General features: G+C 47.7%; 2 protein-coding genes and 1 long non-coding RNA gene across 3 annotated transcripts in view; all 3 read left to right on the forward strand.

Moving 5' to 3' along the window:
* Window positions 1–51,439: 51,439 nt before the first annotated feature.
* On the forward strand, window positions 51,440–86,467 carry LOC136620324 (uncharacterized). The gene is made up of 12 exons (XM_066595022.1): window positions 51,440–51,568; window positions 51,831–51,892; window positions 52,127–52,284; window positions 62,226–62,260; window positions 64,922–65,771; window positions 70,578–70,699; window positions 70,967–71,028; window positions 71,263–71,420; window positions 80,657–80,691; window positions 83,238–83,299; window positions 86,188–86,345; window positions 86,445–86,467. The coding sequence occupies exons 1-12, from the start codon at window positions 51,461–51,463 to the stop codon at window positions 86,465–86,467; spliced, it is 1,833 nt and encodes a 610-aa protein (XP_066451119.1). The 5' UTR covers window positions 51,440–51,460.
* Window positions 86,468–92,485: 6,018 nt separating this feature from the next.
* On the forward strand, window positions 92,486–117,995 carry LOC136620325 (uncharacterized). Its single transcript, XM_066595023.1, has 11 exons — window positions 92,486–92,792; window positions 93,306–93,367; window positions 93,602–93,759; window positions 104,761–105,026; window positions 105,535–105,596; window positions 105,831–105,988; window positions 115,073–115,224; window positions 116,818–116,886; window positions 117,400–117,461; window positions 117,696–117,853; window positions 117,970–117,995. The coding sequence occupies exons 1-11, from the start codon at window positions 92,667–92,669 to the stop codon at window positions 117,993–117,995; spliced, it is 1,299 nt and encodes a 432-aa protein (XP_066451120.1). The 5' UTR covers window positions 92,486–92,666.
* A 24,934-nt stretch (window positions 117,996–142,929) lies between these two features.
* LOC136621995 (uncharacterized) overlaps window positions 142,930–144,179 on the forward strand; it is an 11,932-nt gene continuing 10,682 nt past the window's right edge. The window contains exon 1 of the long non-coding RNA XR_010791286.1: window positions 142,930–143,056. This is a non-coding gene — a long non-coding RNA (uncharacterized lncRNA). The remainder of the gene's footprint in view (window positions 143,057–144,179) is intronic.

Raw genomic sequence — 144,179 nt, forward strand, 5'->3', positions numbered from 1 at the left:
TGGTGAATTGAGATGAGGGAGGCAATATAGGGGGGCGCTGCGCTGTGGATGGCTTTGTGGATGAGGGTAGTGGGTTTAAATTGTATTCTGTATTTGACGGGCAGCCAGTGCAGTGACCGGCACAGGGCAGAGGCGTCTGAGTAGTGGCTGGACAGGAAGATGTGCCTGGCTGCCGCATTCAGGATGGATTGGAGGGGGTAGAGTCTGGTGCGGGGGAGGCTGATCAGCAGTGAGTTGCAATAATTAAGCTGAGAGTGGATGAGGGCGACAGTGAGCATTTTTAGCGTGTCCGCGGTGAGAAAAGGGCGGATTCTTGAAATGTTCTTGAGGTGCAGCTGACATGTTCGGGCCAGAGACTGAATGTAGGGGGTGAAGGAGAGATTGGAGTCGAATATGACCCCAAGGCAGCGGGCGTGCTGGGAGTTATGGTGCCACACACTGAGATACAAAGTAATAAAAGTCTATTTCCCCTTAGAACCTTTTCAGCTTCGGTTCTCATTTCTCTGTCCATCCGGGATGTCTGATCATTCAGCAACTGTCTAATCTTATTCATTCTGAATTAGAAATTCTACTAATAGTCCATTTAATGCATGAATCTTTCCTCGTGTGTTCTGCATAAAGTGTAATAGAGGACGTCTTTTTCCCCACAGTGTGACTGGGACGCCAGCGCCGGCTTCAGGATGGGCAGACGCATCTCCCCGAGGCTGTGGCTGTACCTTATGCTTCTGGCAGGTAAGGAACAGATATGGAGCGAGTCTATGCTAATTAATATGGAAATATTTCTTGGTATGTGGAAATGAAAATGCATTTTCATATCAAAGGCATAGCAGGTATAAAAATGGATATTTATTCTAAAGGGATTAACCTGATTGTAATTTGGCAGCAATACATGAAGCTATAACAGTGAGAACATGAATGACAGCAAAGACATATCAGAAGTATTATTGTGAAAACTAATTAAAAGTTCTAAATATAAATAGAATACTAATCCTATATTTAGGATTTTAATTAGTTCTCACAATAACTCCTCTGATATGTAATTTTATATATATATATATATATATATATAAAATTTTCTGAATAAAATGTTAAATCACTGTGTACATACATTACTTATCCTGTACTGATCCTGAGTTACATCCTGTATTATACTGCAGAGCTGCACTCACTATTCTGCTGGTGGAGTCACCGTGTACATCCATTACTTATCCTGTACTGATCCTGAGTTACATCCTGTATTATACTCCAGGGCTGCACTCACTATTCTGCTGGTGGAGTCACTGTGTGCATACATTACTTTTCCTGTACTGATCCTGAGTTACATCCGGTATTATACTCCAGAGCTGCACTCACTATTCTGCTGGTGGAGTCACTGTGTATGTACATTACTTATCCTGTACTGCTCCTGAGTTACATCCTGTATTATACTCCAGAGCTGCACTCACTATTCTGCTGGTGGAGTCACTGTATACATGCATCACTTATCCTGTACTGCTCCTGAGTTACATCCTGTATTATACTCCAGAGCTGCACTCACTATTCTGCTGGTGGAGTCACTGTATACATGCATCACTTATCCTGTACTGACCCTGAGTTACATCCTGTATTATACTCCAGAGCTGCAGTCACTATTCTGCACTGATCAGTATGTTGATCCTGTTCATAGCTTTAGGAATAAAAACTGCTGAATCAACATCAACCCCCAAATCTGCTACAGCAACAACGGCTTCACCCACCACTACAAATTACAAAAAAACAGAATCCTCTTTAATTTTAGAAGAATCAACCACCAAATCATCATCAGCTGCACAAATCGTTATTACTACAAGTTTACAGACAAATACTACAACTAGTGGAAACTTATCACAAAGAACTACTGAATTATCAACTAAAGCGGAACAGAAAATTAATACAACACAACTAGGTTCATTAAGGCCGGCTTCCCACGGCTGTGACGGGCTCCGCCGCGGAATTCCGCGGCGGAGCCCATCACGGCGCCCCCCAGAGACCCCAATACTTACCTCTGGACCCGGCGTCTTCCGTCCTGCATGACGCTTCGGCGCGCATGCGCAATAGAGCACGTGACGCGCCGGCCGCATCATATGACACGCCCACAGCATCACATGACGCGCCGGCCGCGTCATATGACGGCGGCTGGCAGTGGGCTAGGAAGCGGTTTCACGCTATATTCCGCTATGCTACAGCGGAAGACAGCGTGATGGATGGCTTCCATTGACTGCAATGGAAGCCGGCCACGCATACACCCGCGGCAAATAGAGCATGCCGTGGGTGAGGTCGGGTGATTTCACTGTGCGGAATTCCGTGATGGATTTCCACACTGTGAGCATTGAGCTATTAGGTTCAATAAAACCTAATAGCTGCGGGCAACGCGGCGGATTTTCGCCGCATATTACGCGGTGGAAATCCGTCCGTGGGAAGGAGCCCTGTTACATCTTCAGCATCACCTACAGCAGCAGACACAACATTTACAACAAATATACGAGCAGATCCTATAACTAGCGAAGACATATCACATACAACGACTGCACCACCAGCTACAGCTGTACGCTCAGCTTTTACAACAAATACACAAGCAATGACTAGTGGAAACGTAATACATACCACAATAGCTGAATTATCTCCACCCACAAAATCTGCTACATCAATCTCAACAACTGCAATACCCACTACTACAGCACTACAAGCCGCTACAAAGAGTAGAGTCAATGCTTTCACTACTGCAACAACATCTTCAGTAGAACTGACAACCACCAAATCAACAGCAACTGCTGTAGCACAAACAACTTTTACATCACTTACACAGGCAACCACCACAAATAGTGGAAATATGCTATCCACACCAGCCACAGAAAACAATGTGGCAATATCAAAAACTACAACACCCACAACGACAGCATCGCAAACAGCTCTAATAACACAAGGAAATTCATTAACTAAAGTGCCCAGATTTTTTGAAGCATCAGCAACAACCAAATCATCACTACATACAGCAGCAGAAACAGTTACTACAACAAGAGTAAATACTTTATTTAATACAACCACATCATCAAGACAGCTAACAACCAAAAGTTCAACACCAACTAGAGATGAGCAAACGTACTCGGTTCGGGTGTTTTTGGACCCGAGCTCCGCTTTTACTGAGTAACTGACTACTCGGACGCCCCCCGAATCTTTTCGTCCGAGTAGTCAGTTACTTGGAAAAAGCGGTGCTCGGGTCCAAAAACACCCGAACCGAGTACGTTCGCTCATCTCTAACACCAACTATAGCAGCTAAAACAGATATTACAAAGCTAAATCCTTCAACTATTGCAGCTACTCTTTCAGAAGCGCCACAAACTACTAAATCATCACCAACTACAGCAGCACAAGCAGCTATTACAAGTATAGAAGCAACCACTACAACCAGTGGGAAAGTATCACAGACAACAGTTTCTGAATCAACACTAACCACAAAATTTGCTACAGTAAGCTCAAGAACTGCATTGACCCCAAGCACAGCGGCCAAAACAGATATTACAAGAATGGTACATTTTTCAACTCTTGCAGCCACAGAACTAGAAACACCATCATCCACTAAATTATCAACAAATAAAGCAACTGAAACAGCTGTTAAGACGATACAAGCAGATACAGCAACAAGTGAATACAAATCCCCAACAACAGCTGCTGAATCCACACAATCTGCTACCGTAATCTCAGCAACAGCATCACCCACAACCACAGCGGCAGAAACAACTGCTACAATAAGAGTAAATACTTCAAGTCCTCCAGCCACATCTTTAGAAATACCAACAGCCACTAAATCATCACTAAATAAAGCAGCAGAAACTGCTGTTACAAGTATACACACAAGCACAACAACTAGTGAAAACACATCACCAACAACAGCTGCAGAATCAACATCAACCACACAATCTGTTACAGCCAGCTCAGCAGCCTCTTCATCTGAAACCATGGCAGCACAAACAGATCTTAGAAGTAGACAAGCAAATATAAACAGTGAAAATGCATCACAGACAACAGCAGCTGAATTATCACCGACCACAAAATATGCTACAGCAGTCACAACATCAGCAACTGTATCACCCACAACCACAGCAGCAGAAACAACTGCTACAGAAAGAGGAAATTCTTCACATTCTGCTCCCATAACTACAGAAACCCTGACAACTACTGCTGCTTCCATAACTACAGGAACACTGACAACTACTGCTGCTCCCACAACTACAGGAACACTGACAACTACTGCTGCTTCCATAACTACAGGAACACTGACAACTACTGCTGCTTCCATAACTACAGGAACACTGACAACTACTGCTGCTCCCACAACTACAGGAACACTGACAACTACTGCTGCTTCCATAACTACAGGAACACTGACAACTACTGCTGCTCCCACAACTACAGGAACACTGACAACTACTGCTGCTCCAGTAACTACAGGAACACTGACAACTACTGGTGCTCCTATAACTACAGGAACACTGACCACTACTGCTGCTCCCATAACTACAGGAATACTGACACCTACTGCTGCTCCAGTAACTACAGGAACACTGACAACTACTGCTGCTCCACTAACTACAGAAACACTGACAACTACTACTCCTCCAGTAACTACAGGAACACTGAAAACTGATGCAGCTCCTATAACTACAGGGACACTGACAACTACTGCTGCTCCAGTAACTACAGGAACACTGACAACTACTGCTGCTGCAATAACTACAGAAACGCTGACAACTACTGCTGCTCCCACAACTACAGAAACACTGACAACTACTGCTGCTCCCACAACTACAGGTACACTGACAACTACTGCTGTTCCCATAACTACAGAGACACTGACAACTACTGCTGTTCCCACAACTACAGAAACACTGACAACTACTGCTGCTCCTATAAATACAAAAACACTGACAACTACTGCTGATCCCATAACTACAGAAACACTGATAACCACTGTAGCTCCCATAACTACAGGAACACTGACAACTACTGCTGCTCCAATAACTACAGGAACACTGACAACTACTGCTGCTCCAATAACTACAGGAACACTGACAACTACTGCTGCTCCTATAACTACAGGAACACTGACAACTACTGCTGCTCCAATAACTACAGGAACACTGACAACTACTGCTGCTCCCATAGCTACAGAAACACTGACAACTACTGCTGCTCCCATAACTACAGGAACACTGACAACTACTGCTGCTCCAGTAAGTACAGGAACACTGACAACTACTGCTGCTCCAATAACTACAGAAACACTGACAACTACTGCTGCTCCAGTGACTACAGGAACACTGACAACTACTGCTGCTCCCATAACTACAGAAACACTGACAACTACTGCTGCTCCCACAACTACAGGAACACTGACAACTACTGCTGCTCCAATAACTACAGGAACACTGACAACTACTGCTGCTCCAGTAACTACAGAAACACTGACAACTACTGCTGCTCCAGTAACTACAGGAACACTGACAACTACTGCTGCTCCCATAACTACAGGAACACTGACAACTACTGCTGATCCCATAACTACAGGAACATTGACAACCTCTGCTGCTCCCATAACTACAGGAACACTGACAACTACTGCTGCTCCAGTAACTACAGGAACACTGACAACTACTGCTGCTTAGAGATGAGCGAGCACCAAAAAGTCGAACTTTCAGGGGATGCTCGAGAGCTTTGAGTAACAAACCCCATTGAAGTCAATAGGCGACTCGAGCATTTTTGTATATGACCAATGCTCTGCTTTGATTTTCAATTGTGAAAATCTGGAAAACATAAGAAAGTCATGGAAATGCCACAGAAACGGATAGGGCAGGGTAGGGGCAGCATGCAGGGCTGTATCTCAGGTTCCCAGGTCCCAGTATTAAGCCACAATAGCGGCAAGAGTGCCCCCCCCTAACAGTTTTTACTTTGGACAAACCCTCATTAGCAAGGCACACCTTAGCTAAGCACCACACTACCTCCAACCAAGCACAATCACTGCCTGCTGGACACACCGCTGCCTCTTCTCCAGGGTTACATGCTGCCCAACCCCCCCGCACGACCCAGCGTCCACAGCGCACACAAAAGTGTCCCTTCGCAGCCTTCAGCTGCCCTCATGCCACACGCTGGCCTCATAGCCACACCACCCTCATGTCTATTTATAAGTGCCTCTGCCATGAGGAGCAACCGGAGGCACGCACTGCAGAGGGTTGGCAGGGCCAGGTAGTGACCCTCTTTAAAAGGGGCGGGGCGATAGCCCACAATGCAGTTGAGAATCAATGAGAAATTGACGTTTGATCTTCATTCCAATAAAGTGCCAACCTCCGTCAGGAGCTGCAAATGTGGGCATGAGTTACATAGTTATGGGGAATCTATGTGCCCACACAGTATTTATTCTGTCTAGGTGTCGGATAGCTCAATCGACACCGCAAGGGGAAAGCCATCTGCACTCTGCCCCCTACCCAAGTCAGTCAGTGTCTTTGTGCCAGACAGGTCAAACACCGCAATGGGAAGTCTGTGTGCACCAACAGCATAGGTGGGTCCTAGGCAACCCAAGACATGAACAATAAAGAAATCAGAGTGGCCAAACATGGCAGACTTAGACTGCGCCGAGGACATAGGCCTCGGCCAACAGCTTCAGCAATCGTAGGCATGAAGCGGACTTCGATGCTAGTACACCTGTGAAGGTCTCATTAAATCAGTTACGTTTTCTTTCACCGCTCCAATGACTGGATTAGCAGGAAAAAGTTCCACAGGCCCAACCTGGCGCAGTTGCAGTACCCCCGGGACATAGGCCTCAGCCCACACCCTCAGCAAACGCGGGCATGAAGCAGACTTCGATGCTAGTTCATCTGCGACGGGCTCAGTAAATCAGTTACGTTTTCTTTGACCGCTCCAATGACTGGATTAGCCAGGCAAAAGTTCAACAGGCCCAACCTGGCGCAGTTGCAGTTCCCCTGGGACATAGGCCTCGGCCAACAGCTTCAGCAATCGCGGGCATGAAGCGGACTTTGATGCTAGCACAGCATTGAATGTCTCATTAATGCAGTAACGCTCCTCTTCTTTGGCCCAAACCAGTGTATCAGATAACTGTGGTAACACGAGAGAAAGTACATGATGCCCAGTGCTGATCCCCTGATCCCAAGCAGGAGGAGGAGGTGGCCTTACAAGGCCAAGAAACCATGACCAGGACCCACTGTAGCCTGTGTGGGAAGTATGTGAGCAGGCCTTTGGTACAGCTTGGTTCCAGCAAACACACTGTGGTACCCAAGGTGCCGCGAGTTACATAGCAATGGGCAATCCGGGTCCCCTCACACTATTCATTCTGTGTTGGTGTCAGATAGCTCAATCGACACCGCAAGGGGAAAGCCATCTGCACTCTGCACCCTACCCAAGTCAGTGAGTGACTTTGTGCCAGACAGGTAAAACACCGCTATGGGAAGTCTTTGTGCACCCACAGCATAGGCGAGCAGAAGGAACCAAAAGAAAGTAATAAACATGAAGAAATTACAGTGCCCAAAGATGGCAGACTTTCACTCCACCGAGGACATAGGCCACTGCACACACCCTAGGCAAACGCGTGAATAGAGCGGACTCCGATGCTAGTACAGCTGTGAATGTCTCATTAAAGGGGTTGTCCCGCGCCGAAACGGGTTTGTTTTTTTTTCAACCCCCCCCCCCCCCCCCCGTTCGGCGCGAGACAACCCCGATGCAGGGACGTAAAAAAAAAAACGCTCAGCGCTTACCTTAATCCCCGCGCTCCGGTGACTTCTATACTTACCGGCTGAAGATGGCCGCCGGGATCCTCTTCCTCCGTGGACCGCAGCTCTTCTGTGCGGTCCATTGCCGATTCCAGCCTCCTGATTGGCTGGAATCGGCACGTGACGGGGCGGAGCTACACGGAGCTACATGGAGCCCCATTGAAGAAAGCAGAAGACCCGGACTGCGCAAGCGCGTCTAATTTGGCCATTCGACCATTTTAGACGGCGAAAATTAGGCGGGCTCCATGGAGACGAGGACGCCAGCAGCGGAGCAGGTAAGTAAAAAACTTTTTAGAACTTCTGTATGGCTCATAATTAATGCACAATGTACATTACAAAGTGCATTATTATGGCCATACAGAAGTGTATAGACCCACTTGCTGCCGCGGGAGAACCCCTTTAAGGCAGTAACGCTCCTCTTCAGTGGCCAAACGAGTTTCACAGATAACTGTGGTAACACGAGAGAAAATACATATTGGCCTCGGCCAACAATTCATGCCCTAGTCAGTAAGTGTTTTTGGGCCAGATAGGTAAAACACCGCGTTGGGAAGTCTGTGTGCACCCATAGTATAAACAGACCCCTGTAACATTCCAGTAGAAAAGGTATAAGCAGACCCCAGTAACATTTCGGTTGCAGTAGTATAGGCAGACCCTAGTACCATTTCTTTAGTAGAAGTATAGGCAGACCCCTGTAACATTTACGTGGCAGAAGTATAGGCAGACCCCTGTAACATTTAGGTGGCAGCAGTATAGGCAGACCCCTGTAACATTTATGGAGCAGCAGTATAGGCAGACCCCTGTAACATTTAAGCGGCAGCAGTATAGGCAGACCCCAGTAACATTCTTGTAGCAGAAGTATAGGCAGATCCCTGTAACATTTATGTGGTAGAAGTATAGGCAGACCCCTGTAACATTTATGGAGCAGCAGTATAGGCAGACCCCTGTAACATTTACGTGGCAGAAGTATAGGCAGCCCCCTGTAACATTTAAGTGGCAGAAGTATAGGCAGACCCCAGTAACATTCTTGTAACAGAAGTATAGGCAGATCCCTGTAACATTTAAGTGGCAGCAGTATAGGCAGAGCCCAGTATTTGTAACATTTCTGTAGCAGCAGTATAGGCAGACTCCAGTAACATTCTTGTAGCAGAAGTATAGGCAGACCCCAGTAACATTCTTGTAGCAGCAGTATAGGCAGACCCCTGTAACTTTTATGTGGCAGCAGTATAGGCAGACCCCAGTAACATTTACGTGGCAGAAGTATAGGCAGACCCCAGTAACAATCTTGTAGCAGAAGTATAGGCAGGCAGACCCCAGTAAAATTTCTGTAGTAATAGTATAGGCCAACCTCTGATACATTGGGGTATCATGATCGTAGGCAAAGGCCGGAAAAATTAGTTGGATAAGAGAGTAGGCGTCGGCCCGAAAAATAAGTGTACCTCTGAAAAATTTATCACCGAGAGGGCAGGTGAAACCCATAAATATTTTTTGAAAGCTACAGCTCACTGTTGCTTAATTTATAACAGAGCCTGGAGGCAGCCCTGTTGAAAAAAATGGTTCATGTTAAAGTATCAATACTTTTGAAACATTGAAAAATTGTAAAAACATTGCTTGATGAGCCTTTTGGGCCGCAGAAAAATTGGCCGTTCAGCGCGATAACATGTTGTTTCTGGAGGAGGAGTAGCAGGAGGAGGACTAATGTCAGAGACAGATTGACAAAGATAAATGCCCCGTTTTCCCGGTGATAGAGAGGAGTGTTTTTATCTGCGGTTGCAGCGAAAATAATCTTTAGGTTCCGCTGCTCTCTGCCGGTGGAGAAGAGAAGTGGCAAGCCAGCACCTCCAGGGCATACAGCGCAAGTTCGTGTCTCGTGTCCAGTAGAGATGAGCGAACGTACTCGTCCGAGCTTGAATCTCGGGCGAATATTAGGGTGTTCGGGATGCTCGTTACTCTTAACGAGCACCACGCGGTGTTCGGGTTACTTTCACTTTCATCTCTGAGACGTTAGCGCGCTTTTCTGGCCAATTGAAAGACAGGGAAGGCATTACAACTTCCCCCTGTGACGTTCAAGCCCTATACCACCCCCCTGCTGTGAGTGGCTGGGGAGATCAGATGTCACCCGAGTATAAAAGTCGGCCCCTCCCGCGGCTCGCCTCAGATGCCTTGTGAGTTAGCTGAGGGAAAGTGCTGCTGGTGCCGGAGCTGCTGTAGGGAGAGTGTTAGGAGTGAGTGTAGGCTTCAAGAACCCCAACGGTCCTTTCTAGGGCCACATCTATCCGTGTGCAGTAGTGTGGAGGCTGCTGTTAGCAGTGTTGCCCTTTTTTTTTTTTTTCAAAATCGGCTGTGCAGAGCATTGCGCCCTGCAGTAATACAACAGGGACAGAAGTGGTGGTTAGGCAGGGAGAGTGTTAGGAGTGAGTGTAGGCTTCAAGAACCCCAACGGTCCTTCTTAGGGCCACTCTATCCGTGTGCAGTAGTGTGGAGGCTGCTGTTAGCAGTGTTGCCCATTTTTTTTTTTTCAAAATCGGCTGTGCAGAGCATTGCGCCCTGCAGTAATACTACAGGGACAGAACTGTGTAGGCAGGGCCAGAAGACATATTTTATTGATTGAATATAGTCAGTGGGCCTTTTCTTTAAAAAAAAAAGGGAAACATTCTATTTGGCCTGCCTCTGACAGTCCTCAGCGTTCTGGGTACGTGTGTGGTGGGTGGAGAACGTAAAGAAATCATACGCAGCCAGCTACGTTTAACAGCAGGCTTGCGCCAATTTATTTCCTGCCTGGGAAATCAAATCACTGGTAATACAGCATGCTGAGGGGTAGGGGTAGGCCTAGAAGACGTGGACGCGGCCGAGGACACGGAGGGCCAAGTGAGGGTGTGGGCACAGGCCGAACTCCTGATCCAGGTGTATCGCAGCCGACTGCTGCGCGATTACGAGAGAGGCACGTTTCTGGCGTCCCCACATTCATCGCACAATTAATGGGTCCACGCGGGAGACCTTTATTAGAAAATGAGCAGTGTGAGCAGGTCCTCTCATGGATGGCAGAAAGTGCTTCGAGCAACCTATCGTCCACCCACAGTTCTGCGCCGTCCACTGCTGCAAATCCGAATCCTCTGTCTGCTGCTCCTCCTTCCTCCCAGCCTCCTCACTCCATGAAAATGAGACATTCTGAGGAGCGGGAAGACTCCCAGGAACTGTTCTCCGGCCCCTGCTCAGATTGGGCAGCAGTGGTTCCTCTCCCACCAGAGGAGTTTATCGTCACTGATGCCCAACCATTGGAAAGTTCCCGGGGTCCGGGGGATGAGGCTGGGGACTTCCGGCAACTGTCTCAAGACCTTTCAGTGGGTGAGGAGGACGATGACGATGAGACACAGTTGTCTATCGGTGAGGTAGTAGTAACGGCAGTAAGTCCGAGGGAGGAGCGCACAGAGGATTCTGAGGAAGAGCAGCAGGACGATGAGGTGACTGACCCCACCTGGTTTGCAACGCCTACTCAGGACAGGTCTTCAGAGGGGGAGGCAAGGGCAGCAGCAGGGCAGGTTGCAAGAGGCAGTGCGGTGGCCAGGGGTAGAGGCAGGGCCAGACCGAATAATCCACCAACTGTTTCCCAAAGCGCACCCTCGTGCCATGCCACCTTGCAGAGGCCAAGGTGCTCTAAGGTCTGGCAGTTTATCACAGAGACGCCTGACGACCGCCGAACAGTGGTGTGCAACCTTTGTCGCGCCAAGATCAGCCGGGGAGCCAACACCAACAGCCTCACCACCACCAGCATGCGCAGACATATGATGGCCAAGCACCCCACAAGGTGGGACGAAGGCCGTTCACCGCCTCCGGTTTGCACCGCTGCCTCTCCCCCTGTGCCCCAACCTGCCACTGAGATCCAACCCCCCTCTGAGGACACAGGCACTACCGTCTCCTGGCCTGCACCCACAACCTCACCTCCGCTGTCCTCGGCCCAATCCAGCAATGTCTCGCACCGCACCGTCCAGCCGTCGCTAGCGCAAGTGTTTGAGCTCAAGCGCAAGTACGCCGCCACGCACCCGCACGCTCAAGCGTTAACCGTCCACATAGCCAAATTTATCAGCCTTGAGATGCTGCCGTATAGGGTTGTGGAAACGGAGTCCTTCAAAAGTATGATGGCGGCGGCGGCCCCGCGCTACTCAGTTCCCAGTCGCCACTACTTTTCCCGATGTGCCGTCCCAGCCCTGCACGACCACGTCTCCCGCAACATTGTACGCGCCCTCACCAACGCGGTTACTGCCAAGGTCCACTTAACAACGGACACGTGGACAAGCACAGGCGGGCAGGGCCACTACATCTCCCTGACGGCACATTGGGTGAATTTAGTGGAGGCTGGGACAGAGTCAGAGCCTGGGACCGCTCACGTCCTACCCACCCCCAGAATTGCGGGCCCCAGCTCGGTGGTGGTATCTGCGGCGGTGTATGCTTCCTCCACTAAAGCACCCTCCTCCTCCTCCTCCAACGCAACCTCTGTCTCGCAATCAAGATGTGTCAGCAGCAGCAGCGCGTCGCCAGCAGTCGGTGTCGCGCGTCGTGGCAGCACAGCGGTGGGCAAGCGTCAGCAGGCCGTGCTGAAACTACTCAGCTTAGGAGATAAGAGGCACACGGCCCACGAACTGCTGCAGGGTCTGACAGAGCAGACCGACCGCTGGCTTGCGCCGCTGAGCCTCCAACCGGGCATGGTCGTGTGTGACAACGGCCGTAACCTGGTGGCGGCTCTGCAGCTCGGCAGCCTCACGCACGTGCCATGCCTGGCCCACGTCTTTAATTTGGTGATTCAGCGCTTTCTGAAAAGCTACCCACGCTTGTCAGACCTGCTCGGAAAGGTGCGCCGGCTCTGCGCACATTACCGCAAGTCCCACACGGACGCTGCCACCCTGTGCACCCTGCAACATCGGTTTAATCTGCCAGTGCACCGACTGCTGTGCGACGTGCCCACACGGTGGAACTCTACGCTCCACATGTTGGCCAGGCTCTATGAGCAGCGTAGAGCTATAGTGGAATACCAACTCCAACATGGGCGGCGCAGTGGGAGTCAGCCTCCTCAATTATTTTCAGAAGAGTGGGCCTGGTTGGCAGACATCTGCCAGGTCCTTCGAAACTTTGAGCAGTCTACCCAGGTGGTGAGCGGCGATGCTGCAATCATTAGCGTCACCATTCCTCTGCTATGCATCTTGAGAAGTTCCCTGCAAAGCATAAAGGCAGACGCTTTGCGCTCGGAAATAGAGCCGGGGGAAGACAGTATGTCGCTGGATAGTCAGAGCACCCTCCTGTCTATATCTCAGCGCGTTCAGGAGGAGGAGGAGGAGCATGAGGAGGATGAGGAGGAGGGGGAAGAGACAGCTTGGCCCACTGCTGACGGTACCCACGCTGCTTGCCTGTCATCCTTTCAGCGTGTATGGCCTGAGGAGGAGGAGGAGGAGGAGGAAAGTGATCTTCCTAGTGAAGACAGCCATGTGTTGCGTACAGGTACCCTGGCACACATGGCTGACTTCATGTTAGGATGCCTTTCTCGTGACCCTCGCGTTGCACGCATTCTGGCCACTACGGATTACTGGGTGTACACACTGCTCGACCCACGGTATAAGGAGAACCTTTCCACTCTCATTCCCGAAGAGGAAAGGGGTTCGAGAGTGTTGCTATACCACAGGACCCTAGCAGACAAGCTGATGGTAAAATTCCCATCCGACAGCGCTAGTGGCAGAAGGCGCAGTTCCGAGGGCCAGGTAGCAGGGGAGGTGCGGAGATCGAGCAGCATGTACAGCACAGGCAGTACAACAGTCTTTAAGGCCCTGGACAGCTTTATGGCTCCCCAGCAAGACTATGTCACCGCTCCCCAGTCAAGGCTGAGTCGGCGGGAGCACTGTAAAAGGATGGTGAGGGAGTACGTAGCCGATCGCACGACCGTCCTCCCTGACGCCTCTGCCACCTACAACTACTGGGTGTCGAAGCTGGACACGTGGCCTGAACTCGCGCTGTATGCCCTGGAGGTGCTTGCTTGTCCTGCGGCTAGCGTCTTGTCAGAGAGGGTGTTTAGTGCGGCTGGGGGAATCATCACAGATAAGCGTAGCCGCTTGTCAACCGACAGTGCCGACAGGCTAACACTCATCAAGATGAACAAAGCCTGGATTTCCCCAGACTTCTCTTCTCCACCAGCGGACAGCAGCGATACGTAAGCAATACGTAGGCTGCACCCGCGGATGGAAGCATCGTTCTCTCTCACCATCCAAAACGGGGACATTTCTGCTTCATCAATCTGTGTATAATATTCCTCCTCCTCCTCCTCCTGCTCCTCCTCCTGAAACCTCACGTAATCACGCCGAATGGGCAATTTTTCTTAGGGCCACAAGGCTCACTCATATAATTTTTCTTAAAAATTTTTATACGTTTCAATGCTCTTAAAAGCGTTGAAACTTTAACTTGAACCAATTTTTCGTTAAACTGGGCTGCCTCCAGGCCTAGTTACCACTTAAGCCACATTAACCAAAGCGATTAATGGGTTTCAACTGCCATCTTGGTTGGGCATGGCCAATTTTTTCTGAGGTACATTAGTACTGTTGGTACACCAATTTTTTTGGGCCCTCACCTACAGTGTAATCATAGTAATTTCTATGTTCTTCGCCTGCACTCATGGTACAGAAAGGTGTGTGTGGTTGGCCTACACTTTAGCTACATAAATGTAACTGGGGCCTTGTCTATACTGCAGCTACTGAAATGTGAAAGAGACTGTTATCTCCCTAAACTGCTGCAATGGGAATGTTACTGGGGCCTGTCTTGAGTGCTACTATTACTGAAATGGAACTTTGACTGCGCTCCCCCTATACTGCTGCTAGTGATATGTTAGTGGGGCCTGTCCCTAATGCTACCGCTGAAATGTTAATAATTCTGGGCTCTGCCTATACCGCTGCTAATGGTATGTCACTGGGGTGTGGAAACAGAGGCTTCACAAAGACATGATGGCGGCGAGGCCATTTCCCACCAACGCTGTTACTGTTAAGGTGCATATAACAACGGACACGTGTAGAGGACACATAGTGCCTCCAAAACATCCCCCTCCTCCTCCAACAATGAAAACATTCTTGGCAAATACCGTTGCATTGGTCCGTCTGGTGGCAGTCCAAGAATTTCACCTTTAACGACACAACAAGAAAGCACCACCACCATCCCCCCGCCACGGCCCACTTAATCCTGGCCACATTCCGAAAACCAACTACATTAAACCGCGCTACCAGGTCCGCAGTCACCACCACATTACCACCAACGAGGTTACTGTTAAGGTACATATTACCAGTCAGACTGGGGCATGCAGTGTGGGCCGAAGCCCACCTGCATTAAGCACGACATTACTACCTCAGCTGTGTTGGGCAATGCAATGGGATATTTTTATGTACCGCCGGTGGCTTCCTGGCACCCACCCATGCTGTGGTTCCACAGGGAATTATAAATGCATCTGTTTCCACTTCTAAAGAACCCCAGTCTGACTGGGGCATGCAGTGTGGGCCGAAGCCCACCTGTATTAAGCACAACATTACTACCTCAGCTGTGTTGGGCAATGCAATGAGATATTTTTATGTACCGCCGGTGGGTTCCAGGGAGCCACCCATGCTGTGGGTCCACAGAGAATTATAAATGCATCTGTTTCCACTTCTAAAGAACCCCAGTCTGACTGGAGCATGCAGTGTGGGCCGAAGCCCACCTGCATTAAGCACGACATTACTACCTCAGCTGTGTTGGGCAATGCAATGGGATATTTTTATGTACCACCGGTGGGTTCCAGGGAGCCACCCATGCTGTGGGTCCACAGGAAATTATAAATGCATCTGTTTCCACTTCTAAAGAACCCCAGTCTGACTGGGGCATGCAGTGTGGGCCGAAGCCCACCTGCATTAAGCACGACATTACTACCTCAGCTGTGTTGGGCAATGCAATGGGATATTTTTATGTACCACCGGTGGCTTCCTGGCACCCACCCATGCTGTGGGTCCACAGAGAATTATAAATGCATCTGTTTCCACTTCTAAAGAACCCCAGTCTGACTGGGGCATGCAGTGTGGGTCGAAGCCCACCTGCATTAAGCACAACATTACTACCTCAGCTGTGTTGGGCAATGCAATGGGATATTTTTATGTACCACCGGTGGGTTCCAGGGAGCCACCCATGCTGTCGGTCCACAGGGACTTCACAATAGGAAGTTGTACCTGCCTGTGTCTATGAATTAAAAAGCCCGGTCTGACTGGGGCATGCAGACACCTTGACAGAATGAATAGTGTGTGGCACATAAGTTCCCCATTGCTATGCCCACGTGTGCAGCTCCTGATGGCGGTGGCACAGGATTGGATTTCTCATTGCTTCTGTACAGCATTGTGGGCTATCGTCCCGCCCCTTTTAAAGAGGGTCGCTGCCTAGCCGTGCCAACCCTCTGCAGTGTGTGCCTGCTTTTCCTGTGGCAGACGCACTTATAAATAGACATGAGTGTGGCGTGGCATGAGGGCAGCTGAAGGCTGGGCAGGGACAGTTTGGTGTGCGCTGTGGACACTGGGTCGTGGGGGGGGGGTTGGACAGCATGTAACCCAGGAGAAGTGGCAGCGGAGTGTCATGCAGGCAGTGATTGTGCTTTCTTGGAGGTATTGTGGTGCTTAGCTAAGGTATGCATTGCTAATGAGGGCTTTTCAGAAGTAAAAGTTGTTGGGAGGGGGGGGGGGCCCACTCTTGCCGGTATTGTGGCTTAATAGTGGGACCTGTGAACTTGAGATGCAGCCCAACATGTAGCCCCTCGCCTGCCCTATCCGTTGCTGTGTCGTTCCCATCACTTTCTTGAATTGCCCAGATTTTCACACATGAAAACCTTAGCGAGCATCGGCGAAATACAAAAATGCTCGAGTCGCCCATTGACTTCAATGGGGTTCGTTATTCGAAACGAACCCTCGAGCATTGCGATAATTTCGTCCCGAGTAACGAGCACCCGAGCATTTTGGTGCTCACTCATCTCTAGTGTCCAGCTTTGACAGCCAATAGTTGTATGGAGCTGAGGCATCACGGAGGACGGTGGTACGATCGGCTACGTACTCCCTCACCATCCTTTTACAGTGCTCCCTCCGACTCAGCCTTGACTGGGGAGCGGTGACGCAGTCTTGCTGGGGAGCCATAAAGCTGGCAAAGGCCTTGGAGAGTGTTCCACTGCCTGCGCTGAACATGCTGCCTGATCTCCGCGCCTCCCCTTCTACTTGGCCCTCGGAACTGCGTCTTCTGCCACTAGCGCTGTCAGATGGGACGTTTAGCATCACTTTGTCCACCAGGGTCCTGTGGTATTGCATCACTCTCGTACCCCTTTCCTCTTCTGGAATCAGAGTGGAAAGGTTCTCCTTGTAACGTGGGTCGAGAAGGGTGTACACCCAGTAATCCGTGTTGGACAGAATGCGTCTAACGCGAAGGTCACGAGAAAGGCAGCCTAACATGAAGTCAGCCATGTGTGCCAGGGTGCCAGTACGCAAGACATGGCTGTCCTCGCTAGCAAGATGACTTTCAGGATCCTCCTCCTTCTCCACAGCCCATACACACTGAACAGATGAGAGGCAAGCTGCATGGGTACCCTCTGCAGTGTACCCAGCTGTCTCTTCCCCCTCCTCCTGCTCCTCCCCCTCCTCCTCCTCCTCCAAAACGCACTGAGATATAGACATGAGGGTGGTCTGGCTATCAAGCGACATACTGTCATCCTCCGTCTCCTGTTCCAACCGCAAAGCGTCTGCCTTTATTCCTTGCAGCGAACTTCTCAGCAGTTATAGCAGCGGGATGGTAACGCTAATGATTGCAGCGTCACCGCTCACCATCTGCGTAGACTCCTCAAAGTTTTCGAAGGACCTGCCATCTAGGCCCACTCCTCGGTAAAGAATTGGGGCGGCTGACTACCACTACGCCGCCCATGCTGGAGTTGGTATTCAGTATAGCTCTACGCTGCTCATAGAGTCTGGCCAACATGTGCAGCGTAGAATTCCACCATGTGGACACGTCGCACAGCAGTCGGTGCACTGGCAGATTAAACCGATGTTGCAGGGTCCTCAGGGTGGCAGCGCCCGTGGTGGACTTGCGGAAATATGCGCAGACGCAGCGCACCTTGCCGAGCAGGTCAGATAAGTGTGGGTAGTTTTTCAGAAACAGCTGAACCACCAGATTGAAGATGTGGGCCAGGCATGGCACGTGTGTGAGGCTGCCGAGCTGCAGAGCCGCCACCAGGTAACGGCCGTTGTCACACACGATCATGCACGGTTGGAGGCTCAGTGGCCAAAGCCAGAGGTTGGTCTGCTCTGTCAGACCCTGCAACAGTTCGGGGGCCGTGTGCCTCTTGTTACCTAGGCTGAGTAGTTTCAGCACGGCCTGCTGACGCTTGCCCACCGCTGTGTTGCCGCGCCGCGCCACACCGACTGCTGGCGACGTGCTGCTCACATTTCTTAATTGAGAGGTAGAGGTTGCGTAGGAGGAGGAGGAGGGGGAGGGTTTAGAGGAGGTGGCATAGACCGCCGCAGATACCAGAACCGAGGAAGGACCCGCTATTCTGGGTGTGGGTAGGACGCGTGCGGTCCCAGGCTCTGACTCGGTCCCAGCCTCCACCAAATTCACCCAATGTGCCGTCAGGGAGATATAGTGGCCCTCCCCGCCAGTACTTGTCCACGTGTCCGAGGTTAAGTGGACCTTCCCAGTAACCGCGTTGGTGAGGGCACGATTGATGTTGCAGGAGACGTGCTGGTGTAGGGCTGGGACTGCACACCGGGAAAAATAGTGGTGACTGGGGACCGAGTAGCGTGGGACTGCTGCCGCCATCATGTTTTTGAAAGCCTCCGTTTCCCCAAGCCTGTATGGCAGCATCTCCAGACTGATCAATTTGGCAATGTGCACGTTTAAAGCTTGAGTGTGCGGATGTGTGGCGGCGTATTTGCACTTTTGCTCCAACGCTTGTGCTAGCGACAGCTGGACGCTGCACTGAGAGACATTGCTGGATGAGGTCGAGAACAGCGGAGGTGAGGGTGTGGGTGCAGGCCGGGAGATGCTCATGCCTGTGTCCTGAGAGGGGGGTTGGATCTCAGTGGCAGGTTGGGGCACAGGGGGAGAGGCAATGGTGTGACCCGAAGGCGGTGAACGGCCTTTGTCCCACCTTGTGGGGGGCTTGGCCATCATATGTCTACGCATGCTGGTGGTGGTGAGGCTGGTAGTGGTGGCTCCCCGGCTGATCTTGGCGTGACACAGGTTGCACACCACTGTTCGTCGGTCATCCGCGCTCTCACTGAAAAACATCCACACCTTTGAACACCTAGGCCTCTGCACGGTGGCTTGGCGTGAGGGGGTGCTTTGGGAAACAGTTGGGGGATTCTTCGCTCTGGCCCTGCCTCTACCCCTGGCCACCCCACTGCCTCTTCCAAACTGTCCTGCTGCTGCACTTGCCTCCCCCTCTGAAGACCTGTCCACAGTCGGCTTAGTAAACCAGGTGGGGTCAGTCACCTCATCGTCCAGCGGCTCTTCCTCCGAATCCTCTGTGCGCTCCTCCCCCGGACTTACTGCCCTTACTACTACCTCACTGATAAGACAACTGTGTCTCATCATCATCGTCCTCCTCACCCACTGAAAGCTCTTGAGACAGTTGCCGTAAGTCCCCAGCCTCATCACCCGGACCCCAGGAACTTTCCAAAGGTTGGGCATCGGTCACGACTCAGGTGAGAGAGGAACCATTTTTTCCCAATCAAGGCAGGGGCCCGAGAACAGTTCCTGGGAGTCTGCCTGCTCCTCAGAATGTGTCATTTTCATGGAGTGAGGAGGCTGTGAGGAAGGAGGAGCAGCAGCGAGAGGATTCAGAGTTGCAGCAGTGGACGGCGTAGAAGACTGGGTGGCCGATACATTGCTGGATGCATTTTCTGCCATCCACGACAGGACCTGCTCACACTGCTCTGTTTCTAATAAAGGTCTACCACGTGGACCCATAAATTGTGATATGAAGCTAGGGACCCCAGAAACTTGCCTCTCTTCTAATTCCGCAACAGCCGGCTGCGATTCACCTGGACCAGGAACTCAGCCTGTGCCCACATCCTCACTTGGACCTCCGCGTCCTCGCCCGCTTCTACGCCCAGGTCCTCTAGCCCTAACCCTACTCCTCAGCATTGTGGATTACAAATAGAGCAGACACAGAGCGGTGTAAATAATTATGGAATTATTTGCGTACACTTTCACTGACAGCGGTATTGTAACGCTAACTTCAGGCAGAAACAAAGAATGCGGAAGGCTGCAAACAGGCCTAGCTGTGCAATAGTGATGCACTGCAACTCCCACCAGACACCCAGTAAATTGCAGACGGTCAGAAGTAGCCCAACGATGGAGGTTTTTTTTTCTTTGTGAAAAAGAATACAGGCTATATAGCGTGTATATGACTTTCCCTCTATCTGTGACTGTGGCCGTACGCTGTGCGTGAAGTTCACGGCAGACACAGACTGGTGTAAGAAATTATGGAATTATTGTTGGACAGCTTGATGCTGAGAGCCGTATTGTAACGCAAACTGCAGGCAGAAAAAAATTATATGGAAGGCTGCAAACAGGCCTAGCTGTGCAATAGTGATGCGCTGCAACTCCCACCAGACACCCTGTAAAATGCACACGGTCAGAGGCAGCCCTAAGAAGGACCGTTGGGGTTCTTGTAGACAGGATCCTACACTACCACTGTCCCTATCTCAGCAGCACTTTCCCTATACTCTGTATAATTGACTGCAGACTGAGAACGCTATAGCTGTAATAGCCTGCACAGCCCGAGATGACAAGAAAAATTTTTGGTGCAAAACTGCTCCCAGCAGCCACAACACTAATGCACACAGTCAGATGTGGCCCTTAGAAGAACCGTTGGGGTTCTTGTAGACAGGATCCTACACTAACACTCTCCCTATAGCAGCAGCAGCACTTTCTGTATGCTCTCCCAATGTGTGTCTGAGGTGAGCTGCGGGCAGAACTGCTTTAAGTACTCAGCGGTCACTTAATCTGGCCAGCCACTCACTGCAGGGGGGTGGGATAGGGCTGGCACGTCACAGGAGGAAGGGGTAATGCCTTCCCTGCATGTCTATTGGCTAAAAAATGGCGCTAAACATGCAGGGAAGGAAATGGAATGAACTCGAGTACCGCGTGGTGCTCCTCTCGAGTAACGGGCATCTCGAGTACCCTAATACTCGAATGAGCATCAAGCTCGGACGAGTACGCTCGCTCATCTCTACTGCTGCTCCAATAACTACAGGAACACTGACAACTGCTGCGGCTCCTATAAATACAGGCACACTGACAACTACTGCTGCTCCAATAACTACAGGAACACTGACAACTGCTGCGGCTCCTATAAATACCGGTGTACTGATAAGAGCGGCTCTGATAACTGCTGGTGAGATATCAGGATGGAATATTTTCAGCCCTACAAGATGGGATGTACAATTAGTGATCTCCACAATACTTCCTCTCCATATAGTTTGTTTCTACCTCAGTATAATTTATTTCTAAAGATATGTTTTGTTACTTTTGTTTCTGCTGTAGTTTGTTATCTATTTAGGCCCAATGTCCATAAGCGGGTTTGATTTGCGGAATCCGCATGGGTGTCTGCAAATTCAGTAAGCCATGCAGATTTGTTTTGCGGACCATTTGGGTCCTAAAAACAAATTGCATTACGCTCCATTTATTTGCAGTATCCGCACGGATGGCTTCTAGTGAATTCAATGGAAGCCATCTGATCTGCGACCCACCAGCAGCTGACAGTGCAGACAGACCACGCATCCCGCGGGAAAACCAAAGAGTAAAAAAAAAATCTGTACTGCGTATGTCCGACGGCGACCTGTGGGGCCCATCCGCAGTACCAAAAACCCGGAGGCACACAGATCCTTGTGGACACCGCCTCCCTGCCTGCACAGGTAAGCAGGGTCCTCAGCCGGAGGCAGGGTGGGATTCCGCTATGGGCTGCTGCATGCGGAATCTGAGCCGCCCGTGGACATGAGGCCTAGAATCGCATATATTATCAGACTATACTGATCATCCTGCCATTAGATATTATATTTCACATCAGGCAACAGAAAACATATTTAGAGTATTTTACAATCTGACACCAAATTAAGAATACTTCTTAATGGAGATATGCAGCAGTGCAAAGTAATTTATAACCACAGAACAACCCAATAATTCCTTATCTGTAAATCACAGGTTAAAAATTATTCTTTTATTACTCTATTTTCACAGAATGTATGAATATTAACTTTCTATTTGTTGACATTAGTTGCTTTTTTAACATTTTGTCCAATTTGTTCACAGGAAATAATTTTATTATAGTGCTTGTAAAACTATTGATAACATCGCTGAACTCAAATTATCTTATCTTTAACAGCTTTAACATCATCACTAAGAGGTTCAGATACAACTGCAGTAAGCAACACATCCACCATAACCACAGAAACACTGACAACTACTGCTGCTCCCACAACTACAGAAACACTGACAAGTACTGCTGCTTCAGTAACTACAGGAACACTGACAACTACTGGTACTCTGGTAACTACAGGAACACTGACAACTACTGCTCCTCCAATAACTACAGAAACACTGACAACTACTGCTGCTCCAGTAACTACAGGAACACTGACAACTACTGCTGCTTCAGTAACTACAGGAACACTGACAACTACTGGTACTTCAGTAACTACAGGAACACTGACAACTACTGCTCCACCAATAACTACAGAAACACTGACAACTACTGATGCTCCAGTAACTACAGGAACACTGACAACTACTGCTGCTCCAGTAACTACAGATACACCGACAACTACTGCTGCTCCCATAACTACAGGAAAGAAGACAACTACTGCTGCTCCCACAACTACAGGAACACTGACAACTACTGCTGCTCCCACAATTACAGGAACAGCGACAACTACTGCTGCTCCAACAACTATAGGAACACCGACAACTACTCCTGCTCCAATAACTACAGGAACACTGTCAACTACTGCTGCTCCCACAACTACAGGAACAGTGAGAACTACTGCTGCTCCCACAACTACAGGAACACTGACAACTACTGCTGCTCCCACAACCACAGGAACACTGACAACTACTACTGCTCTAGTAACTACAGAAACACTGACAACTACTGCAGCTCCCACAACTACAGGAACACCGACAACTACTTCTGTTCCCACCACTAAAGAAACACTGACAACTACTGCTGCTCCAGTAACTACAGAAACACTGACAACCACTGCTGCTCCAATAACTACTGAAACACTGATAACTACTGCTGCTCCCACAACTGCAGGAACACTGACAACTACTGCTGCTCCAACAACTACAGGAACACTGTCAACTACTGCTGCTCCCACAACTACAGGAACACTGACAACTACTGCTGCTCCAGTAAATACAGTATCGCTGAAAAGTACTGCTGCTCCCACAACTACAGGAACACCGACAACCAGTGCTTCCACAACTTTAGAAACACTGACAACTACTGCTGCTCCCACAACTACAGGAACACTGACAACTACTGCTGCTCCCACAACTACAGGAACACCGACAAATACTTCTGTTCCCACAACTACAGAAACACCGACAACTACTGCTGCTCCAGTAACTACAGAAATACTGACAACTACTGCTGCTCCCACAACTACAGAAACACTGACAACTACTGCTGCTCCCACAACTACAGGAATACTGTCCACTACTGCTGCTCCAGTAACTGCAGAAACACTGACAACTACTGCTGCTCCCATAACTACAGGAACACTGACAACTACTGCCACTCCAATAACTACAGAAACATTGACAACTACTGCTGCTCCCACAACTACAGGAATACTGACAACTACTGCTGCTCCCACAACTACAGGAACACTGACAACTACTGCTGCTCCCACAACTACAGGAACACTGACAACTACTGCGGCTCCAGTAACTATAGAAACACTGACAACTACTGCAGCTCCCACAACTGCAGGAACACCGACAACTACTTATGTTCCCACAACTAAAGAAACTCCGACAACTACTGCTGCTCCCACAACTACAGGAACACTGACAACTACTGCTCCCACAACCACAGGAACACTGACAACTACTGCTGCTCTAGTAACTACAGAAACACTGACAACTACTGCAGCTCCCACAACTACAGGAACACCGACAACTACTTCTGTTCCCACCACTAAAGAAACACTGACAACTACTGCTGCTCCCAAAACTACAGGAACACTGACAACTACTGCCACTCCAATAACTACAGAAACATTGACAACTACTGCTGCTCTAATAACTACAGAAACACTGACAACTACTGCTGCTCCCACAACTACAGGAACACTGAAAACTCCTGCTGCTCCCACAACTACAGGAACACTGACAACTACTGCTGCTCCCACAACTACAGGAACACTGACAACTACTACTGCTCCCACAACTACAGGAACACTGACAACTACTGCTGCTCTAGTAACTATAGAAACACTGACAACTACTGCAGCTCCCACGACTGCAGGAACACCGACAACTACGGCTTCCACAACTACAGAAACACCGACAACTACTGCTGCTCCCATAACTACAGGAAAGAAGACAACTACTGCTGCTCCCACAACTACAGGAACACTGACAACTACTGCTGCTCCCACAATTACAGGAACAGCGACAACTACTGCTGCTCCAACAACTATAGGAACACCGACAACTACTCCTGCTCCAATAACTACAGGAACACTGTCAACTACTGCTGCTCCAGTAACTACAGGAACACTGACAACTACTGCTGCTCCCACAACTACAGGAACAGTGAGAACTACTGCTGCTCCCACAACTACAGGAACACTGTCAACTACTGCTGCTCCCACAACCACAGGAACACTGACAACTACTACTGCTCTAGTAACTACAGAAACACTGACAACTACTGCAGCTCCCACAACTACAGGAACACCGACAACTACTTCTGTTCCCACCACTAAAGAAACACTGACAACTACTGCTGCTCCAGTAACTACAGAAACACTGACAACCACTGCTGCTCCAATAACTACTGAAACACTGATAACTACTGCTGCTCCCACAACTACAGGAATACTGTCAAATACTGCTGCTCCCACAACTGCAGGAACACTGACAACTACTGCTGCTCCCACAACTACAGGAACACTGTCAACTACTGCTGCTCCCACAACTACAGGAACACTGACAACTACTGCTGCTCCCAAAACTACAGGAACACTGACAACTACTGCCACTCCAATAACTACAGAAACATTGACAACTACTGCTGCTCTAATAACTACAGAAACACTGACAACTACTGCTGCTCCCACAACTACAGGAACACTGAAAACTCCTGCTGCTCCCACAACTACAGGAACACTGACAACTACTGCTGCTCCCACAACTACAGGAACACTGACAACTACTACTGCTCCCACAACTACAGGAACACTGACAACTACTGCTGCTCTAGTAACTATAGAAACACTGACAACTACTGCAGCTCCCACGACTGCAGGAACACCGACAACTACGGCTTCCACAACTACAGAAACACCGACAACTACTGCTGCTCCCATAACTACAGGAAAGAAGACAACTACTGCTGCTCCCACAACTACAGGAACACTGACAACTACTGCTGCTCCCACAATTACAGGAACAGCGACAACTACTGCTGCTCCAACAACTATAGGAACACCGACAACTACTCCTGCTCCAATAACTACAGGAACACTGTCAACTACTGCTGCTCCCACAACTACAGGAACAGTGAGAACTACTGCTGCTCCCACAACTACAGGAACACTGACAACTACTGCTGCTCCCACAACCACAGGAACACTGACAACTACTACTGCTCTAGTAACTACAGAAACACTGACAACTACTGCAGCTCCCACAACTACAGGAACACCGACAACTACTTCTGTTCCCACCACTAAAGAAACACTGACAACTACTGCTGCTCCAGTAACTACAGGAACACTGACAACTACTGCTGCTCCCATAACTACAGGAACACTGACAACTACTGCCACTCCAATAACTACAGAAACATTGACAACTACTGCTGCTCCCACAACTACAGGAATACTGACAACTACTGCTGCTCCCACAACTACAGGAACACTGACAACTACTGCTGCTCCCACAACTACAGGAACACTGACAACTACTGCTGCTCCCACAACTACAGGAACACTGACAACTACTGCGGCTCCAGTAACTATAGAAACACTGACAACTACTGCAGCTCCCACAACTGCAGGAACACCGACAACTACTTATGTTCCCACAACTAAAGAAACTCCGACAACTACTGCTGCTCCCACAACTACAGGAACACTGACAACTACTGCTTCCACAACTACAGAAAAACTGACAACTACTGCTGCTCCAATCACTAAAGGAACACTGACAACTACTGCTGCTCCCACAACTACAGGGACACTGACAACTACTGCTGCTCCCACGACTACAGGGACACTGACTACTACTGCTGCTCCCACAAGTACAGGGACACTGACAACTACTGCTGCTCCAGTAACTACAGGAACACTGACAACTACTGCTGCTACCATAACTACAGGAACACTGAAAACTACCGCTGCTCCAGTAACTACCTTAACACTGACAACTACTGCTGCTCCCACAACTACAGGAACACTGACAACTACTACTGCTCAGACAACTACAGGAACACTGACAACTACTGCTGCTCCCATAACCACAGAAACACTGAAACCTACTGCTGCTCCCACAACTACAGGAACACTGACAACTACTGCTGCTCCCACAATTACAGGAACAGCGACAACTACTGCTGCTCCAACAACTATAGGAACACCGACAAGTACTCCTGCTCCAATAACTACAGGAACACTGTCAACTACTGCTGCTCCAGTAACTACAGGAACACTGACAACTACTGCTGCTCCCACAACTACAGGAACAGTGAGAACTACTGCTGCTCCCACAACTACAGGAACACTGTCAACTACTGCTGCTCCCACAACCACAGGAACACTGACAACTACTACTGCTCTAGTAACTACAGAAACACTGACAACTACTGCAGCTCCCACAACTACAGGAACACCGACAACTACTTCTGTTCCCACCACTAAAGAAACACTGACAACTACTGCTGCTCCAGTAACTACAGAAACACTGACAACCACTGCTGCTCCAATAACTACTGAAACACTGATAACTACTGCTGCTCCCACAACTACAGGAATACTGTCAAATACTGCTGCTCCCACAACTGCAGGAACACTGACAACTACTGCTGCTCCCACAACTACAGGAACACTGTCAACTACTGCTGCTCCCACAACTACAGGAACACTGACAACTACTGCTGCTCCCAAAACTACAGGAACACTGACAACTACTGCCACTCCAATAACTACAGAAACATTGACAACTACTGCTGCTCTAATAACTACAGAAACACTGACAACTACTGCTGCTCCCACAACTACAGGAACACTGAAAACTCCTGCTGCTCCCACAACTACAGGAACACTGACAACTACTGCTGCTCCCACAACTACAGGAACACTGACAACTACTACTGCTCCCACAACTACAGGAACACTGACAACTACTGCTGCTCTAGTAACTATAGAAACACTGACAACTACTGCAGCTCCCACGACTGCAGGAACACCGACAACTACGGCTTCCACAACTACAGAAACACCGACAACTACTGCTGCTCCCACAACTACAGGAACACTGACAACTAGTGCTTCCACAACTACAGAAAAACTGACAACTAGTGCTGTTCCAGTAACTACAGAAACACTGACAACTACTGCTGCTTTAATAACTACAGAAACACTAACAACTACTGCTGCTCCAGTAACTACAAGAACACTGACAACTACTGCTGCTCCCACAACTACAGGAACACTGACAACTACTGCTGCTCCCACAACTACAGGGACACTGACAACTACTGCAGCTCCCACAACTACAGGGACACTGACAACTACTGCTGCTCCCATAACTACAGGAACACTGACAACTACTGCTGCTCCCATAACTACAGGATCACTGACAACTACTGCTGCTCCTATAAGTACAGGCACACTGACAACTACTGCTGCTCCCACAACTTCAGGAACACCGACAACTTCTGCTACTCCAACAACTACAGGAACACCGACAACTACTGCTGCTCCCACAACTACAGGAACACTAACAACTACTGCTGCTCCAACAACTACAGGAACACTGACAACTACTGCTGCTCCAGTAACTACAGAAACACTGACAACTACTGCTGCTCCAACAACTATAGGAACACTGACAACTACTGCTACTCCTATAACTAAAGGAACACCGACAACTACTGCTGCTCCAAAACCTCCAGGAACACTGACAACCACTGCGGCTCCCACAACTACAGGAACACTGACAACAAGTGCTGCTACCACAACTACAGGAACACCGACAACTACTGCTGCTCCCACAACTACAGGGACACTGACAACTACTGCTCCTCCCACAACTACAGAAACACTGACAACTACTGCTGCTCCCACAACTACAGGAACACTGAAAACTACTGGTACTCCGACAACTACAGGAACACTGAAAACTACTGCTGCTCCCATAACTACAGGAACACTGACAACTACTGCTGCTCCCACAACTACAGGAACACTGACTACTACTGCTGATCCCACAACTACAGGAACACTGACAACAAGTGCTGCTACCACAACTACAGGAACACCGAAAACTACTGCTGCTCCCACATCTACAGGGACACTGACAACTACTGCTGCTCCCACAACTACAGAAACACTGACAACTACTGCTGCTCCCACAACTACAGGAACGCTGCCAACTACTGCTGCTCCTACAACTACAGGAACACTGACAACTATTGCTGCTTCCACAACTACAGGGACACTGACAACTACTGCTGCTCCAGAAAATACAGAAACGTTGACAACTACTGCTGCTACCACAACTACGGGAACACTGACAACTACTGCTGCTCCCACAACAACAGGAACACTGACAACTACTGCTGCTTCCACAACTACAGGAACACCGACAACTACTGCTCCCACAACAACAGAAACACTGACAACTGCTGCTGCTCCCACAACTACAGGAACACCGACAACTACTGCTGCTCCAGTAACTACAGGAACACTGACAACAACTGCTTCTCCCACAACTACAGAAACACTGACAACTACTGCTGCTCCCACAACTACAGGAACACTGACAACTACTGCTGCTCCCACAAATACAGGAACACTGACAACTCCTGCTGCTCCTACAACTACAGGAACACTGACAACTACTGCTGCTCCCACAAATACAGGAACACTAACAACTACTGCTGCTCCTACAACTACAGGAACACTGACAATTACTGCTGCTTCCACAGCTACAGTGACATTGACAACTACTGCTGCACTGGTAAATACAGAAACGCTGACAACTACTGCTGCTCCCACAAATACGGGAATACTGACAACTACTGCTGCTCCCACAACTACAGAAACACTGACAATTACTCCTGCTCCTACAACTACAGAAACACTGACAACTACTGCTGCTCCCACAAGAACAGAAACACTGACAACTACTGCTGCTCCCACAACTACAGGAACACCGACAACTACTGCTTCCACAACTACAGGAACACTGACAACTACTGCTGCTCCAATAACTACAGGAACACTGACAACTACTGCTGCTCCCACAACTAGAGGAACACTGACAACTACTGCTGCTCCAACAACTACAGGAACAGTGACAACTACTGCTGCTCCCACAACTACAGAAACACTGACAACTACTGCTGCTCCCACAACTACGGGAACACTGACAACTACTGCTGCTCCCACAACTACAGGCACACTGACAACTACTGCTGCTCTCACAACTACAGAAACACTGACAACTTCTGCTGCTCCCACAACAACAGGAACACCGACAACTACTGCTTCCACAACTACAGGAACACTGACAACTACTGCTGCTCCAATACCTACAGAAACACTGACAACTACTGCTGCTCCAATAACTACAAGAACACTGACAACTACTGCTGCTCCCACAACTACAGGAACACCGACAACTGCTGCTCCCACAACAACAGAAAAACTGACAACTACTGCTGCTCCTACAACTACAGGAACACCGACAACTACTGCTGCTCCAGTAACTACAGGAACACTGAAAACTACTGCTGCTCTAATAGCTACAGAAACACTGACAACTACTGCTGCTCCCACAACAACAGAAACACTGACAACTACTGCTGCTCCCACAACTACAGGAACACCGACAACTACTGCTTCCACAACTACAGGAACACTGACAACTACTGCTTCTCCAATAACTACAGAAACACTGACCACGACTGCTGCTCCCACAACTACAGGAACACTGACAACTACTGCTGCTCCCACAACTACAGGAATACTGTCAACTACTGCTGCTGCAATAACTACAGGAACACTGACCACGACTGCTGCTCCCACAACTACAGGAATACTGTCAACTACTGCTGCTGCAATAACTACAGAAACACTGACCACGACTGCTGCTCCCACAACTACAGGAATACTGTCAACTACTGCTGCTGCAATAACTACAGGAACACTGACAACTACTGCTGCTCCCATAACTACAGGAACAGTGACAACTACTGCTGCTCCCACAACTACAGAAACACTGACAACTACTGCTGCTCCCACAACTACGGGAACACTGACAACTACTGCTGCTCCCACAACTACAGGCACACTGACAACTACTGCTGCTCCCACAACTACAAGCACACTGACATCTACTGCTGCTCCCATAACTACAGAAACACTGACAACTACTGCTGCTCCCACAACTACAGGAACAGTGACAACTACTGCTGCTCCCACAACTACAGGAACACTGACAACTATTGCTGCTCTCACAACTACTGGAGTATTGTCAACTACTGCTGCTCCCACAACTACAGGAACACTGACAACTACTGCTGCTCCCATAACTACAGGCACACTGACAACTACTGCGGCTCCAATAACTACAGAAACATTGAGAACTACTGCGGCTCCCACAACTACAGGAACCCTGACAACTACTGCTGCTCCCACAACTACAGGAACACTGACAACTACTGCTGCTCCCACAACTACAGGAACACTGACAACTACTGCTGCTCCCACAACTACAGGAACACTGACAACTACTGCTGCTCCCACAACTACAGGAACACTGACAAGTACTGCTGCTCCAGCAACTACAGGATTACAGACAACTACTGCTGCTCCTACAACTACAGGAACACTGACAACTACTGCTGCTCCAGTAACTACAGGAACACTGACAATTACTGCTGCTCCAGCAACTACAGGATTACAGACAACTACTGCTGCTCTAATAACTACAGGAACACTGACAACCAGTGCTGCTCCAGAAACTACAGGAACACTGACAACTACTGCTGCTCCCATAACTACAGAAACACTAACAACCACTGCTGCTCCCACAACTACAGGAACACTGACAACTACTGCTGCTCCCACAACTACAGGAACACTGACAACTACTGCTGCTCCCACAACTACAGGAACACTGACAACTACTGCTGCTCCCACAACTACAGGAACACTGACAACTACTGCTGCTCCCACAACTACAGGCACACTGACAACTACTGCTGCTCCCAAAACTACAGCAACACTGACAACTACTGCTGCTCCCACAACTACAGGATCACCAACAACTACTGCTGCTTCCACAACTACAGGAACACTGACAGCTACTGCTGCTCCCACAACTACAGTCACACTGACAACTACTGCTGCTCCCACTACTACAGGGACTCTGATAACTACTGTTGCTTCCACACCTATAGGGACACTGACAACGACTGCTGCTCGCACAACTACAGGCACACTGACAACTACTGCCACTCCAACAACTACAGAAACACTGACAACTACTGCTGCTCCCACAACTACAGAAACACTGACAACTACTGCAGCTCCCACAACTACAGAAACACTGACAACTACTGCTGCTCCCACAACTACAGGAACACTGACAACTACTGCTGCTCCAATAACTACAGAAACACTGACAACTACTGCTGCTCCCACAACTACAGGAACACTGACAACTACTTCTGCTCCCACAACTTCAGGAACACTGACAACTACTGCTGCTCCCACAACTACAGGATCACTGACAACTACTGCTACTCCCATAACTACAGGAACACTGACAACTACTGCTGCTCTAGTAACTACAGAAACACTGACAACTACTGCTGCTCCTGCAACTACAGGAATACTGACAACTACTGCTGCTGCAATAACTACAGGAACACTGACAACTACTGCTGCTCCCACAACTACAGGAACACTGACAACTACTGGTTCTCCAATAACTACAGAAACACTGACCACTACTGCTGCTCTCACAACTACAGGAACAACCTCTGTTAGGTTTAATATGACATTTCGTAATAATTATGATGAAAGACTTAACAATCCGAAGGATCCTTATTTCATTGATGTGAAGAACAAGACTGAAGCGTTGGTGAGTCTGCGGTTGTAATTATGTCATCTTATTAGTATATAGGTCCTTTTTTCTCCGTGTAGTGATGTTGTACAATCAGTATACAGAGAGGTATACAGGGTGTCTTCAGGAATGCCTGTCCAGGGGAAGAGAGCTCCTTAAGGAAGTAATGCACTCAGTGACATCATGCCAGTGTCTCCACAGTAAGGGACGCACACAGGATGCCGCACAGCAACAATGTTTTATCGGGAATCGGGAGAAAATGCACGATCTGCCGCACGTTAACTACACAAGAGGTTAAATCCTCACATGCGTCGGTCCGCATGAGCCTAGACATCTCTCATGAAATCAGTGTCTGCAGCTCGTGTGTTTCTTCCCGTTCCCCCCTATTGTCAGGTTTCTCTGTAGCTTTTATTTTCCTGCTGACACGGCCGTATGAGGACTTGTTTGATGAGACAAGTTGTGCTCTTAATGACATCATTCTTGGTTACACATAACGCATCATGTACCTTTTCTAGTAATTTAATTGTGGAATACGGAGCGAGGGTCAGCCTCTGGATCCCATAGCAAATACCGCCCATCGCATGCTATGCAGAAGTGATTATTCATGCACACGAGCGAAAACCAATTGTTTGCTCCATTTTTGCATGGACTACGCGTGGACATCGCGGAAAGATCTCAGATGCTGCGTCATCGCGAGGCGAAGACACGGTAAAATCAGGAATTTCAAAGAAAAACATGTACTGTGCATGTCCGACGGCAAACCATGCGGACCATTCGCAGTACAGATGAAGATCCAAGAAAGCTGCTGCCGCTCGGGCTGAATTCCAGTGCGGAATCTGGCTCTGCTGTGTGCATGCGGCCTGTAGAGGTGCACTACAGAGAATGGCCTGTAGAGGGGAAAAGACAGGCATCTCTGGTGCCTGAGAAAAGGGAAAACGCCCAGGGTATGGTCAGGAAGTTGGATATAAGGGTGCATTCCTGCTACAGCCAGGGAGATGTTGGCTGAGAGAGCCAGAGAGACAGCTCAGTGTAGCTGGAAGGGCTGTTAGCCCCAGGGTCTAGTGCAGACCAGGAGAAGCGGGAGGTTGACAGGGGTGACCACCCTAACCTCAACACCCAGGTGGGGTGTGCATATGGACTTTGTGTTCCGCCTGAACAGCCTGAGGAGAGGCATACAGCCTGACAGCCGGAGATGGGAGTACCATCTGTGTGGGCCTGAGCACCCTGCGTGGTGCACCTTGTGGGATTATAAGGACTTTGTGTTGCTTTTTTATTTGGAGTGTGCCGTGCCAAATAAAGACTGAAGTTGAGTTTCCGCACGATTAAAGTCCAGTGTGTCGTCGCCGCCCTCCCCTGGAGGACAAACTATTACGGGCCATATACAGTCTTTTTATGTTTTGATGTTTTATAGACACTGAATACACTTTCTTTTAAAGATTTGTTTTTGTGTTGCCGCATTCCAAGAGCCAATCACTTTTTTCCTCTGTCCCCGAAGCTCTATGGGAGCTCGTTCTCTGCAGGATGAACTCCAGTCTTCATTCTTCTCATATGTGGAAAAATAGATACAATTTTGATCACTTTTTATTTAGTTTTTTCCAGAGGCAAGACAAGAAAATCTGCAATTCTGGCAACGTTTTTTTTTTTGTTTTTGTTTTTTTTACGGTGTTCACTGTGTGATATAAATGTTGCATTGTTTCTGCGGGTCAGAATGATTAAGACAATACCAAATTTATATACCGTATATACTCGAGTATTAGCTGACCCGAGTATAAGCCGAGTCAGTAAGTTTTACCACTGGAAACTGATAAAACATAATAAATCGAGTATAAGCCGAGCTACACTCGGGTGTATACTAGGTAAAGAAAAAAATGCAATACTTACCTCCCAGACGCCGTCTGTGTCCCCGGCGTGATGGTCTCCCCGCTGTGTAAGTAAGAGCTGTGATTGGATCGAGCGTCATCCAATCACAGACATTCAGTGATGTTATCCACTAAATGGCTGTGAATGATCGAGCGCCGGCTGGGATTGGCTGGAGCTCGATCCAATCACAGCAGTTACCTACACAGGGCTGACGGCGGGGGAATTCAAAGCTGAGCAGGGAGATGACCGCGAGTAGAATTCTCAAGCAGCTTGCCGCAACGTTGAGGAGACCATCGCGTCGGGGACACAGACACTGGCTGAGAGGTGAGTATTGCGGTTTTTTGTTGTTGTTTTTTTTTACCTAACTCCAGTATATGCTGAGGGGGGTTTTTTAGCATAAAAAAATGTGCTGAAAAACTAGGCTTCTACTCGAGTATATATGGTAGTTTGTTTTTAACCCTTTCCAATCCACTGTCTGACCTGAAAAGACATTCTGATTGAAGGCTGTACAGCTCCGATGTCGGAAGAAGTCCGGCAGGGTATTCTTACTGTAGATTACTGGCAGCTCTGTTGTCGGGAGCCTCTCCGGCATGTCCCATACCGCAGTACTGCCTCTAGCCAGCAGATGGCACCATTGTATAATGGCAGAAAGACAAAGCCCCCTAGGAAACCCTGAATTCAAAATTGGATTGCAAAGGGTTAATATCTTGCTGCTTCTTGATACTTTTTCTAAACAGATTTTGTGTCGTTGTATTGAAAGCCTTCTAATTTGTTTCTTTTCCATCAATTGTGCGGCTTCAGGTTGTTTTGTTTTGCGGGACCATTTGGACTTTCTATTGTTACCATATGGTGATCCATATGACTTTTTGATCACTTTGTATTCCATTTTTTGTGAAGCAAGATATACAAAATTAGCAATTTTTGCCATGCTTTTTAATTATTTTTTTCTCACGGCGTGAAGGTTAAATAATGTAGTAACTTTTTTACCAGCTTTGTGATTTTTTTGGGAAAGGAGGGATTTTGACTTTTTATTTATTTTTTTAATATTTTTTTTTTACTATTTATACGCAATGTGTTTTCTTGTTATATTGAAAACAATAGGTGATGCGTTCTCAAAGATGGGACATGCCAAGATTTTTTCCCACACCGCTGCGGCACCCTGGCTGTTAATCACTTTCTTGGTGACCTGTCATGTTGAAAGTGGAACAAAAGGCTGTCCCACTTAAGGACCTTGGGAACAGTGGGAAACAGGATCCCAAAGTGCGACTGCCCCATCAAGAAGTCTGGTCACATTATTATAGTAGTACTAGTAACGAACGGTGTGTGTGTCCACAGGGAGGGGTCTGGGTGACCCCTCTGGCTTACGTACTATAGGTTCGTTACTACTGGTCTATGAGGTTCCGCCAGAGGCTGTCTCATGGGGCACCATAGATGTCTGACCTGTAAGCCATCTTCATCTCTGGGTGCCATAGCAACCTATAGGGACCCCTTGATCACATCACTGGGGTCCATTAAATGACAGTAGGAAGAGTCCCCTCTTGTTGCCTTTTTACATGCCATGGTTGCATTGACCGTAGCATGTATAGGGTTAAACAGTGGGGATCAAAAGATTCTCCAGCTTCTTTGAATAGACACCGGGCTGTCATCAGACATCCGGACCCCCGTCCCTACTAACACAGGAGACGTATGCTGATATTGTGATGCAGTTCAGTGAAAAGGCGCTACGTCAAAATAAAGCCCATTAATGACCGCTTAAAAAAGGTGTCACTTTGGGGTTAAACCGATTCCCTTCAGTTATTCTTGTGCTGGAACAATCAGCATCACACACATCCAGCCTGGAAAGGCCTCTTCTGCCCCTGGATAGGTATTTCTGTGGACGCCTTATACATCACTAAGGGCTTCTATGAGTTATTGGGGAAATTAACTTGAGTTCTAACAGTCCTTATTGTATTGTATGGTCTCACTGATATCTTGTGTTATGTCCCTCATGTAGTTACTCCCGATGATAAAGAAGACTTACTCTTCCTGTAAGTCAGCGAAAATAACTAAATTCTGGTAAGTATTGTGTATGGTGATGGTTATAGATAACTAATAGAAAGCCGGTCCCAGGACAGCGACTACAGTCTATATACGAGGCAAGTCACATCATTATGGCCACCCGGTAATATCCAGGGTAACAACCACGTGCCGCATGGACAGCAGCTAGATGGGTTGGGAGTGACTCAGTAAGGTGCTGGTAGGTGGTCTCGGGTATTGGGTGCCATGCTGACAACCGTGTATCCCACAGTTACTGGGGGGCGCGTGGCAGAGAATCCATAGAGCAAACACAATGATTGAGATCCCACAAATGCTCAGTTGGGTTCAACTCTGGAGAATCCGGGGGCAGGGAAGTACTTGGAGGTCTCGGTCGTGCTCTTCCAACCGCTGGGAGACATTTCTAGCCATGTAAGTAGTCACATTGACTTGCTGGAAGATCCCATCTGCCCGGGGATCACAAACAGCACGTAAGGCCGCCTGCAGACGGCCGGGTCAGCGCTCACCTTTTCTTCTCCGGACAGACACTCTTCCAGACATCCCAAACAGTCAGAAGAGGACTTCATCAGAAAAATAATGTTCCTTCAGTCCTCTGCAGACAAATCCCTGTACTTCCTACATAATAGCAGTCTGTTTTCCTGGAGAGAAGTGGCTTCTCTGTTGCCCTTCTTGACACCAGGCCGGCCTCCAAAAGCCTTCATCTCACTGAGTGCAGATGGACCAACACCCGCCTGCAGCCATTCCAGAACAAGTTCTGCATTGGTGTTGAACCCATCCCGTAGCTGAATCCTCTTTGGGAGACGCTCCTGGCACTTGCTGGACTTTCTTGGACGCCCTGAAGTCTCCTTCATAACATTTGAATCTTTCTCCTTGAAGTGGGGTTTTTGTGATTAAGTTAATTTTCATGGCAAGGAATGACTTTGTAAGTTATGGCAATTCATCTGATCGCTCTTCATACCAATCTGCCTCATTGCCTCTATAAAAGCTGAAGCAACAAACTTGCTTAAAACGAAAAATTTGTGTCAGATTTAAAACGTTTGGCCACGACTGTAGAACCCGAGGGCCCGTTTATAGGATCCTTCTATCGTTAGACAGGTGGTAAGTTCTACTGATAACGACCTCTTCTCGGATTTAGTAACTATACAGAGAATACATGGGGGATGTGAATATTTGTAGACTATCAGACATGAGTTCTCAGTGACGACTGTTGTGTTTCCCAACCTCAGGAGAGGCTCAACGATAGCTGAAAGTGAAGCCGATTTCCCAAATTCCTCAGTGGCGCCTACTAGTGAGGAACTGGAGGAAAACATTGAAAAGTCAATAAGGCAAGACGGAGGAATGTTGGGAGACTTTGAGGTGTTTCCTCCCAACACGACAACTGCAGGTGAGACGTCCGGGTGAAGTATTTCCAGCGCTACAAGGTCTGACATAAAGTTATATTATTTATGTCTTTTTTCACTGACTTTTTCAGGTTTTTTTTATTTTATTAGTGGGTAAAAAGTTATTTTTTTTATTTACAGTTGTTTATTTTAAATTCCATTGTTTTTTATTGAATGATTGTTACAACATACGTTTGAAAGCATTTTCAGTGCAACATCGTAGGAGAGCCTACATCTCTTAAAACGCCTTATAAAAACATTTGAAACAATAGCAATATACATTGTTCTTTTCACATTTTGGTCAATATTTCAACATGTCCTGCTAATAAACCTTCACTTTGTGATTGATTGACTATACCTATTTTTGAGTATATGCTAATGGAATAGGGAGGTTGAGACAATGGGGGGAGGGGGAGGGGGGTCAAAGCACTTCTCAGATCTAGTATCTTATCATTATCATTATTCTCCAGGCAGAATGCATAATGTTTTGCTTTTATACCTTTCGCTAGTATTCCTGTTTTTTTGTTGTTGTTGTTGTTGTTTCCACTCAGCTAGCCATGTTTTTCATCCAGCTATCCCTGTTACTCTATATATTAGTCTGACCGCTTCTTCCCACAAAGGTGTAATCTTCTTGCATTCCCAGAAAATGTGTAATAGGAAGTGAAGTAGGTCACAACCTCTCCAAGTCCCACTAGGTCTGGGGAAAAGTCTGGGCAGTCTATTGGGAGATACCATCTTGTCACCACATTAAAGTGGACTACCAATAGATTGACACAAGACGAGCCTCTTTTGGCTTCTAGGAAGGCTTTTCACCATTGGGTCGGGGTGAATTTCTGCTTAAGGGTGGATTCACACGAGCGTGTTTATGTGCGTAGAGTTGTGTGCACAAAAACACGCTTCTATTAGAACCATTGGTTCCCTATGGTGTATTTACATGTCCGTGTTTTACAGGTGTGCAAACACATGTACCTGCAAAACATAGGACATGCGTGCACCATAGGTCCGTGGTGCGCGTCAATATTGTGTGAAGCCACCCTAAGGTCCCTTTCCCAATTTAATATTTGGGCTTTTTTGTATTTCTTTTCCTCCTTCTCGTTCCCTCCAACATGTAGATCATAAATAATTTTCAGGGTTGTTTTGTAGAAAAGGGATTAAGTACATATGTGTACAAAGTGGTTGGCATGGAGGTTGCAAAAGAAATGTGGCTATTGATGAAGCTTTTTATCCTAAGATATTGGAATATGTCTGATCTTGGGATATCATATTCATTTCTCAGGTCTTCAAAGCTTTTAATTTTTATTTTACATATATATATATATATATATATATATATATATATATATGTGAAAGCCCTCACTGACTGACTCGCTACTAATTATCTAACTTCCCAGTGTCGTACAAACATGAAATTTGATGCGAGCATTTTGTAGCTTCTAAGTGGGGAGAGTGGGAGGGGCGGCACATTCTGCAGAGGAACATCAGTACATGCAGCCTGAGGAGAATCTAATGCTCCTCTATGTGCATACATATTTTATTCCTCGGTTCCTCTAAAGTAACCACGACTTCATAACATTTTCCATGCAAACAACACGTAAACACCTGTATCAAATTAACTCGGGCAAAGCCGGGTATTACTCATGTCAGCTAGTTATATATATGGTGAAAGCCCTCATTGACTGACTGACTCACGACTAATTTTCTAATTTCCCGATATATTACAAATATGAAATTTGGCAGGAGCATTCTTTAGGTCCTACATAGGAAAAGTAATGGTGTCACAAATTATTCAATGCCAAGTGCAAAGGTAAGTGCACCCCTATGTTATGTAACTTCTCGGTGTTGTACAAGCGTGAAATTTGGCAGGAGCATTCTTTAGGTCCTATATAGGAAAAGTAAAGGTGGGGGGGCACAAATTAATTACTCAATTCTAAGGGCAAAAGTTAGCGAACCCCTATGTAAATATAACTACCAAGACACATCTGGATTAACAACATAGGAGGATACATTCCCTGTAACATCCTCCGTGGGGCGAACCCAATCCTCCATTTCTTCGTTTAATTGCTTGTTACATCTTTCTGATGCTACAGTCATTTCAGGGAACTTCTCTAACTTGCATTTCAAGACAAGCGCTTTGCTTATTTTGCAGGAGCCTCTGCTCCTGCACAATACTGGTCAGCCATCTCACTCTCCATCTGCTCCAGCAGGTCACATTCTTCTGCATCTTCAGGAGACATGGCTTTCTTCTCCATTATCTTTTTCATCTCCATCATCTGACAGCTATCACTCACAAGTTGCTGTCAATCTCTGTTATTTTGCTCCCCAATTTCTTTCTCTTACCCAGTCAGAGCCTCACCTGCTTGAATGATGGCAGCTTCAGTGTCTCTCTTACAGATATACTTCTGTATAACTTCCGGAGCTTTTACACCTTTTCGTGAGCTTATATGTTGAGCTTCCATTCCATTAACCTTCTCCCTTAAATACTTCTGGCGTCATCCACAGTAGATAAACCAGGTTAGCGCTCCTGAGTAATATAGGCAGAATGCTAGCAATGTGTGAAAAAACGTGTATCACACTTACCCGGTGTTTGGCAGAGACCTTGCAAAAGATCCCTACCAACACCCCTTAATCCAGGAAAGCCTGTAAAATATGTTGCCGGTAGGTCCCTTGAAATCCCGCTGGGCTAGACAAGGGAGAGTATCTGCGGATCCTCCGTCTCTCTGACACGAGAGCCGCTAAAGTTTAAAGCTATGTACTATGAAAATAGGATACCGCGCTTCTAGGAACATCCACCTTCTGGCGTCATCCAGGCATGGAACACTTTTCCTCTTCCTCTAGTTGTGCCATGCTGGATTCTAACTGTCTCTTTTCCTCCACAACTAGAGCACCTTTACTTCGGCTACTTGCAATTTCACCGGTGAGTCCATCTCTCTCCTGCTGCACTTATATTCTGGCACACTCTGCTGCTGCAAGCTCTTCCTGTATATGGATCATCTCTACTTCCATTGGCTGTCAGTTTTCTGCACAACCTCTGGACTTCAGCCTCTTTACACTTCATCAAACCGTGAAACTCTGCAAACTTCTTGCCGGGTCTCTTTCAACTGAGAAACCTCATCCTGCCATTATTTCTTCATCTCTGACACCTGAGCCTGAAGTCTTCTGCCAGGTTTCTCTTAGATTTTGCATCTTCCTCGAACTGCTTGAGGAACACATCTCTCTCATCTTGCATTGTCTTCAGGTATGCACTAAGACCAAGCCTCTGCTGTGTCTCTTCTTGCAGCAGCTTCTGGGACTCTTCCATCTGAGCTTCCAGCTCTACAAGCAGCCTGTTCAGCTTCAGACAGCTCTGTCTGCATTCTGTCACTTTTAGTGATTTTTATTTGTAGCTCTTGTAGAAATGCTTCTCTACTGCATTTCTCTTACGTTCAGATTCATACTGGTCTTCCAACAGCCCCTTTACCTCATAGGTCAGCTAAGTATATTTATTTTCCAACCTGTCTTTTTCACCCTTCCAGTTTTCTCCAACCGTTTGGACAGTTCCCCCATAACTAGAGCACGATTCTGTTTAAGGTCATGGATCTGGGCTTCATATTGTTTAATTTCCTCATCCCAGCTTGTCTGTAGCTGGGTCACCAATCTCTCATGCAGGGCTTCCTGTGCTCCCTTAAAGTCCAGTCTTTCTTTCAAGAGGTCTGCTTGCTTTCTTGCCTGACTACAAGCAGCTTTCTCCATTTCCAGCTCTTCCTTGAGCTCTGTTACCTGCAACTCCCATTCACAATCTCTCTGGGCTATCTGCATGTTCAGCTCTGCAACTTGATTGTGTAAATCTGCAGTTTGATTCTGTGCATCTGTAAAAGCTCTTTCCAAATTACAACATGACATTTCCAATTCTTGGGTTTTCATTTGCAGTTTCCTACAGTCCTGTTTATACTGCGCTTCCAAACATACTCTGTGATCAGCCTCAACTCTGGCTACACTTCTGAGGTCTTGTATCTCTTCACGGGCTGTTGAAAGATTTCCCTCATATTTCTTCTTCTCACTTCATAATTTTTTTAGGGCTTTTTCACACTGGACGGTTTTCTGTTCCAGCAACAACCTGTGATCAGCTTTAGTTTTAGGTAATCTTATGAGGCGCCCATTCTCCTCAGCTTTGACTAACTGTCAGTGCCGCCATCTGCTTAATTAGGACCAGTTTTGACTCCCGCTCCTGGGCTTTGCTCTGAATCAACTATTTCAGCAGCTCCTCCATGCTTGTGGAGTCTATTCGCAACTTTTCACTATCTTTTTCTTTCTGGACCACAGGGTCTGCCCGGACTACCTCATCTGTCTCACTAGAAGCAGTCTTTTTTTTCTTTTTTTTTTCTTCCTTGCACTTTTAATGTTTGACGTCTCAATGGATTTCTGGTTGCTGCTAAAAAAACTATTTCCATTTCCCTGAAAACTACAGCTACAAATCCTCTCTCTCCTTCTGGAGGCATGTCTGCGTTGACTCTCACAGGGACGTTAAGTGAACGCTCTGTAGCAACCTGTTCACACTTTGCCTTACTTTGTGGAACATTACTACACATACTAGGCCCATCACATCGAGGAAACATCCCATCAATCCCCACACAGGATACTACTGGGTTAAACGTTTTCTGCACCCCATTATCAGTAACAGGTTCTGGACATATTTTCACCCAATACACACACTGCATTTTTACTAGAACTCTCCGGCAACGAAAGCATTTGGTTATGCAGAAGCCTCCACACATCGGCGTCAGTTCTTTTAAGTCCATATGGCATATAACTGCAGCAGGGTTCTTTTAGATAGTCTCCTGTGACCACCGCCATTTTGACTTGCACAGTCCAAAAAACAAATATATTAACGACAAGTCCATTAACTTGCCTCGCAAACGTCCTCCTCAGTCTCGTCCTTTATTGTCTTCCAAGACAACCACAGCTTCGGCCTACTGGCCCTTTTTTACCGCAGCTTACGTTGCTCCTCAGCAACCAGAGCTTTTCTGCCTCCTGGCCTTTTAAAACTCGGCTTGCAGCTTTGCGCTCCATTCGGTGCCTGCATCCTCCACCATATGTGGCAAGTGGGGGTTACTTGCCTGGGATTTTTTGCTGACTTTCCCCTGCCCAGGGGTGGTAGCACCACAATGACATGCAGAAACATCCAGTAAAGTCCAAATGCTGGTTCCTCCAGCCTTTATTGCAGCATAGCAAATGTGTTCAGCTCACACATACAGTCCAGCATATCAAATGCAACCTGGCACGGTTGTAGGTCACAGCGCACACAGCAACGCATACCGCTTCTTTCAGCAGACCTTCCAGGAAGGCGATGAGTGAGGGGCCAACTACCCAGTGTTCGCTCCTTGCTTCCGGGTCCCTCACAGACCAGCACCAGGTCTACATAGACCTCAGGGCCCCACAGGCCTTAACGAACCTAAGCTTCACAGGCATCAAGGACACTGAGCTTGTGAGAGAGGGGAAATTTAACCTGCGTAGCCGCACCCTTATAGGTGCAGGTTAACTAAACCAAACTGCAGCTGTGCTCAGAGGCCTCCTACAGGCCACTCTTGCTACTGCATTGTCACAGTGTATATACTAAGGACAATCTAACACTCCTCTATGTGTCTACATTAAAAAAAATCTAAGTCACCTCTTTGTGCATTTCCTTAGTAGGAGAAAGCGCGAATGCACTACAGGCATTGAGCCTTTAAGGCTAAGAAGGGGCTGCAACCTCCAGTCTGGGGGTAAATTTGAATAAAAAGAGTTGTTACCTTTTGAGGGTAAAAAGTGTGGAGAGGGGGAGGGGTGGCACATTCTGCAGAGGGACATTGGTACATGCAGTCTGAGGAGAATCTAACGCTCTGCTATGTGTAAACATTTTATTCCTCGGTTCCTCTAAAGTAACCACAACTTCATAAAATTTTTTGTGCGAACAACACGTAAACATCTGTATCAAATTACCTCGGGTGAAGCCGGGTATATCAGCTAGTCCTTAATATATCTAATCTCTCTCTTTTTCCAGGTCACAATTTTTAAGTCGCTAATCATAACCGCCAGACTTTCAATTGGTAGAGGAACCTCTATTCTTGGGAAGGATTCTTTAGTCTGTTCTAGTACTGGAAGCTAAGCTATAATTAAAGCTTTTAAGGTTGGGCGTTCTGGTGGAGAGAGCGTGGGGGCCCCAAGCATACGTCAACAGTACTGCTTTTAACACCTACGTCCACCATGGCGTCATATAAGACCTCTGGGGATCATTCACACTGTCTGCAATTTCAAACTTTTCCACTGTAGCTGGGGCATCCAGAGGAGCTCAAGTTACAGGGAAAAACATCCCCCTGTAGTTAAAGTGGTCATTAACAGAGCTGATCAGGGTCTAATAACACCCTGCAGCTCTGCTATGGCAGGGAACACCTAGTGGTTAGCTGATCACCGAGTCAAATGGCAGAAGTATCCCTTCCACTTTCTTGTTCCACTGTAGTGAGCTCATTAAGCACCATCTAGCCAGGAGAAAAAGAAGGCAGAAACAAGCAAAAACTGCTTCTGCCTTTTCCTCTGGGTCTTCAGCTATGACTAATGCCCCATTTACAGGGACGACTGTTGACTAAACATTCTGCATGAGCGAGTGACTTCACCGCTAGTTGTTGGCGCTCCTGCAGAGCATTTAGACAGCAGACCACCGCTGAATATCGCTCACTTCTCGCTAACTTCTCACTCAGCCTTAACATCCTATGGGAAACTCTGAGCGGGAAGCGCGTAGACGCAGCAAGAAGTGAGCGAAGCAGCAACGACCTCTATGCTGGTTGAAAGTCAGTGACAAATGAAAAGTACATAAATGGTAAACGATGGCTTAGTATTGTGACGTAATGATTATTGCACATTGTAAATCGTTTGAACTAATTTTGCGCGATAATCGTCCCGTGTAAACGGCCATAAACAGCGGAGCGACCGACCTGCTCCTGTTACATTTAAGGAGCTTTAAAACTCTTGCTATCAGGTGGTATTAAAGCCCAGGACCAAGCATAAATGTATCACACTTGGTTCTTAAGGGGTTAAATATTCTGTTTTGCGAGTCATAAACAAGTAATATAACATTCAACCACCAGACAACACCTTGACTCTAAATATATAACTTATGGGCTAAGAATTATTGCTCCATCGCTTAACCATTGATGCCCCAACTTCAGGATAGCCAATCAGCTGCTCTCCACACAACTGCTGGAGTTGGTCAGGAATCCAAAGGGAGCTGCGCCTGCATGACCCCCCCCCCCCCCCCCCCATCTGCAGGCGGCCTTATTCACACCAGCGTTTTTACGCTTTTATTTTGCAGTACTAAAACAGCAGCCAAAAACCGCGATCATGTGACTCATTGGATTGCGATGCATTGATTCACAGGGGTGATCTTCAGGCACATCAAAAAAAAAATTGCACCAGCAAATCTGTAGCCTATTTTTTTCACGCTAAGTCAATAGAAAGGTCTTTTGCTATCATGTAACGGCTCCAATAGACTCCTATGGGACCCGAAAACAAGCAGGGGGGGGGGGGGGTTACCTGCGTTGGGCGCTCAGAGAAAAAGACAGCGGCTCTATTTAAGCAATAGCAGTCATTAGGAGGCTTTCTGCTGACCAAAGGAAAAGCTCATAGAAGGAAACATTACAGGGGTCCGGGCAGAACGATATTACTGTGAAAGCAACAACTTAGATGAAATCACTCAAAATAAGCACAATTTATCCATCTTGTTTTATTTTTACAGCTTTAACAACATCAGTTACAAGATCTAGTACTGCCGTTACCACGACTACGGAGACACTAACAACTACTGCTGCTCCCACAACTACGGAGACACTGACAACTACTGCTGCTGCCACAACTACGGAGACACTAACAACTACTGCTGCTCCCACAACTACGGAGACACTGACAACTACTGCTGCTGCCACAACTACGGAGACACTGACAACTACTGCTGCTCCAATAACTACAGAAACACTGACAACTACTGCTTCTCCCATAACAACAGAAACACTGACAACTACTGCTGCTGCCACAACTACGGAGACACTGACAACTACTGCTGCTCCCATAACTACAGGAACACTGACAACTACTGCTTCTCCCATAACTACAGGAACACTGACAACTACTGCTGTTCCCACAACTACGGAGACACTGACAACTACTGCTGCTCCGACAACTACGGAGACACTGACAACTACTGCTGCTCCCTTAACTACAGGAACACTGACAACTACTGCTGTTCCCACAACTACGGAGACACTGACAACTACTGCTGGTCCGACAACTACGGAGACACTGACAACTACTGCTGCTCCCTTAACTACAGGAACACTGACAACTACTGCTTCTCCCATAACTACAGGAACACTGACAACTACTGCTGTTCCCACAACTACGGAGACACTGACAACTACTGCTGCTCCGACAACTACGGAGACACTGACAACTACTGCTGCTCCCTTAACTACGGAGACACTGACAACTACTGCTGCTCCCACACCTACGGAGACACTGACAACTACTGCTGCTCCAGTAACTACAGTGACACTGACAACTACTGCTGCTCCAGTAACTACAGAAACACTGACAACTACTGCTGCTCCAGTAACTACAGAAACACTGACAACTACTGCTGCTCCAGTAACTACAGAAACACTGACAACTACTGCTGCTCCAATAACTACAGGAACACTGACAACTACTGCTGCTCCAACAACTACGGGGACACTGACAACTACTGCTGCACCCACAACTACTGAAACACTGACAACCACTGCTGCTTCCATAACTACAGGAACACTAACAACAACTACTGCTCCAGTAACTACAGAAACACTGACAACTACTGCTGCTCCAGTAACTACAGAAACACTGACAACTACTGCTGCTCCAGTAACTACAGAAACACTGACAACTACTGCTACTCCAATAACTACAGGAACACTGACAACTACTGCTGTCCCCATAACTACAGGAAAACTGACAACTGCTGCTGCTCCCACAACTACAGGAACACTGACAACTACTGCTGCTCCCATAACTACAGGAACACTGACAACTACTGCTGCTCCAGTAACTACGGGAACACTGACAACTACTGCTGCTCCAGTAACTACAGGAACACTGACAACTACTGCTGCTCCCATAACTACAGGAACACTGACAACTACAGAAACACTGATAACTACTGATGCTCCGATAACTACAGGAACACTGACAACTACTGCTGCTACAACAACTACGGAGACACTGACAACTACTGCTGCTCCAGTAACTACAGAAACACTGACAACTACTGCTGCTTCAATAACTACTAGAACACTGACAACTACTGCTGTCCCCATAACTACAGGAACACTGACAAGTACTGCTGTCCCCATAACTACAGGAACACTGACAACTACTGCTGTCCCCATAACTACAGGAAAACTGACAACTACTGCTGTCCCCATAACTACAGGAACACTGACAACTACTGCTGCTCCAATAACTACAGGAACACTGACAACTAGTGCTGCTCCAGTAACTACAGAAACACTGACAACTACTGCTGCTCCAGTAACTACAGAAACACTGACAACTACTGCTGCTCCAGTAACTACAGGAACACTGACAACTACTGCTGATCCAGTAACTACAGAAACACTGACAACTACTGCTGCTCCAGTAACTACAGAAACACTGACAACTACTGCTGCTCCAATAACTACAGGAGCACTGACAACTACAGCTGCTCCTATAACTACAGGAACACTGACAACTACTGCTGCTCCCACAACTACAGGAACACTGACAACTACTGCTGCTCCAGTAACTACAGAAACAATGACAACTATTGCGGCTCCAGTAACTGCAGAAACAATGACAACTGCTGCTGCTCCCATAACTACAGGAACACTGACAACTACTGCTGCTCCCATAACTACAGGAACACTGACAACTACTGCTCCTCCATTAACAACAGAAACACTGACAACTACTGCTGCTCCAATAACTACAAGAACACTGACAACTACTGCTGCTCCCATAACTACAGGAACACTGACAACTACTGCTGCTCCAACAACTACGGAGACACTGACAACTACTGCTGCACCCACAACTACAGAAACACTGACAACTACTGCTGCTCCAGTAACTACAGGAACACTGACAACTACTGCTGCTCCAACAACTACAGAGACGCCGACAACTACTGCTGTTCCCATAACTACAGAAACACTGACAACTACTGCTGCTTCCATAACTACAGGAACACTGACAACTACTGCTGCTCCAGAAACTACAGAAATACTGACAACAACTGCTGGTCCCACAACTACAGGAACACTGACAACTACTGCTGCCCCCATAACTACAGGAACACTGACAACTACTGTTGCTCCCACAACTACAGGAACACTGAAAACTACTGCTGCTCCAATAACTACAGAAACACTGACAACTACTGCTGCTCCAACAACTACGGAGACCCTGACAACTACTGCTGCTCCCATAACTACAGGAACACTGACAACCATTGCTGCTCCAATAACTACAGGAACACTGACAACTACTGTTGCTCCCACAACTACAGAAACACTGACAACTACTGCTGCTCCAATAACTACAGAAACACTGACAACTACTGCTGCCCCCATAACTACAGGAACACTGACAACTACTGCTGCTCCCAGAACTACAGGTACACTGACAACTACTGCTGCTCCCACAACTACAGGTACACTGACAACTACTGCTGCTCCCATAACTACAGGTACACTGACAACTACTGCTGCTCCCACAACTACAGGAACAGCGACAACTACTGCTGCTCCCACATCTACAGGAACACTGACAACTACTGCTGCCCCCATAACTACAGGAACACTGACAACTACTGCTGCTCCCACAACTACAGGAACACTGACAACTACTGCTGCCCCCATAACTACAGGAACACTGACAACTACTGCTACTCCCACAACTACAGGTACACTGACAACTACTGCTGCTCCCACAACTACAGGAACACTGACAACTACTGCTGCCCCCATAACTACAGGAACACTGACAACTACTGCTGCTCCCACAACTACAGGTACACTGACAACTACTGCTGCTCCCACAACTACAGGTACACTGACAACTACTGCTGCTCCCATAACTACAGGTATACTGACAACTACTGCTGCTCCAACAACTACAGGAACAGCGACAACTACTGCTGCTCCCACAACTACAGGAACACTGACAACTACTGCTGCCCCCATAACTACAGGAACACTGACAACTACTGCTGCTCCCACAACTACAGGTACACTGACAACTACTGCTGCTCCCACAACTACAGGAACACTGACAACTTCTGCTGCTCCCACAACTACAGGTACACTGACAACTACTGCTGCTCCCACAACTACAGGAACACTGACAACTACTGCTGCTCCCATAACTACAGGAACACTGACAACTACTGCTGCTCCTATAACTACAGGAACACTGACAACTACTGCTGCTCCCACATCTACAGAAACACTGACAACTACTGCTGCTCCCACAACTACAGGAACACTGACAACTACTGCTGCTCCCATAACTACAGGAACACTGCCAACTACTGTTGCTCCCACAACTACAGGAAGACTGACAACTACTGCAGCTCCCACAACTACAGGAACACTGACAACTACTGCTGCTCCAATAACTACAGGAACACTGACAACTACTGCTGCCCCCATAACTACAGGTACACTGACAACTACTGCTGCTCCCACAACTACAGGAACACTGACAACTACTGCTGTCCCCATAACTACAGGTACACTGACAACTACTGCTGCTCCCACAACTACAGGAACACTGACAACTACTGCTGCTCCCACAACTACAGGAACACTGACAACTACTGCTGCTCCAATAACTACAGGGACACTGACAACTACTGCTGCTCCCATAACTACAGGAACACTGACAACTACTGCTTCTCCCATAACTACTGGAACACTGACAACTACTGCTGCTCCAGTAACTACAGAAACACTGACAACTACTGCTGCTCCAGTAACTACAGGAACACTGACAACTACTGCTGCTCCCACAACTACAGAAACACTGACAACTACTGCTGCTCCCACAACTACAGGAACACTGACAACTACTGCTGCTCCCACAACTACAGGAACACTGACAACTACTGCTGCTCCAATAACTACAGGGACACTGACAACTACTGCTGCTCCCATAACTACAGGAACACTGACAACTACTGCTTCTCCCATAACTACAGGAACACTGACAACTACTGCTGCTCCAGTAACTACAGGAACACTGACAACTACTGCTGCCTCAACAACTACAGAAACACTGACAACTACTGCTGCTCCAGTAACTACAGGAACACTGACAACTACTGCTGCTCCCACAACTACAGGAACACTGACAACTACTGCTGCTCCCATAACTACAGGAACACTGCCAACTACTGTTGCTCCCACAACTACAGGAAGACTGACAACTACTGCTGCTCCCACAACTACAGGAACACTGACAACTACTGCTGCTCCAATAACTACAGGAACACTGACAACTACTGCTGCCCCCATAACTACAGGTACACTGACAACTACTGCTGCTCCCACAACTACAGGAACACTGACAACTACTGCTGTCCCCATAACTACAGGTACACTGACAACTACTGCTGCTCCCACAACTACAGGTACACTGACAACTACTGCTGCTCCCACAACTACAGAAACACTGACAACTACTGCTGCTCCCACAACTACAGGAACACTGACAACTACTGCTGCTCCCACAACTACAGGAACACTGACAACTACTGCTGCTCCCACAACTACAGAAACACTGACAACTACTGCTGCTCTCACAACTACAGGAACACTGACAACTACTGCTGCTCCCACAACTACAGGAACACTGACAACTACTGCTGCTCCAATAACTACAGGGACACTGACAACTACTGCTGCTCCCATAACTACAGGAACACTGACAACTACTGCTTCTCCCATAACTACAGGAACACTGACAACTACTGCTGCTCCAGTAACTACAGGAACACTGACAACTACTGCTGCTCCAACAACTACAGAAACACTGACAACTACTGCTGCTCCAGTAACTACAGAAACACTGACAACTACTACTGCTCCAGTAACTACAGGAACACTGACAACTACTGCTGCTCCCATAACTACAGGAACACTGACAACTACTGCTTCTCCCATAACTACTGGAACACTGACAACTACTGCTGCTCCAGTAACTACAGGAACACTGACAACTACTGCTGCTCCAACAACTACAGAAACACTGACAACTACTGCTGCTCCAGTAACTACAGAAACACTGACAACTACTACTGCTCCAGTAACTACAGGAACACTGACAACTACTGCTGCTCCCATAACTACAGGAACACTGACAACTACTGCTTCTCCCATAACTACTGGAACACTGACAACTACTGCTGCTCCAGTAACTACAGGAACACTGACAACTACTGCTGCTCCAACAACTACAGAAACACTGACAACTACTGCTGCTCCAGTAACTACAGAAACACTGACAACTACTGCTGCTCCAGTAACTACAGGAACACTGACAACTACTGCTGCTCCCACAACTACAGGAACACTGACAACTACTGCTGCCCCCATAACTACAGGTACACTGACAACTACTGCTGCTCCCATAACTACCGATACACTGACAACTACTGCTGCTCCCATAACTACCGGTACACTGACAACTACAGGAACCCCATCAGTCATGTATGTAGGGTTTAACTTCACGATTCTGAACTCGCAGTACAATGAGCGTCTTTCACGTCCCGAAGATCCCGATTATGTTTCGCTGAAGAACAAGATTGAAGAATTGGTGAGTCTGCAGTCTGCAGGATATCAGGCCTCACTTATCAAAACTCTTTAAGGGTTTGTTCAGATTTGGTGGAAATGCTGTGGAGTTTCCAGAACAGAACATTCCATTGCAAGCTCCGCAGTATTTCCACATCAGCCCATCAGTCCTTCTTGTGGGTTTGGGTAATGTAAGCTATATATAATATACAGGCACATTACATTAGATACGGGGGTTGGTCTGCGCTGTGTGATGTTACTGATATCCCGCTATGTTCCTCCTGCAGGCCCTCCCGGTGATCAGGAGGAGTTACCCCTTCTGTCTATTTGTGATAACAATCTCATTCAGGTAAGTGTTGTTTATAGTGATGATTATATATAATAGTGCATGAAATATGGGAAGAACCTGGAGGACGAGGATCCCGACAGGAGCTGCTTACAGGATCCTCCAATCACCACACAAGCGGCACCTTCTACTGTTAATGAGCTTTTCTGATCCTCAAATATTATATTCTGCCGCTATTAAGTAATCTGGGAAGTTTGATGAATCATAAATGAGTCCAATGTTGTTTCTTTCCCACAGCGAAGGCTCCGTGAAAGTTCAAAATGCCGCTGCGTTCCCAAATAGCTCAGTGGCGCCCTCTAGTGATCAACTGCAGAGTGCATTTCTAGGGACGGTCAGAGAAGACGGAGGGATGATGGGAGACTTGCAGTTGTTTGCTTTCAACACCACGACGGCAGGTGAGACATGAGGATTCATCGGCTCCAGAGCTACAAGGTCTAATATGAAGGGAGCAGCGAACGCCAGAACGTTAGCGGTTTATTTATGGTTTAGTATTAGAGATGAGCGAGCACCAAAATGCTCGGGTGCTCGTTGCTCGAGTCGAACTTTCCGCGATGCTCGAGGGTTCGTTTCGCGTAACGAACCCCATTGAAGTCAATAGGCGACCCGAGCATTTTTGTATAGCGCCGATGCTCGCTAACGTTTTCATTTGCGCAAATCTGCGAAACCTACGAAAGTGATGGAAAAGCCACAGAAACGGATAGGGCAGGGCAGGGGCAACATGCTGGGCTGCATCTCAGGTTCCCAGGTCCCACTATTAAGCCACAATAGCGGCAAGAGTGCCCCCCCCCCCCCCCCCTCCCAACAATTTTTACTTCGGACAAACCCTCATTAGCAAGGCACACCTTAGCTAAAAGCACCACACTACCTCCAACAAAGCACAATCACTGCCTGCGGGACACTCCGCTGCCACTTCTCCTGGGTTACATGCTGCCCAACCCCCCACACACACGACCCAGTGTCCACAGCACACACCAAAGTGTCCCTGCGTAGCCTTCAGCTGCCCTCATGCCACACGCTGGCCTCATAGCCACACCACCCCCATGTCTATTTATAAGTGCGTCTGCCATGAGGAGGAACCGGGGGCACACACTGCAGAGGGTTGGCAGGGCCAGGCAGCGACCCTCTTTAAAGGGGGGGGGGGCAATAGCCCACAATGCTGTTGAGAATCGATGAGAAATTGACATTCGATCTTCCTTCCAATCCTGTGCCACCTCCGTCAGGAGCTGCAAACGTGGTCATAAAGGGGACTCAGGTGCCAGCCCAGCACTTCTACACATCCCCACAATGCAGCAATACTCGGTGTGGGAAGTATGTGAGCGGGCCCTGGGTCAGCCTCTGTCCCAGCAAACACCTTGTGTGGCCCAAGGTGCTGCGGGTGACATAGCAATGGGGAATCCATGTGCCCACACACTACTCATTCTGTTTGGGTGTCGGATACCTCATCGACAACGCAAGGGGTAAATCATCTGCACTCTGCAGCCTGCAGTGTTTTGGGGACAGACAGGTTAAACACCTCTATGGGAAGTCTGTGTGCACCCACAGCATGGGTGGGTCCAAGGAACTTAAAGGCAGTACACATAAAGAAAATCAGAGTGCCCAAACATGGCAGATTTTCACTGCACCAAGGACATAGGCCTCTGCACAAACCCTCAGCAATCGCGGGCATAGAGCGGACTCCGATGCTAGCGTAGCTGCGAACGTCTCATTAGTGCTGTATCGCTCCTCTTGTTTGTCCCATTGCAGTGCCCCGGATAGCTGTGGTAACGTGAGAGAAAATACATGTTGGCTTCGGCCCACACTCCATGCCCTAGTCAGTCTGTTTTTTTTTTTATAGTGCCAGGCAGGTACAACACCGCTATGGGAAGTCTGTGTAAACCCACAGCATGGGTGGGTCCCAGGAACGCACAGACGGTACATAAAGAAATCCTATTGCAGTGCCCCGGATAGCTGTGGTAACGTGAGAGAAAATACATATTGGCCTCGGCCACAATCCATGCCCTAGTCAGTCTGGGTTTTTTGGGGGGCCAGATAGGTAGAACACCACGATGGGAAGACTTAGTGCACCCATAGTATACACAGACCCCTGTAATATTCCTGTAGCAAAGGTATAAGCTGACTCCAATAACAGTTATGTTGCAGAAGTCTAGGGAGACCCCAGTAACATTTCTTCAGTAACAGTATAGACAAACCCCAGTAACATTTCATTAGCAGAAGTATAGGCAGACCCCTGTAACATTTCTGTAGCAGTAGTATAGGCATACCCCCTGTAACATTTACGTGCCAGACGTATAGGCAGACCCCAGTAACATTTTAGTAGCAGAAGTATACGCAGACCCCCTAGTAACATTTATGTAGCAGCAGTACTGGCAGACCCCAGTAACATTTCTGTAGCAGCAGTATAGGGAGACCCCTGTAACATTTGTGTAGCAGCAATATAGGCAGAGCCCTGTAACATTTACGTATCAGCAGTATAGGCAGACCCCTGTAACATTTCAGTAGCAGACGTATAGGCAGACCCCTGTAACATTTGTGTAGCAGCAGTATAGGCAGACCCCTGTAACATTTCAGTAGCAGCAGTATAGGCAGAGCCCAGTATTTGTAACATTTCAGTAGTAACAATATAGACAGACCCCACTAACATTTCTGTAGTAAGAGTATAGGCAGACTCCTGTAACATTTGTGTTGCAGCAGTATAGGCAGACCCCTGTAACATTTCAGTAGCAGGAGTATAGGCAGACCCTTGTAACATTTCAGTAGCAGCAGTATAGGCAGAGCCCAGTATTAGTAACATTAGGTAGTAACAGTATAGACAGACCCCAGTAACATTTCTGTAGTAACAGTATAGACAGAGCCGAGTAACATTTCTGTAGTAAGAGTATAGGCAAACCTTAGTAACATTTATGTATCAGCAGTATATGCAGACCCCTGTAACATTTACGTGGCAGCAGTATAGGCAGACCCCTGCAACGTTTCTGTAGCAGCAGTATTGGCAGACCCTTGTAACATTTGTGTAGCAGCAGTATAGGCAGACCCCTGTAACATTTCTGTAGCAGCAGTATAAGCTGACCCATGTAACATTTATGTAGCAGAAGTATAGGCAGACCCCAGTAACATCCTTGTGGCAGCAGTATAGGCAGATCACTGTAATATTTACGTGGCAGAAGTAGAGGCAGACCCCTGTAACATTTAAGTGGCAGCAGTATAGGCAGACCCCAGTAACATCTTTGTGGCAGCAGTATAGGCAGACCCCTGTAAAATTTACATGGCAGAAGTATGTGCAGTCCCCAGTAACATTTTTGTAGCAGAAGTATACGCAGACCCCTGTAACATTTCTGTAGTAACAGTATAGACAGATCCCAGTAACATTTTTGTAGCAGCAGTATAGGCAGACCCCTGTAACATTTACGTGGCAGCAGTATAGGCAGACCACAGTAACATCCTTGTGGCAGCAGTATAGGCAGACCCCTGTAACAATTAAGTGGCAGCACTATAGGCAGACCTCAGTAACACCTTGTGGCAGTAGTATAGGCAAACCCCTGTAAAATTTACGTGGCAGCATTATAGGCAGACTGAGTAACATTTTTGTAGCAGAAGTATACGCAGACCCCTGTAACATTTCTGTAGTAACAGTATTGACAGACCCCAGTAACATTTCATTAGCAGAAGTATAGGCAGACCCCTGTAACATTTTTGTAGCAGAAGTATAGGCAGACCCCTATAACATTTACGTGCCAGAAGTATAGGCAGACCCCAGTAACATTTTAGTAGCAGAAGTATACTCAGACCCCCTAGTAACATTTATGTAGCAGCAGTACTGGCAGACCCCTGTAACATTTCTGTAGCAGCAGTATAGGCAGACCCCTGTAACATTTGTGTAGCAGCAGTATAGGCAGACCCCTGTAACATTTACGTAGCAGCAGTATAGGCAGACCCCTGTAACATTTCAGTAGCAGAAGTATAGGCAGACCCCTGTAACATTTGTGTAGCAGCAGTATAGGCAGACCCCTGTAACATTTCAGTAGCAGCAGTATAGGCAGAGCCCAGTATTTGTAACATTTCAGTAGTAACAATATAGACAGACCCCAGTAACATTTCTGTAGTAACAGTATAGGCAGACCCCTGTAACATTTGTGTTGCAGCAGTATAGGCAGACCCCTGTAACATTTCAGTAGCAGCCGTATAGGCAGAGCCCAGTATTAGTAATATTTCAGTAGTAACAGTATAGACAGACCCCAGTAACATTTCTGTAGTAACAGTATAGACAGAGCCGAATAACATTTCTGTAGTAATAGTATAGGCAGACCCCTGTAACATTTCAGTAGCAGGAGTATAGGCAGACCCCTGTAACATTTACGTGGCAGCAGTATAGGCAGACCCCTGCAACATTTCTGTAGCAGCAGTATCGACAGACCCTTGTAACATTTGTGTAGCAGCAGTATAGGCAGACCCCTGTAACATTTCTGTAGCAGCAGTATAAGCAGACCCCTGTAATATTTATGTAGCAAAAGTATAGGCAGACCCCAGTAACATCTTGGTGGTAGCAGTATAGGCAGACCCCTTTAACATTTACGTGGCAGCAGTATAAGCAGACCCCTGTAACATTTATGTAGCAGAAGTATAGGCAGACCCCAGTAACATCCTTGTAGCAGAAGTATAGGCAGACCCCTGTAACATTTACGTGGCAGAAGTATAGGCAGACCTCTGTAACATTTTAGTGGCAGCAGTATAGGCAGACCCTTGTAACATTTATGGAGCAGCAGTATAGGCAGACCCCTGTAACATTTGTATAACAGCTGTATAGGCAAACCCCTGTAACATTTCAGTAGCAGCAGTATAGGCAGAGCCCAGTATTTGTAACATTTCAGTAGTAACAGTATAGACAGACCCCAGTAACATTTCTGTAGTAACAGTATAGGCAGATCCCTGTAACATTTGTGTTGCAGCAGTATAGGCAGACCCCTGTGACATTTCAGTAGCAGCAGTATAGGCAGAGCCCAGTATTAGTAACATTTCAGTAGTAACAGTATAGACAGACCCCAGTAACATTTCTGTAGTAACAGTATAGACAGAGCCGAGTAACATTTCTGTAGTAACAGTATAGGCAGACCCTAGTAACATTTATGTAGCAGCAGTATAGGCAGACCCCTGTAACATTTACGTGGCAGCAGTATAGGCAGACCCCTGCAACATTTCTGTAGCAGCAGTATAGGCAGACCCCTGTAACATTTGTGTAGCAGCAGTATAGGCAGACCCCTGTAACATTTCTGTAGCAGCAATATAAGCAGACCCCTGTAACATTTATGTAGCAGACGTACAGGCAGACCCCAGTACTATTTCTGTAGAAGTAAGGGCAGACCCCAGTAACATTTCTGTCGCAGCAGTATAAGCAGACCCCTGTAACATTTATGTAGCAGAAGCATAAGCAGACCCCAGTACCATTTTTGTAGCAGAAGTATACGCAGACCCTTGTAACATTTCTGTAGTAACAGCATAGACAGACCCCTGAAACATTTCTGTAGCAGAAGTATAGGCAGACCCCAGTAACATCCTTGTGGCAGCAGTATAGGCAGACCCCTGTAATATTTACGTTGCAGAAGTAGAGGCAGGCCCCTGTAACATTTAAGTGGCAGCAATATAGGCAGACCCCAGTAACATGCTTGTGGCAGCAGTATAGGCAGACCCCTGTAAAATTTACGTGGCAGCAGTATAGGCAGACCCCAGTAACATTTTTGTAGCAGAAGTATACGCAGACCCCTATAACATTTCTCTAGTAACAGTATAGACAGATCCCAGTAACATTTCTGTAGCAGAAGTATACGCAGACCCCTGTAACATTTACGTGGCAGCAGTATAGACAGACCCCAGTAACATCCTTGTGGCAGCAGTATAAGCAGACCCCTGTAACATTTAAGTGGCAGCAGTATGGGCAGACCCCAGTAACACCTTGTGGCAGTAGTATAGGCAAACCCCTGTAAAATTTACGTGGCAGCAGTATAGGCAGACCCCTGTAACATTTTTGTAGTAGAAATATACACACACCCCTGTAACATTTCTGTAGTAACAGTATAGACAGATCCCAGTAACATTTCTGTAGCAGAAGTATAGGCAGACCCCTGTAACATTTACTTGATAGCAGTATAGGCAGAGCCCAGTAACATCCTTGTGGCAGCAGTGTAGGCAGACCCCTGTTACATTTAAGTGGCAGCAGTATAGGCAGACCCCAGTAACATCCTTGTGGCAGCAGTTGAGGCAGACCCCTGTAAAATTGACATGGCAGCAGTATAGGGAGACCCCTGTGACATTTACGTGGCAGCAGTATAGGCAGACCCCTGTAACATTTACGTGGCAGCAGTATAGGCAGACCCCTGTATTATTTACGTTGCAGAAGTATAGGCAGACCCCAGTAACATCCTTGTGGCAGCAGTATAGCCAGACCCCAGTAACATCCTTGTGGCAGCAGTATAGGCAGACCCCAGTAACATCCTTGTGGCAGCAGTATAGGTAGACCCCAGTAACATCCTTGTGGCAGCAGTATTGGTAGACCCCAGTAACATCCTTGTGGCAGCAGTATAGGCAGACCCCAGTAACATCCTTGTGGCAGCAGTATAGGCAGACCCCTGTAAAATTTACGTGGCAGCAGTATAGGCAGACCCCTTTAACATTTACGTGGCAGCAGTATAGTCAGACCCCTGTAACATTTGCGTGGCAGCAGTATAGGCAGACCCTGTAACATTTACGTGGCAGCAGTATAGGCAGACCCCTGTAACATTTAAGTGGCAGCAGTATAGGTAGACCCCTGTACCATCCTTGTGGCAGCAGTATAGGCAGACCCCTGTAAAATTTACGTGGCAGCAGTATAGGCAGACCCCTGTAACATTTACGTGGCAGAAGTATAGGCAGACCCCTGTAACATTTACGTGGCAGCAGTATCGGCAGACCCCTGTAACATCCTTGTGGCAGCGGTATAGTCAGACCCCAGTAACATCCTTGTGCCAGCAGTATAGGCAGACCCGAGTAACATCCTTGTGGAAGCAGTATAGGCAGACCCCTGTAACAATTAAGTGGCAGCAGTATAGGCAGACTGTAGTAACATCCTTATGGCAGCATTATAGGCAGACCCCCAGTAAATTACAGACGGTCAGAGCTAGCCGTAAGAAGGAGCTTTTATTTAAAGTTTTTTGAAAAATACAGGCTATATAGCGTGTATATGACTTTCCCTCTATCAGTGGCTGTCGCCGCACACTGTGCGTTAAATTGATGGCAGACACAGATTGGTGTAAAAAATTATGGAATTATTGGCGTACAGTTGGAGGCTGACAGCGGTATTGTAACGCAAACTGAAGCCAGAAAGAAATTATATGGAAGGCTGCAAAAGGTCTGGCTCTGCAATAGTGATGCACCACAACTCCCAGCAGCCATGCAGTAAAATGCACACGGTCACAGGTAGCCCTAAGAAGGACCATTGGGGTTCTTATAAACAGGATTCTACACTACCACTGTCCCTGCCTCACCAGTACTGCCCCTATACTCTGTATAATTGACTACAGACTGAGGACGCTATGGTCTGCACAGCCCGAGATGAAAAAAAAAATTGTGCAAAACTGCTCCCAGCAGCCACAACAGTAATGCACACGGTCAGATGTGGCCCTAAGAAGGACCGTTGGGGTTCTTGAAGACGCTAACACTATCCCTGAATGAGCAGCAGCACCTTCTCTAATCTCTGCCAACGTGTGCCTGAGGCGAGCCGCGGGCGGGACCGATTTAATTACTCGGCGGCCACTTGATCTCACCAGCACTCACTGCAGGGGGGTGGGATAGGGCTGGCACGTCACAGGAGGAAGTGGTAATGGCTTCCCTGCATTTCTATTGACCAAAAAATAGCGCTAACATTTCAGGGAAGGAAATGGAATTGACTCGAGTACCGCGTGGTACACCCTAATGCTTGAACGAGTGTGCTCGCTCATCTCTATTTAGTATGTCTTATTTTGTGTATTAGCGCAGACTCCCATGAGCGTAATGTAATCACGTATAACCTGCGAGATGCACATGCGCATAATATGCTGTGAATGGCTCCAATGAAAGTACATTGATCTCCATTGATCCGTTTGCGTATTTACATTGCGCACAAGCGTTTAAAAAAGAAAGCCGCATGTTCTATGTTACCGCGCTTTACGCCCGATGGAGCCCTATTGTCCTCTATGGGCACGTAAAAAAGCTGTACATACGCAATCACGCTGCGTCGCAGAGTAACAGAGCGGGTAATTAAAAAATCCAGGAAGACTGCGAATGACAGCGTGCGGAGGAATTTGTTGCCATATGGCAATCGTTGCAGCAAAAGGCAGGCTTTTTGTGGCCTTAAAGAGATTGTCCGAGAAAACAGTTTTGTCTAAACAGAGTTCCCTCTGGCCACAAATAGCTGATATTCACCTCTGCCCGCTAGTCACCCGTCGGCATCTCTGGGTCATCGCATCGACGTAAGGTTTATAAGCAGCAGTCAGTCTGTGCCGCCCCCAGGGCTCTAGAGTCAGGGTCTTATTGGGGTGGACTTAGAGTCAGTAGAAACACCGACTTATATATGTGTCTGTGTGTACATATGAGTATATATATATATAGTAGGAGAGTTTAGAGATGTCCTATTACTAAATACAGAGTTTACAATTTAGTAAAGTTTCCTGTTCTGTAATTCTATTCCAGAAAGTATATTTAGGCTGGGTTCACACAGGGCGGATTTGCCGCGGAATTTCGCCGCGGCAAATCCGCCTGCGGCCGCTATTCTCGGAATTAGCCAGCCATGTGGACGAGATTTCTCAGAAATCTCGTCCACACGGGACGGCCAATCCGCTGCGGTAAGTCAGGCAGGAACCGCGGCTGCGGCGTTCAAATATGCAGCATGTCTATTTATCTTTTCTTTCCGCTGCGGCCGCGCTCTCCTCTATGGGAGCGCCGGACGCAGCGGAAGAGCAAGCGGCCGGGCCGCTTTAAAGCCGCCGCGGGTTTTTCCACAGCGGTTCTCCCGGCGGAAATCTCGCGGTTTTTGCTGTGGACAAACCGCAAGATTTCCAACGGGAATCCACCCTGTGTTAAGCCAGCCTTAATGTTCCATCTAATAAAGCCGGACGCTCTCATCACAATGCAAAGGAACAGCCCAATGGGACAATTTTAACTACTTAATGACACGGCCTATTTTGGCGTTGAGGACCAAACGATTTTTGGTATTTTTTCATCTCCATTTTTCAAAAGCTATAACTTTTTTTTTTTCCGTTTTTATCGGTACCATTTTTGGGTACATAGACTGTATTGTAAAACTTTTATTATTTTTTTTATAATCGTAGGGAGAAAAAACTCATCAATTCTGCCATAGATTTTTTTTTATTTATTTTTTTTAACGTTAATTATGCAGCATAAATGACACAATACATTTTTTTCGGCGGGTCGGTACGGTTACAACGATACCAAAATTCTTATTTTTCTTCAAGTTTTTCCACTTTTCCACAATAAAAACCCTTTTTTTTGGAAATTACAATTTTTTTCTAAACTTTTTTATTTTTCCATGCACGGGGCTCTGTGAGGGCTCATTTTTTACGAGACGAGCTGTAGTTTTTATTGGTACCATTTTAGGGTACGCACGTTATTTTTATCACTTTTATTGCATTTTTTTGGAGGCGAAATGCTAAAAATTAGCATTTTGCCTCAGTTTTGTAGCATTTTTTTAAACGCTTTTTGCCGTGCAGGATAATAAGCACGTTCAATGCATTGTACAAGTCGTTACAGATGCGTCAATACCAAATATGTTGGATTTTTAATTTTTTTATATTTTTTTATGCTAATATGAGAAAAAGCCTAAAAATAGTTTTTTTTTAAATTTATTTTTACATTTTTATTTTTTGTACTTTATTTTGCTCTTATTTTCACACCTTCTGTGTCCCTCTGAGGGACTTACACTGCAGCACTAATGATCGCTACGATAAGGCATGGCAGCATTTCTCTCCATAACGTAAGGGTATGTCTTTTTGCGGGAAGAACCCGGCTCCCATAACATACCCTTACGTCATGGGGTGGGAAGAGGTTAATATAGTAAATTTATCAACTACGGAACACGAGTCGTATAAGAAGGAATCGTAGTTTGGGAAAACTGACAGTCAGAGGTTTCTCTTACAGAGTCCACTGCCCAGGATGTCCCATAAACGGGCTGCTGCAGCCAATCATACAGCTCAGTGCCCTGTTGTCACAGGGATTCCTCTGGTAGAAAATCTTATATCAGACAACACCTTAAAGACTTTACACTTTACTCATCATTACGTGGGTAAGATTTAATGGTAATATTCTGTATTTACAGAACCACTGACAACTACGGGTATTCTGACAACTACTGCTACTCCAATAACTACAGGAACACTGACAACTACTGCTGCTCCCATAACTACAGGAACACTGACAACTACTGCTGCTCCCACAACTACAGGAACAATGACAACTACTGCTGCTCCAATAACTACAGGAACACTGACAACTACTGCTGCTCCCATAACTACAGAAACACTGACAACTACTGCTGCTCCCACAACTACAGGAACACTGACAACTACTGCTGCTCCCATAACTACAGGAATACTGACAACTACTGCTGCTCCCACAACTACAGAAACACTGACAACTACTGCTGCTCCAATAACTACAGGAACACTGACAACTACTGCTGCTCCAGTAACTACAGGAACACTGACAACTACTGCTGCTCCAATAACTACAGGAACACTGACAACTACTGCTGCTCCAGTAACTACAGGAACACTGACAACTACTGCTGCTCCAGTAACTACAGGGACACTGACAACTACTGCTGCTCCAATAACTACAGGAACACTGACAACTACTGCTGCTCCCATAACTGCAGAAACACTGACAACTACTGCTGCTCCCATAACCACAGAAACACTGACAACTACTGCTGCTGCAGTAACTACAGGAACACTGACAACTACTACTGCTCCAAAAACTACAGGAACACTGACAACTACTGCTGCTCCCATAACTACAGAAACACTAACAACTACTGCTGCTCCCATAACTACAGAAACACTGACAACTACTGCTGCTCCCATAACAACAGGAACACTGACAACTACTGCTGCTCCAGTAACTACAGGAGCACTGACAACTACTGCTGCTCCCATAACTACAGGAACACTGACAACTACTGCTGCTCCAGTAACTACAGGAACACTGACAACTACTGCTGCTCCAGTAACTACAGAAACACTGACAACTACTGCTGCTCCAGTAACTACAGAAACACTGACAACTACTGCTGCTCCCATAACTACAGGAACACTGACAACTACTGCTGCTCCCACAACTACAGGAACACTGACAACTACTGCGGTTCCAGTAACTACAGGAACACTGACAACTACTGCTGCTCCCATAACTACAGAAACACTGACAACTACTGCTGCTCCCACAACTACAGGAACACTGACAACTACTGCTGCTCCTATAACTACAGAAACACTAACAACTACAGCTGCTCCAGTAACTACAGAAACACTGACAACTACTGCTGCTCCAGTAACTACAGGAAAACTGACAACTACTGCTGCTCCAGAAACTACAGGAACACTGACAACTACTGCTGCTCCTGTAACTACAGTAACACTGACAACTACTACTGCTCCTATAACTACAGGAACACTGACAACTACTGCTGCTCCAATAAATACAGGAACACTGACAACGACTGCTGCTCCCACAACTACAGGAGCACTGACGACTACTGCTGCTCCCACAACTAAAGAAACACTGACAACTACTGCTGCTCCCATTACTTCAGGAACACTGACAACTACTGCTGCTCCAGTAACTACAGAAACACTGACAACTACTGCTGCTCCTGTAACTACAGAAACACTGACAACTACTGCTGCTCCCATAACTACAGAAACACTGACAACTACTACTGCTCCAATAACTACAAGAACACTGAGAACTACCGCTGCTCCAATAACTACAGGAACACTGACAACTACTGCTGCTCCAGTAACTACAGAAACACTGACAACTACTGCTGCTCCAATAACTACTGGAGCACTGACAACTACTGCTGCTTCCACAACTACAGGAACACTGACAAATACTGCTGCTCCCATAACTACAGGAACACTGACAACTACTGCTGCTCCAATAACTACTGGAACACTGACAACTACTGCTGCTCCCACAACTACAGGAACACTGACAACTACTGCTGCTCCCATAACTACAGGAACACTGACAACTACTGCTGCTCCAATAACTACTGGAACACTGACAACTACTGCTGCTCCCACAACTACAGGAACACTGACAACTACTGCTGCTCCAATAACTACAGAAACACTGACAACTACTGCTGCTCCAGTAACTACAGTAACACTGACAACTACTGCTGCTCCCATAACTACAGGAACACTGACAACTACTGCTGCTCTCATAACTACAGGAACACTGACAACTACTGCTGCTCCCACAACTACAGAAACACTGACAACTACTGCTGCTCCAATAACTACAGGAACACTGACAACTACTGCTGCTCCAGAAACTACAGAAACACTGACAACTACTGCTGCTCCAGTAACTACAGAAACACTGACAACTACTGCTGCTCCAATAACTACTGGACCACTGACAACTACTGCTGCTCCCACAACTACAGGAACACTGACAACTACTGCTGCTCCCACAACTACAGGAAGACTGACAACTACTGCTGCTCCCACAACTACAGGAACACTGACAACTACTGCTGCTCCAATAACTACAGGAACACTGACAACTACTGCTGCTCCCACAACTACAGGTACACTGACAACTACTGCTGCTCCCATAACTACAGGTACACTGACAACTACTGCTGCTCCTATAACTACAGGAACACTGACAACTACTGCTGCTCCCATAACTACAGGAACACTGACAACTACTGCTGCTCCCACAACTACAGGAACACTGACAACTACTGCTGCTCCCATAACTACAGGAACACTGACAACTACTGCTGCTCCCACAACTACAGGAACACTGACAACTACTGCTGCTCCCACAACTACAGGAACACTGACAACTACTGCTGCTCCCACAACTACAGGAACACTGACAACTACTGCTGCCCGCATAACTACAGGAACACTGACAACTACTGCTGCTCCTGTAACTACAGGTACACTGACAACTACTGCTGCTCCCACAACTACAGGAACACTGACAACTACTGCTGCCCCCATAACAACCGGTACACTGACAACTACTGCTGCTCCCACAACTACAGGAACACTGACAACTACTGCTGCCCCCATAACTACAGGTACACTGACAACTACTGCTGCTCCCACAACTACAGGAACACTGACAACTACTGCAGCCCCCATAACTACAGGTACACTGACAACTACTGCTGCTCCCACAACTACAGGTACACTGACAACTACTGCTGCTCCCACAACTACAGGTACACTGACAACTACTGCTGCTCTCACAACTACAGGTACACTGACAACTACTGCTGCACCCACAACTACAGGTACACTGACAACTACTGCTGATCCCACAACTACAGGAACACTGACAACTACTGCTGCTCCCACAACTACAGGAACACTGACAACTACTGCTGCTCCCACAACTACAGGTACACTGACAACTACTGCTGCTCCCACAACTACAGGTACACTGACAACTACTGCTGCTCCCATAACTACAGGTACACTGACAACTACTGCTGCTACCACAACTACAGGAACACTGACAACTACTGCTGCTCCCACAACTACAGGAACACTGACAACTACTGCTGCCCCCATAATTACAGGAACACTGACAACTACTGCTGCTCCCACAACTACAGGTACACTGACAACTACTGCTGCTCCCACAACTACAGGTACACTGACAACTACTGCTGCTCCCACAACTACAGGAACACTGACAACTACTGCTGCTCCCACAACTACAGGAACACTGACAACTACTGCTGCCCCCATAACTACAGGAACACTGACAACTACTGCTGCTCCGACAACTACAGGTACACTGACAACTACTGCTGCTCCCACAACTACAGGAACACTGACAACTACTGCTGCCCCCATAACTACAGGAACACTGACAACTACTGCTGATCCCACAACTACAGGTACACTGACAACTACTGCTGCTCCCACAACTACAGGAACACTGACAACTACTGCTGCCCCCATAACTAGAGGTACACTGACAACTACTGCTGCTCCCACAACTACAGGAACACTGACAACTACTGCTGCCCCCATAACTACCGGTACACTGACAACTACTGCTGCTCCCACAACTACAGGAACACTGACAACTACTGCTGCCCCCATAACTACAGGTACACTGACAACTACTGCTGCTCCCACAACCACAGGTACACTGACAACTACTGCTGCTCCCACAACTACAGGTACACTGACAACTACTGCTGCTCCCACAACTACAGGTACACTGACAACTACTGCTGCACCCACAACTACAGGTACACTGACAACTACTGCTGATCCCACAACTACAGGAACACTGACAACTACTGCTGCTCCAATAACTACAGGGACACTGACAACTACTGCTGCTCCCACAAGTACAGGAACACTGACAACTACTGCTGCTCCCATAACTACAGGAACACTGACAACTACTGCTGCTCCCACAACTACAGGAACACTGACAACTACTGCTGCTCCCATAACTACAGGAACACTGACAACTACTGTTGCTCCCACAACTACAGGAAGACTGACAACTACTGCTGCTCCCACAACTACAGGAACACTGACAACTACTGCTGCTCCAATAACTACAGGAACACTGACAATTACTGCTGCTCCCACAACTACAGGAACACTGACAACTACTGCTGACCCCATAACTACAGGAACACTGACAACTACTGCTGCTCCCACAACTACAGGTACACTGACAACTACTGCTGCTCCCACAACTACAGGTACACTGACAACTACTGCTGCTCCCATAACTACAGGTACACTGACAACTACTGCTGCTCCCACAACTACAGGAACACTGACAACTACTGCTGCCCCCTTAACTACAGGTACACTGACAACTACTGCTGCTCCCACAACTACAGGTACACTGACAACTACTGCTGCTCCCACAACTACAGGAACACTGACAACTACTGCTGCCCCCATAACTAGAGGTACACTGACAACTACTGCTGCTCCCACAACTACAGGAACACTGACAACTACTGCTGCCCCCATAACTACCGGTACACTGACAACTACTGCTGCTCCCACAACTACAGGAACACTGACAACTACTGCTGCCCCCATAACTACAGGTACACTGACAACTACTGCTGCTCCCACAACTACAGGTACACTGACAACTACTGCTGCTCCCACAACTACAGGTACACTGACAACTACTGCTGCTCCCACAACTACAGGTACACTGACAACTACTGCTGCTCCCACAACTACAGGTACACTGACAACTACTGCTGCTCCAGTAACTACAGGAACACTGACAACTACTGCTGCTCCAACAACTACAGAAACACTGACAACTACTGCTGCTCCAGTAACTACAGGAACACTGACAACTACTGCTGCTCCAATAACTACAGGGACACTGACAACTACTGCTGCTCCCATAACTACAGGAACACTGACAACTACTGCTTCTCCCACAACTACAGGTACACTGACAACTACTGCTGCTCCAGTAACTACAAGAACACTGACAACTACTGCTGCTCCAATAACTACAGGAACACTGATAACTACTGCTGCTCCAGTAACTACAGGAACACTGACAACTACTGCTGCTCCGACAACTACAGGTACACTGACAACTACTGCTGCTCCCACAACTACAGGAACACTGACAACTACTGCTGCCCCCATAACTACAGGAACACTGACAACTACTGCTGATCCCACAACTACAGGTACACTGACAACTACTGCTGCTCCCACAACTACAGGAACACTGACAACTACTGCTGCCCCCATAACTAGAGGTACACTGACAACTACTGCTGCTCCCACAACTACAGGAACACTGACAACTACTGCTGCCCCCATAACTACCGGTACACTGACAACTACTGCTGCTCCCACAACTACAGGAACACTGACAACTACTGCTGCCCCCATAACTACAGGTACACTGACAACTACTGCTGCTCCCACAACCACAGGTACACTGACAACTACTGCTGCTCCCACAACTACAGGTACACTGACAACTACTGCTGCTCCCACAACTACAGGTACACTGACAACTACTGCTGCACCCACAACTACAGGTACACTGACAACTACTGCTGATCCCACAACTACAGGAACACTGACAACTACTGCTGCTCCAATAACTACAGGGACACTGACAACTACTGCTGCTCCCTCAAGTACAGGAACACTGACAACTACTGCTGCTCCCATAACTACAGGAACACTGACAACTACTGCTGCTCCCACAACTACAGGAACACTGACAACTACTGCTGCTCCCATAACTACAGGAACACTGACAACTACTGTTGCTCCCACAACTACAGGAAGACTGACAACTACTGCTGCTCCCACAACTACAGGAACACTGACAACTACTGCTGCTCCAATAACTACAGGAACACTGACAACTACTGCTGCTCCCACAACTACAGGAACACTGACAACTACTGCTGACCCCATAACTACAGGAACACTGACAACTACTGCTGCTCCCACAACTACAGGTACACTGACAACTACTCCTGCTCCCACAACTACAGGTACACTGACAACTACTGCTGCTCCCATAACTACAGGTACACTGACAACTACTGCTGCTCCCACAACTACAGGAACACTGACAACTACTGCTGCCCCCTTAACTACAGGTACACTGACAACTACTGCTGCTCCCACAACTACAGGTACACTGACAACTACTGCTGCTCCCACAACTACAGGAACACTGACAACTACTGCTGCCCCCATAACTAGAGGTACACTGACAACTACTGCTGCTCCCACAACTACAGGAACACTGACAACTACTGCTGCCCCCATAACTACCGGTACACTGACAACTACTGCTGCTCCCACAACTACAGGAACACTGACAACTACTGCTGCCCCCATAACTACAGGTACACTGACAACTACTGCTGCTCCCACAACTACAGGTACACTGACAACTACTGCTGCTCCCACAACTACAGGTACACTGACAACTACTGCTGCTCCCACAACTACAGGTACACTGACAACTACTGCTGCTCCCACAACTACAGGTACACTGACAACTACTGCTGCTCCAGTAACTACAGGAACACTGACAACTACTGCTGCTCCAACAACTACAGAAACACTGACAACTACTGCTGCTCCAGTAACTACAGGAACACTGACAACTACTGCTGCTCCAATAACTACAGGGACACTGACAACTACTGCTGCTCCCATAACTACAGGAACACTGACAACTACTGCTTCTCCCACAACTACAGGTACACTGACAACTACTGCTGCTCCAGTAACTACAAGAACACTGACAACTACTGCTGCTCCAATAACTACAGGAACACTGATAACTACTGCTGCTCCAGTAACTACAGGAACACTGACAACTACTGCTGCTCCAACAACTACAGAAAGACTGACAACTACTGCTGCTCCCACAACTACAGGAACAATGACAACTACTGCTGCTCCAGTAACTACAGAAACACTGACAACTACTGCTGCTCCAGTAACTACAGAAACACTGACAACTACTGCTGCTCCAGTAACTACAGGAACACTGACAACTACTGCTGCTCCCACAACTACAGGAACACCGACAACTACTGCTGCTCCAGTAACTACAGGAACACCGACAACTACTGCTGCTCCAGTAACTACAGGAACACTGACAACTACTGCTGCTCCAGTAACTACAGGAACACTGACAACTACTGCTGCTCCAATAACTACAGGGACACTGACAACTACTGCTGCTCCCATAACTACAGGAACACTGACAACTACTGCTTCTCCCACAACTACAGGTACACTGACAACTACTGCTGCTCCAGTAACTACAGGAACACTGACAACTACTGCTGCTCCAATAACTACAGGAACACTGACAACTACTGCTGCTCCAACAACTACAGAAACACTGACAACTACTGCTGCTCCCACAACTACAGGAACAATGACAACTACTGCTGCTCCAGTAACTACAGAAACACTGACAACTACTGCTGCTCCAGTAACTACAGAAACACTGACAACTACTGCTGCTCCAGTAACTACAGGAACACTGACAACTACTGCTGCTCCCACAACTACAGGAACACCGACAACTACTGCTGCTCCAGTAACTACAGGAACACTGACAACTACTGTTGCTCCAGTAACTACAGGAACACTGACAACTACTGCTGCTCCCCCAACTACAGGAACACCGACAACTACTGCTGCTCCAGTAACTACAGGAACACTGACAACTACTGCTGCTCCAGTAACTACAGGAACACTGACAGCTACTGCTGCTCCAGTAACTACAGAGACGCTGACAACTACTGCTGCTCCAGTAACTACAGGAACACTGACAACTACTGCTGCTCCAGTAACTACAGGAACACTGACAACTACTGCTGCTCCCATAACTACCGGTACACTGACAAGTACAGGAACCCCATCAGTCATGTATGTAGGGTTTAACTTCACGATTCTGAACTCGCAGTACAATGAGCGTCTTTCACGTCCCGAAGATCCCGATTATGTTTCGCTGAAGAACAAGATTGAAGAATTGGTGAGTCTGCAGTCTGCAGGATATCAGGCCTCACTTATCAAAACTCTTTAAGGGTTTGTTCAGATTGGGTGGAAATGCTGTGGAGTTTCCAGAACAGAACATTCCATTACACGCTCCGCAGTATTTCCACATCAGCCCATCAGTCCTTCTTGTGGGTTTGGGTAATGTAAGCTATATATAATATACAGGCACATTACATTATATACGGGGATTGGACTGTCCTGCGGGGTGTGATGTCACTGATATCCTGCTATGTTCCTCCTGCAGGCCCTCCCGGTGATCAGGAGGAGTTACCCCTTCTGTCTACTTGTGATAACAATCTCATTCAGGTAAGTGTTGTTTATAGTGATGATTATATATAATAGTGCATGAAATATGGGAAGAACCTGGAGGACGAGGATCCCGACAGGAGCTGCTTACAGGATCCTCCAATCACCACACAAGCGGCACCTTCTACTGTTAATGAGCTTTTCTGATCTTCATATATTATATTCTGCTGCTATTAAGTAATCTGGGAAGTTTGATGAATCATAAATGAGTCCAATGTTGTTTCTTTCCCACAGCGAAGGCTCAGTGAAAGTTCAAAATGCCGCTGCGTTCCCAAATAGCTCAGTGGCGCCTTCTAGTGATCAACTGCAGAGTGCATTTCTAGGGACGGTCAGAGAAGACGGAGGGATGATGGGAGACTTGCAGTTGTTTGCTTTCAACACCACGACGGCAGGTGAGACATGAGGATTCATCGGCTCCAGAGCTACAAGGTCTAATATGAAGGGAGCAGCGAACGCCAGAACGTTAGCGGTTTATTTATGGTTTAGTATTAGAGATGAGCGAGCACCAAAATGCTCGGGTGCTCGTTGCTCGAGTCGAACTTTCCGCGATGCTCGAGGGTTCGTTTCGCGTAACGAACCCCATTGAAGTCAATAGGCGACCCGAGCATTTTTGTATATTGCCGATGCTCGCTAACGACTTCATTTGCGCAAATCTGCGAAACCTACGAAAGTGATGGAAACGCCACAGAAACGGATAGGGCAGGGCAGGGGCAACATGCTGGGCTGCATCTCAGGTTCCCAGGTCCCACTATTAAGCCACAATAGCGGCAAGAGTGGCTCCCCCCCCCTCCCAACATTTTTTACTTCGGACAAACCCTCATTAGCAAGGCACACCTTAGCTAAGCACCACACTACCTCCAACAAAGCACAATCACTGCCTGCGGGACACTCCGCTGCCACTTCTCCTGGGTTACATGCTGCCCAACCCCCCCTCCCCCCCCCCACACACGACCCAGTGTCCACAGCGCACACCAAAGTGTCCCTGCGTAGCCTTCAGCTGCCCTCATGCCACACGCTGGCCTCATAGCCACACCACCCCCATGTCTATTTATAAGTGCGTCTGTCATGAGGAGGAACCGGGGGCACACACTGCAGAGGGTTGGCAGGGCCAGGCAGCGACCCTCTTTAAAGGGGGGGGGGGCGATAGCCCACAATGCTGTTGAGAATCGATGAGAAATTGACATTCGATCTTCCTTCCAATCCTGTGCCACCTCCGTCAGGAGCTGCAAACGTGGTCATAAAGGGGACTCAGGTGCCAGCCCAGCACTTCTACACATCCCCACAATGCAGCAATACTCGGTGTGGGAAGTATGTGAGCGGGCCCTGGGTCAGCCTCTGTCCCAGCAAACACCTTGTGTGGCCCAAGGTGCTGCGGGTGACATAGCAATGGGGAATCCATGTGCCCACACACTACTCATTCTGTTTGGGTGTCGGATACCTCATCGACAACGCAAGGGGTAAATCATCTGCACTCTGCACCCTGCAGTGTTTTGGGGACAGACAGGTTAAACACCTCTATGGGAAGTCTGTGTGCACCCACAGCATGGGTGGGTCCAAGGAACTTAAAGGCAGTACACATAAAGAAAATCAGAGTGCCCAAACATGGCAGATTTTCACTGCACCAAGGACATAGGCCTCTGCACAAACCCTCAGCAATCGCGGGCATAGAGCGGACTCCGATGCTAGCGTAGCTGCGAACGTCTCATTAGTGCTGTATCGCTCCTCTTGTTTGTCCCATTGCAGTGCCCCGGATAGCTGCGGTAACGTGAGAGAAAATACATGTTGGCTTCGGCCCACACTCCATGCCCTAGTCAGTCTGTTTTTTTTTTTATAGTGCCAGGCAGGTACAACACCGCTATGGGAAGTCTGTGTAAACCCACAGCATGGGTGGGTCCCAGGAACCCACAGACGGTGCATAAAGAAATCCTATTGCAGTGCCCCGAATAGCTGTGGTAACGTGAGAGAAAATACATATTGGCCTCGGCCCACAATCCATGCCCTAGTCAGTCTGGGTTTTTTGGGGGGCCAGATAGGTAGAACACCGCGATGGGAAGACTTAGTGCACCCATAGTATACACAGACCCCTGTAATATTCCTGTAGCAAAGGTATAAGCTGACCCCAATAACAGTTATGTTGCAGAAGTCTAGGGAGACCCCAGTAACATTTCTGCAGTAACAGTATAGACAAACCCCAGTAACATTTCATTAGCAGAAGTATAGGCAGACCCCTGTAACATTTCTGTAGCAGTAGTATAGGCAGACCCCCTGTAACATTTACGTGCCAGACATATAGGCAGACCCCAGTAACATTTTAGTAGCAGAAGTATACGCAGACCCCCTAGTAACATTTATGTAGCAGCAGTACTGGCAGACCCCTGTAACATTTCTGTAGCAGCAGTATAGGCAGACCCCTGTAACATTTGTGTAGCAGCAATATAGGCAGACCCCTGTAACATTTACGTATCAGCAGTATGGCAGACCCCTGTAACATTTCAGTAGCAGACGTATAGGCAGACCCCTGTAACATTTGTGTAGCAGCAGTATAGGCAGACCCCTGTAACATTTCAGTAGCAGCAGTATAGGCAGAGCCCAGCATTTGTAACATTTCAGTAGTAACAATATAGACAGACCCCACTAACATTTCTGTAGTAAGAGTATAGGCAGACCGCTGTAATATTTGTGTTGCAGCAGTATAGGCAGACCCCTGTAACATTTCAGTAGCAAAAGTATAGGCAGACCCCTGTAACATTTCAGTAGCAGCAATATAGGCAGACCCCTGTAACATTTACGTATCAGCAGTATGGCAGACCCCTGTAACATTTCAGTAGCAGACGTATAGGCAGACCCCTGTAACATTTGTGTAGCAGCAGTATAGGCAGAGCCCTGTAACATTTCAGTAGCAGCAGTATAGGCAGAGCCCAGTATTTGTAACATTTCAGTAGTAACAGTATAGACAGACACCAGTAACATTTCTGTAGTAACAGTATAGACAGAGCCGAGTAACATTTCTGTAGTAAGAGTATAGGCAGACCTTAGTAACATTTATGTAGCAGCAGTATATGCAGACCCCTGTAACATTTACGTGGCAGCAGTATAGACAGACCCCTGCAACATTTCTGTAGCAGCAGTATTGGCAGACCCTTGTAACATTTGTGTAGCAGCAGTATAAGCTGACCCATGTAACATTTATGTAGCAGAAGTATAGGCAGACCCCAATAACATCCTTGTGGCAGCAGTATAGGCAGACCACTGTAATATTTACGTGGCAGAAGTAGAGGCAGACCCCTGTAACATTTAAGTGGCAGCAGTATAGGCAGACCCCAGTAAAATCTTTGTGGCAGCAGTATAGGCAAACCCCTGTAAAATTTACATGGCAGAAGTATGTGCAGACCCCAGTAACATTTTTGTAGCAGAAGTATACGCAGACCCCTGTAACATTTCTGTAGTAACAGTATAGACAGATCCCAGTAACATTTTTGTAGCAGCAGTATAGGCAGACCCCTGTAACATTTACGTGGCAGCAGTATAGGCAGACCCCAGTAACATCCTTGTGGCAGCAGTATAGGCAGACCCCTGTAACATTTTCGTGGCAGAAGTATAGGCAGACCTCTGTAACATTTAAGTGGCAGCAGTATAGGCAGACCCTTGTAACATTTATGGAGCAGCAGTATAGGCAGACCCCTGTAACATTTGTATAACAGCTGTATAGGCAAACCCCTGTAACATTTCAGTAGCAGCAGTATAGGCAGAGCCCAGTATTTGTAACATTTCAGTAGTAACAGTATAGACAGACCCCAGTAACATTTCTGTAGAAACAGTATAGGCAGACCCCTGTAACATTTGTGTTTCAGCAGTATAGGCAGACCCCTGTGACATTTCAGTAGCAGCAGTATAGGCAGAGCCCAGTATTAGTAACATTTCAGTAGTAACAGTATAGACAGACCCCAGTAACATTTCTGTAGTAACAGTATAGACAGAGCCGAGTAACATTTCTGTAGTAACAGTATAGGCAGACCCTAGTAACATTTATGTAGCAGCAGTATAGGCAGACCCCTGTAACATTTACGTGGCAGCAGTATAGACAGACCCCTGCAACATTTCTGTAGCAGCAGTATAGGCAGACCCTAGTAACATTTATGTAGCAGCAGTATAGGCAGACCCCTGTAACATTTACGTGGCAGCAGTATAGACAGACCCCTGCAACATTTCTGTAGCAGCAGTATAGGCAGACCCCTGTAACATTTGTGTAACAGCTGTATAGGCAAACCCCTGTAACATTTCAGTAGCAGCAGTATAGGCAGAGCCCAGTATTTGTAACATTTCAGTAGTAACAGTATAGACAGACCCCAGTAACATTTCTGTAGTAACAGTATAGGCAGACCCCTGTAACATTTGTGTTGCAGCAGTATAGGCAGACCCCTGTGACATTTCAGTAGCAGCAGTATAGGCAGAGCCCAGTATTAGTAACATTTCAGTAGTAACAGTATAGACAGACCCCAGTAACATTTCTGTAGTAACAGTATAGACAGAGCCGAGTAACATTTCTGTAGTAACAGTATAGGCAGACCCTAGTAACATTTATGTAGCAGCAGTATAGGCAGACCCCTGTAACATTTACGTGGCAGCAGTATAGGCAAACCCCTGCAACATTTCTGTAGCAGCAGTATAGGCAGACCCCTGTAACATTTGTGTAGCAGCAGTATAGGCAGACCCCTGTAACATTTCTGTAGCAGCAATATAAGCAGACCCCTGTAACATTTATGTAGCAGACGTACAGGCAGACCCCAGTACTATTTCTGTAGAAGTAAGGGCAGACCCCAGTAACATTTCTGTCGCAGCAGTATAAGCAAACCCCTGTAACATTTATGTAGCAGAAGCATAAGCAGACCCCAGTACCATTTTTGTAGTAGAAGTATATGCAGACCCTTGTAACATTTCTGTAGTAACAGCATAGACAGACCTCTATAACATTTCTGTAGCAGAAGTATAGGCAGACCCCAGTAACATCCTTGTGGCAGCAGTATAGGCAGACCCCTGTAATATTTACGTTGCAGAAGTAGAGGCAGACCCCTGTAACATTTAAGTGGCAGCAATATAGGCAGACCCCAGTAACATCCTTGTGGCAGCAGTATAGGCAGACCCCTGTAAAATTTACGTGGCAGCAGTACAGGCAGACCCCAGTAACATTTTTGTAGCAGAAGTATACGCAGACCCCTATAACATTTCTCTAGTAACAGTATAGACAGATCCCAGTAACATTTCTGTAGCAGAAGTATAGGCAGACCCCTGTAACATTTACGTGGCAGCAGTATAGGCAGACCCCAGTAACATCCTTGTGGCAGCAGTATAAGCAGACCCCTGTAACATTTAAGTGGCAGCAGTATGGGCAGACCCCAGTAACACCTTGTGGCAGTAGTATAGGCAAACCCCTGTAAAATTTACGTGGCAGCAGTATAGGCAGACCCCTGTAACATTTTTGGAGTAGAAGTATACACACACCCCTGTAACATTTCTGTAGTAACAGTATAGACAGATCCCAGTAACATTTCTGTAGCAGAAGTATAGGAAGACCCCTGTAACATTTACTTGATAGCAGTATAGGCAGACCCCAGTAACATCCTTGTGGCAGCAGTGTAGGCAGACCCCTGTTACATTTAAGTGGCAGCAGTATAGGCAGACCCCAGTAACATCCTTGTGGCAGCAGTTGAGGCAGACCCCTGTAAAATTGACATGGCAGCAGTATAGGGAGACCCCTGTAACATTTACGTTGCAGCAGTGTAGGCAGACCCCTGTAACATTTACGTGGCAGCAGTATAGGCAGACCCCTGTATCATTTACGTTGCAGAAGTATAGGCAGACCCCAGTAACATCCTTGTGGCAGCAGTATAGGCAGACCCCAGTAACATCCTTGTGGCAGCAGTATAGGCAGACCCCAGTAACATCCTTGTGGCAGCAGTATAGGTAGACCCCAGTAACATCCTTGTGGCAGCAGTATAGGCAGACCCCTGTAAAATTTACGTGGCAGCAGTATAGGCAGACCCCTGTAACATTTACGTGGCAGCAGTATAGTCAGACCCCTGTAACATTTGCGTGGCAGCAGTATAGGCAGACCCTGTAACATTTACGTGGCAGTAGTATAGGCAGACCCCTGTAACATTTAAGTGGCAGCAGTATAGGTAGACCCCTGTACCATCCTTGTGGCAGCAGTATAGGCAGACCCCTGTAAAATTTACGTGGCAGCAGTATGGGCAGACCCCTGTAACATTTACGTGGCAGAAGTACAGGCAGACCCCTGTAACATTTACGTGGCAGCAGTATCGGCAGACCCCTGTAACATCCTTGTGGCAGCGGTATAGGCAGACCCCAGTAACATCCTTGTGGCAGCAGTATAGGCAGACCCGAGTAACATCCTTGTGGAAGCAGTATAGGCAGACCCCTGTAACAATTAAGTGGCAGCAGTATAGGCAGACTGTAGTAACATCCTTATGGCAGCATTATAGGCAGACCCCCAGTAAATTACAGACGGTCAGAGCTAGCCGTAAGAAGGAGCTTTTATTTAAAGTTTTTTGAAAAAGAATACAGGCTATATAGCGTGTATATGACTTTCCCTCTATCAGTGGCTGTCGCCGTACACTGTGCGTTAAATTGATGGCAGACACAGATTGGTGTAAAAAATTATGGAATTATTGGCGTACAGTTGGAGGCTGACAGCGGTATTGTAACGCAAACTGAAGCCAGAAAGAAATTATATGGAAGGCTGCAAAAGGTCTGGCTCTGCAATAGTGATGCACTACAACTCCCAGCAGCCATGCAGTAAAATGCACACGGTCACAGGTAGCCCTAAGAAGGACCGTTGGGGTTCTTATAAACAGGATTCTACACTACCACTGTCCCTGCCTCACCAGTACTGCCCCTATACTCTGTATAATTGACTGCAGACTGAGGACGCTATGGTCTGCACAGCCCGAGATGTAAAAAAAAAAATTGTGCAAAACTGCTCCCAGCAGCCACAACAGTAATGCACACGGTCAGATGTGGCCCTAAGAAAGACCGTTGGGGTTCTTGAAGACGCTAACACTATCCCTGAATGAGCAGCAGCACCTTCTCTAATCTCTGCCAACGTGTGCCTGAGGCGAGCCGCGGGCGGGACTGATTTAATTACTCGGCGGTCACTTGATCTCACCAGCACTCACTGCAGGGGGGTGGGATAGGGCTGGCACGTCACAGGAGGAAGTGGTAATGGCTTCCCTGCATTTCTATTGACCAAAAAATAGCGCTAACATTTCAGGGAAGGAAATGGAATTGACTCGAGTACCGCGTGGTACACCCTAATGCTTGAACGAGTGTGCTCGCTCATCTCTATTTAGTATGTCTTATTTTGTGTATTAACGCAGACTCCCATGAGCGTAATGTAATCACGTATAACCTGTGAGATGCACATGCGCATAATATGCGGTGAATGGCTCCAATGAAAGTACATTGATCTCCATTGATCCGTTTGCGTATTTACATTGCGCATAAGCGTTTAAAAAAGAAAGCCGCATGTTCTATGTTACTGCGCTTTACGCCCGATGGAGCCCTATTGTCCTCTATGGGCACGTAAAAAAGCTGTACATACGCAATCACGCTGCGTCGCAGAGTAACAGAGCGGGTAATTAAAAAATCCAGGAAGACTGCGAATGACAGCGTGCGAAGGAATTCGTTTCCATATGGCAACCGTTGTAGCAAAAGGCAGTCTTTTTGTGGCCTTAAAGAGATTGTCCGAGAAAACAGTTTTGTCTAAACAGAGTTCCCTCTGGCCACAAATAGCTGATACTCACCTCTGCCCGCTAGTCGCCCGTCGGCAGCTCTGGGTCATCTCGTTGTCATAAGGTTTATAAGCAGCAGTCAGTCTGTGCTGCCCCCAGGGCTCTAGAGTCAGGGTCTTATTGGGGTGGACTTAGAGTCAGTAGAAACACCGACTTATATATGTGTCTGTGTGTACATATGAGTATATATATATATAGTAGGAGAGTTTAGAGATGTCCTATTACTAAATACAGAGTTTACAATTTAGTAAAGTTTCCTGTTCTGTAATTCTATTCCAGAAAGTATATTTAGGTTGGGTTCACACAGGGCGGATTTGCCGCGGCAATATTCCGCTGCGGTAAGTCAGGCAGGAACCGTGGCTGCGGCGTTCAAATATGCAGCATGTCTATTTATCTTTTCTTTCCGCTGCGGCCGCGCTCTCCTCTATGGGAGCGCCGGACGCAGCGGAAGAGCAAGCGGCCGGGCCGCTTTAAAGCCGCCGCGGGTTTTTCCACGGCGGTTCTCCCGGCGGAAATCTCGCGGTTTTTGCTGCGGACAAACCGCAAGATTTCCAACGGGAATCCACCCTGTGTGAAGCCAGCCTTAATGTTCCATCTAATAAAGCCGGACGCTCTCATCACAATGCAAAGGAACAGCCCAATGGGACAATTTTAACCCCTTAATGACACAGCCTATTTTGGCGTTGAGGACCAAACGATTTTTGGTATTTTTTCATCTCCATTTTTCAAAAGCTATAACTTTTTTTTTTTCCGTTTTTATCGGTACCATTTTTGGGTACATAGACTGTATTGTAAAACTTTTATTATTTTTTTTATGATCGTAGAGAGAGAAAACGCATCAATTCTGCCATAGATTTTTTTTTTTTTTAAACGTTAATTATTCAGCATAAATGACACAATAAATTTTTTTCGGCGGGTCGGTACGGTTACAACGATACCAAAATTCTTATTTTTCTTCAAGTTTTTCCACTTTTCCACAATAAAAACCCTTTTTTTTGGAAATTACTATTTTTTTCTAAACTTTTTTATTTTTCCATGCACGGGGCTCTGTGAGGGCTCATTTTTTACGAGACGAGCTGTAGTTTTTATTGGTACCATTTTAGGGTACGCACGTTTTTTTTATCACTTTTATTGCATTTTTTTGGAGGCGAAATGCTAAAAATTAGCATTTTGCCTCCGTTTTGTAGCATTTTTTTAAATGCTTTTTGCCGTGCAGGATAATAAGTACGTTCAATGCATTGTACAAATCGTTACAGATGCGTCAATACCAAATATGTTGGATTTTTTATTTTTTTATATTTTTTTATGCTAATATGAGAAAAAGCCTAAAAATAGGGTTTTTTTTATTTCTTTTTACATTTTTATTTTTTGTACTTTATTTTGCTCTTATTTTTACACCTTCTGTGTCCCTCTGAGGAACTTACACTGCAGCACTAATGATCGCTACGATAAGGCATGGCAGCATTTCTCTCCATAACGTAAGGGTATGTCTTTTTGTGGGAAGAACCCCGCTCCCATAACATACCCTTACGTCATGGGGTGGGAAGAGGTTAATATAGTAAATTTATCAACTACAGAACACGAGTCGTATAAGAAGGAATCGTAGTTTGGGAAAACTGACAGTCAGAGGTTTCTCTTACAGAGTCCACTGCCCAGGATGTCCCATAAACGGGCTGCTGCAGCCAATCATACAGCTCAGTGCCCTGTTGTCACAGGGATTCCTCTGGTAGAAAATCTTATATCAGACAACACCTTAAAGACTTTACACTTTACTCATCATTACGTGGGTAAGATTTAATGTTAATATTCTGTATTTACAGAACCACTGACAACTACGGGTATTCTGACAACTACTGCTACTCCAACAACTACAGGAACACTGACAACTACTGCTGCTCCCACAACTACAGGAACACTGACAACTACTGCTGCTCCCACAACTACAGGAACACTGACAACTACTGCTGCTCCCACAACTACAGGAACACTGACAACTACTGCTGCTCCCACAACTACAGGAACACTGACAACTACTGGTGCTCCCATAACTACAGGAACACTGACAACTACTGCTGCTCCAATAACTACAGGAACACTGACAACTACTGCTGCTCCAGTAACTACAGAAACACTGACAACTACTGCTGCTCCCATTACTACAGGAACACTGACAACTACTGCTGCTCCAGTAACTACAGGAACACTGACAACTACTGCTGCTCCAGTAACTACAGGAACACTGACAACTACTGCTGCTCCAATAACTACAGGAACACTGACAACTACTGCTGCTCCCGTAACTACAGGAACACTGACAACTACTGCTGCTCCAATAACTACAGGAACACTGACAACTACTGCTGCTCCCATAACTACAGGAACACTGACAACAACTGTTGTTCCCGTAACTACAAGAACACTGACAACTACTGCTGCTCCCACAACTACAGAAACACTGACAACTACTGCTGCTCCAATAACTACAGGAACACTGACAACTACTGCTGCTCCAGTAACTGTAGGAACACTGACAACTACTGCTGCTCCCACAACTACAGGAACACTGACAACTACTGCTGCTTCAGTAACTACAGGAACACTGACAACTACTGCTGCTCCCACAACTACAGGAACACTGACAACTACTGCTGCTCCAGTAACTACAGAAACACTGACAACTACTGCTGCTCCAGTAACTACAGGAACACTGACAACTACTGCTCCTCCCGTAACTACAGGAACACTGACAACTACTGCTGCTGCCGTAACTACAGGAACACCGACAACTACTGCTGCTCCAGTAACTACAGGAACAATGACAACTACTGCTGCTCCAGTAACTACAGGAACACTGACAACTACTGCTGCTCCAGTAACTACAGAAACACTGACAACTACTGCTGCTCCAGTAACTACAGGAACACTGACAACTACTGCTGCTCCCGTAACTACAGAAACACTGACAACTACTGCTGCTCCCACGACTACAGGAACACTGACAACTACTGCTGCTCCAGTAACTACAGGAACACTGACAACTACTGCTGCTCCCACGACTACAGGAACACTGACAACTACTGCTGCTCCAGTAACTACAGAAACACTGACAACTACTGCTGCTCCAGTAACTACAGAAACACTGACAACTACTGCTGCTTCAGTAACTACAGAAACACTGACAACTACTGCTGCTTCAGTAACTACAGGAACACTGACAACTACTGCTGCTCCCACAAGTACAGGAACACTGACAACTACTGCTGCTCCAGTAACTACAGAAACACTGACAACTACTGCTGCTCCAGTAACTACAGGAACACTGACAACTACTGCTCCTCCCGTAACTACAGGAACACTGACAACTACTGCTGCTGCCGTAACTACAGGAACACCGACAACTACTGCTGCTCCAGTAACTACAGGAACAATGACAACTACTGCTGCTCCAGTAACTACAGGAACACTGACAACTACTGCTGCTCCAGTAACTACAGAAACACTGACAACTACTGCTGCTCCAGTAACTACAGGAACACTGACAACTACTGCTGCTCCCGTAACTACAGAAACACTGACAACTACTGCTGCTCCCACGACTACAGGAACACTGACAACTACTGCTGCTCCAGTAACTACAGAAACACTGACAACTACTGCTGCTCCAGTAACTACAGAAACACTGACAACTACTGCTGCTCCAGTAACTACAGAAACACTGACAACTACTGCTGCTCCAGTAACTACAGAGACACTGACAACTACTGCTGCTCCCATAACTACAGGAACACTAACAACTACTGCTGCTCCCACGACTACAGGAACACTAACAACTACAGCTGCTCCCATAACTACAGGAACACTAACAACTACTGCTGCTCCCACGACTACAGGAACACTGACAACTACTGCTGCTCCAGTAACTACAGAAACACTGACAACTACTGCTGCTCCAGTAACTACAGAAACACTGACAACTACTGCTGCTCCAGTAACTACAGAAACACTGACAACTACTGCTGCTCCAGTAACTACAGGAACACTGACAACTACTGCTGCTCCAATAACTACAGAGACACTGACAACTACTGCTCCTCCAGTAACTACAGAGTCACCATCTGTTACTAACGTCCCCTTCACGTTTACCATTTGGAATATGCCTTATGATGAGAGACTTTCACAGCCCGATAATGAATATTACATTACGTTCAAAAAACAGGTCCAGGCCATTGTGAGTATACAGTTGTAGTGATATCACCTGACTATTAGATATAAGTACATATCACCCCTTTTGGGGGTTTGGGTACTGTAAGCTATACATATTATACAGGTACATAACATTATATACGGGGGTTGGTCTGCGCTGTGTGATGTCACTGATATCCTGTTATGTTCCTCCTGCAGGCCCTCCCGGTGATCAGGAGGAGTTTCCCCTCCTGTCTACTTGTGATAACAATCTCATTCAGGTAAGTGTTGTTTATACTGACAATTATATATAATAGTATATGAAACAGGAGCGGAACCTGGAGGACGAGGAGCTGAATAGACACGCAGGAGCTGATTGTAGGATCCTCCATTCATAAAACAGGCAACAAGTTCCCTTCTAAGCAGGGGCATAACTATAGGGGTTGCACCTGGGCCCAGGAGCATTAGGGGGCCCATAAGGCCTCTCTTCTCCATATAGGGAGAAGTTCTATCAATAAAGCATTATAGTTGGGGGCCCTGTTACAAGTTTTGCATTGGGGCCCAGGAGCTTCAAGTTACGCCTCTGTATATATGCCAGATCATCAGACAAAAATGCCTTTTTGAAGCCGCCTGTCTGAGATTTCCATGAAGTTGGGTCAGACAATAAAGGGTATAAAGTAACTTTCAGATGTAACATTTTGGCCGGCAGTGATACAAGGTATTCCTACAGCAAGGCTACAAAAATGTGACATTTCTGCTCACCAGGTCAACGAAGAAGTGTCTTAAGTTTTCTTCTAATTATAGTAGAACTTTCATCTTGGGCTCATTTTGAAGCCTCTGAAGGTACTGTTGTACCTTGATGCCACCGGAATTGGTGGGTGTAGCCAAGTGTTACAACACCCCTATAACCTGATTGGCTGCACTCACCACTCTGGAGCTGACTGGCTGGAATCACCCCTCCGCCGCTGTGATTTTGTGCAGGGCTCCTGAGACTGCTGTCAGACGGCTGCGGTGAGTAATCCTGCTGCAGCCCCAGCGCTTCTCATCACCTCCTCCTCGTATTGCTTCCGTCACGTTTGGCCTCCCGTGTCGGCATCTGCCGTCAGCGGCAGAGGTTCACACATCGGGGAAGGCTGTGCACTCTGCTGCAGCGTCACCACTTCTCATTGCCTCCTCCTCGTATCGCTTCAGACAGTAAGGCTGCGGCAGCAGCATGGGCGGCTGGGATTCACACTCCAGGGGAGACTACACACGGGAGGCTACGTGCTATCGGCGGCGCTAGCTGCTGTGTGGGAGGGCTTTCAGCACTAGCGGCTAAGATTCATGTAAGGAGTTTGTGGTGGAATGCAGGATTAGGGTTATTTCAACAGTTAGGCTTAACTACTCCTAACCGTAACTCTCCATCCCACCACTAACTCCTTCCACGCTCAAGTAATCAGGAGCTTTGCAGCCAATCAGGCACGAGGGGCGTCAGCCATTGTCAAATAGTCTAACAGTTGACTACACCCAACACCACCAGTGGCGTCAAAATACAACAGTCGCTGTCCACTTCCTGTAGAAATCAGCTCAGTGCACAAGCATGCTGGCCTGGAAAAAAGCTGCTCGTTGGAGGTCCTGGGCAAGGATGTTGTGATTCGTGATCAAATTATTTATGATTAGTTTAGTAAAGTAATTAAAAAGGATTATTTACATATATATTTACTACATTCTACATTTTATAATGTGAACACAATATTGTAGACAAATTGAACATTCCAAGAGAACCAGTTCTCACTGAGGAGAATCCACGTACTGCAACTGGGCAATCCGGCGCACTAAAAACCGCATTTAACTCCGTATCAGCTGCGGATTAGGGCTCAGTACTCTGAGGTGAAAGAAGCGGGGTCGCCGGCTCAAACCAAGTCAACATCTGCACCCACAGGATATTAGACAAGGTGTCTGATGCAGATTTTGCAGGGGATTTTTCTACTGCAGAAAATCTACACACTTGCGCTACATGTGAACGTACCCTAAAGGACTCCTGGTCCCTCCGTCGGATGCAGTTCATCTCAGTCCCTGTTCCTTCCATCTGATCAGGGGCTTGAACGCCTGAGTCCAGTTTGGTTGTGCCACCCATCCGATGAGGGTCGGACGGATGCCTGAGTCATGTTCCGTCCATTCCTTCTGTCCAATGGTGGTTCGGACATTGAAGGCCTGCAGTCCTGTCTGATACGTTATCCCATCTGCGGTGCATTTGTCGTCTATGCAGACGTCTGTGTGCTGCTAACCTGTGGGGCTTATCCACATCTGTCTAGTCTGTCAGCCTTTCCATCTTCTATACTCTATCTCTGTTCTCCGTCTAGGGACAGACTAGGTCCTTAGGTACGAGACGTTGGGCTGCCCTTATCAGGGCAATCGCCTAGCTTTTGGGCAGGATCAGACACATCAAAGTTGGTTAGGGATAACTTTTCCTTTTTGTATACAGGTGTTGGTAAGTAGGTGTAGTCCATCTTGGACCTTAATATGTCCAGTGCCATGACCCCTTCGTGGTTCTGTTCATACAAGTCAGGTGGTGAATAAGCCTTGTATGAACGTAACAAGTGTTCTGCATCAGCTGCAAAATGAGTCCAAGATGAAAGTCCTACTAGAATTAGAAGCACAAAGTTATGATTTTTTTTGTTGACCTGCTGAGCATAAATCTCACATTTTTTCTCAAGTTTGCAGCCCTACAGCATGAATACCGTGTTGCACCGAGGGATAACATTTCACATCTGTAAATTACTTAGTGCCCTCTACCATCCTACACAATTTCATGGAAGTCTGAGATGGCCTGGTTGGAACTGTTAAGATTTGGCATGGCATGGTTCTGTATTACTCAGACTAGAGCTGAGCGAGCACGCTCGTTTAAGGCTGTTGCTCGAGCGAGTAGCAGTCTTATCGAGTAACTCTGTACTTGCCCGAGCAGCATGCGGGGGGGGGGGGCGGCGGATGGGAGCGGGGGGAGAGTGCATGCTGCTCGGGCGAGTACACAGTTACTCGATAAGACTGCTACTTGCTCAAGCAGCAGCCTTAAACGAGCATGCTCGCTCATCTCTAGCTCAGACGCATGAGTAATTGTTGGGAAGATAAAACTTTCAGAGAGTCAATGAAAGTCCTCAGTGACAACGATTGTTTTCTTACTCTCCTTTAGGAGGGGCTCGGTGAAGACTGAAAATTTAGCCGTGTTCCCAAATAACTCATCGGTGCCTGCTATTGAGGATCTACAGACCAAATTTGACAAAACAGTAAGAGAAGAGGGAGGGTCGTTCGAAGGCTTGGAGTTGCTTCCTATCAGCACCACAACTGCAGGTGAGACATTAGGATTAGAGATGAGCGAGCATGCTCGGTTAATGCAATTACTCGAGCGTGCATTGTTTTTTTCGTGTAACTGCCTACTCGTCTGAAAAGATTCGGAGTGGGAAGGAGAGTGAGAGAGATTGGACGAGAAGGCAGCTACTTGAAAAAAGCGATGCTCACTCGAGTAATTGCCTTAACCGAGCGTGCTCGCTCATCTCTAATTAGGATTTATCTGTTCGAGCGCTTGAGGTCTGATGTAAGGTTATTAGCGTGTAAGCATCAGGTGACGGACAGGGGGTGCAATAAAGTGTGTCTTTACTAAGGGCTTTTACCCACAAGGGAGTTAAAAATCCCTGCCTGCTTATATTTCAAGCCCTTCCTCGAAAATCATGCTGTGGGGGTTGCCTAGAACCCATTGCTTTCAATAGAGCCGGCAGCAGCAGCGCCGACCCCAGTGAAAGCAATAGGATAGCATCCTGGACTTCTGCCACAGCTGTCTCAGCTTTGGCAGAGGATTCCTTCAAGGATTTCCTTCAAGGAAACCCCTACCACAGCTGTCACAGATGTTCCCCTAAGCGGAAATTTCTGTGGAAAATTCTGCATTTCCACATCCAAAAAGCAGTCAAAATCTGCCCACTGTCTGTTTTAAAGCGGCCCTGCCCATTTCCGCCACATGTAAACATACCCCAGCAATAATAGTGACCCCTCCCCCCCCCCACGCGGCCCCCGGTAGAATAGTGACCCCCTCCCCACGATGGCCCCGGGTAGAATAGTGAACCCCTCCCCATGGCGGCCCCGGAAGAATAGTGACCCCCTCCCCGCGGTGGCCCATTGTAGAATAGTGACCCCCCCCCCCACGGTGGCCCCCGGGAGAATAGTGACACCCCACAGAAGGACCCCAGTAGTAAAAGTGACACACCACAGCGCCCCCCCCCCAACCCCCATTATATGTAAGTCTCACTGGAAAACAACCCTCTAGGCCAGGTAAAATGAAGAGCAAACTAAAATGCATAAGCTGACCTCTCCTGCAGCGCCCGCTGCCAGCAGGTGTGGTCCTTCCACCGCTGCTCCTTGTCCTCATCCCGCCGACACTGCAAGTGCTGCTGTCGCCGCCCCAGCCTTTCGGAATGCGCCGATGCCGCCGACACTTCCTCTTTTCAGGCGACACACGCCCCCAGCCAATCACAAGCTGGGGACGTGAGTACATGTCAAATTCCTGTATTATGTTGCCACCCCTAACTTCCAGTGGCGACATAATACAAGAATACCGACATTGGGAGGGGGAAGGAGGATCCCGGCTGCACACTGACGCCGCAGTGTGCGCTGGGATCAGCGCTGCTAGCTGCGCAGCTGAGTGAATGCCGGCATGGGAGCCGCGGCCCCTACTGGTATTCACTAACGCGGTGAGGAGCTGATGGCAATGCGTGCCAGCAGGGAGGGCTCTGCGTGCCGCCTCTGGCATGTGTACCATAGGTTTGCCACCACTGCTATAGGTGAACAGTCCTTTGGCTCTATAGCTGCATGTATTCGCCCAGAGTTATCTTGATCCATGTCACTTATTGGATTAATGCCGGTGTCAGATGCTTTTGAAGCAAAGTTCTCTGACTGCGCTATTCTATATAGGGGCCTCATACCCGTCTACTGCGTGATTATTTTGTTATTCTGTCAAACTTCTTTGCATCGTTTGCCTTATCAGGGTTAATGACATATATGTTTGGCCTCCTGTAATTATATGGTTCGCATTATATCAGGGTGCACACAGATAGTTTCATCCTTAGGCCTCATTCACATTATAGGCGCGTGAAAAGATCACATGTAAATAGAACCAATGGTTTCCTATAGAACCATTCAGAGGAATGAATTTTAGACACGCTAAATCCTTGCACCAATCAGAGATGGGACATGTGACTGCAAAGCTCGTATCCAAGGTCCGTAGTGCGAGGAAAGATAGGAACTGACCTATCTGTGGTGCGTGCTTTCCATAGACTCCTATGGGAGCTGGATTACACGCACCACGCACCTCAAATTGTGTGAACGGGCTAAATAAATTCACGCGATCTTTAGTGCAGTATAGCCACAATCTTTTCATGTGCCTATAATGCACAAAAATAGCGCTTATGTGAATGAGCCCTTATGCCTCATTCACATGAACTTGGATTTAGTGCAGTACAGGTGTGCAAAAAAATTACACCTACACTGTGATAAAAATCACATGAATGGGCAGCTGCTGGATATGGGCGGGGCTAATGAGAGGGGGCGTAGCTGTAGGGATTCTCACAAGGATTCCCCATAGCAAAGAGAGAGGGGGTGAGGCTAGAGGGTGGATACCTCTAGCCCCACCCTCTCCTTCCATGCTCTCAAGGGAAGTTCTGTAATCCCACCCCCCTAACTCTCCCCACTGTAGGGAAATGTCTTGGGGACAGAGGTGGAGGGAGTCCCCTACTGCCCCCTCCTCCCCCTTTCCGCTGCTTGGGAACTGCCCAGCAGAAGGGCTGGAGGAATCCCCAGCTGCTTATAGTGGAACATTTAAAACATGCTACCCGGAAGCACATTTTAAATTACCGCTGTAAATTTATGTTAGTCCCCGCGGAGATGAGGGGAAGCCCGGAGGGTTCAGTTCATCTTCCCGGATGTTCCCCTAATTCCTGCGGAGAGTAACAGGAGTTTACAGTGGGACATCTAAAATGTCCCGGTGTAAACAGATGGGAATTCCTTCCGTTGGCAGAAATCCTCCTAATGAGATTTGTAATCCCATTTTCCTGTGCAGGAGTTTCCATAGGCTCCTGCTCCCATAGTAGTCTATGGAAACTCCTGCACAATGCGCACCACATCTTTTATCACACCACGAACCTTAGATGCGAGTTTTCGAGTCCCCTCCCCCACGTGTTTTACTGCACTTTTTTGCGCTGCCGGCCTTTTGACATCGACACAAGATACTCCTATGCCATTTTTGAACCATCTGAGCAGCCAAAATAGTCCCCAATGCTATTAATCAACACAGCAAAATTGAGCAGCTAAGTGCACAATTTCGTGCGAACGGGGTGCGATAGACTCCTATGGTGCCTCAATTGCGCAAATGCACACAAAAATAAAGCATATCGTGTTTTTTTGTTCCCAACGGAAATGCGAGGCAAAAACCGCTGACTGTGAAGGAACCCATTGATATTAATGCCTTCCATAAGTTTCTTCATGACTACCGGGTTTCCTATTTCTATTGTGGCTTCTATGGTAGTCGCTTAGTCAGCTGGTGAATCTCGTCTATTAGCCTGGAGTAGCATAAGAGATGTATAGAATTTAACACTAAACAGTACGGCTATACATAGGGTGTACAGAGGAAAGAGCCACCAAGTGAAGGAAGGATATAGGAGTGGCACTGTAGAAGTCTCAGGCCGGTCTCCCACACGGCTTGGACTCCGCAGCAGGATCCGACCCTGTCTCCGGCCGGTGTCCACACGTACCTTTCAATTCCTGTATTGCGGATGATTGTGGCCAGCCACCGTCGGACATGCGGAGTACAGAATTATGTTAATAATGTTACTCTTTCCTGCGCCGTCGCTGGGTGAGGACGTGGGTACACGAGACCTACCCACGATGTCGATTGCAGATGGGCCGCGGGTTGAAGGACTTCCATGGAAGCCGTCCGCGCGGAATTCACACAAGATTAGAACATACTGCGATTTTATTTCCGCAAGCTGAAATCACCGTCGCTGTTTGCCCGTGTGAGCAGCGGGCGAATGTTCTATTCTTGTAATGGATGCGAAATGCCATGGATCGTCCACGCCGGTGACGATCGCATGTGAGACCGGCCTTAAAAGAGCAGAATCAGTCCCGTACAAGTGAATGCCATAATGATTTATATGTTTATGCTGTTCGGATATGTTCAATGCATTGTGGCTTTATAATAGATAATTATCTATAGTTAATTTTTTTCTCCATTATTTAGAAAACTACATGAATTTTATATTTTTTTTATTTTTTCGCTTCTTATAAATGAATTTAGAAGAGGAATGATCCGTGCCACTCAACATGGAAAGATATAAGATATATGAGTAATGGAGTGAAATAAACTCACCTGGTGCTCGGCGGGGGCTCTGTGGGTGAACTGGGCAACCCGCCTGCACCAGAGGTCTTGGTTCACCTGTAACTGGTGCTTGAGATCTTCTAAAGGTCCAATGAGCAGCAGAAATAATGTGTGCCCCAAAAGGAAAAAAATGCCAAATGGGGGATAAATCAAGGCAAATGGAAATGTTTCCGCGCTCCTACCGGTTGCTCCAAAAAAGAATTTCCTCCAGGGAAGATAATTTTCAATAGTGCCCAAACTACATTTATTGATAAAAAGTCCCAAACTGACAATGTAAGGAAGCAATGAAGTACTTGCATGAACAAAGAAATGAGAAAGAAAGAAGAATTTTTTATATGCTTGAAAAAGTTTTGTTATGCTATGTTGCATTTCTTTGTTCATGCAAGTACTTCATCGCTTCCTTGCATTGTCAGTTTGGGACTATTTTATCAATTAATAAAGTTTGGGCACTATTGAAAATTATCTTCCCTGGAGGAAATTCTTTTTTGGAGCAACCGGTAGGAGCGCGGAAACATTTCCATTTGCCTATAAATGAATTTACAAACTAAATTACATATTTTCCGAATTAATTCTAAATTCATTTACATTTTATACTTTTATAAACTTGTTTTAATATCCATATATTAATGAATAATCAGCGATGTTTTACCATTACTGAAACAATAACAACTACTACTTCCATAACTACAGGAACACTGACAACTACTGCTGCTCCAGTAACTACAGGAACCCTGACAACTACTGCTGCTCCAGTAACTACAGGAGCACTGACAACTACTGCTGCTCCAATAACTACAGGAACACTGACAACTACTGCTGCTCCAGTAACTACAGGGACACTGACAACTAATGCTGCTCCCGCAACTACAGAAACACTGACAACTACTGCTGCTCCAGTAACTACAGGAACCCTGACAACTACTGCTGCTCCCATAACTACAGGAACCCTGACAACTACTGCTGCTCCAGTAACTACAGGAGCACTGACAACTACTGCTGCTCCCACAACTACAGGAATACTGACGACTACTGCTGCTCCTATAACTACAGGAACACTGACAACTACTGCTGCTCCCACAACTACAGGAATACTGACGACTACTGCTGCTCCTATAACTACAGGAACACTGACAACTACTGCTGCTCCAGTAACTACAGGAACACTGACAACTACTGCTGCTCCCACAACTACAGGGACACTGACAACTACGGCTGCTCCCACAACTACAGGAACACTGACAACTACTGCTGCTCCCACAACTACAGGAACACTGACAACTACTGCTGCTCCTATAACTACAGGAACACTGACAACTACCGCTGCTCTCACAACTACAGAAACACTGACAAGTACTGCTGCTCCAACAACTACAGAAACACTGACAACTACTGCTGCTCCCACAACTACAGAAACACTGACAACTACTGCTGCTCCAACAACTACAGGAACACTGACAACTACTGCTGCTCCAACAACTACAGGAACACTGACAACTACTGCTGCTCCAATAACTACAGGAACACTGACAACTACTGCTGCTCCCATAACTACAGGAACACTGACAACTACTGCTGGTCCAATAACTACAGAAACACTGACAACTACTGCTGCTCCCATAACTACAGGAACACTGACAACTACTGCTGGTCCAGTAATTACAGGAACACTGACAACTACTGCTGCTCGCATAACTACAGGAACACTGACAACTACTGCTGCTGCAGTAACTACAGGAACACTGACAACTACTGCTGCTCCAGTAACTACAGGAACACTGACAACTACTGCTGCTCCAGTAACTACAGGTACACTGACAACTACTGCTGCTCCCATAACTACAGGAACAATGACAACTACTGCTGCTCCAGTAACTACAGGAACACTGACAACTACTGCTGCTCCCACAACTACAGGAACACTGACAACTACTGCTGCTCCCACAACTACAGAAACACTGACAACTACTGCTGCTCCCATAACTACAGAAACACTGACAACTACTGCTGCTCCCATAACTACAGGAACACTGACAACTACTGCTGCTCCCATAACTACAGAAACACTGACAACTACTGCTGCTCCCATAACTACAGGAACACTGACAACTACTGCTGCTCCAGTAACTACAGGAACACTGACAACTACTGCTGCTCCCATAACTACAGAAACACTGACAACTACTGCTGCTCCAGCAACTACAGGAACACTGACAACTACTGCTGCTCCAATAACTACCGGTACACTGACAACTATGGAAACACCATCAGTCATGTATGTAGGGTTTAACTTCACGATTCTGAACTCGCAGTACAATGAGCGTCTTTCACGTCCAGAAGATCCCGATTATGTTTCGCTGAAGAACAAGATTGAAGAATTGGTGAGTCTGCAGTCTGCAGGATATCAGGCCTCACTTATCAAAACTCTTTAATCCTTTCCAATCCAATTTGTATCCTGGTTTTCCTAGGGGGCTTACTCTTTTTCTGTTGTTATACAACAGCGCTATCTGCTGGCTAAAGCCAGTACTGCATGAGGTGATACATTGGATAGGCTCCGACAGCAGAGAGGCTGGCAATATACAGTAAGAGAGCCCCAACGGACGTCTTCCAACATCGGAGCTGTACAGCCTTAAATCATAATGTCTTTAGGCGTCAGACAGTGGATTGGAAAGGGTTAAGGGTTTGTTCAGATTTGGTGGAAATGCTGTGGAGTTTCCAGAACAGAACATTCCACTACAAGCTCCGCAGTATTTCCACATCAGCCCATCAGTCCTTCTTGTGGGTTTGGGTAATGTAAGCTATATATAATATACAGGCACATTACATTATATACGGGGATTGGACTGTCCTGCGGGGTGTGATGTCACTGATATCCTGCTATGTTCCTCCTGCAGGCCCTCCCGGTGATCAGGAGGAATTACCCCTTCTGTCTACTTGTGATAACAATCTCATTTAGGTAAGTGTTGTTTATAGTGATGATTATATATAATAGTGCATGAAATATGGGAAGAACCTGGAGGACGAGGATCCCGACAGGAGCTGCTTACAGGATCCTCCAATCACCACACAAGCGGCACCTTCTACTGTTAATGAGCTTTTCTGATTTTCAAATATTATATTCTGCTGCTATTAAGTAATCTGGGAAGTTTGATGAATCATAAATGAGTCCAATGTTGTTTCTTTCCCACAGCGAAGGCTCAGTGAAAGTTCAAAATGCCGCTGCGTTCCCAAATAGCTCAGTGGCGCCTTCTAGTGATCAACTGCAGAGTGCATTTCTAGGGACGGTCAGAGAAGACGGAGGGATGATGGGAGACTTGCAGTTGTTTGCTTTCAACACCACGACGGCAGGTGAGACATGAGGATTCATCGGCTCCAGAGCTACAAGGTCTAATATGAAGGGAGCAGCGAACGCCAGAACGTTAGCGGTTTATTTATGGTTTAGTATGTCTTATTTTGTGTATTAGCGCAGACTCCCATGAGCGTCATGTAATCGCGTATTACGTGCGAGATGCACATGCGCATAATATGCGGTGAATGGCTCCAATGAAAGTACATTGGTCTTCATTAATCCGTTTGCGTATATACATTGCGCATAGGTGTTTATAAAAGAAAGCCGCATGTTCTATGTTACCGCGCTTTACGCCCGATGGAGCCCTATTGTCCTCTATGGTCACGTAAAAAAACTGTACATACGCAATTACGTTCCGTCGCAGAGTAACAGAGCGGGTAATTAAAAAATACAGGAAGACTGCGAATGACAGCGTGCGGAGGAATTTGTTTCCATATGGCAACCGTTGCAGCAAAAGGCAGGCCCACGCGGCGGTAAAACACGATGTTATACACGCAGCGTTTTACACGCCTTCTCATGTGAGCCCGACCTATTTTCAGTTTTGATCTTATAGTTATCGCAGCCTGTGTTTTTAAGTTGGTGTATTTATTTGTATATTATGATGTATTTATTTATTTTCCCATTTTCATTCATTATGGGCTCATGCAGACAGCCGGGTCAGACCCAGCTGCGACAATTCCTGCAGAGGGATGCAAGTCGTGCCCCTTGTAGTGACCCGCCACTCACCTACTCCAGCGTCTCCTCCGCATTGCTATGTGCCGGCTGCCGCCTAACCAGCACATGCGCAGTGCAGAGCCGGCGAGACAGAAGTGACGTTCCTGTGCGGGCCTCTGCGAGACTCACACAAATATAGGACAGGCCGCGATTTGTTTTTTCACGCAGTCAAATCGCGGCCATCTGCATAGGATTGCATAAACTCATGAAATCCTATGGCAGCGAGCACGGGCGGAAATTCGTTGGGAAATCCCGCCGCGGAATTTCTGCCCATGTGCATTTGGCGTTTGTCTGAGAAAATAGTTTTGTCTAAACAGAGTTCCCTCTGGCTACAAATAGCTGATATTCACCTCTGCCCGCTAGTCGCCCGTCGGCATCTCTGGGTCATCGTGCTGATATAAGGTTTATAAGCTGCAGTCAGTCTGTGCTGCCTCCAGGGCGTCTTATTGGGGTGGACTTAGAGTCATTAGAAACACCGACTTATATATGTGTCTGTGTGTACATATGAGTATATATACACTACCGTTCAAAAGTTTGGGGTCACATTGAAATGTCCTTATTTTTGAAGGAAAAGCACTGTACTTTTCAATGAAGATAACTTTAAACTAGTCCTAACTTTAAACAAATGCACTCTATACTTTGCTAATGTGGTAAATGACTATTCTAGCTGCAAATGTCTGTTTTTTTGTGCAAAATCTACAAAGGTGAATAGAGGCCCATTTCCAGCAACTATCACTCCAGTGTTCTAATGGTACAATGTGTTTGCTCATTGGCTCAGAAGGCTAATTGATGATTAGAAAACCCTTGTGCAATCATGTTCACACATCTGAAAACAGTCTAGCTCGTTACAGAAGCTACAAAACTGACCTTCCTGTGAGCAGATTGAGTTTCTGGAGCATCACATTTGTGGGGTCAATTAAACGCTCAAAATGGCCAGAAAAAGAGAACTTTCATCTGAAACTCGACAGTCTATTCTTGTTCTTAGAAATGAAGGCTATTCCATGTGAGAAATTGCTAAGAAATTGAAGATTTCCTACAACGGTGTGTACTACTCCCTTCAGAGGACAGCACAAACAGGCTCTAACCAGAGTAGAAAAAGAAGTGGGAGGCCGCGTTGCACAACTAAGCAAGAAGATAAGCACATTAGAGTCTCTAGTTTGAGAAACAGACGCCTCACAGGTACCCAACTGGCATCTTCATTAAATAGTACCCGCAAAACACCAGTGTCAACATCTACAGTGAAGAGGCGGCTGCGGGATTTTGGGCTTCAGGGCAGAGTGGCAAAGAAAAAGCCATATCTGAGACTGGCCAATAAAAGAAAAAGATTAAGATGGGCAAAAGAACACAGACATTGGACAGAGGAAGACTGGAAAAAAGTGTTGTGGACGGATGAATCCAAGTTTGAGGTGTTTGGATCACAAAGAAGAACGTTTGTGAGACGCAGAACAAATGAAAAGATGCTGGAAGAATGTCTGACGCCATCTGTTAAGCATGGTGGAGGTAATGTGATGGTCTGGGGTTGCTTTGGTGCTGGTAAGGTGGGAGATTTGTACAGGGTAAAAGGGATTCTGAATAAGGAAGGCTATCACTCCATTTTGCAACGCCATGCCATACCCAGTGGACAGCGCTTGATTGGAACCAATTTCATCCTACAACAGGACAATGACCCTAAACACACCTCCAAATTGTGCAAGAACTATTTACAGCAGAAGCAGGCAGCTGGTATTCTATCGGTAATGGAGTGGCCAGCGCAGTCACCAGATCTGAACCCCATTGAGCTGTTGTGGGAGCAGCTTGACCGTATGGTACGCCAGAAGTGCCCATCCAACCAATCCAACTTGTGGAAGATGCTTCTAGAAGCGTGGGGTGCAATTTCACAAGCTTACCTCAACAAATTAACAGCTAGAATGTCAAAGGTGTGCAATGCTGTAATTGCTGCAAAAGGAGGATTCTTTGACGAAAGCAAAGTTTGATGTAAAAACAATGTTATTTCAAATACAAATCATTATTTCTAACCTTGTCAATGTCTTGACTCTATTTTCTATTCATTTCACAACGCATGGTGGTGAATAAGTGTGACTTTTCATGGAAAACACAAAATTGTTTGGGTGACCCCAAACTTTTGAACGGTAGTGTATATATAGTAGAAGGGTTTAGAGATGTCCTATTACTAAATACAGAGTTTACAATTTAGTAAAGTTTCCTGTTCTGTAATTCTTTTCCAGAAAGTATATTTAATGTTCCATCTAATAAAGCCGGACGCTCCCATCATAATGTGGAGGAAAAGCCCGATGTTACAATTTTATTATAGTAAATTTATCACTAGAGATGAGAGAGCGCACTCGTTCGAGCATTAGGGTGTTCGAGATACTCGTTACTCATGCCGAGCACCACGCGGTACTCGAGTCAATTCCATTTCCTTCCCTGAAAGTTTTGCGCCATTTTCTAGCCAATAGAAACGCAGGGAAGGCATTACAATTTCCTCCTGTGATGTTCCAGCCCTATCTCACCCCCCTGCAGTGAGTGGCTGGCGAGATCAAGTGACCCCCGAGTATATAAAGTGGGCCCGCCCGCGGCTCGCCTCAGACACACGCTGGCAGAGATTAGGGAGAGTGCTGCTATAGGGAGAGTGTTAGCGTCTATAAGAACCCCAACGGTCCTTCTTAGGGCCACAGCTCACCTAGTGCACTACTGTTGTGGCTGCTGGGAGCAGTTTTGCACTTTTTTTTTTTATATCGGGCGTGCAGGCTATAGGGTTCTCAGGCTGCAGTCTGTACCACATAGCATAGGGAGACTGGTGGTGAGGCAGGGACAGTGGTAGTGTAGAATCCTGTCTACAACAACCCCAACGGTCCTTCTTAGGGCTGCCTGTGACCGTGTGCATTTAACTCCGTGGCTGCTGGGAATTGTAGTACCTCAGTATTGCACAGCTAGGCGTGCTTGCAGCCTTCTGTTACATTTTTTTCTGGGTGCAGTTTGTGTAACGTAAGCGCTGTCTGCCTCCCAACTGCACGCCAAGAAACCACAAATTTTTTACAACGCTCTGTGTTACCCATCAGCTGCCCGCACAGTGTACGGTGACAGACACCCATAGAGGGAAAGTCCAAAACACGCTCCATAGCCTGCATTGCATTGAAAAAAATATATTTTAAAAGATAAATCCTTCTTATGCCTACCTGTGACCCAGTGTATTTCACTGCGTGGCCTCTGGGACTTGAGGTGCATCACAATTGCATATTGCACAGCTGGGCCTGCTTGCATCCTTCCTTATAATTTATCTCTGGCTTCATTTTGCATTGTATAACCGTTGTCAGGCACCAACTACGCGGCAATAATTCACAAAATTTTTTACACCGCTCTGTCTCTGCTCGATTCTTAATCCACCATGCTGAAGGGTAAGGGTAGAGGTAGAGGACGTGGACGCGGTAGAGGACGCGGAGTTCCACGTGAGGGTGTGGGCATAGGCCCAGTTCCTGGTCCAGGTGAATCGCAGCTGGCTGCTGCGGGATTAGGAGAGAGGAAAGTTTCTGGGGTCCCCAGCTTCATATCACAATTTTTGGGTCCACATGGTAGACCTTTATTAAAAAACGAGCAGTGTGAGCAGGTCCTGTCGTGGATGGCAGAAAGTGCATCCAGCAATGTATCGACCACCCTGTCTTCTACGCCGTCCACTGCTGCAACTCTGAATCCTCTCGCTGCTGCTCCTCCTTACTCGCAGCCTCCTCACTCCATGAAAATGACACATTCTGATGAGCAGGCAGACTCCCAGGAACTGTTCTCGGTTCCCTGCCCTGATTGGGAAAAAATGGTTCCTCTCCCACCTGAGGAGTTTGTCGTGACTGATGCCCAACCTTTGGAAAGTTCCCGGGGTCCGGGTGATGAGTCTGGGGACTGCCGGGAACTGTCTCAAGAGCTTTCAGTGGGTGAGGAGTACAATGGCGATGAGACACAGTTGTCTATCAGTGAGGCAGTAGTAAGGGCAGTAAGTCCGAGGGAGGAGTGCACAGAGGATTCGGAGGAAGAGCAGCTGGACGATGAGGTGATTGACCCCACCTGGTTTGATAAGCCAACTGAGGACAGGTCTTCAGAGGGGGAGGCAATTGCAGCCGCAGGACAGGTTGGAAGAGGCAGTGGGGTGGCCAGGGGTAGAGGCAGGGCCAGAGCGAATAATCCCCCAGCTGTGTCCCAAAGCACCCCCTTGCGCCAAGCCACCATGCAGAGGCCAAAGTGCTCAAAGGTGTGGCAGTTTTTCACTGAGAGCGCGGACGACCGATGAACAGTGGTGTGCAACCTTTGTCGCGCCAAGATCAGCCGGGGAGCCACCACTACCAGCCTCAACACCACCAGCATGCGCAGGCATATGATGGCCAAGCACCCCACAAGGTGGGATGAAGGCCGTTCACCGCCTCCGGGTTGCACCACTGCCTCTCCCCCTGTGCCCCAATCTGCCACTGAGATCCAACTCACCTCTCAGGACACAGGCACAAGCGTCTCCCGGCCTGGACCCACACCCTCACCTCCGCTGTCCTCGGCCCCATCCAGCAATGTCTCTCAGCGCTGCGTCCAGCTGTCACTAGCACAAGCGTTGAAGCAAAATCGCAAATACTCCGCCACGCACCCGCACGCTCAAGCTTTAAATATCCACATTGCCAAACTGATCAGCCAGGCTTGTGGAAACGGACGCTTTCAAAAACATGATGGCAGCGGCGGCCCTGCGCTACTCGGTCCCCAGTCGCCACTATTTTTCATGGTGTGCCGTCCCAGCCCTGCACGACCACGTCTCCTGCAACATTGTACGCGCCCTCACCAACGCGGTTTCTGGCAGGGTCCACTTAACAACGGACACGTGGACAAGCACAGGCGGACAGGGCCACTATATCTCCCTGACGGCACATTGGGTGAATTTAGTGGAGGCTGGGACCGAGTCAGAGCCTGGGACCGCTCACGTCCTACCCACCCCCAGAATAGCAGGCCCCAGATCGGTGCTGGTATCTGCGGCGGTGTATGCCACCTCCACTAAACCTTCCTCCTCCTACGCAACCTCTACCTCGCAATCAAGACTTGTCAGCAGCACGTCGCCAGCAGTCGGTGTCGCTCGGCGCGGCAGCACAGCAGTGGGCAAGCGTCAGCAGGCCGTGCTGAAACTACTCAGCTTAGGAGAGAAGAGGCACACGGCCCACGAACTGCTGCAGGGTCTGACAGAGCAGACTGACCGCTGGCTTTCGCTGCTGAGCCTCCAACCGGGCATGGTCGTGTGTGACAACGGCCGTAACCTGGTAGCGGCTCTGCAGCTCGGCAGCCTCACGCACGTGCCATGCCTGGCCCACGTCTTTAATTTGGTGGTTCAGCGGTTTCTGAAAAGCTACCCACACTTGTCAGACCTCCTCGGCAAGGTACGCCAGGTCAGCACACATTTGCGCAAGTCCAAGACGGACGCTGCCACCCTGCGGACCCTGCAACATCGGTTTAATCTGCCAGTGCACCGACTGCTTTGCGACGTGCCCACACGGTGGAACTCTACGCTGCACATGTTGGCCAGGCTGTATGAGCAGCGTAGAGCTATAGTGGAATAGCAACTCCAACATGGGCGGCGTAGTGGGAGTCAGCCTCCTCAATTCTTTACAGAGGAGTGGGCCTGGATGGCAGATATCTGCCAGGTCCTTGGAAACTTTGATGAGTCTACCCAGATGGTGAGCGGGGATGCTGCAATCATTAGCGTCACCATTCCACTGCTATGCCTGTTGAGAAGTTCCCTGTAAAGCATAAAGGCTGACGCTTTGCTGTCGGAACAGGAGACGGGGGAAGAGAGTATGTCGCTGGATAGTCAGAGCACCCTCATGTCTATATCTCAGCACGTTGAGGATGAGGAGCGGGAGGAGCTTGAGGAGGAGGAGGGGAAGAGACAGCTGGGCCCACTGCAAAGGGTACCCATGCTGCTTGCCTCTCATCCGTTCAGCGTGTATGGGCTCTGGAGGAGGAAGGGGAGGAGGATCTGGAAAGTGATCTTCCTAGTGAGGACAGCCATGTCTTGCGTACTGGCACCCTGGCACACATGGCTGACTTCATGTTAGGATGCCTTTCTCGTGACCCTCGCGTTAGACACATTCTGGCCACTACGGATTACTGGCTGTACACACTGCTCGACCCACAATATAAGGAGAGCCTTTCCACTCTCATTCCTGAAGAGGAAAGGGGTTCGAGAGTGATGCAATACCACAGGGCCCTAGTGGACAAACTGATGGTAAACTTCCCATCCGACAGCGCTAGTGGCAGAAGGCGCTGTTCCGAGGGCCAAGTAGCAGGGGAGGCGCGAAGATCAGGCAGCATGTTCAGCGCAGGCAGGGGAACACTTTCCAAGGCCTTTGCCAGCTTTATGGCTCCCCAGCAAGACTGTGTCACCACTCCCCAGTCAAGGCTGAGTCGGAGGGAGCACTGTAAAAAGATGGTGAGGGAGTACGTAGCCGATCGTACCACCGTCCTCCGTGACACCTCTGCTCCGTACAACTACTGGGTGTCAAAGCTGGACACGTGGCACGAACTCGCACTGTATGCCCTGGAGGTGCTTGCTTGCCCTGCCGCTAGCGTCTTGTCAGAGAGGGTGTTTAGTGCAGTTGGGGGAATCATCACGGATAAGCGTACCCGTCTGTCAACTGACAGTGCCGACAGGCTTACGCTCATAAAGATGAACAAAGCCTGGATTTCCCCAGACTTCTCTTCTCCACCAGCGGAGAGCAGCGGTACCTAAAGATTATTTTCGCTGCAACCGCGGATGCAAGCATTGTTTTCTATCACCGTAAAAAACGGGGACATTTACCTTTGTCAATCTGTGTATGATATTCGTCCTCCTCCTCCGGCTCCTCTTCCTAAAACCTCACGTAATCACCCCGAACGGCCAATTTTTCGGCCAAAAGGCTCATTTAACTTTTTTAAACAATATTTATACGTTTCTATTCTAATTAAAGCATTGAAACTTCCACCTGAACCAATTTTTTTAACTGGGCTGCCTCCAGGCCTAGTTACAAATTAAGCCACAGTAAGCTCAGCGAGTAATGGGTTTGACCTGCCCTCTGGGTTGGGCATGGGCAATTTTTCTGGGGTACATTTGTACTGTTAGTACACAAATTTTTGGGGCCCTCGCCTACAATGTAATCCAAGTAATTTTTATGGGCTTCGCGTGCACTCATGGTACACCACTGTGTCTGGGGTTGGCCTACACTTTTGCTACAGAAATGTAACTCAGTTCTGCCTGCCTATACTTCTGCCACAGTAATGCTACAGGGGTCTGACTATACTTCTGCAACAGAAATGTAACTTTGGTCTGCCGATACTTCTGCTCCTGAAATGTTACCGTGGTCTGTGTATACTGTTACTACTGTAATGTTACTAATACTGGGCTCTGCCCATAATGCTTCAACGAAAATGTTACTGGGCTCTGCCTATACTGCTGCTACGGAAATGTTACTGGGCTCTGCCTATACTGTTACTGCAGAAGTGTTACTAGGGTCTCCCTAGACTTCTGCAATATAACTGTTAGTGGGGTCAGCTTATATCTTTGCTACAGGAGTATTACAGGGGTCTGTGCATACTATGGGTGCACTAAGTTTTCCCATCGCGGTGTTCAACGTACCTGGCCCAAAAAAAAAAAAAACAGACTGACTGGGGCATGCAGTGTGGGCTGAAGGCAACCTGCATTTAATCTGACGTTACCTCAGCTTTAAGGGAGGCACTGCAATGGGATTAATTTATGTACTGTCGGTGGATTCCAGGGAGCCACCCATGCTGTGGGTGCACACAGACTTCCCATTGGGGAGTTCTACCTACCTGTGACTATGAAAATAACCCAGACTGACTGGGGCAAGCAGTGTTGGCCGAAGCCAACCTGCATTTCATATCACGTTACCTCAGCTTTAACCCCTTCACGACCAAGGACGTACCGGTACGTCCCGTGTCCGCGGGGTATGTATGAAAAGAGGTTGCGATGCAACCTCTCTTCATACAGTGCGGGCGTCAGCTGTTTATAACAGCTGACACCCGCGGGCAATAGCCGCGCGCGGCCGATCGCGGCTATTAACCATTTAAATGCCGCTGTCATTTCTGACAGCGGCATTTAAATCCCCCGAACAGTCCCGCACGGCCCCCTGCGGTGAGATCGGGGGAGCCGTGCAGGTGTAATGGCAGCTGGGGGCCTAATGAAAGGCTCCAGGGCTGCCTTAACAGACTGCCTATCAAGCCATCCACACAGGGTGGCTTGATAGACTGCCTGTCAAAAAGCAGTATGACATAATGCTAATAGCATTACGTCATACTGCAGGAGCGATCAAAGCATCGCATCTTAAAGTCCCCCAGGGGGACTTCAAAGTAATGTAAAAAAAAATCAATAAAGTTTTTTTTATTTGAAAAAAAAAAAAGTTGTAAAAGTTTAAATCACCCCCCTTTTGCCATATCTATTATTAAAAAATCTAAATCATAAAATAAAAATATGTATTTGGTATCGCCGCGTCCATAAAAGTCCGAACTATCAAAGTAGCACCTTATTTTTCCTGCACGGTGAACGTCGTCCGAAAAAATAAATAAAGAACGCCAGAAATGCACTTTTTTAGTTACCCTGTCTCCCAGAAAAAACGCAATAAAAAGCGATCAAAAAGTCATATGTATTCCAAAATGGTACTATCAGAAACTACAGGACATCCCGCAATGCTATGCTCAACTATGCTCAACTACGTCGACGGAAAAATAAAAAAGTTATCGCGCGCGCAAAATGACGGCAGAAACAAATTGAAAAAAATTGAATGTCTTTGAAAAAAAAAGAGTATAGTAAAAAAAAACTATACAAGTTTGGTATCGTAGTAATCGTACCGACCCATAGAAAAAAGTTATCATGTCGTTTTTGTTGCCGTTTGTTCGCCGTAGAAGCAAGACGCACTAAAAGATGGCGAAATGTCGGGGTTTTTTTCATTTTACTTCACTTAGAATTTTTTTTAAGTTTTTCAGTACATTATATGGTACTTTAAATAGGACCATTGAAAAATACAACTCGTCCCTCAAAAAACAAGCCCTCATACAGCGACATCGCTGGATAAAACAAGGAGTTACGATTTTTTTAAAGGGGGGAGGAAAAAACGAAAATGGAAAAAGAAAAATGGCTGTGTCGTTAAGGGAGGCACTGCAATGGGATTTTTTTATGTACCGTCAGTGGCTTCCTGGGAACCACCCCTGCTGTGGGTGCACACTTAGTTCCCATCGCGGTGTTTGACCTGTCTGGCACAAAGACACTGACTGACTTGGGTAGGGGACAGAGTGCAGATGGCTTTCCCCTTGCGGTGTCGATTGAGCTGTGCGACACCTTGACAGAATGAATACTGTGTGGGCACATAGATTCCCCATAGTTATGTAACTCATGCCCACGTTTGCAGCTCCTGTCGGAGGTGGCACAGAATTGGAATGAAGATCGAATGTCAATTTCTACAGCATTGTGGGCTATCGCCCCGCCCCTTTTAAAGAGGGTTGCTACCTGGCCCTGCCAACCTTCTGCAGTGTGTGACTCTGGTTCCTCCTCATGGCAGACGCACTTATAAGTTGACATGAGGCTGGTTTGGCTATGCAGCCAGCGTGTGGCATGAGGGCAGCCGAAGGCTGCCCAGGGACGCTTTTGTGTGCCAGGAGGGGGGGGGGGATTTGGGCAGCATGTAACCCAGGAGAAGAGGCAGCGGTGTGTCCCGCAGGCAGTGATTGTGCTTAGTTGCAGGTAGTGTGGTGCTTAGCTAAGGTGTGCCTTGCTAATGAGGGTTTGTCCGAAGTAAAAATTGTTAGGGGGGGCACTCTTGCCGCTATTGTGCCTTAATAGTGGGACCTGGGAGCCTGAGATACCGTCCAGCATGTTGCCCCTCGCCTGCCCTATCCGTTTCTGTGTCGTTCCCATCACTTTCGTAGGTTTTGAAGATTTTCACAAATGAAAACCTTAGCGGAGCATGGGTCAAATACAAAAATGCACGAGTCGCCCATTGACTTCATTGAGTTTTGGTGCTCGCTCATCTCTATTTATCACCTAAAAAACATGAGTCGTATAAGAAGGAATCGTAGTTTGGGAAAACTGAGGTTTGTCCTACAGACTCCACTGCCCAGACTGTCCCATAAACGGGCTGCTGCAGCCAATCATACAGCTCAGTGCCCTGTTGTCACAGGGATTCCTCTGGCAGAAAAACTTATATCAGAAAACCCCTTAAAGACTTTACACTTTACTCATCATTACGTGGGTAAGATTTCATGTTAATATTCTGTATTTACAGAACCACTGACAACTACGGGAACTCTGACAACTACTGCTGCTCCAATAACTACAGGAACACTGACAACTACTGCTGCTCCCATAACTACAGGGACACTGACAACTACTGCTGCTCCAATAACTACCGGTACACTGACAACTATGGAAACACCATCAGTTATGTATGTAGGGTTTAACTTCACGATTCTGAACTCGCAGTACAATGAGCGTCTTTCACGTCCAGAAGATCCCGATTATGTTTCGCTGAAGAACAAGATTGAAGAATTGGTGAGTCTGCAGTCTGCAGGATATCAGGCCTCACTTATCAAAACTCTTTAATCCTTTCCAATCCAATTTGTATCCTGGTTTTCCTAGGGGGCTTACTCTTTTTCTGTTGTTATACAACAGCGCTATCTGCTGGCTAAAGCCAGTACTGCATGAGGTGATACATTGGATAGGCTCCGACAGCAGAGAGGCTGGCAATATACAGTAAGAGAGCCCCAACGGACGTCTTCCAACATCGGAGCTGTACAGCCCTAAATCATAATGTCTTTAGGCGTCAGACAGTGGATTGGAAAGGGTTAAGGGTTTGTTCAGATTTGGTGGAAATGCTGTGGAGTTTCCAGAACAGAACATTCCACTACAAGCTCCGCAGTATTTCCACATCAGCCCATCAGTCCTTCTTGTGGGTTTGGGTAATGTAAGCTATATATAATATACAGGCACATTACATTAGATACGGGGGTTGGTCTGCGCTGTGTGATGTCACTGATATCCTGCTATGTTCCTCCTGCAGGCCCTCCCGGTGATCAGGAGGAATTACCCCTTCTGTCTACTTGTGATAACAATCTCATTTAGGTAAGTGTTGTTTATAGTGATGATTATATATAATAGTGCATGAAATATGGGAAGAACCTGGAGGACGAGGATCCCGACAGGAGCTGCTTACAGGATCCTCCAATCACCACACAAGCGGCACCTTCTACTGTTAATGAGCTTTTCTGATCTTCAAATATTATATTCTGCTGCTATTAAGTAATCTGGGAAGTTTGATGAATCATAAATGAGTCCAATGTTGTTTCTTTCCCACAGCGAAGGCTCAGTGAAAGTTCAAAATGCCGCTGCGTTCCCAAATAGCTCAGTGGCGCCTTCTAGTGATCAACTGCAGAGTGCATTTCTAGGGACGGTCAGAGAAGACGGAGGGATGATGGGAGACTTGCAGTTGTTTGCTTTCAACACCACGACGGCAGGTGAGACATGAGGATTCATCGGCTCCAGAGCTACAAGGTCTAATATGAAGGGAGCAGCGAACGCCAGAACGTTAGCGGTTTATTTATGGTTTAGTATGTCTTATTTTGTGTATTAGCGCAGACTCCCATGAGCGTCATGTAATCGCGTATTACGTGCGAGATGCACATGCGCATAATATGCGGTGAATGGCTCCAATGAAAGTACATTGGTCTTCATTAATCCGTTTGCGTATATACATTGCGCATAGGTGTTTATAAAAGAAAGCCGCATGTTCTAGGTTACCGCGCTTTACGCCCGATGGAGCCCTATTGTCCTCTATGGTCACGTAAAAAAACTGTACATACGCAATTACGTTCCGTCGCAGAGTAACAGAGCGGGTAATTAAAAAATACAGGAAGACTGCGAATGACAGCGTGCGGGGGAATTTGTTTCCATATGGCAACCGTTGCAGCAAAAGGCAGGCCCACGCAGCGGTAAAACACGATGTTATACACGCAGCGTTTTACACGCCTTCTCATGTGAGCCCGACCTATTTTCAGTTTTGATCTTATAGTTATCGCAGCCTGTGTTTTTAAGTTGGTGTATATATTTGTATATTATGATGTATTTATTTATTTTCCCATTTTCATTCATTATGGGCTCATGCAGACGGCCGGGTCAGACCCAGCTGCGACAATTCCTGCAGAGGGATGCAAGTCGTGCCCCTTGTAGTGACCCGCCACTCACCTACTCCAGCGTCTCCTCCGCATTGCTATGTGCCGGCTGCCGCCTAACCAGCACATGCGCAGTGCAGAGCCGGCGAGACAGAAGTGACGTTCCTGTGCGGGCCTCTGTGAGACTCACACAAATATAGGACAGGCCGCGATTTGTTTTTTCACGCAGTCAAATTGTGGCCATCTGCATAGGATTGCATAAACTCATGAAATCCTATGGCAGCGGGCACGGGCGGAAATTCGTTGGGAAATCCCGCCGCGGAATTTCTGCCCATGTGCATTTGGCGTTTGTCTGAGAAAACAGTTTTGTCTAAACAGAGTTCCCTCTGGCTACAAATAGCTGATATTCACCTCTGCCCGCTAGTCGCCCGTCGGCATCTCTGGGTCATCGTGCTGATATAAGGTTTATAAGCTGCAGTCAGTCTGTGCTGCCCCCAGGGCGTCTTATTGGGGTGGAAACACCGACTTATATATGTGTCTGTGTGTACATATGAGTATATATATATATAGTAGAAGGGTTTAGAGATGTCCTATTACTAAATACAGAGTTTACAATTTAGTAAAGTTTCCTGTTCTGTAATTCTTTTCCAGAAAGTATATTTAATGTTCCATCTAATAAAGCCGGACGCTCCCATCATAATGTGGAGGAAAAGCCCGATGTTACAATTTTATTATAGTAAATTTATCACTAGAGATGAGAGAGCGCACTCGTTCGAGCATTAGGGTGTTCGAGATACTCGTTACTCATGCCGAGCACCACGCGGTACTCGAGTCAATTCCATTTCCTTCCCTGAAAGTTTTGCGCCATTTTCTAGCCAATAGAAACGCAGGGAAGGCATTACAATTTCCTCCTGTGATGTTCCAGCCCTATCTCACCCCCCTGCAGTGAGTGGCTGGCGAGATCAAGTGACCCCCGAGTATATAAAGTGGGCCCGCCCGCGGCTCGCCTCAGACACACGCTGGCAGAGATTAGGGAGAGTGCTGCTATAGGGAGAGTGTTAGCGTCTACAAGAACCCCAACGGTCCTTCTTAGGGCCACAGCTCACCTAGTGCACTACTGTTGTGGCTGCTGGGAGCAGTTTTGCACTTTTTTTTTTATATCGGGCGTGCAGGCTATAGGGTTCTCAGGCTGCAGTCTGTACCACATAGTATAGGGAGACTGGTGGTGAGGCAGGGACAGTGGTAGTGTATAATCCTGTCTACAACAACCCCAACGGTTCTTCTTAGGACTGCCTGTGACCGTGTGCATTTAACTCCGTGGCTGCTGGGAATTGTAGTACCTCAGTATTGCACAGCTAGGCGTGCTTGCAGCCTTCTGTTACATTTTTTTCTGGGTGCAGTTTGTGTAACGTAAGCGCTGTCTGCCTCCCAACTGCACGCCAAGAAACCACAAATTTTTTACAACGCTCTGTGTTACCCATCAGCTGCCCGCACAGTGTACGGTGACAGACACCCATAGAGGGAAAGTCCAAAACACGCTCCATAGCCTGCATTGCATTGAAAAAAATATATTTTAAAAGATAAATCCTTCTTATGCCTACCTGTGACCCAGTGTATTTCACTGCGTGGCCTCTGGGACTTGAGGTGCATCACAATTGCATATTGCACAGCTAGGCCTGCTTGCATCCTTCCTTATAATTTATCTCTGGCTTCATTTTGCATTGTATAACCGTTGTCAGGCACCAACTGCGCGGCAATAATTCACAAGATTTTTTACACCGCTCTGTCTCTGCTCGATTCTTAATCCACCATGCTGAAGGGTAAGGGTAGAGGTAGAGGACGTGGACGCGGTAGAGGACGCGGAGTTCCACGTGAGGGTGTGGGCATAGGCCCAGTTCCTGGTCCAGGTGAATCGCAGCTGGCTGCTGCGGGATTAGGAGAGAGGAAAGTTTCTGGGGTCCCCAGCTTCATATCACAATTTTTGGGTCCACATGGTAGACCTTTATTAAAAAACGAGCAGTGTGAGCAGGTCCTGTCGTGGATGGCAGAAAGTGCATCCAGCAATGTATCGACCACCCTGTCTTCTACGCCGTCCACTGCTGCAACTCTGAATCCTCTCGCTGCTGCTCCTCCTTCCTCGCAGCCTCCTCACTCCATGAAAATGACACATTCTGATGAGCAGGCAGACTCCCAGGAACTGTTCTCGGTTCCCTGCCCTGATTGGGAAAAAATTGTTCCTCTCCCACCTGAGGAGTTTGTCGTGACTGATGCCCAACCTTTGGAAAGTTCCCGGGGTCCGGGTGATGAGTCTGGGGACTGCCGGGAACTGTCTCAAGAGCTTTCAGTGGGTGAGGAGGACAATGGCGATGAGACACAGTTGTCTATCAGTGAGGCAGTAGTAAGGGCAGTAAGTCCAAGGGAGGAGTGTACAGAGGATTCGGAGGAAGAGCAGCTGGACGATGAGGTGATTGACCCCACCTGGTTTGATAAGCCAACTGAGGACAGGTCTTCAGAGGGGGAGGCAATTGCAGCCACAGGACAGGTTGGAAGAGGCAGTGGGGTGGCCAGGGGTAGAGGCAGGGCCAGAGCGAATAATCCCCCAGCTGTTTCCCAAAGCACCCCCTTGCGCCAAGCCACCGTGCAGAGGCCAAAGTGCTCAAAGGTGTGGCAGTTTTTCACTGAGAGCGCGGACAACCGACGAACAGTGGTGTGCAACCTTTGTCGCGCCAAGATCAGCCGGGGAGCCACCACTACCAGCCTCACCACCACCAGCATGCGCAGGCATATGATGGCCAAGCACCCCACAAGGTGGGATGAAGGCCGTTCACCGCCTCCGGGTTGCACCACTGCCTCTCCCCCAGTGCCCCAACCTGCCACTGAGATCCAACTCACCTCTCAGGACACAGGCACTACCGTCTCCCGGCCTGGACCCACACCCTCACCTCCGCTGTCCTCGGCCCCATCCAGCAATGTCTCTCAGCGCTGCGTCCAGCTGTCACTAGCACAAGCGTTGAAGCAAAATCGCAAATACTCCGCCACGCAACCGCACGCTCAAGCTTTAAATATCCACATTGCCAAACTGATCAGCCAGGCTTGTGGAAACGGACGCTTTCAAAAACATGATGGCAGCGGCGGCCCTGCGCTACTCGGTCCCCAGTCACCACTATTTTTCATGGTGTGCCGTCCCAGCCCTGCACGACCACGTCTCCTGCAACATTGTACGCGCCCTCACCAACGCGGTTTCTGGCAGGGTCCACTTAACAACGGACACGTGGACAAACACAGGCGGACAGGGCCACTATATCTCCCTGACGGCACATTGGGTGAATTTAGTGGAGGCTGGGACCGAGTCAGAGCCTGCGACCGCTCACGTCCTACCCACCCCCAGAATAGCGGGCCCCAGATCGGTGCTGGTATCTGCGGCGGTGTATGCCACCTCCACTAAACCTTCCTCCTCCTACGCAACCTCTACCTCGCAATCAAGACTTGTCAGCAGCACGTCGCCAGCAGTCGGTGTCGCTCGGCGCGGCAGCACAGCAGTGGGCAAGCGTCAGCAGGCCGTGCTGAAACTACTCAGCTTAGGAGAGAAGAGGCACACGGCCCACGAACTGTTGCATGGTCTGACAGAGCAGACTGACCGCTGGCTTTCGCTGCTGAGCCTCCAACCAGGCATGGTCGTGTGTGACAACGGCCGTAACCTGGTGGTGGCTCTGCAGCTCGGCAGCCTCACGCACGTGCCATGCCTGGCCCACGTCTTTAATTTGGTGGTTCAGCGGTTTCTGAAAAGCTACCCACACTTGTCAGACCTCCTCGGCAAGGTGCGCCAGGTCAGCGCACATTTCCGCAAGTCCAAGACGGACGCTGCCACCCTGCAGACACTGCAACATCGGTTTAATCTGCCAGTGCACCGACTGCTTTGCGACGTGCCCACACGGTGGAACTCTACGCTGCACATGTTGGCCAGGCTGTATGAGCAGCGTAGAGCTATAGTGGAATAGCAACTCCAACATGGGCGGCGTAGTGGGAGTCAGCCTCCTCAATTCTTTACAGAGGAGTGGGCCTGGATGGCAGATATCTGCCAGGTCCTTGGAAACTTTGATGAGTCTACCCAGATGGTGAGTGGTGATGCTGCAATCATTAGCGTCACCATTCCACTGCTATGCCTGTTGAGAAGTTCCCTGTAAAGCATAAAGGCTGACGCTTTGCTGTCGGAACAGGAGACGGGGGAAGAGAGTATGTCGCTGGATAGTCAGAGCACCCTCATGTCTATATCTCAGCACGTTGAGGATGAGGAGGGGGAGGAGCTTGAGGAGGAGGAGGGGGAAGAGACAGCTGGGCCCACTGCAAAGGGTACCCATGCTGCTTGCCTCTCATCCGTTCAGCGTGTATGGGCTCTGGAGGAGGAAGGGGAGGAGGATCTGGAAAGTGATCTTCCTAGTGAGGACAGCCATGTCTTGCGTACTGGCACCCTGGCACACATGGCTGACTTCATGTTAGGATGCCTTTCTCGTGACCCTCGCGTTAGACGCATTCTGGCCACTACGGATTACTGGCTGTACACACTGCTCGACCCACAATATAAGGAGAGCCTTTCCACTCTCATTCCTGAAGAGGAAAGGGGTTTGAGAGTGATGCAATACCACAGGGCCCTAGTGGACAAACTGATGGTAAACTTCCCATCCGACAGCGCCAGTGGCAGAAGGCGCTGTTCCGAGGGCCAAGTAGCAGGGGAGGCGCGAAGATCAGGCAGCATGTTCAGCGCAGGCAGGGGAACACTCTCCAAGGCCTTTGCCAGCTTTATGGCTCCCCAGCAAGACTGTGTCACCACTCCCCAGTCAAGGCTGAGTCGGAGGGAGCACTGTAAAAAGATGGTGAGGGAGTACGTAGCCGATCGTACCACCGTCCTCCGTGACACCTCTGCTCCGTACAACTACTGGGTGTCAAAGCTGGACACGTGGCACGAACTCGCACTATATGCCCTGGAGGTGCTTGCTTGCCCTGCCGCTAGCGTCTTGTCAGAGAGGGTGTTTAGTGCAGTTGGGGGAATCATCACGGATAAGCGTACCCGTCTGTCAACTGACAGTGCCGACAGGCTTACGCTCATAAAGATGAACAAAGCCTGGATTTCCCCAGACTTCTCTTCTCCACCAGCGGAGAGCAGCGGTACCTAAAGATTATTTTCGCTGCAACCGCGGATGCAAGCATTGTTCTCTATCACCGTAAAAAACGGGGACATTTACCTTTGTCAATCTGTGTATGATATTCGTCCTCCTCCTCCGGCTCCTCCTCCTAAAACCTCACGTAATCACCCCGAACGGCCAACTTTTCGGTGGGCCAAAAGGCTCATAGAACTTTTTTAAACAATATTTATACGTTTCTATTCTAATTAAAGCATTGAAACTTCCACCTGAACCAATTTTTCTAACTGGGCTGCCTCCAGGCCTAGTTACAAATAAAGCCACAGTAAGCTCAGCGAGTAATGGGTTTGACCTGCCCTCTGGGTTGGGCATGGGCAATTTTTCTGGGGTACATTTGTACTGTTAGTACACAAATTTTTGGGGCCCTCGCCTACAATGTAATCCAAGTAATTTTTATGGGCTTCGCCTGCACTCATGGTACACCACTGTGCCTGGGGTTGGCCTACACTTTTGCTACAGAAATGTAACTCAGTTCTGCCTGCCTATACTTCTGGCACAGTAATGCTACAGGGGTCTGACTATACTTCTGCAACAGAAATGTAACTTTGGTCTGCCGATACTTCTGCTCCTGAAATGTTACCGTGGTCTGTGTATACTGTTACTACTGTAATGTTACTAATACTGGGCTCTGCCCATAATGCTTCAACGGAAATGTTACTGGGCTCTGCCTATACTGCTGCAACGGAAATGTTACTGGGCTCTGCCTATACTGTTACTACAGAAGTGTTACTAGGGTCTCCCTAGACTTCTGCAATATAACTGTTAGTGGGGTCAGCTTATATCTTTGCTACAGGAGTATTACAGGGGTCTGTGCATACTATGGGTGCACTAAGTTTTCCCATCGCGGTGTTCAACGTACCTGGCCCAAAAAAAAAAAAAACAGACTGACTGGGGCATGCAGTGTGGGCTGAAGGCAACCTGCATTTAATCTCACATAACCTCAGCTTTAAGGGAAGCACTGCAATGGGATTAATTTATGTACTGTCGGTGGATTCCAGGGAGCCACCCATGCTGTGGGTGCACACAGACTTCCCATTGGGGAGTTCTACCTACCTGTGACTATGAAAATAACCCAGACTGACTGGGGCAAGCAGTGTTGGCCGAAGCCAACCTGCATTTCATATCACGTTACCTCAGCTTTAACCCCTTCACGACCAAGGACGTACCGGTACGTCCCGTGTCCGCGGGGTATGTATGAAGAGAGGTTGCGATGCAACCTCTCTTCATACAGTGCGAGCGTCAGCTGTTTATAACAGCTGACACCCGCGGGCAATAGCCGCGCGCGGCCGATCGCGGCTATTAACCATTTAAATGCCGCTGTCAGAATTGCGGTGAGATCGGGGGAGCCGTGCAGGTGTCATGGCAGCCGGGGGCCTAATGAAAGGCCCCAGGGCTGCCTTAACAGACTGCCTATCAAGCCATCCACATAGGGTGGCTTGATAGACTGCCTGTCAAAAAGCAGTATGACATAATGCTAATAGCATTACGTCGTACTGCAGGAGCGATCAAAGCATCGCATCTTAAAGTCCCCCAGGGGGACTTCAAAATAATGTAAAAAAAAAATCAATAAAGTTTTTTTTATTTGAAAAAAAAAAAAAGTTGTAAAAGTTTAAATCACCCCCCTTTTGCCATATCTATTATTAAAAATTCTAAATCATAAAATAAAAATATGTATTTGGTATCGCCGCGTCCATAAAAGTCCGAACTATCAAAGTAGCACCTTATTTTTCCTGCACGGTGAACGTCGTCCGAAAAAAAAAATAAAGAACGCCAGAAATGCACTTTTTTAGTTACCCTGTCATCCAGAAAAAACGCAATAAAAAGCGATCAAAAAGTCATATGTATTCCAAAATGGTACTATCAGAAACTACAGGACATCCCGCAATGCTATGCTCAACTATGCTCAACTACGTCCACGGAAAAATAAAAAAGTTATCGCGCGCGCAAAATGACGGCAGAAACAAATTGAAAAAAATGTAATGTCTTTGAAAAAAAATACAACTCGTCCCTCAAAAAACAAGCCCTCATACAGCGACATCGCTGGATAAATAAAGGAGTTACGATTTTTTTAAAGGGGGGAGGAAAAAACGAAAATGGAAAAAGAAAAATGGCTGTGTCATTAAGGGGTTAAGGGAGGCACTGCAATGGGATTTTTTTATGTACCGTCAGTGGCTTCCTGGGAACCACCCCTGCTGTGGGTGCACACTTAGTTCCCATCGCGGTGTTTGACCTGTCTGGCACAAAGACACTGACTGACTTGGGTAGGGGACAGAGTGCAGATGGCTTTCCCCTTGCGGTGTCGATTGAGCTATGCGACACCTTGACAGAATGAATACAGTGTGGGCACATAGATTCCCCATAGCTATGTAACTCATGCCCACGTTTGCAGCTCCTGTCGGAGGTGGCACAGAATTGGAATGAAGATCGAATGTCAATTTCTACAGCACTGTGGGCTATCGCCCCGCCCCTTTTAAAGAGGGTTGCTACCTGGCCCTGCCAACCTTCTGCAGTGTGTGACTCTGGTTCCTCCTCATGGCAGACGCACTTATAAGTTGACATGAGGCTGGTTTGGCTATGCAGCCAGCGTGTGGCATTTTTGTGTGCCAGGAGGGGGGGGGGATTTGGGCAGCATGTAACCCAGGAGAAGAGGCAGCGGTGTGTCCCGCAGGCAGTGATTGTGCTTAGTTGCAGGTAGTGTGGTGCTTAGCTAAGGTGTGCCTTGCTAATGAGGGTTTGTCCGAAGTAAAAATTGTTAGGGGGGGCACTCTTGCCGCTATTGTGCCTTAATAGTGGGACCTGGGAGCCTGAGATACCGTCCAGCATGTTGCCCCTCGCCTGCCCTATCCGTTTCTGTGTCGTTCCCATCACTTTCGTAGGTTTTGAAGATTTTCACAAATGAAAACCTTAGCGGAGCATGGGTCAAATACAAAAATGCACGAGTCGCCCATTGACTTCATTGAGTTTTGGTGCTCGCTCATCTCTATTTATCACCTAAAAAACATGAGTCGTATAAGAAGGAATCGTAGTTTGGGAAAACTGAGGTTTGTCCTACAGACTCCACTGCCCAGACTGTCCCATAAACGGGCTGCTGCAGCCAATCATACAGCTCAGTGCCCTGTTGTCACAGGGATTCCTCTGGCAGAAAAACTTATATCAGAAAACCCCTTAAGGAGTTTACACTTTACTCATCATTACGTGGGTAAGATTTAATGTTAATATTCTGTATTTACAGAACCACTGACAACTACGGGAACTCTGACAACTACTGCTGCTCCAATAACTACAGGAACACTGACAACTACTGCTGCTCCCATAACTACAGGGACACTGACAACTACTGCTGCTCCAATAACCACAGGAACAATGACAACTACTGCTGCTCCAGTAACTACAGGAACACTGACAGCTACTGCTGCTCCCATAACTACAGGAACACTGACAACTACTGCTGCTCCCACAACTACAGAAACACAGACAACTACTGCTGCTCCCATAACTAAAGAAACACTAACAACTACTGCTGCTCCAATAACTACAGGAGCACTGACAACTACTGCTGCTCCTATAACTACAGGAACACTGACAACTACTGCTGCTCCCATAACTACAGGAACACTGACAACTACTGCTGCTCCCATAACTACAGGAACACTGACAACTACTGCTGCTCCAATAACTACAGTAACAATGACAACTACTGCTGCTCCAATAACTACAGGAGCACTGACAACTACTGCTGCTCCAGTAACTACAGAAACACTGACAACTACTGCTGCTCCAGTAACTACAGAAACACTGACAACTACTGCTGCTCCAGTAACTACAGGAACACTGACAACTGCTGCTGCTCCCACAACTACAGAAACACTGACAACTACTGCTGCTCCAGTAACTACAGAAACACTGACAACTACTGCTGCTCCAGTAACTACAGGAACACTGACAACTACTGCTGCTCCCACAACTACAGGAACACTGACAACTACTGCCGCTCCCATAACTACAGAAACACTGACAACTACTGCTGCTCCTGCAACTACAGGAACACTGACAACTACTGCCGCTCCCATAACTACAGAAACACTGACAACTACTGCTGCTCCAGTAACTACAGGAACACTGACACCTACTGCTGCTCCAGTAACTACAGGAACACTGACAACTACTGCTGCTCCCACAACTGCAGGAACACCGACAACTACTGCTGCTCCAGTAACTACAGGAACACTGACAACTACTGCTGCTCCTGCAACTACAGGAACACTGACAACTACTGCCGCTCCCATAACTACAGAAACACTGACAACTACTGCTGCTCCTGCAACTACAGGAACACTGACAACTACTGCCGCTCCCATAACTACAGAAACACTGACAACTACTGCTGCTCCAGTAACTACAGGAACACTGACACCTACTGCTGCTCCAGTAACTACAGGAACACTGACAACTACTGCTGCTCCAGTAACTACAGGAACACTGACAACTACTGCTGCTCCTGCAACTACAGGAACACTGACAACTACTGCCGCTCCCATAACTACAGAAACACTGACAACTACTGCTGCTCCAGTAACTACAGGAACACTGACAACTACTGCTGCTCCCACAACTGCAGGAACACCGACAACTACTGCTGCTCCAGTAACTACAGGAACACTGACAACTACTGCTGCTCCTGCAACTACAGGAACACTGACAACTACTGCCGCTCCCATAACTAAAGAAACACTGACAACTACTGCTGCTCCAGTAACTACAGGAACACTGACAACTACTGCTGCTGCAGTAACTACAGGAACACTGACAACTACTGCTGCTCCCATAACTACAGAACCCCTGACAACTACTGCTGCTCCAGCAACTACAGGAACACTGACAACTACTGCTGCTCCCATAACTACCGGTACACTGACAACTATGGAAACACCATCAGTTATGTATGTAGGGTTTAACTTCACGATTCTGAACTTGCAGTACAATGAGCGTCTTTCACGTCCAGAAGATCCCGATTATGTTTCGCTGAAGAACAAGATTGAAGAATTGGTGAGTCTGCAGTCTGCAGGATATCAGGCCTCACTTATCAAAACTCTTTAATCCTTTCCAATCCAATTTGTATCCTGGTTTTCCTAGGGGGCTTACTCTTTTTCTGTTGTTATACAACAGCGCTATCTGCTGGCTAAAGCCAGTACTGCATGAGGTGATACATTGGATAGGCTCCGACAGCAGAGAGGCTGGCAATATACAGTAAGAGAGCCCCAACGGACGTCTTCCAACATCGGAGCTGTACAGCCTTAAATCATAATGTCTTTAGGCGTCAGACAGTGGATTGGAAAGGGTTAAGGGTTTGTTCAGATTTGGTGGAAATGCTGTGGAGTTTCCAGAACAGAACATTCCACTGCAAGCTCCGCAGTATTTCCACATCAGCCCATTAGTCCTTCTTGTGGGTTTGGGTAATGTAAGCTATATATAATATACAGGCACATTACATTATATACGGGGGTTGGACTGTCCTGCGGGGTGTGATGTCACTGATATCCTGCTATGTTCCTCCTGCAGGCCCTCCCGGTGATCAGGAGGAATTACCCCTTCTGTCTACTTGTGATAACAATCTCATTTAGGTAAGTGTTGTTTATAGTGATGATTATATATAATAGTGCATGAAATATGGGAAGAACCTGGAGGACGAGGATCCCGACAGGAGCTGCTTACAGGATCCTCCAATCACCACACAAGCGGCACCTTCTACTGTTAATGAGCTTTTCTGATCTTCAAATATTATATTCTGCTGCTATTAAGTAATCTGGGAAGTTTGATGAATCATAAATGAGTCCAATGTTGTTTCTTTCCCACAGCGAAGGCTCAGTGAAAGTTCAAAATGCCGCTGCGTTCCCAAATAGCTCAGTGGCGCCCTCTAGTGATCAACTGCAGAGTGCATTTCTAGGGACGGTCAGAGAAGACGGAGGGATGATGGGAGACTTGCAGTTGTTTGCTTTCAACACCACGACGGCAGGTGAGACATGAGGATTCATCGGCTCCAGAGCTACAAGGTCTAATATGAAGGGAGCAGCGAACGCCAGAACGTTAGCGGTTTATTTATGGTTTAGTATGTCTTATTTTGTGTATTAGCGCAGACTCCCATGAGCGTCATGTAATCGCGTATTACGTGCGAGATGCACATGCGCATAATATGCGGTGAATGGCTCCAATGAAAGTACATTGGTCGTCATTAATCCGTTTGCGTATATACATTGCGCATAGGTGTTTATAAAAGAAAGCCGCATGTTCTATGTTACCGCGCTTTACGCCCGATGGAGCCCTATTGTCCTCTATGGTCACGTAAAAAAACTGTACATACGCAATTACGTTCCGTCGCAGAGTAACAGAGCGGGTAATTAAAAAATACAGGAAGACTGCGAATGACAGCGTGCGGAGGAATTTGTTTCCATATGGCAACCGTTGCAGCAAAAGGCAGGCCCACGCAGCGGTAAAACACGATGTTATACACGCAGCGTTTTACACGCCTTCTCATGTGAGCCCGACCTATTTTCAGTTTTGATCTTATAGTTATCGCAGCCTGTGTTTTTAAGTTGGTGTATTTATTTGTATATTATGATGTATTTATTTATTTTCCCATTTTCATTCATTATGGGCTCATGCAGACAGCCGGGTCAGACCCAGCTGCGACAATTCCTGCAGAGGGATGCAAGTCGTGCCCCTTGTAGTGACCCGCCGCTCACCTACTCCAGCGTCTCCTCCGCATTGCTATGTGCCGGCTGCCGCCTAACCAGCACATGCGCAGTGCAGAGCCGGCGAGACAGAAGTGACGTTCCTGTGCGGGCCTCTGTGAGACTCACACAAATATAGGACAGGCCGCGATTTGTTTTTTCACGCAGTCAAATCGCGGCCATCTGCATAGGATTGCATAAACTCATGAAATCCTATGGCAGCGGGCACGGGCGGAAATTCGTTGGGAAATCCCGCCGCGGAATTTCTGCCCATGTGCATTTGGCGTTTGTCTGAGAAAACAGTTTTGTCTAAACAGAGTTCCCTCTGGCTACAAATAGCTGATATTCACCTCTGCCCGCTAGTCGCCCGTCGGCATCTCTGGGTCATCGTGCTGATATAAGGTTTATAAGCTGCAGTCAGTCTGTGCTGCCCCCAGGGCGTCTTATTGGGGTGGACTTAGAGTCAGTAGAAACACCGACTTATATATGTGTCTGTGTGTACATATGAGTATATATATATATAGTAGAAGGGTTTAGAGATGTCCTATTACTAAATACAGAGTTTACAATTTAGTAAAGTTTCCTGTTCTGTAATTCTTTTCCAGAAAGTATATTTAATGTTCCATCTAATAAAGCCGGACGCTCCCATCATAATGCGGAGGAAAAGCCCGATGTTACAATTTTATTATAGTAAATTTATCACTAGAGATGAGCGAGCGCACTCGTTCGAGCATTAGGGTGTTCGAGATACTCGTTACTCATGCCGAGCACCACGCGGTACTCGAGTCAATTCCATTTCCTTCCCTGAAAGTTTTGCGCCATTTTCTAGCCAATAGAAACGCAGGGAAGGCATTACAATTTCCTCCTGTGATGTTCCAGCCCTATCTCACCCCCCTGCAGTGAGTGGCTGGCGAGATCAAGTGACCCCCGAGTATATAAAGTGGGCCCGCCCGCGGCTCGCCTCAGACACACGCTGGCAGAGATTAGGGAGAGTGCTGCTATAGGGAGAGTGTTAGCGTCTACAAGAACCCCAACGGTCCTTCTTAGGGCCACAGCTCACCTAGTGCACTACTGTTGTGGCTGCTGGGAGCAGTTTTGCACTTTTTTTTTTTATATCGGGCGTGCAGGCTATAGGGTTCTCAGGCTGCAGTCTGTACTACATAGTATAGGGAGACTGGTGGTGAGGCAGGGACAGTGGTAGTGTAGAATCCTGTCTACAACAACCCCAACGGTCCTTCTTAGGGCTGCCTGTGACCGTGTGCATTTAACTCCGTGGCTGCTGGGAATTGTAGTACCTCAGTATTGCACAGCTAGGCGTGCTTGCAGCCTTCTGTTACATTTTTTTCTGGGTGCAGTTTGTGTAACGTAAGCGCTGTCTGCCTCCCAACTGCACGCCAAGAAACCACAAATTTTTTACAACGCTCTGTGTTACCCATCAGCTGCCCGCACAGTGTACGGTGACAGACACCCATAGAGGGAAAGTCCAAAACACGCTCCATAGCCTGCATTGCATTGAAAAAAATATATTTTAAAAGATAAATCCTTCTTATGCCTACCTGTGACCCAGTGTATTTCACTGCGTGACCTCTGGGACTTGAGGTGCATCACAATTGCATATTGCACAGCTAGGCCTGCTTGCATCCTTCCTTATAATTTATCTCTGGCTTCATTTTGCATTGTATAACCGTTGTCAGGCACCAACTACGCGGCAATAATTCACAAAATTTTTTACACCGCTCTGTCTCTGCTCGATTCTTAATCCACCATGCTGAAGGGTAAGGGTAGAGGTAGAGGACGTGGACGCGGTAGAGGACGTGGGGTTCCATGTGAGGGTGTGGGCATAGGCCCAGTTCCTGGTCCAGGTGAATCGCAGCTGGCTGCTGCGGGATTAGGAGAGAGGAAAGTTTCTGGGGTCCCCAGCTTCATATCACAATTTTTGGGTCCACATGGTAGACCTTTATTAAAAAACGAGCAGTGTGAGCAGGTCCTGTCGTGGATGGCAGAAAGTGCATCCAGCAATGTATCGACCACCCTGTCTTCTACGCCGTCCACTGCTGCAACTCTGAATCCTCTCGCTGCTGCTCCTCCTTACTCGCAGCCTCCTCACTCCATGAAAATGACACATTCTGATGAGCAGGCAGACTCCCAGGAACTGTCCTCGGTTCCCTGCCCTGATTGGGAAAAAATGGTTCCTCTCCCACCTGAGGAGTTTGTCGTGACTGATGCCCAACCTTTGGAAAGTTCCCGGGGTCCGGGTGATGAGTCTGGGGACTGCCGGGAACTGTCTCAAGAGCTTTCAGTGGGTGAGGAGGACAATGGCGATGAGACACAGTTGTCTATCAGTGAGGCAGTAGTAAGGGCAGTAAGTCCGAGGGAGGAGTGCACAGAGGATTCGGAGGAAGAGCAGCTGGACGATGAGGTGATTGACCCCACCTGGTTTGATAAGCCAACTGAGGACAGGTCTTCAGAGGGGGAGGCAATTGCAGCCGCAGGACAGGTTGGAAGAGGCAGTGGGGTGGCCAGGGGTAGAGGCAGGGCCAGAGCGAATAATCCCCCAGCTGTGTCCCAAAGCACCCCCTTGCGCCAAGCCACCGTGCAGAGGCCAAAGTGCTCAAAGGTGTGGCAGTTTTTCACTGAGAGCGCGGACGACCGATGAACAGTGGTGTGCAACCTTTGTCGCGCCAAGATCAGCCGGGGAGCCACCACTACCAGCCTCACCACCACCAGCATGCGCAGGCATATGATGGCCAAGCACCCCACAAGGTGGGATGAAGGCCGTTCACCGCCTCCGGGTTGCACCACTGCCTCTCCCCCTGTGCCCCAATCTGCCACTGAGATCCAACTCACCTCTCAGGACACAGGCACAAGCGTCTCCCGGCCTGGACCCACACCCTCACCTCCGCTGTCCTCGGCCCCATCCAACAATGTCTCTCAGCGCTGCGTCCAGCTGTCACTAGCACAAGCGTTGAAGCAAAATCGCAAATACTCCGCCACGCACCCGCACGCTCAAGCTTTAAATATCCACATTGCCAAACTGATCAGCCAGGCTAGTGGAAACGGACGCTTTCAAAAACATGATGGCAGCGGCGGCCCTGCGCTACTCGGTCCCCAGTCGCCACTATTTTTCATGGTGTGCCGTCCCAGCCCTGCACGACCACGTCTCCTGCAACATTGTACGCGCCCTCACCAACGCGGTTTCTGGCAGGGTCCACTTAACAACGGACACGTGGACAAGCACAGGCGGACAGGGCCACTATATCTCCCTGACGGCACATTGGGTGAATTTAGTGGAGGCTGGGACCGAGTCAGAGCCTGGGACCGCTCACGTCCTATCCAACCCCAGAATAGCGGGCCCCAGATCGGTGCTGGTATCTGCGGCGGTGTATGCCACCTCCACTAAACCTTCCTCCTCCTACGCAACCTCTACCTCGCAATCAAGACTTGTCAGCAGCACGTCGCCAGCAGTCGGTGTCGCTCGGCGCGGCAGCACAGCAGTGGGCAAGCGTCAGCAGGCCGTGCTGAAACTACTCAGCTTAGGAGAGAAGAGGCACACGGCCCACGAACTGCTGCAGGGTCTGACAGAGCAGACTGACCGCTGGCTTTCGCTGCTGAGCCTCCAACCGGGCATGGTCGTGTGTGACAACGGCCGTAACCTGGTGGCGGCTCTGCAGCTCGGCAGCCTCACGCACGTGCCATGCCTGGCCCACGTCTTTAATTTGGTGGTTCAGCGGTTTCTGAAAAGCTACCCACACTTGTCAGACCTCCTCGGCAAGGTACGCCAGGTCAGCACACATTTGCGCAAGTCCAAGACGGACGCTGCCACCCTGCGGACACTGCAACATCGGTTTAATCTGCCAGTGCACCGACTGCTTTGCGACGTGCCCACACGGTGGAACTCTACGCTGCACATGTTGGCCAGGCTGTATGAGCAGCGTAGAGCTATAGTGGAATAGCAACTCCAACATGGGCGGCGTAGTGGGAGTCAGCCTCCTCAATTCTTTACAGAGGAGTGGGCCTGGATGGCAGATATCTGCCAGGTCCTTGGAAACTTTGATGAGTCTACCCAGATGGTGAGCGGGGATGCTGCAATCATTAGCGTCACCATTCCACTGCTATGCCTGTTGAGAAGTTCCCTGTAAAGCATAAAGGCTGACGCTTTGCTGTCGGAACAGGAGACGGGAGAAGAGAGTATGTCGCTGGATAGTCAGAGCACCCTCATGTCTATATCTCAGCACGTTGAGGATGAGGAGGGGGAGGAGCTTGAGGAGGAGGAGGGGAAGAGACAGCTGGGCCCACTGCAAAGGGTACCCATGCTGCTTGCCTCTCATCCGTTCAGCGTGTATGGGCTCTGGAGGAGGAAGGGGAGGAGGATCTGGAAAGTGATCTTCCTAGTGAGGACAGCCATGTCTTGCGTACTGGCACCCTGGCACACATGGCTGACTTCATGTTAGGATGCCTTTCTCGTGACCCTCGCGTTAGACGCATTCTGGCCACTACGGATTACTGGCTGTACACACTGCTCGACCCACAATATAAGGAGAGCCTTTCCACTCTCATTCCTGAAGAGGAAAGGGGTTCGAGAGTGATGCAATACCACAGGGCCCTAGTGGACAAACTGATGGTAAACTTCCCATCCGACAGCGCTAGTGGCAGAAGGCGCTGTTCCGAGGGCCAAGTAGCAGGAGAGGCGCGAAGATCAGGCAGCATGTTCAGCGCAGGCAGGGGAACACTTTCCAAGGCCTTTGCCAGCTTTATGGCTCCCCAGCAAGACTGTGTCACCACTCCCCAGTCAAGGCTGAGTCGGAGGGAGCACTGTAAAAAGATGGTGAGGGAGTACGTAGCCAATCGTACCACCGTCCTCCGTGACACCTCTGCTCCGTACAACTACTGGGTGTCAAAGCTGGACACGTGGCACGAACTCGCACTGTATGCCCTGGAGGTGCTTGCTTGCCCTGCCGCTAGCGTCTTGTCAGAGAGGGTGTTTAGTGCAGTTGGGGGAATCATCACGGATAAGCGTACCCGTCTGTCAACTGACAGTGCCGACAGGCTTACGCTCATAAAGATGAACAAAGCCTGGATTTCCCCAGACTTCTCTTCTCCACCAGCGGAGAGCAGCGGTACCTAAAGATTATTTTCGCTGCAACCGCGGATGCAAGCATTGTTTTCTATCACCGTAAAAAACGGGGACATTTACCTTTGTCAATCTGTGTATGATATTCGTCCTCCTCCTCCGGCTCCTCTTCCTAAAACCTCACGTAATCACCCCGAACGGCCAATTTTTCGGCCAAAAGGCTCATATAACTTTTTTAAACAATATTTATACGTTTCTATTCTAATTAAAGCATTGAAACTTCCACCTGAACCAATTTTTTTAACTGGGCTGCCTCCAGGCCTAGTTACAAATTAAGCCACAGTAAGCTCAGCGAGTAATGGGTTTGACCTGCCCTCTGGGTTGGGCATGGGCAATTTTTCTGGGGTACATTTGTACTGTTAGTACACAAATTTTTGGGGCCCTCGCCTACAATGTAATCCAAGTAATTTTTATGGGCTTCGCGTGCACTCATGGTACACCACTGTGTCTGGGGTTGGCCTACACTTTTGCTACAGAAATGTAACTCAGTTCTGCCTGCCTATACTTCTGCCACAGTAATGCTACAGGGGTCTGACTATACTTCTGCAACAGAAATGTAACTTTGGTCTGCCAATACTTCTGCTCCTGAAATGTTACCGTGGTCTGTGTATACTGTTACTACTGTAATGTTACTAATACTGGGCTCTGCCCATAATGCTTCAACGAAAATGTTACTGGGCTCTGCCTATACTGCTGCTACGGAAATGTTACTGGGCTCTGCCTATACTGTTACTGCAGAAGTGTTACTAGGGTCTCCCTAGACTTCTGCAATATAACTGTTAGTGGGGTCAGCTTATATCTTTGCTACAGGAGTATTACAGGGGTCTGTGCATACTATGGGTGCACTAAGTTTTCCCATCGCGGTGTTCAACGTACCTGGCCCAAAAAAAAAAAAAACAGACTGACTGGGGCATGCAGTGTGCGCTGAAGGCAACCTGCATTTAATCTGACGTTACCTCAGCTTTAAGGGAGGCACTGCAATGGGATTAATTTATGTACTGTCGGTGGATTCCAGGGAGCCACCCATGCTGTGGGTGCACACAGACTTCCCATTGGGGAGTTCTACCTACCTGTGACTATGAAAATAACCCAGACTGACTGGGGCAAGCAGTGTTGGCCGAAGCCAACCTGCATTTCATATCACGTTACCTCAGCTTTAACCCCTTCACGACCAAGGACGTACCGGTACGTCCCGTGTCCGCGGGGTATGTATGAAAAGAGGTTGCGATGCAACCTCTCTTCATACAGTGCGGGCGTCAGCTGTTTATAACAGCTGACACCCGCGGGCAATAGCCGCGCGCGGCCGATCGCGGCTATTAACCATTTAAATGCCGCTGTCATTTCTGACAGCGGCATTTAAATCCCCCGAACAGTCCCGCACGGCCCCCTGCGGTGAGATCGGGGGAGCCGTGCAGGTGTAATGGCAGCCGGGGGCCTAATGAAAGGCTCCAGGGCTGCCTTAACAGACTGCCTATCAAGCCATCCACACAGGGTGGCTTGATAGACTGCCTGTCAAAAAGCAGTATGACATAATGCTAATAGCATTACGTCATACTGCAGGAGCGATCAAAGCATCGCATCTTAAAGTCCCCCAGGGGGACTTCAAAGTAATGTAAAAAAAAATCAATAAAGTCTTTTTTATTTGAAAAAAAAAAAAGTTGTAAAAGTTTAAATCACCCCCCTTTTGCCATATCTATTATTAAAAAATCTAAATCATAAAATAAAAATATGTATTTGGTATCGCCGCGTCCATAAAAGTCCGAACTATCAAAGTAGCACCTTATTTTTCCTGCACGGTGAACGTCGTCCGAAAAAATAAATAAAGAACGCCAGAAATGCACTTTTTTAGTTACCCTGTCTCCCAGAAAAAACGCAATAAAAAGCGATCAAAAAGTCATATGTATTCCAAAATGGTACTATCAGAAACTACAGGACATCCCGCAATGCTATGCTCAACTATGCTCAACTACGTCGACGGAAAAATAAAAAAGTTATCGCGCGCGCAAAATGACGGCAGAAACAAATTGAAAAAAATTTAATGTCTTTGAAAAAAAAAAGAGTATAATAAAAAAAAACTATACAAGTTTGGTATCGTAGTAATCGTACCGACCCATAGAAAAAAGTTATCATGTCGTTTTTGTTGCCGTTTGTTCGCCGTAGAAGCAAGACGCACTAAAAGATGGCGAAATGTCGGGGTTTTTTTCATTTTACTTCACTTAGAATTTTTTTTAAGTTTTTCAGTACATTATATGGTACTTTAAATAGGACCATTGAAAAATACAACTCGTCCCTCAAAAAACAAGCCCTCATACAGCGACATCGCTGGATAAAACAAGGAGTTACGATTTTTTTAAAGGGGGGAGGAAAAAACGAAAATGGAAAAAGAAAAATGGCTGTGTCGTTAAGGGAGGCACTGCAATGGGATTTTTTTATGTACCGTCAGTGGCTTCCTGGGAACCACCCCTGCTGTGGGTGCACACTTAGTTCCCATCGCGGTGTTTGACCTGTCTGGCACAAAGACACTGACTGACTTGGGTAGGGGACAGAGTGCAGATGGCTTTCCCCTTGCGGTGTCGATTGAGCTGTGCGACACCTTGACAGAATGAATACTGTGTGGGCACATAGATTCCCCATAGCTATGTAACTCATGCCCACGTTTGCAGCTCCTGTCGGAGGTGGCACAGAATTGGAATGAAGATCGAATGTCAATTTCTACAGCACTGTGGGCTATCGCCCCGCCCCTTTTAAAGAGGGTTGCTACCTGGCCCTGCCAACCTTCTGCAGTGTGTGACTCTGGTTCCTCCTCATGGCAGACGCACTTATAAGTTGACATGAGGCTGGTTTGGCTATGCAGCCAGCGTGTGGCATGAGGGCAGCCGAAGGCTGCCCAGGGACGCTTTTGTGTGCCAGGAGGGGGGGGGGGGGGGGATTTGGGCAGCATGTAACCCAGGAGAAGAGGCAGCGGTGTGTCCCGCAGGCAGTGATTGTGCTTAGTTGCAGGTAGTGTGGTGCTTAGCTAAGGTGTGCCTTGCTAATGAGGGTTTGTCCGAAGTAAAAATTGTTAGGGGGGGCACTCTTGCCGCTATTGTGCCTTAATAGTGGGACCTGGGAGCCTGAGATACCGTCCAGCATGTTGCCCCTCGCCTGCCCTATCCGTTTCTGTGTCGTTCCCATCACTTTCGTAGGTTTTGAGGATTTTCACAAATGAAAACCTTAGCGGAGCATGGGTCAAATACAAAAATGCACGAGTCGCCCATTGACTTCATTGAGTTTTGGTGCTCGCTCATCTCTATTTATCACCTAAAAAACATGAGTCGTATAAGAAGGAATCGTAGTTTGGGAAAACTGAGGTTTGTCCTACAGACTCCACTGCCCAGACTGTCCCATAAACGGGCTGCTGCAGCCAATCATACAGCTCAGTGCCCTGTTGTCACAGGGATTCCTCTGGCAGAAAAACTTATATCAGAAAACCCCTTAAAGACTTTACACTTTACTCATCATTACGTGGGTAAGATTTAATGTTAATATTCTGTATTTACAGAACCACTGACAACTACGGGAACTCTGACAACTACTGCTGCTCCCATAACTACAGGGACACTGACAACTACTGCTGCTCCAATAACTACAGGAACACTGACAACTACTGCTGCTCCCATAACTACAGGGACACTGACAACTACTGCTGCTCCAATAACCACAGGAACACTGACAACTACTGCTGCTCCAGTAACTACAGGAACACTGACAACTACTGCTGCTCCCATAACTACAGGAACACTGACAACTACTGCTGCTCCAATAACTACAGGAGCACTGACAACTACTGCTGCTCCTATAACTACAGGAACACTGACAACTACTGCTGCTCCCATAACTACAGGAACACTGACAACTACTGCTGCTCCAATAACTACAGTAACAATGACAACTACTGCTGCTCCAATAACTACAGGAGCACTGACAACTACTGCTGCTCCAGTAACTACAGAAACAATGACAACTACTGCTGCTCCAGTAACTACAGAAACACTGACAACTACTGCTGCTCCAGTAACTACAGGAACACTGACAACTGCTGCTGCTCCCACAACTACAGAAACACTGACAACTACTGCTGCTCCAATAACTACAGGAGCACTGACAACTACTGCTGCTCCTATAACTACAGGAACACTGACAACTACTGCTGCTCCCATAACTACAGGAACACTGACAACTACTGCTGCTCCAATAACTACAGTAACAATGACAACTACTGCTGCTCCAATAACTACAGGAGCACTGACAACTACTGCTGCTCCAGTAACTACAGAAACACTGACAACTACTGCTGCTCCAGTAACTACAGAAACACTGACAACTACTGCTGCTCCAGTAACTACAGGAACACTGACAACTGCTGCTGCTCCCACAACTACAGAAACACTGACAACTACTGCTGCTCCAGTAACTACAGAAACACTGACAACTACTGCTGCTCCAGTAACTACAGGAACACTGACAACTACTGCTGCTCCCACAACTACAGGAACACTGACAACTACTGCCGCTCCCATAACTACAGAAACACTGACAACTACTGCTGCTCCTGCAACTACAGGAACACTGACAACTACTGCCGCTCCCATAACTACAGAAACACTGACAACTACTGCTGCTCCAGTAACTACAGGAACACTGACACCTACTGCTGCTCCAGTAACTACAGGAACACTGACAACTACTGCTGCTCCAGTAACTACAGGAACACTGACAACTACTGCTGCTCCTGCAACTACAGGAACACTGACAACTACTGCCGCTCCCATAACTACAGAAACACTGACAACTACTGCTGCTCCAGTAACTACAGGAACACTGACAACTACTGCTGCTCCCACAACTGCAGGAACACCGACAACTACTGCTGCTCCAGTAACTACAGGAACACTGACAACTACTGCTGCTCCTGCAGCTACAGGAACACTGACAACTACTGCCGCTCCCATAACTAAAGAAACACTGACAACTACTGCTGCTCCAGTAACTACAGGAACACTGACAACTACTGCTGCTGCAGTAACTACAGGAACACTGACAACTACTGCTGCTCCCATAACTACAGAAACCCTGACAACTACTGCTGCTCCAGCAACTACAGGAACACTGACAACTACTGCTGCTCCCATAACTACCGGTACACTGACAACTATGGAAACACCATCAGTTATGTATGTAGGGTTTAACTTCACGATTCTGAACTTGCAGTACAATGAGCGTCTTTCACGTCCAGAAGATCCCGATTATGTTTCGCTGAAGAACAAGATTGAAGAATTGGTGAGTCTGCAGTCTGCAGGATATCAGGCCTCACTTATCAAAACTCTTTAATCCTTTCCAATCCAATTTGTATCCTGGTTTTCCTAGGGGGCTTACTCTTTTTCTGTTGTTATACAACAGCGCTATCTGCTGGCTAAAGCCAGTACTGCATGAGGTGATACATTGGATAGGCTCCGACAGCAGAGAGGCTGGCAATATACAGTAAGAGAGCCCCAACGGACGTCTTCCAACATCGGAGCTGTACAGCCTTAAATCATAATGTCTTTAGGCGTCAGACAGTGGATTGGAAAGGGTTAAGGGTTTGTTCAGATTTGGTGGAAATGCTGTGGAGTTTCCAGAACAGAACATTCCACTGCAAGCTCCGCAGTATTTCCACATCAGCCCATCAGTCCTTCTTGTGGGTTTGGGTAATGTAAGCTATATATAATATACAGGCACATTACATTATATACGGGGGTTGGACTGTCCTGCGGGGTGTGATGTCACTGATATCCTGCTATGTTCCTCCTGCAGGCCCTCCCGGTGATCAGGAGGAATTACCCCTTCTGTCTACTTGTGATAACAATCTCATTTAGGTAAGTGTTGTTTATAGTGATGATTATATATAATAGTGCATGAAATATGGGAAGAACCTGGAGGACGAGGATCCCGACAGGAGCTGCTTACAGGATCCTCCAATCACCACACAAGCGGCACCTTCTACTGTTAATGAGCTTTTCTGATCTTCAAATATTATATTCTGCTGCTATTAAGTAATCTGGGAAGTTTGATGAATCATAAATGAGTCCAATGTTGTTTCTTTCCCACAGCGAAGGCTCAGTGAAAGTTCAAAATGCCGCTGCGTTCCCAAATAGCTCAGTGGCGCCTTCTAGTGATCAACTGCAGAATGCATTTCTAGGGACGGTCAGAGAAGACAGAGGGATCATGGGAGACTTGCAGTTGTTTGCTTTCAACACCACGACGGCAGGTGAGACATGAGGATTCATCGGCTCCAGAGCTACAAGGTCTAATATGAAGGGAGCAGCGAACGCCAGAACGTTAGCGGTTTATTTATGGTTTAGTATGTCTTATTTTGTGTATTAGCGCAGACTCCCATGAGCGTCATGTAATCGCGTATTACGTGCGAGATGCACATGCGCATAATATGCGGTGAATGGCTCCAATGAAAGTACATTGGTCTTCATTAATCCGTTTGCGTATATACATTGCGCATAGGTGTTTATAAAAGAAAGCCGCATGTTCTAGGTTACCGCGCTTTACGCCCGATGGAGCCCTATTGTCCTCTATGGTCACGTAAAAAAACTGTACATACGCAATTATGTTCCGTCGCAGAGTAACAGAGCGGGTAATTAAAAAATACAGGAAGACTGCGAATGACAGCGTGCGGAGGAATTTGTTTCCATATGGCAACCGTTGCAGCAAAAGGCAGGCCCACGCAGCGGTAAAACACGATGTTATACACGCAGCGTTTTACACGCCTTCTCATGTGAGCCCGACCTATTTTCAGTTTTGATCTTATAGTTATCGCAGCCTGTGTTTTTAAGTTGGTGTATTTATTTGTATATTATGATGTATTTATTTATTTTCCCATTTTCATTCATTATGGGCTCATGCAGACAGCCGGGTCAGACCCAGCTGCGACAATTCCTGCAGAGGGATGCAAGTCGTGCCCCTTGTAGTGACCCGCCGCTCACCTACTCCAGCGTCTCCTCCGCATTGCTATGTGCCGGCTGCCGCCTAACCAGCACATGCGCAGTGCAGAGCCGGCGAGACAGAAGTGACGTTCCTGTGCGGGCCTCTGCGAGACTCACACAAATATAGGACAGGCCGCGATTTGTTTTTTCACGCAGTCAAATCGCGGCCATCTGCATAGGATTGCATAAACTCATGAAATCCTATGGCAGCGGGCACGGGCGGAAATTCGTTGGGAAATCCCACCGCGGAATTTCTGCCCATGTGCATTTGGCGTTTGTCTGAGAAAACAGTTTTGTCTAAACAGAGTTCCCTCTGGCTACAAATAGCTGATATTCACCTCTGCCCGCTAGTCGCCCGTCGGCATCTCTGGGTCATCGTGCTGATATAAGGTTTATAAGCTGCAGTCAGTCTGTGCCGCCCCCAGGGCTCTAGAGTCAGGGTCTTATTGGGGTGGACTTAGAGTCAGTAGAAACACCGACTTCAACTCCAGCTTCTATATGTGTCTGTGTGTACATATGAGTATATATATATATAGTAGAAGGGTTTAGAGATGTCCTATTACTAAATACAGAGTTTACAATTTAGTAAAGTTTCCTGTTCTGTAATTCTTTTCCAGAAAGTATATTTAATGTTCCATCTAATAAAGCCGGACGCTCCCATCATAATGTGGAGGAAAAGCCCGATGTTACAATTTTATTATAGTAAATTTATCACTAGAGATGAGAGAGCGCACTCGTTCGAGCATTAGGGTGTTCGAGATACTCGTTACTCGTGACGAGCACCACGCGGTACTCGAGTCAATTCCATTTCCTTCCCGAAAGTTTTGCGCCATTTTCTGGCCAATAGAAACGCAGGGAAGGCATTACAATTTCCTCCTGTGACGTTCCAGCCCTATCTCACCCCCCTGCAGTGAGTGGCTGGCGAGATCAAGTGACCCCTGAGTATATAAAGTGGGCCCGCCCGCGGCTCGCCTCAGACACACGCTGGCAGAGATTAGGGAGAGTGCTGCTATAGGGAGAGTGTTAGCGTCTACAAGAACCCCAACGGTCCTTCTTAGGGCCACAGCTCACCTAGTGCACTACTGTTGTGGCTGCTGGGAGCAGTTTTGCACTTTTTTTTTTTATATCGGGCGTGCAGGCTATAGGGTTCTCAGGCTGCAGTCTGTACCACATAGCATAGGGAGACTGGTGGTGAGGCAGGGACAGTGGTAGTGTATAATCCTGTCTACAACAACCCCAACGGTTCTTCTTAGGGCTGCCTGTGACCGTGTGCATTTAACTCCGTGGCTGCTGGGAATTGTAGTACCTCAGTATTGCACAGCTAGGCGTGCTTGCAGCCTTCTGTTACATTTTTTTCTGGGTGCAGTTTGTGTAACGTAAGCGCTGTCTGCCTCCCAACTGCACGCCAAGAAACCACAAATTTTTTACAACGCTCTGTGTTACCCATCAGCTGCCCGCACAGTGTACGGTGACAGACACCCATAGAGGGAAAGTCCAAAACACGCTCCATAGCCTGCATTGCATTGAAAAAAATATATTTTAAAAGATAAATCCTTCTTATGCCTACCTGTGACCCAGTGTATTTCACTGCGTGGCCTCTGGGACTTGAGGTGCATCACAATTGCATATTGCACAGCTAGGCCTGCTTGCATCCTTCCTTATAATTTATCTCTGGCTTCATTTTGCATTGTATAACCGTTGTCAGGCACCAACTGCGCGGCAATAATTCACAAGATTTTTTACACCGCTCTGTCTCTGCTCGATTCTTAATCCACCATGCTGAAGGGTAAGGGTAGAGGTAGAGGACGTGGACGCGGTAGAGGACGCGGAGTTCCACGTGAGGCTGTGGGCACAGGCCCAGTTCCTGGTCCAGGTGAATCGCAGCTGGCTGCTGCGGGATTAGGAGAGAGGAAAGTTTCTGGGGTCCCCAGCTTCATATCACAATTTTTGGGTCCACATGGTAGACCTTTATTAAAAAACGAGCAGTGTGAGCAGGTCCTGTCGTGGATGGCAGAAAGTGCATCCAGCAATGTATCGACCACCCTGTCTTCTACGCCGTCCACTGCTGCAACTCTGAATCCTCTCGCTGCTGCTCCTCCTTCCTCGCAGCCTCCTCACTCCATGAAAATGACACATTCTGATGAGCAGGCAGACTCCCAGGAACTGTTCTCGGTTCCCTGCCCTGATTGGGAAAAAATGGTTCCTCTCCCACCTGAGGAGTTTGTCGTGACTGATGCCCAACCTTTGGAAAGTTCCCGGGGTCCGGGTGATGAGTCTGGGGACTGCCGGGAACTGTTTCAAGAGCTTTCAGTGGGTGAGGAGGACAATGGCGATGAGACACAGTTGTCTATCAGTGAGGCAGTAGTAAGGGCAGTAAGTCCGAGGGAGGAGTGCACAGAGGATTCGGAGGAAGAGCAGCTGGACGATGAGGTGATTGACCCCACCTGGTTTGATAAGCCAACTGAGGACAGGTCTTCAGAGGGGGAGGCAATTGCAGCCGCAGGACAGGTTGGAAGAGGCAGTGGGGTGGCCAGGGGTAGAGGCAGGGCCAGAGCGAATAATCCCCCAGCTGTTTCCCAAAGCACCCCCTTGCGCCAAGCCACCGTGCAGAGGCCAAAGTGCTCAAAGGTGTGGCAGTTTTTCACTGAGAGCGCGGACGACCGACGAACAGTGGTGTGCAACCTTTGTCGCGCCAAGATCAGCCGGGGAGCCACCACTACCAGCCTCACCACCACCAGCATGCGCAGGCATATGATGGCCAAGCACCCCACAAGGTGGGATGAAGGCCGTTCACCGCCTCCGGGTTGCACCACTGCCTCTCCCCCTGTGCCCCAACCTGCCACTGAGATCCAACTCACCTCTCAGGACACAGGCACTACCGTCTCCCGGCCTGGACCCACACCCTCACCTCCGCTGTCCTCGGCCCCATCCAGCAATGTCTCTCAGCGCTGCGTCCAGCTGTCACTAGCACAAGCGTTGAAGCAAAATCGCAAATACTCCGCCACGCACCCGCACGCTCAAGCTTTAAATATCCACATTGCCAAACTGATCAGCCAGGCTTGTGGAAACGGACGCTTTCAAAAACATGATGGCAGCGGCGGCCCTGCGCTACTCGGTCCCCAGTCGCCACTATTTTTCATGGTGTGCCGTCCCAGCCCTGCACGACCACGTCTCCTGCAACATTGTACGCGCCCTCACCAACGCGGTTTCTGGCAGGGTCCACTTAACAACGGACACGTGGACAAGCACAGGCGGACAGGGCCACTATATCTCCCTGACGGCACATTGGGTGAATTTAGTGGAGGCTGGGACCGAGTCAGAGCCTGGGACCGCTCACGTCCTACCCACCCCCAGAATAGCGGGCCCCAGATCGGTGCTGGTATCTGCGGCGGTGTATGCCACCTCCACTAAACCTTCCTCCTCCTACGCAACCTCTACCTCGCAATCAAGACTTGTCAGCAGCACGTCGCCAGCAGTCGGTGTCGCTCGGCGCGGCAGCACAGCAGTGGGCAAGCGTCAGCAGGCCGTGCTGAAACTACTCAGCTTAGGAGAGAAGAGGCACACGGCCCACGAACTGTTGCATGGTCTGACAGAGCAGACTGACCGCTGGCTTTCGCTGCTGAGCCTCCAACCAGGCATGGTCGTGTGTGACAACGGCCGTAACCTGGTGGTGGCTCTGCAGCTCGGCAGCCTCACGCACGTGCCATGCCTGGCCCACGTCTTTAATTTGGTGGTTCAGCGGTTTCTGAAAAGCTACCCACACTTGTCAGACCTCCTCGGCAAGGTGCGCCAGGTCAGCGCACATTTCCGCAAGTCCAAGACGGACGCTGCCACCCTGCGGACACTGCAACATCGGTTTAATCTGCCAGTGCACCGACTGCTTTGCGACGTGCCCACACGGTGGAACTCTACGCTGCACATGTTGGCCAGGCTGTATGAGCAGCGTAGAGCTATAGTGGAATAGCAACTCCAACATGGGCGGCGTAGTGGGAGTCAGCCTCCTCAATTCTTTACAGAGGAGTGGGCCTGGATGGCAGATATCTGCCAGGTCCTTGGAAACTTTGATGAGTCTACCCAGATGGTGAGTGGTGATGCTGCAATCATTAGCGTCACCATTCCACTGCTATGCCTGTTGAGAAGTTCCCTGTAAAGCATAAAGGCTGACGCTTTGCTGTCGGAACAGGAGACGGGGGAAGAGAGTATGTCGCTGGATAGTCAGAGCACCCTCATGTCTATATCTCAGCACGTTGAGGATGAGGAGGGGGAGGAGCTTGAGGAGGAGGAGGGGGAAGAGACAGCTGGGCCCACTGCAAAGGGTACCCATGCTGCTTGCCTCTCATCCGTTCAGCGTGTATGGGCTCTGGAGGAGGAAGGGGAGGAGGATCTGGAAAGTGATCTTCCTAGTGAGGACAGCCATGTCTTGCGTACTGGCACCCTGGCACACATGGCTGACTTCATGTTAGGATGCCTTTCTCGTGACCCTCGCGTTAGACGCATTCTGGCCACTACGGATTACTGGCTGTACACACTGCTCGACCCACAATATAAGGAGAGCCTTTCCACTCTCATTCCTGAAGAGGAAAGGGGTTCGAGAGTGATGCAATACCACAGGGCCCTAGTGGACAAACTGATGGTAAACTTCCCATCCGACAGCGCTAGTGGCAGAAGGCGCTGTTCCGAGGGCCAAGTAGCAGGGGAGGCGCGAAGATCAGGCAGCATGTTCAGCGCAGGCAGGGGAACACTCTCCAAGGCCTTTGCCAGCTTTATGGCTCCCCAGCAAGACTGTGTCACCACTCCCCAGTCAAGGCTGAGTCGGAGGGAGCACTGTAAAAAGATGGTGAGGGAGTACGTAGCCGATCGTACCACCGTCCTCCGTGACACCTCTGCTCCGTACAACTACTGGGTGTCAAAGCTGGACACGTGGCACGAACTCGCACTGTATGCCCTGGAGGTGCTTGCTTGCCCTGCCGCTAGCGTCTTGTCAGAGAGGGTGTTTAGTGCAGTTGGGGGAATCATCACGGATAAGCGTACCCGTCTGTCAACTGACAGTGCCGACAGGCTTACGCTCATAAAGATGAACAAAGCCTGGATTTCCCCAGACTTCTCTTCTCCACCAGCGGAGAGCAGCGGTACCTAAAGATTATTTTCGCTGCAACCGCGGATGCAAGCATTGTTCTCTATCACCGTAAAAAAACGGGGACATTTACCTTTGTCAATCTGTGTATGATATTCGTCCTCCTCCTCCGGCTCCTCCTCCTAAAACCTCACGTAATCACCCCGAACGGCCAATTTTTCGGTGGGCCAAAAGGCTCATAGAACTTTTTTAAACAATATTTATACGTTTCTATTCTAATTAAAGCATTGAAACTTCCACCTGAACCAATTTTTTTAACTGGGCTGCCTCCAGGCCTAGTTACAAATAAAGCCACAGTAAGCTCAGCGAGTAATGGGTTTGACCTGCCCTCTGGGTTGGGCATGGGCAATTTTTCTGGGGTACATTTGTACTGTTAGTACACAAATTTTTGGGGCCCTCGCCTACAATGTAATCCAAGTAATTTTTATGGGCTTCGCCTGCACTCATGGTACACCACTGTGCCTGGGGTTGGCCTACACTTTTGCTACAGAAATGTAACTCAGTTCTGCCTGCCTATACTTCTGGCACAGTAATGCTACAGGGGTCTGACTATACTTCTGCAACAGAAATGTAACTTTGGTCTGCCGATACTTCTGCTCCTGAAATGTTACCGTGGTCTGTGTATACTGTTACTACTGTAATGTTACTAATACTGGGCTCTGCCCATAATGCTTCAACGGAAATGTTACTGGGCTCTGCCTATACTGCTGCAACGGAAATGTTACTGGGCTCTGCCTATACTGTTACTACAGAAGTGTTACTAGGGTCTCCCTAGACTTCTGCAATATAACTGTTAGTGGGGTCAGCTTATATCTTTGCTACAGGAGTATTACAGGGGTCTGTGCATACTATGGGTGCACTAAGTTTTCCCATCGCGGTGTTCAACGTACCTGGCCCAAAAAAAAAAAAAACAGACTGACTGGGGCATGCAGTGTGGGCTGAAGGCAACCTGCATTTAATCTCACATAACCTCAGCTTTAAGGGAAGCACTGCAATGGGATTAATTTATGTACTGTCGGTGGATTCCAGGGAGCCACCCATGCTGTGGGTGCACACAGACTTCCCATTGGGGAGTTCTACCTACCTGTGACTATGAAAATAACCCAGACTGACTGGGGCAAGCAGTGTTGGCCGAAGCCAACCTGCATTTCATATCACGTTACCTCAGCTTTAACCCCTTCACGACCAAGGACGTACCGGTACGTCCCGTGTCCGCGGGGTATGTATGAAGAGAGGTTGCGATGCAACCTCTCTTCATACAGTGCGAGCGTCAGCTGTTTATAACAGCTGACACCCGCGGGCAATAGCCGCGCGCGGCCGATCGCGGCTATTAACCATTTAAATGCCGCTGTCAGAATTGCGGTGAGATCGGGGGAGCCGTGCAGGTGTCATGGCAGCCGGGGGCCTAATGAAAGGCCCCAGGGCTGCCTTAACAGACTGCCTATCAAGCCATCCACATAGGGTGGCTTGATAGACTGCCTGTCAAAAAGCAGTATGACATAATGCTAATAGCATTACGTCGTACTGCAGGAGCGATCAAAGCATCGCATCTTAAAGTCCCCCAGGGGGACTTCAAAGTAATGTAAAAAAAAAATCAATAAAGTTTTTTTTATTTGAAAAAAAAAAAAAGTTGTAAAAGTTTAAATCACCCCCCTTTTGCCATATCTATTATTAAAAATTCTAAATCATAAAATAAAAATATGTATTTGGTATCGCCGCGTCCATAAAAGTCCGAACTATCAAAGTAGCACCTTATTTTTCCTGCACGGTGAACGTCGTCCGAAAAAAAAAATAAAGAACGCCAGAAATGCACTTTTTTAGTTACCCTGTCTCCCAGAAAAAACGCAATAAAAAGCGATCAAAAAGTCATATGTATTCCAAAATGGTACTATCAGAAACTACAGGACATCCCGCAATGCTATGCTCAACTATGCTCAACTACGTCGACGGAAAAATAAAAAAGTTATCGCGCGCAAAATGACGGCAGAAACAAATTGAAAAAAATGTCAGGTTTTTTTTCATTTTACTTCACTTAGAATTTTTTCAGTACATTATATGGTACTTTAAATAGGACCATTGAAAAATACAACTCGTCCCTCAAAAAACAAGCCCGCATACAGCGACATCGCTGGATAAATAAAGGAGTTACGATTTTTTTAAAGGGGGGAGGAAAAAACGAAAATGGAAAAAGAAAAATGGCTGTGTCATTAAGGGGTTAAGGGAGGCACTGCAATGGGATTTTTTTATGTACCGTCAGTGGCTTCCTGGGAACCACCCCTGCTGTGGGTGCACACTTAGTTCCCATCGCGGTGTTTGACCTGTCTGGCACAAAGACACTGACTGACTTGGGTAGGGGACAGAGTGCAGATGGCTTTCCCCTTGCAGTGTCGATTGAGCTATGCGACACCTTGACAGAATGAATACTGTGTGGGCACATAGATTCCCCATAGCTATGTAACTCATGCCCACGTTTGCAGCTCCTGTCGGAGGTGGCACAGAAATGGAATGAAGATCGAATGTCAATTTCTACAGCATTGTGGGCTATCGCCCCGCCCCTTTTAAAGAGGGTTGCTACCTGGCCCTGCCAACCTTCTGCAGTGTGTGACTCTGGTTCCTCCTCATGGCAGACGCACTTATAAGTTGACATGAGGCTGGTTTGGCTATGCAGCCAGCGCGTGGCATGAGCCCAGGGACGCTTTTGTGTGCCAGGAGGGGGGGGGGATTTGGGCAGCATGTAACCCAGGAGAAGAGGCAGCGGTGTGTCCCGCAGGCAGTGATTGTGCTTAGTTGCAGGTAGTGTGGTGCTTAGCTAAGGTGTGCCTTGCTAATGAGGGTTTGTCCGAAGTAAAAATTGTTAGGGGGGGCACTCTTGCCGCTATTGTGCCTTAATAGTGGGACCTGGGAGCCTGAGATACCGTCCAGCATGTTGCCCCTCGCCTGCCCTATCCGTTTCTGTGTCGTTCCCATCACTTTCGTAGGTTTTGAAGATTTTCACAAATGAAAACCTTAGCGGAGCATGGGTCAAATACAAAAATGCACGAGTCGCCCATTGACTTCATTGAGTTTTGGTGCTCGCTCATCTCTATTTATCACCTAAAAAACATGAGTCGTATAAGAAGGAATCGTAGTTTGGGAAAACTGAGGTTTGTCCTACAGACTCCACTGCCCAGACTGTCCCATAAACGGGCTGCTGCAGCCAATCATACAGCTCAGTGCCCTGTTGTCACAGGGATTCCTCTGGCAGAAAAACTTATATCAGAAAACCCCTTAAAGACTTTACACTTTACTCATCATTACGTGGGTAAGATTTAATGTTAATATTCTGTATTTACAGAACCACTGACAACTACAGGAACACTGACAACTACTGCTGCTCCAATAACTACAGGAACACTGACAACTACTGCTGCTCCCATAACTACAGGGACACTGACAACTACGGGAACTCTGACAACTACTGCTGCTCCAATAACTACAGGAACACTGACAACTACTGCTGCTCCCATAACTACAGGAACACTGACAACTACTGCTGCTCCCATAACTACAGGGACACTGACAACTACTGCTGCTCCAATAACCACAGGAACACTGACAACTACTGCTGCTCCAGTAACTACAGGAACACTGACAACTACTGCTGCTCCAGAAACTACAGGAACACTGACAACTACTGCTGCTCCAATAACTACAGGAGCACTGACAACTACTGCTGCTCCAGTAACTACAGGGACACTGACAACTACTGCTGCTCCAATAACCACAGGAACACTGACAACTACTGCTGCTCCAGTAACTACAGGAACACTGACAACTACTGCTGCTCCCATAACTACAGGAACACTGACAACTACTGCTGCTCCTATAACTACAGGAACACTGACAACTACTGCTGCTCCAGAAACTACAGGAACACTGACAACTACTGCTGCTCCAGTAACTACAGGAACACTGACAACTACTGCTGCTCCAGTAACTACAGGAACACTGACAACTACTGCTGCTCCCATAACTACAGGAACACTGACAACTACTGCTGCTCCAGAAACTACAGGAACACTGACAACTACTGCTGCTCCAGTAACTACAGGAACACTGACAACTACTGCTGCTCCAGTAACTACAGGAACACTGACAACTACTGCTGCTCCAATAACCACAGGAACACTGACAACTACTGCTGCTCCAGTAACTACAGGAACACTGACAACTACTGCTGCTCCAGAAACTACAGGAACACTGACAACTACTGCTGCTCCAGTAACTACAGGAACACTGACAACTACTGCTGCTCCAGTAACTACAGGAACACTGACAACTACTGCTGCTCCCATAACTACAGGAACACCGACAACTACTGCTGCTCCAATAACTACAGGAACAATGACAACTACTGCTGCTCCAGTAACTACAGGAACACTGACAACTACTGCTGCTCCCACAACTACAGGAACACTGACAACCACTGGTGCTCCAGTAACTACAGGAACACTGACAACTACTGCTGCTCCAATAACTACAGGAACACTGACAACTACTGCTGCTCCCGTAACTACAGGAACACTGACAACTTCTGCTGCTCCCACAACTACAGGAACACTGACAACTACTGCTACTCCCACAACTACAGGAACACTGACAACTACTGCTGCTCCCATAAATACAGGAACACTGACAACTACTGCTGCTCCCACAACTACAGAAACACTGACAACTACTGCTGCTCCAGTAACTACAGAAACACTGACAACTACTGCTGCTCCAGTAACTACAGAAACACTGACAACTACTGCTGCTCCCATAACTAAAGGAATACTGACAACTACTGCTGCTCCCACAACTACAGGAACACTGACAACTACTGCTGCTCCCACAACTACAGGAACACTGACAACTACTGCTGCTCCCATAAATACAGGAACACTGACAACTACTGCTGCTCCAGTAACTACAGAAACACTGACAACTACTGCTGCTCCAATAACTACAGAAACACTGACAACTACTGCTGCTCCAGTAACTACAGGAACACTGACAACTACTGCTGCTCCAATAACTACAGAAACACTGACAACTACTGCTGCTCCAGTAACTACAGAAACACTGACAACTACTGCTGCTCCCATACCTACAGGAACACTGACAACTACTGCTGCTCCCATAACTACAGGATCACTGACAACTACTGCTGCTCCAGTAACTACAGGAGCACTGACAACTACTGCTGCTCCCATAACTACAGGAACACTGACAACTACTGCTGCTCCAGTAACTACAGGATCACTGACAACTACTGCTGCTCCAGTAACTACAGGAACACTGACAACTACTACTGCTCCCATAACTAAAGGAATACTGACAACTACTGCTGCTCCTATAACTACAGAAACACTGACAACTACTGCTGCTCCCATAACTACAGGAACACTGACAACTACTGCTGCTCCAGTAACTACAGAAACACTGACAACTACTGCTGCTCCCATAACTACAGAAACACCGACAACTACTGCTGCTCCCATAACTACAGGAACACTGACAACTGCTGCTGCTCTCATAACTACAGGAACACTGACAACTACTGCTGCTCCAGTAACTACAGGAACACTGACAACTACTGCTGAACCCACAACTACAGTAACACTGACAACTACTGCTGCTCCAATAATTACAGGAACACTGACAACTACTGTTGCTCCCATAACTACAGGAACACTGACAACTACTGCTGCTCCAGTAACTACAGGAACACTGACAACTACTGCTGAACCCACAACTACAGTAACACTGACAACTACTGCTGCTCCAGTAACTACAGGAACACTGACAACTACTGCTGCTCCAGTAACTACAGGAACACTGACAACTACTGCTGCTCCAATAACTACAGGAACACTGACAACTACTGCTGCTCCTATAACTGCAGGAACACTGACAACTACTGCTGCTCCTATAACTACAGGAACACTGACAACTACTGCTGCTCCTATAACTACAGGAACACTGACAACCACTGCTGCTCCAGTAACTACAGAAACACTGACAACTACTGCTGCTCCAGTAACTACAGGAACACTGACAACTACTGCTGCTCCAGTAACTACAGGAACACTGACAACTACTGCTGCTCCCATAACTACAGGAACACTGACAGCTACTGCTGCTCCCATAACTACAGGAACACTGACAACTACTGCTGCTCCCATAACTACAGGAACACTGACAACTACTGCTGCTCCAGTAACTACAGATACACTGACAACTACTGCTGCTCCAGTAACTACAGGAACACTGACAAATACTGCTGCTCCCATAATTACAGGAACACTGACAACTACTGCTGCTCCCATAACTACAGGAACACTGACAACTACTGCTGCTCCCACAACTACAGAAACACTGACAACTACTGCTGCTCCCATAACAACAGAAACACTGACAACTACTGCTGCTCCCATAACTACAGGAACACTGACAACTACTGCTGCTCCCATAACTGCAGGGACACTGACAACTACTGCTGCTCCAATAACTACAGGAACACTGACAACTACTGCTGCTCCAATAACTACAGGAACACTGACAACTACTGCTGCTCCCATAACTACAGGAACACTGACAACTCCTGCTGCTCCAGTAACTACAGGAACACTGACAACTACTGCTGCTCCAGTAACTACAGGAACACTGACAACTACTGCTGCTCCAGTAACTACAGGAACACTGACAACTACTGCTGCTCCCATAACTACAGGAACACTGACAACTACTGCTGCTCCCATAACAACAGAAACACTGACAACTACTGCTGCTCCCATAACTACAGGAACACTGACAACTACTGCTGCTCCCATAACTACAGGAACACTGACAATTACTGCTGCTCCAGTAACTACAGGAACACTGACAACTACTGCTGCTCCAGTAACTACAGGAACACTGACAACTACTGCTGCTCCAGTAACTACAGGAACACTGACAACTACTGCTGCTCCCATAACTACAGAAACACTGACGACTACTGCTGCTCCAGTAACTATAGGGACACTGACAACTACTGCTGCTCCAGTAACTACAGGAACACTGACAACTACTGCTGCTCCAGTAACTATAGGGACACTGACAACTACTGCTGCTCCAGTAACTACAGGAACACTGACAACTACTGCTGCTCCCTTAACTACAGGAATACTGACAACTACTGCTGCAGGTGAGATATCAAGATGATTCCTTTCTAGCTCTCAAGGGTCTCATAAAAACTGAATGACCGCCAGTATTAGGTATACATTTCTGGTTTTGCATCTGTTAGTTATTAGACTTTGGGACAGATTTACTATTCAAACTCTGATCGTTATCTGGCACAATCTTTACCAGAATTAGAGATGAGCGAACGTACTCGTCCGAGCTTGATACTCGTTCGAGTATTAACGTGTTCGAGATGCTCGTTACTAGAGGCGAGCACCACGCGATGTTCGAGTTACTTTCACTTTCATCTCTGAGACGTTAGCGCGCTTTTCTGGCCAATAGAAAGACAGGGAAGGCATTACAACTTCCCCCTGCGACGTTCAAGCCCTATACCACCCCCCTGCAGTGAGTGGCTGGCGAGATCAGGTGTCACCCGAGTATATAAATCGGCCCCTCCCGCGGCTCGCCACAGATGCATTCTGACATTGTTCAGGGAAAGTGCTGTCTTGCTGGAGCTGCTATAGGGAGAGTGTTAGGAGTTATTTTAGGCTTCAAGAACCCCAACGGTCCTTCTTAGGGCCACATCTGACTGTGTGCAGTAGTGTGGAGGCTGCTTTTTGCAGTGTTGCACTTTTTTTTTTTTTTTTTGTATATCGGCAGTGCAGAGCATTGCGTCCAGAGCATTGCGTCCTGCAGTAATTTTACATAGTCCAGGGCCAGTAGTAGTGAGGCAGGGACAGAAGACATATACAGTCTATATAGGCAGTGGGCTTTTCCAAAAACATTTGGGGAAAAAAATCTATTTGGGCTGCCTGTGACGGTCCTCAGTGTACTGGGTCTCTGCTGGGGGTAGTTGTCCTAATTCATACGCAGTCAGCTAAGTGTTACAGAAGGCTTGCGCAAAATTATTTCCTGGCTCTGTGTTGGCTGTTACATCACCGCTGTATTCCTGTCCACAGTGCAACAGTCTGCAGTAATTTTACATAGTCCAGGGCCAGTAGTGGTGACGCAGGGACAGAAGACATATACAGTCTATATAGGCAGTGGGCTTTTCCCAAAAAGGTTTGCGCAAAATTCTTTCCTGGCTCTGCTGTGCGTTCCGTAAGCGAAGTCAGCCTCCAACCACAGGCCAATAAGCGGCACATTTA

The sequence above is a fragment of the Eleutherodactylus coqui genome, chromosome 3 (genome assembly GCF_035609145.1).
Source record: "Eleutherodactylus coqui strain aEleCoq1 chromosome 3, aEleCoq1.hap1, whole genome shotgun sequence".
NCBI lineage: Eukaryota > Metazoa > Chordata > Amphibia > Anura > Eleutherodactylidae > Eleutherodactylus > Eleutherodactylus coqui.

What these genes read in the sequence shown, in the direction of transcription:
- LOC136620324 (XM_066595022.1), top strand. Translation starts at nt 51,461, where the DNA reads ATGTATGTAGGGTTTAACTTCACGATTCTGAACTCGCAGTACAATGAG. An exon ending in GTGATAACAATCTCATTCAG is followed by an intron (nt 51,893 to 52,126) that starts GTAAGTGTTGTT and finishes TCTTTCCCACAG; the next exon opens with CGAAGGCTCCGTGAAAGTTC. An exon ending in CGGGTATTCTGACAACTACT is followed by an intron (nt 62,261 to 64,921) that starts GCTACTCCAATA and finishes ACACTGACAACT; the next exon opens with ACTGCTGCTCCCACAACTAC.
- LOC136620325 (XM_066595023.1), top strand. Translation starts at nt 92,667, where the DNA reads ATGGAAACACCATCAGTCATGTATGTAGGGTTTAACTTCACGATTCTG. An exon ending in TTTCAACACCACGACGGCAG is followed by an intron (nt 93,760 to 104,760) that starts GTGAGACATGAG and finishes CTGTATTTACAG; the next exon opens with AACCACTGACAACTACGGGA. An exon ending in TGACAACTACTGCTGCTCCA is followed by an intron (nt 115,225 to 116,817) that starts GTAACTACAGGA and finishes CTGAACTTGCAG; the next exon opens with TACAATGAGCGTCTTTCACG.